Source organism: Diadema antillarum, unplaced genomic scaffold (genome assembly GCF_040938485.1).
Source record: "Diadema antillarum isolate AM-2024a unplaced genomic scaffold, OU_Dant_1.0 seq00000764_RagTag, whole genome shotgun sequence".
Lineage (NCBI taxonomy): Eukaryota > Metazoa > Echinodermata > Echinoidea > Diadematoida > Diadematidae > Diadema > Diadema antillarum.
In genome coordinates, this window is record NW_027271654.1 from 750,666 (window position 1) to 888,211 (window position 137,546).

General features: G+C 37.6%; 3 protein-coding genes across 14 annotated transcripts in view; 2 read left to right on the forward strand and 1 right to left on the reverse strand.

Moving 5' to 3' along the window:
* The window catches only part of LOC139738664 (sodium/hydrogen exchanger 9B2-like), an 8,341-nt gene extending 6,176 nt beyond the window's left edge, over positions 1-2,165 (reverse strand). Inside the window, exons 1-3 of the mRNA XM_071649278.1 lie at positions 1,610-2,165; positions 742-1,012; positions 1-12 (exon numbers count right to left, since the gene is read on the reverse strand). The exon at positions 1-12 is cut by the window's left edge and continues 164 nt beyond it. Coding sequence (XP_071505379.1) covers positions 1-12; positions 742-1,012; positions 1,610-2,165 — 839 coding nt within the window. The remainder of the gene's footprint in view (positions 13-741; positions 1,013-1,609) is intronic.
* A 2,275-nt stretch (positions 2,166-4,440) lies between these two features.
* Positions 4,441-6,803, forward strand: LOC139738690 (UPF0728 protein-like). The gene is made up of 3 exons (XM_071649321.1): positions 4,441-4,592; positions 5,445-5,564; positions 6,739-6,803. Exons 1-3 carry the CDS (start codon positions 4,499-4,501, stop codon positions 6,801-6,803), a joined length of 279 nt encoding a protein of 92 aa, XP_071505422.1. The 5' UTR covers positions 4,441-4,498.
* Positions 6,804-14,179: 7,376 nt separating this feature from the next.
* Positions 14,180-114,616, forward strand: LOC139738674 (uncharacterized). Of its 12 annotated transcripts, none has more exons than XM_071649286.1 (28): positions 14,180-14,652; positions 17,395-17,475; positions 24,711-25,253; positions 27,424-27,456; positions 28,358-28,384; positions 28,982-29,020; positions 35,177-35,218; positions 40,843-40,884; positions 42,381-42,422; positions 52,223-52,261; positions 57,822-57,872; positions 62,244-62,302; positions 63,579-63,732; positions 66,502-66,759; positions 68,075-68,265; positions 82,536-82,614; positions 82,807-82,929; positions 85,815-85,915; positions 87,623-87,643; positions 95,538-95,682; positions 97,525-97,679; positions 98,505-98,568; positions 103,114-103,194; positions 111,166-111,209; positions 112,085-112,115; positions 112,385-112,458; positions 113,336-113,410; positions 114,029-114,616. In XM_071649286.1, the coding sequence occupies exons 2-28, from the start codon at positions 17,457-17,459 to the stop codon at positions 114,359-114,361; spliced, it is 2,865 nt and encodes a 954-aa protein (XP_071505387.1). In that variant the 5' UTR covers positions 14,180-14,652; positions 17,395-17,456; the 3' UTR covers positions 114,362-114,616. The 12 variants fall into 12 exon arrangements, with proteins under 12 accessions (XP_071505387.1, XP_071505390.1, XP_071505394.1 ...); XM_071649289.1 differs by lacking the exon at positions 103,114-103,194 and adding an exon at positions 107,025-107,078; XM_071649293.1 differs by lacking the exon at positions 103,114-103,194.
* Positions 114,617-137,546: the final 22,930 nt, after the last annotated feature.

Genomic DNA, 137,546 nt, shown 5'->3' on the forward strand with positions numbered 1-137,546 from the left:
CCTAGAACAAATCTGAGCACAGAGAGAAAATAACAGATAGCACCAGTGTATGTTATGGGAGCAAACATACTGAAATGCATATTGTTACTCTTTGGTCATGACTGTACATTCAACACAGCTTAATTCTATATCAGGACCAATTTCATGAAGATGTCTGTAATTGTTGGGTGTTGCAGCAATTGAAGTTACTGGAAGAAAACATCAAATGCTCAGGGGTGATTGGGTGCTTTCGAACTGCTGTCATAATAAGTGAAATTGTTGAAGGTTGCAATAGTTGCAGTCCTCTTTGTGAAATGGGCCTTATTACGATCCCTTGCAATATGCATTGCTCTCTCTTTCTCTTTCTTCGAAAGCTTGACAGAGTCTTTCTGAATATCACACTACTCATTTCAATCCGTCTGACCTATCAATCACTTTCTGGCTAAAATCTAATGAAATGGCTACCAGCAAAGGCCATTAATTTAGCACAGAATGTAGTTAAGCTGTGGCAGATACTCGTTTCAAGAGACATGAACTTTTCTTCCTCCTCCTCCTCCTAGCTCTACTAAAATGATTTTTAAAAAATGAATGCATTCCTTCTACTGCATCTTTCAGCTTTCTGCTAAATGCTATCTCTAAATCCACCAAGCACACCAGCGAGGGCTTGAGAATGGACATAAGGTGGCAAGGTGCATGTTACAGAAATATTTTCATTTCATGCGGTTCCTAAGACAGGATGTACAGAGAACGCACATTACTTACCCCAGCATGAAACCCCAGGGCCAGGGGAACCCCAGCAGAAAGTGAGACACCACTGCTGCTGTGCAGGCCTCAGCGATGCATGGCAAGCAGCACAAGCGCACGCAGACGATGCTAAGTCGCTTGAGGGCGCCAGCATCTAGGCCAATCCCGGCCTGGAGAAGGATGATGACCAACGCCATCGCTCGCAGTGATGAAGACCACTCTGGATTGATGTCCTCTGCCACATTGATCACAGGAATGTTACGAAGAAGGAAGCCCACTATCAGCATACCTGAACGTATAATGTCATGGAAACAAAAAATAAGTGTAACTGTGACTTGGTTGAAATATGAGGTAAAACATTCACTTATTTGCATTATGAGTGCCATACAGAAAAAAGAGACACATTGTATATCTTATCTCAACAAGGCTAAATGAAAACACGTTTTACATACATCCCGACATACAAAGCTGTCAACACTACACTAAAAAAGCATGGTACATACAGTGCACTCCCGTTATAACGAACACGGTTATATCGAAATTCCGGTTAAAACAAAATAAAACTTCAGGCCGCAACATTGTCCTCCCTATGTTTTTTTATTGTTTATTTGTTTAGTTACAATAAAATTTTGACATAACGAAAGAAAACTGCCAGTCCCGAGGATTTTTTTATTACAGGAGTCCACCATACATGTACACTTGTCATCATGTCACCATACATTTATATGTTATCATGTACGTTTTAAATCATACCACACTACTAGTAACAGTTATGCACTTTGCACTCATCTAATGTCCAAAAACACATTCTATGAATACTTATACATGACAACAAATCATCTTGAATCTCAAAGGATGCTACAATTTATTGTAACAGGTTCAATACCTAACAAGGCAGGGAGCTTGATCAGTTCAACCAGGGCGCCCCCAACTTTGCAGGCAACCACAAGGACAAATAGAGCAAACAGATTTCCTCCGGGCAACGCTGCAGCACCAGTAACTGACCAAAGCACTGCCCAGGTCAGTGTCACTGTCAAGAGTAGTAGCATCCACTGTGAGACACACCCATGGGGAGGGCACATGAAGGCGTATTTCAGTCTGTCACATTGTGAGGCATGCTGGGGTAGCGGGTTGAACTCGGTGAGGCATGGTTTGCATACTCTAAGACATAATGTTAACAGCTTCTGGCATCCCTGGGATTTCTGTTGTGCATCAGCCCCATGTATGGCTGAACTTTCACCGGTATCTTCTTTATGTTGGTTGGATGATGCATTCCTGTCTGACCTGCTAGATCCGATTCTGTCAAATTCCAGTGTTTGCTGCTCTGAGAGTTGACGAGCCTCCATGGACAAGCCATCCTCATCTTGAAGACTGGATTGTGCTAACTGTGAAGGAGGTGGCTGCCTGCTGCTCCATGGATTGACAGTTTCTAGGCCACTCATCTCTATGCTTCAACTTGTGCCACGGCATGAATGAAAGAACAACAAAAAATCATGAGTACAAGGGCTTACTACAACTATGAATAAAACTGGCGCTAATGTACTTTTGTGTTTATGTCGATATCTTAAATTCCGCAAACCCAAATTGCATCAAGTTACACTTACAGGATTATTTCCAATCGCTCACATAAATTTCAATCACTCTCATATCAAATTTCAGTTAACTCATGCTGTTGCTCAAAACAACTCACTCTTTCCTGCGAGCGATCGCAGCATACATTGGCATTGCCTGCAAAATCTGAAACTGTAGTGTAGTTGCTGTCTAAATATGCTACAAACCTTTCACGTATTAAAAACTTGGGGCCAAAAAATCAATGTAAAAATGATTTATGAATGACAAGTTAAATGAGTAGGATGAGGAATGTACTTCCGAGCTAGAGTAGTAGAATGCACATGACCACAGATAGACAGACACTGTCTGCTGACACTGACAGAGCTGCAGAGACAGGGATAACCCGACCAGTAATAGCGACTGGGCTGTGTATAAGGATCCAGGACAACTCGCCCTCGAGACTAGTCACCCCGAAGACAGCTCGCCCTCGATTTTCGAGGGCGAGTTGTCTTGGGTCCGAGGGCGAGTTGTCTCAAGTGGCGAAGGAATATACCCCAAATGATTGATTTGATTTCAGACAAAATAAAAGCTGTTTCAAAATAATATTGCATTTATCTCCCTAAGTTGAATATCAGAATGTACACAGTTTCTATTTTCTCCGATTAAAATCATTGTTAAGATGAAAATTATGGCATTCTGAATCGCATTTTCCCAGCCCTGAGATCACAAGAATTGCCGAATCGTCCATGCCCGATCTCCTGATCTCCATGCTCGCCTCCTGATTCCCATCGGCAAACTGCAGTAAATTGTTTTACTTTGAATGCACCTCTTAGACTTCACTTATGATTCAGGTTTGTATTATTGATTAATGATGCTATATAGTAGGTTAAATTCGATTAATATTTCACTGTCTTTGTTTATTCAGCAGAAGAAGAAGTAGAGTCGATCTCGCCCTCGCCCCTTTTTCTCCGGCTAGCGCGGCGTGCATTGTGGGCTGCATTGTGCTCCCGTAACCGCTCCCGTTATGCAGCCCACACAATGCACTCCGCGCTAGCCGGAGAAAAAGGGGCGAGGGCGAGATCGACTCTACTTCTTCTTCTGCTGAATAAACAAAGACAGTGAAATATTAATCGAATTTAAACCACTATCTAGTATCATTAATCAATAATACAAACCTGAATCATAAATGAAGTCTAAGAGGTGCATTCAAAGTCAAAAAATTTATTGCAGTTTGCCGATGGGAATCAGGAGGCGAGCTCAGATCGGGCATGGACGATTCGGCAATTCTTGCGATCTCAGGGCTGGGAAAATGCGATTACAGAATGCCATAATTTTCATCTTAACAATGACTTTAATCAGAGAAAATAGAAACTGTGTGCATTCTGATATTTAACTTAGGCAGATAAATGCAAAATCATTTTGAAGCAGCTTTTATTTTGTCTGAAATTAAATCAATCATTTGGGGTATATTCCTTCGCCACTTGAGACAACTCGCCCTCGGACCCAAGACAACTCGCCCTCAAAAATCGAGGGCGAGCTGTCTTCGGGGTGACTTGTCTCGAGGGCGAGTTGTCTGGCGCCCGTGTATAAGAGGTTGTTCTAGTTAAGACAGGGACAGGCACTGAGGCAGTTTGATAATTGACGTAGATTTCAGAATATACACCTAACAATGTTAGATATACGAATTCAGATTACTTAGAATACTTTGATTTTTAAAGCTTAACTCGGCACAATGTCAAAATACCACCACGTATCAGATTCTCAATGCAAACCTTCGCAGTCCGAAGCGTTCGGGCTGGACGCAGCCAGTTCTACCGAGCGTTCCTTGCTTCTAACGTTACCAGCATGAATGTAAGCGATTGGGACTGAGGAGTAGGTCTTTACGAGATTTAAGAAGGCCGTCGGTTATATTTCAACACTATCGCCCTCGGAGAAAACAGCATAAATAAGCTCAACTTACAGATATAAAGTCGAAGAAGGTCTTGTACAGAAGTTATAACGGCGGATCATCTTTCATTGCTCAAAATCTATTTTTTACTTCGATGTTTACAGCAGCAGAACCAGACGAACGAACGACGGCTCACTGGAACAGGACGATAGCGGGCGCATTTCATCGGTGTCTTGACAACACTGACGCTGCTGCGTTCTTCCTTGGTAGGAAACATTCCAAGCTGTCACTTTACTAGTAACTAGAGACGATAATTTTTAGCTTCTGTCTGAAAGGATGCCTAAAAACGCAATAGTGACAGTCAAATTTGGACCATACCGTTCTTGTGGTGTAGCAACTCACAGGACACCACGTCTAGATGGCCTTCGAGGTAAATATCAAATGCGACGTCTTACGACTTACGTGGACGACTGCAGTAGTTATAGTCCCGTTCCTTCATTTTCGTGTCAGATTTATCCCCGACGATCGTTCTTTCACTTTACACTTTTTAGTTTAGTTTTAGATGTGAACGTTAGTGGACAGTTTCGTCACAAAATCACACTTGTGTGATTCCGTTATAATTCTTTTTGGTAAGTGGAAAGCGCACAAATAAAAATTCATGAATGCATTATAGTATAAATTTACAGTGTATGTGGGCCAAGTATTTTGGGATGAACCTTCGTGGCTTCACTCATTTGACATCGATCGTGAACACATAATTTTAGCCATTATTATATTCTTTGTGCCCTCATTTCCTTACAATTTAGAATTATTCAAATTAGAATGTACTGTCGCTTTTTATACCTTTTTAACAAACAAATAAGTATTTCTTCAAAGCTCTTATTTGTGTCACCCCATAACGAGGTTACAGATGATGAGCATTCAACCCACACGAATACACAGTCAGTACAGGCTGCAGCTAAATTACCACTGATTGACATTGATGTAGATTTTTTTTGTGTGTGTGTGTTTAATTGTTTCATATTGCCACAAGAATGTACAAAATCATGTATCTGTGAGTATTTTTTTTTTTGGCATAATCGTGATATAGTCCTCACCGCTGCGTGTCCGTACTAAATACAACCCTACCTAACCCTATGCTAGACTTATATACCCTAACCCTAAATCGCGGGTGCACGCGCACTGCGGTGGGGCCTATGGTGGGGACTATATCACGATTATACCATTTTTTTTTTCTAATTTGTCTTTTTCATTTTCCATTCTAAATTATGTCTGTGTGTAGATCTTTTGACTGCCAATGGACATACTGTGGAGCTGGAGGAGATAAAGGATTGGCACTCAGTTGTGTTAATTGTGAATGGAGAGTCAGTCTATCAGTGTGACATCAGGGAATTAGACTATGGTAAGTCTGCACATTGGAAAAACAAAACAAAACAAAAAACATTCAGTTTTTTGTTGCCATTCTTGCAAGCCCTATGATTTTCCATATTTTCTATGGGGATGGCACCTGTCATCAGAATAGAATTATGAGCATTAACTTGGCACAGTATCATTGTCTACCACTTTAAGTTTTATCATATGTTTGGGGGTTTTTTGCGGGTTTTTCCATTGTTTTGTTTTTTAACCTTAGTTTGCTGAATCAGGCTGACGTGACAGTACAGTTCTGCTTGAGGTGAGGATTTAGCTTTTAACGCTTTGCGAGATATTCAGAAACCACTCTATGAGATGTCAAAGAGCATGCAATTCTGAGGGGTATCAAAAGTTTTATTTGATGAAAATCGGTTTTGAAATGGCTGAGATATCCAAAAACAAGGTGAAATAAAGAGATCCTAAGAAAAGGCATGGCCTGTTGTCTTTTATTATTATCACTTTTTTGGATATCTCAACCATTTAAAAACCAATTTTCATCAAATAAATGTTGAATCCTTCTTAAAATTACATGCTCTTTCATATTTCATAAGAGATTTCTCATTACCTCACTTAAAAATGTTATAAACCTGAATCCCCACCTCAACCAGAACTGTACAGTCCTTTTAAAATGAAATTCCATCAAGTCAAAGCTGTAGCTGGTGTATACTCTAGTGAATTGTCTGCATACTTTCACTCATGGTACATTATAACATAGATCATGATATCTTACTTGTGCTTTGAATGGGCTGTTAGTAGAGCTTGTAAAGGGATATCAGCCTGCACTTTGAAGGGGTTTTATTCAAAGTTTATGCAAAGCTGTTTTGTCAGACATAAATTGACAATGCAATGGAAATTCTATAAAGAGATCTGCTGTAACAAAATACCTGATACAACAAACTAATTTCTTCAGTCCCAATGAATTTATTTCCTTTGTTTTGTATTGTTTATGGACTACCGATGTAACGAAATATCTGATATAAAGAACAAATTGTCTTGGTCCCAAGGATCTCATTATACTGAGTTTCCACTGTATGTTATTGTTGCCAGTTATTTTGATGTCTACTGGTATACAGTGTAGATTTCTACCTAGCTTTGACAATATCAACCAAAGAATGTGTTTCTCTCTTGGTGTTTGACTTCAATCCATATGTTTTTCTTGAATTCAGGAGGTGATGGGAAGCTGGATGAGCATTGTCACAAGGCCCTTGAAGCTGTCAATAACGCATACTGATGACAAATTACTGAAGAAGACTCCATGAAATATTATAGGAGCAGTGGACATTGTTTTGATCCTGTTTAATGAAACTTTCTGCCGCCTTTACAGTAGGAAATGGACTACATGTATTCCTTCTTACGCATGTAGAATACTACCAGTGAGGCATTTGTGTTTCAATTTGTGCACAAACAGGCACATATATCTAGTAATTTCACAAAATGAAGCTAACATGTTTGCCATAACAGATTGCTTTCTGTGTTTATTATTCTTTGTTTGCATGAGATTTACAACTTTTCCATCTACTGTACATGTGTACTTTTGCAGACTGTTACACTAGTCTGTTAACTTTGATTTGCATAAGAAATGCATACCTGGTATTTATTTCTGGGCCCAGTGTTTTGATTTTTACATCATGATCAGGGTATATGTGACTCATCTCATTTCCCTTCTGAGTAAATTATCTTTTTCAAAGTCACAATGATCTAATAGCAAAAAAAGAAAAAAAGAGACATTTGCTCTCTAATTCACTCATATTTAAGTAAGGGGGTACTTACATGTAGTACTACAGCTGTAGTATATGAACTCTGAGCAAACTGCTTTTCTTCTACACCATCTGTGCAGTTGCTTAAGGCCACATATCATCGCTGGGGCGACAAGACCTCATATCTGAAATTTTGGTGAAAATGAATTTTTTGGATTAGTGGTCAGATAATCGGTTAAGTGATGTCCTGTTCAAATCCTAGCTGTCTTACCCCAAAAATGAAGCCACCACAGCATGTCAAAGGAAAGGCTCTCCCACTTGATACAGTGCTTTGGCTGCCATGTTTGTTTTTGTTTTTTTTGCCTTCCTGAACATTTGCCATCTTGTAGATACGAGGTCTTGTCGCCCCAGCGACAATATGCTTTTGAGAGGTATTGCCAGGTAAATGTCAGTGTTGTGGCTTAGATATGATATGTGATGTTGTATTTGACAATGTTTGGGCATATTTTCATACTTTTTCATCTATGGAAAGGTATATTCAGTTTATAACATATTTATTGATAAATGAATATATGTAAAGAGTGTAGATAGAATAAATTTTAGCCCAATCACTTGTTTTGGTATATTTGTATGATATATATATATAATATATACATATATATATATATATATATATATATATATATATATAAGGAATGTTATCAATATTTGTGAGATGGTTGCTTGTATTGAGTCTGTTTGAAAATGTTACACCTCATGTTTGACCCTCTTTTTTATTTAAATGCTTCATAGTTGTTCACAGCATTGAAACAGTGTTAATTATTTTAGCACAATAGTCTTCACTAAACAATAAACAGTGAAGGCCTTCTCCAAGAGAAACTTCATGTCTTTGTCAGTATCATACATGTATGTAAATATTTGAGTTTACCAAGCAGATTAGTGGAAATTTATTTGAAATGAAATGAAACTACAGAGCTACCAAGTCTCACGCATTCTATGTGAGACTCAGACATTTAGGGTCCGTCTCTCAATCTCTCGCATGACACCCATTTTTCTCATGCATCAGGACCATAGCTCAAAGGATTAAAGTGATACCTGTAGTTGCAATTGAAGGTATATTTCCCTTTTGTCTTTCAAAATAAGTAAAAGATAGTCACTTAAGTGTGCACCAGATCGCACCAATAAGAGCTAAAAATTGAAAAAGCATTTACATTGATTTATTCTTGAATTTCAAAAAGTTATCACATTTAAAGCAACTAGGTCTTGTTAAATTTTGGACAGACATATTTATATAGTAATCATAAGTATAAGCTAATAGGAGAGATGCTAGGCAATGACATTGCTTCATCTAATTGCCTTGTATGACTATGATCAAACATTTGAAAATCCAAAATTCTGTAACTTCTACAATTTGTATTTGCTTTGATGAAACTTCATCAGGAGTTTTTTGTATGTTTGACATATCTCTTTTTAAAAGTGTAAATCAAAGCAATCATAAGAGTTCTTCCACAATTTAACAAGTGAGTGCCTTGCTAATTATCATGAAAAAAAAAATGGCAAAATGTCACAGAAGCTAGATCAAGACTTCTAGAACCACTGACAATATTTCAACATGTGTAGTACAGTGCACTCCCGTTATAATAAAGTCCTCGCAACTGATTGTTTCCATTTGCTATAACAAAATTTTGTTATAACCGAACAGTATAGTGTATAAAGATACGATATTACAGATGATAAATTTGGGAGGTGAGTCTCATTTCCTTGTAACGGCAATTTTATTATAACCATGTTCGTTACAGCGAAAGTGCACTGTACTTGTATTTTGATGCACTTAATTGTGGTCAGAAATGTATTGCAGTCTGTGCATGTGAAAAGTGGTTGAAGTCTCCATTGGATTGGGAAATTCCAAGTATTCTTTTCTCTTCTTCTTTTTTTGTCTCCTAAAAGTCATTGACCTTATACATGTACAATGTATTCCACAAAACTAGGAATCCTGGAAACACTTGATTTTAATGGATATTGATGCTAACACACTCACATATATACACATGCACACACACACACACACACACGCGCACACACACACACACACACACACACACACACACATGCTCACTGACACACCATATACATTCACAATTTTCAAGCCACTCCCTTGTGATGACTTACTTTATAAGATTATCTTACAGAGAACATGAATAAACATACACACACAGACATTAACCTTGTGTTTGTTGTTTGCTTGTTTGTTGTTAGTGTTGTTGTCCTCATTAGATTTCACATTTTGCCCACCTCCTGACATGCATACCCTCAGGTTCAGCTGGGCCAAATTTCTGAGTAGTGTTTTTCCTAATGATTAGGTCAGCCAAACTTTTAAGCCCTAAGACACATTTGGTAAAAACAAAAGATAAAAACTTAGTTGTGAAATAAACAAAAGATTCATTTTTTGTTTGTTTTATACAGATTGTATTTCCAAAGATCAATTTCTTCTATTCCATTCTGAAATTTGCAAATTTGCAATGGAATTTTCAGATGAGGTTTTTGTTTTTGTTTTTGTTTTTGTTTTAGAGAAATTCAGATTCAGATTTTAACTTATTGTGTGATATCTAGGAACCACTGATGAAGATTTTTTTAAGAGCATACAATTCTAAAATGAATTAAAAGTTAATTTGATGAAAATCGGTTTTGAAATGACTGAGATATCCAAAAAACAAAGTAAAACAAAATGGTGTTAATAAAAAGGTGGGTCCCATCTTTTTTTAAACTTGTTTGTTTTTTGGCTGTCTCAGCCATTTAATAAAAGGTGGTCCCATCTTTTACTAATTAGAACCTCTTTGTTTTTTGGATATCTCAGCCATTTCAAAACCATTTTTCACGACATGAACTTGAATTCATTTTAGAATTGCATGCTCTATCATGTTTTAAAAGAGGTTTCTCATCTCAAAAAAAATAAAAAAATAAAAAAATTAGACAGCTGAATCTCCATCTCGCCCAAAACTATACCATCCCTAGAATACACTTGGGTGATGGGGCTCGGAATGGCCTATTGCCTAATAATATCAATGTACATGTTTGTTTTTTTTCATGAAATGTGTTTTAGAATTTGTAGATATTGAAAGGTTTTTAAAGTTATGTTTACAATTCATTTGGGTTTTAAAGTACATGTAGTTGATTCTTTATAAAGGTTTTACACGTACATAACTCTTTTATATGTTTACTATTATAAAAATAATAGTTTGTGTTTCAATGGAATATTTATTTTTTGTAACAATTTTAGTATCCATTTTATGTTATATGTAATGTAATTGTTTTTGTTTTGTTTTTTGTATATTGTTCAGATGTTTCCACAGTGAACGTGTGACAAAACCAAATTTCCATGCAATGGACACAATCACAGGTGGGAGACATGCAATGACTTACAATGTACGCCCTCTGCGACAAAATGCTGAAAATGCGATCTCTAAACAGCGACTAGTATAATTTCCATTCAATATTCCTTCATTTTGTAAGTATTATACCTTTTGAGTTGTATACCATAGGAAAGCTTACATCATGAAGATTTAAAGAAAATTATTGCCTTTAAATATAAAGATTATTCATATTGTTCAAAGGTAATTTCTTTGGAGCAAGTGATATGATTATTTATAAATGTGTATTTCAGATTATAAATGTTTGTATTAGTCTGCCGTCACGTGTCATCTGATGACTCTGATTTACACCTTAAATGAAAGACCATTATTTTCTCTTTCACTTGGTGTATAGTTTTCCATATATTCCTTTCAAGTATGAGTGACGTCTATTCGAAGTTGAGAGAGCACAGCAGAATGAAAATGCATGAAATAGCCGCTGGCACCGCTAAACGCGATAAAGCGGGGTGGGGGGGGGGGGGGGAGGGGGCACATTGTGCCCCCCACCATATTTTCGTTTGCCACTCCTACACCCTTTACTCGATTCCAACCAAATTTGGTGACTTTTCCTAGAATCTTATTACGAACATTTTGATATATAATTTAGCTATGTTCGGATGTTAATGGATGAAATGGGGGTTTTCTTGGCTGTAATTTGCTGAAGGACCAAAATGTGGAGTAATTATGGTTGTGAATTACCCTGAAATGCTCTTCTTATTATTTCCTTTATTTTAATATGACATAGGCATCAGACAATAGATATAATAGAAATAATAGAAAATACAGCATTTTTCAAAGACTACCCTTTTATTTTGTGTTATTTTCACGCAAGCTTTGCCTGTAATATCATATGTTTATCATATCATCAATCTGCAAACTCAAAATTTCAATATTTTGGAAATATAAAATGTGATACCAATATGTACCTATTCCAAGCAATACATCATAGGTTTCATATATTTCTTTATATTATAATGAATAGCGCCCCAACATGTTGACCTTGAAAATTTTCAACCATAACTAATGGTGAAGGTTGACTTGCTTTCCTTTGTGATAAATATGGAAATGATTGATATGAAATAGAAACATATATACTTGGGATAAAGAAATAAAAAGAAAAAACATGATTTTAACATATTTCCTATGTATTTCTTTATATTTTGGTAAATAGCGCCCTCAGTGGATGATCTTGAGAAATTTTAAATGTCGGGTCATGTAGAGTATGAGTTGCTCTACCCATGTGCCAAATATGATGGTCATACATCATATAAAAAAGAAGTTATATGGGGTCTGGAAGGGGTCAAAATAGCTTGGGCTTTATAGGCTTAAAGCTCGGTCACATTTTGATGATGATTTTGTGACAAAAAGAAAACACTTTAAACTTTAGTACACACGTAACCTGCACTATCGACCCACTCACTATATACACGAACACACACACATACATTTGTATGTTTATATCACATCTATCAATCGCAACTACCCTGTATCCATCCATTTATTTGTCTCTTTGTTTGTGTAGCCATTATACAGTCATTTGTTTGTTTGTTTGTTTGTTTGAGGGGGAGGAATGAAGGGGTGGGGTGAGAAATGATATATATTTTGGTGGAATCTGCCTTATTGTTCGTATGGATTATTGTGCGTCGTTCACCTAAGCTACCACAATCGGACGAGCAATGGCAGCATTTGGTATATCAAGCTGATCGGAAATCGACGTCAAATTTTGTGCCCGACATAAATCATACTGTTTCAGGTGGAACAATGTTATTTTTTATGCCTCCGCCACGAAGTGGTGCCGGAGGCATTATGTTTTCGGGTTGTCCGTCCTTCCGTCCGTCCGTCCTTCCGTCCGTCCGTCCGTAATGAATTTTGTGGGCAGCGTAACTAAAAACCTTTTGAGGTATCCTAATGGAACTTGGCATGTATGTGTATTAGGGGGTGAAGTTGTGCCTATCAACTTTTGGGTGCATATGCTCAAGGTCAAAGGTCAAAAGGTCAAGGCCAAATGCTCAAAAAAATTGCCCCCATATCTACGCAATGCCTAAAGATGTTTTCTTGAAACTTAGTGTATACATGTATTACCCAATTAAGATTCTCTGGTGAAAGTTTGGGGTCATGAGGTCAAAGGTCAAAAGGTCAAGTAAAATGTTAAAATTTCACTTTTTTCTCCATATCTTGGAAATGGTTCAAGGTATCTCCATGGAACATAGTATATATGCATGTAGTGAGTGGCAGTGAATATCTAGGGAATTTTGGGTTCATGGGGTCAAAGGTCAGGGGTCAAAGGTCTATTTCCCTCATTCGTATGCAATGTATGCGGGGTTATTGTTTTTTAAAACTTGTTGCATGCATGTATAACCCATTAGGGATTCTCTGGGAAGTTTTTTTTCTTTTTGCCAAAAAAGGTCAAAGGTCAAAAGGTCAAAGATCAAGTGAAAGTGCTGAACTTTACTTCTTCCTCCATATCTCGGAAGCGGCTCAAGTTATCTTGAAACTTATATAGTACATGTTTATGCATGTTTTGCCTGACAGTTATTCTCTTGTGAATTTTAGGGTCAAAGGGCAAGGGTCAAAGGCCAGATGAAAATGGTAACAATTTACTATTCAATACAGAAATTGCACCTTTTCTCCATACCTTGAAAATTACTCAATGCATAAACTTATGAAAGGGTCAAAGTCAAGTAAAAGTCCTAAAATCCCCAAATACATGCTCTCCCATTCATCCAATTAAACATAGGTCAAGGAAGGTGAACATTCAACACATTTGTGACAAACATGTAATTTCAATATTTTGCCAATTTTGTGAAAATGTAATCACACTTTGTCTACATGTACTACCAGGTATATAGACCTATCAGGAGAATCACGCATTATGGCGGAGGCATACCAGTCGCCATAGCGACATTTCTAGTTTATCACAAGATAAATCTCCAGATAGAATAGAACGTGGTTTCGTATGCCTCACATTCCTGAAAACATGTTTGAAAATTTAAGCATTTTAGGAATATACCATGCAGACTCAAAACCGTGGTGAAACTCAGTGATTCACTCAAGGTTATGTCAACATTGGTTTTGAGGGTAACTATCAAATTTACGCGGGTTTAGAAGAGTGTTTCATCTTATTCATTGTTTGTTGTCAGTTCATACTTGAAAGAAAGAAAGAAAAAAAAGGACAGAAAGTAAGAAAGATAGAAAGAAGGAAGGAAAAAAGAAAGAAAGGAAGATGGATGGGTGCGTGAAGCGAGCGTTTTACACCAAGGCCAGGGAAGAGTGATCGCCCGTCTGAAGAATGCGACGCAGTCAACCCGGACTGCCCAGCGTTCTGTGGTCGCTTTTGAAATGCAATTAGGGAAAACCCCAGAAGTATAAGTTATGGAACTTTAGTGCGCGGATTGCCCACCGCGAGGTAAGTCCGTCAATGGATCGATGGCGGTTATTGTGTTTACTTCTGTCTCGTTATGCGTGCTAAACTCTTCAAAGCATTCGAAGTGATTGTACTGTGGTAAAAGTCATGTTAAGAGATCAATATGTGAGGATAGCAAGCAGTTGAAAATGACTAAAAAGTTGCATAAATTATGTGTTCCGTGTTGATATGACCTCTTATATTTGACCCCAAAACGAACCAGGAAGCAAGTAGTCAAAATTTTCACAGTGACTCAAAACATGTTCCGCAATGTCGGCAATCCACAGTGCGTTCGTCGCCTACTGGTAAGCAGCGGTGCACTATACTGACACGGACTGCACTGGGAAAAAGTTTCAGTTGTCTTGTGTAGGAAGTTGGTGGGGTCTAGCGCTTCTGTGCTACGGAGTCTCGCGATTCTCATTCGTGCCATTTTGATGTCTCGGAAATATATTTTTGTGATCAGGAGTGGACAAATAGTCATTTGATTATGGAGGATATAACGATGGAGAAATTCATTCGGTCGTGAAATACACGGATAAATCACAACACATCAGCCTTGGTACCGAAAGGAAGGTAAGTTTGTTCCACGTCCACTGTATATGCGATCAGCTGCCGCAACCAAACTATCGCAAACTTATCTACTTTGGAACGCACGACTATTTCACAGTTCCTGTAGTCTTCGATTCTAATATCTGAACGTGCAAGACAGTGTTCTGGCGTAGCGTCAGTAACATTTGATATGAAACTAAGATGTGAATTAAGGGAGCATATTTGTTAAAGTTGTGCACTTCAACAAGCCTGGTTGGGGCAAGTCTCTCACAATGAAAACATCAGTAAGTCATATTCACAGGAGTAAGTTTGTGGGTGCTTTGTTTAGTTTGAATGGGAAGAGAAAAAAAAACAACTAACACAAATGCAATGGTATCATATTTGTAAATAGATTTGTAATAACTAGTGTAAGGTAAAACAAAATGGAGATGTTTCATTAAAATTGGCCCCAGGATAATTTGTAAAGAAGATAGTTAAATTCTGAATTTTTTCATGAATTACTATCACTCACAGTATCAGTATGATAAGACTTTGATATGCCACTGGCTGGAGGCACTGCCAGATGATATGTCATCCATGATGTCCTCACAAAGTCTTGATCCCATCCAGTGCATTGATCTAGTGCATTTATACAAATCTTCACTTGAATTACTCTTTTGACATGACATGAAGTAAAAAAAAGGCAACAACAACAACAATGTACATCCTTCTCATCAACATTTTTGGCCAGCTTTTCAACCCCCCCCCCCCCAACTTTTGCAATAATTTTGTTCATAAACGATTGGGTTGGTTTGAATGATATGATGACATCATCTCAGCTTATCAAGCTTTTAATTAATCATACAGTTTAGTTTAGTTGTCATGGATTCATTGAGCAGTACATAAATTCATACATACAGTGTATAAGAACAACCATTTAGCTATATACACACATACTATTCATACATTTTTGTTATGTATATGCACATAATCACTGTAGAGTAATGCATATCCACACACATACTATTTATACATTATGTGCACATATAATTTCATACATTACATGCACACATACATGCATGCTATGGTAATGCATACATTCATACATCACAATCACATGCATTCTGAAGCCCCAAGGGCTTAAATGACGGCCCTTAGTGCCCCCACCCCCTGCTCCAATATGCTCATAGTGTGAAATTTGCTCAATACATCCCTTTATATTCCATCTATCATATACTCACATTTGACCATGTTTTTGCCTCAAACTTTTGTGATTGTGGGTCTTCTTAACCATAAAGTTGTAGTTTTGATGATGATTACTATTATTAGTAATGTATGTATTATTTTTCAAATACTAGTAATTAGTAGTACACATTGTAGTAATTGAAATGATATTCTTCAGTCTTTTTGCTTCGATTTAAAGCACCTTGAGCATTTAATTAAAGTGGAGAATGGCGCTATAGAAATTGTATGTATTATTATTATTATTATTAGTTACAATCTATTAGCAATAATTACAATGATAATGATAATATTGATAATTACAGTGACTGCCATGATGATAATGGTGATGAAATAATGATGGTAATAGATATAGTTCTGATGACTAGCCTATTTGTTTGCCGTTTATAGTGTATATGCTACGTGTTGGGGGGTACATATAATAATGCATTGCATATATTGCTACATTTTTGCAAGTGGTTAAACTTCTCGATGAGACCCACAGTGATGACTCTTCAAGAAATAATCCCCCCCCCCCCCTTCAAGATGTAATTTCCATCTTGGAAAAAATGGACATTGCACCTGTGTCATGTTTTGGTGTGTTGCTATTTTCGTGATTATCAATGATCCCCCCCCCCCCCCCCTCCGGTGGAATAAAACCACCGCAAACTGCAGCGTATAATATACATATGTACCATAGTGGACAAGATAGGAAGAGCTGTGTGTATGCAGGGAGGTCCCACCTCCCTGGTGTATGTTTGCCCTTTTATTGCAATTTTACAGTCAGTCAGGAATTATGTACAGATTGCAGAACATACTTTAAAAGAGCAATACCTGGAGACAGTCAAGTTTATGAATCCTCCTTTTTGTCATGGAGCGTGCAAATTTTGTACACTGGTAAAGGAGTATAAGTTTGGGAAGTCGGCAGTAAAATATGAAAACTCATACAGTAGTTTACAACACATAAGTAATGTTTGTCAAGGAAGGAGAAGAACAGGAACATTAAAAGAAGATGAAGTCAGAGAAATTATACGAAATCACAAATAGTGAACAAAGTCTCTGTAATTTGAATTACATTTTTGAAATAACATTGCATAAATATATTTGTGTCAATGTAGCATGCACATACTGTAAAAAGGGATATTTTCACTTGAGTAATTTTTTGCGCTTGGCTGGGTAAGATGAATTTCACATTATGCTTTTAACTCTGTGGAATCAGGACACGAACTACTAGAACAAATTGCGAGCAAAAATATTCAAGTGCTTTTATTTTCATGCTAGTTTCTGGTTGCGCGAAATGCACAAAAAATTTCAACACTGCGAAAATTTCAGTAAATCTTTATTTCATGATTACAGTTGTTGTGGACCCTTGTGGGTTTCTCGTACTGAGAACTTTTGTACCCTCTGGAATACAAAGGGAGATTGAAGCATTAAGATCTTTCAGATCAAACATTGTTGAATTCTCTCATGATTGATAATCAATGTAATTATCACAGGTGAACTAGGACTTTGACACCTAGTCAGTTACACTGAAGTGTGTATCCCTTTACCCCACTTACTGTACAGGGTTTGATCGGACTCATCCCACAGTTGGCACCATCAGAGTAGGACGAGGATACTGCAGCACGATGGCCATGCCTGGAGCAGGTAAAGATGTACTCAAGTCAACATGATGATTTCTATTGTGACAACATGATTTGGTTTATGATATAGTTACACCATGTACTATGACATTGTACTAGTAAACCCCCTGGGTGAAATGCATGCTTTGCTTTGTTTTATTCATTACTGTGGCATATGATTTCCAGTTACAGTTCATTATTCCAAAGTTTCATTATTCCAAAGGTTTGTTATTCTGAAGGTTCGTAATGTCTGATTAGAAAATTATATGAGGTTTGGTCATCCAAATTCCGAAAATAAATTAAGGTTTGTTATTCTGAAAATTCTCTAATCTGAAAATATAGTAAAAGCATTCGTTACTCCTGTGAGATTTGTAAGACCGATAATGAAATAATGTTTGTAATTCAAGGGTTTGTTAGTACACACCTTCTTTTCATTCCGTCTTCGGATTAACGAGTCTTCGGAATAACAATATCCATTTTCATTCTCTGATTAACGAACTTTTGGAATATAAAATCTGATTAATTATAAGAATTACGAACCTTTGGAATAATGCCACAAATATTCGGATAAATGAATCCTTTTCTATTTTTGGATATTTACAAACATTTAAGTATACAGAATTTGTTTGTTTCGGAATAACAAACCCTATTCATTTTCAAATGAATGAACCTTCAAAATGATGAACATAACCTGATTTTTCTATTTTTTAAAAATTCCTTATTACTCTAGCATCTGCTTTCTCTCATGTCACACCCTCATTGGTTGGTCTTTAATTTCTCTGGTCAACAAAGTGACCACTGAATATGAAACTGCAAATAATAAACTTTCAGCTAATCTTGTTCATTCATGCCTTTTAATAATCTGGAAGCTCAACACTCATAGATCATATAATCAGATCTCCTATTTTTTTTTTCGATTGCTATGAAAAGTCAAACTCTTTTAAACAGTACGTATAAGGATTGTGTATCTTATTTTAGTTGGAATGAGACAAATTCCCTTCTCAAGCAAATAGATTGCAAGACATACAGAGAATAAATACTGTATGAAAGCAAGATATTTGCCGAATCTTGGCTCTCACAAAATTCGCAAAATTAAAATGCACATGAACATTTGGGTTTTACGCTATAATTTATATTTGTAGTTAGATGCGTACTGTGCAAATCATTGTAATTAAAAATTTGATGAATCTTTTCAGAATGGCTATGCAAATAAGTCCATGTCCCGTGTCCATGTCAATGGCCCGTTAACAATCGTCCTGTCACTGTACAGGCATGCTAACCTGGAAACATTGAGCTGCACATTACTTGAATATGAGACCATTCTGAAGCAAATAATTTTCACACAACAATAGATATAATGTACTCTTAAATTGATCCCACAAGGATTGGAACAATCATCCTTCAACATTCCCGCTGATTCCCACTGATCAGTTACTAGCCATCCCCTTTAAGATTAGGAGATTTTTAAATCAATTAATTGACTTCTTAGAAATGTCCACTTCCTACCTCAGACCAGCAAAGACGGAAGTAGAATGCTTTAAGAAAAGGAGTGATATGATATTGAGACAAAATGAGAGATGCATACTCATAAGAATAATAGAAAGTGCGATTCGAAATATGTAAGTGGACACTTGTTTTGTGCAAGGGATTATATATTAATGTGAGAAATAAAGGGGTATTTGTTTACTCAATTCAGTTTTGATACACATACAGCAATCAGATTTACGGAATTACTAACGTAACTGGTTAGAATCACTTGCCGTGCGTATTTCCTTGTTATGATCGCAAACTTATGCAATCATCTTCTCTGTGGTTTGCTTTATTCTTGGATTTTAAAAAAAATCAAACGACAAAACAAGGATGTGTCAGTGGATGGGTCATCTCAGCTTCACTTTATTAAAACAACATCCTTTTTTCTAATGTGATCAGCGAAAGACAAAGTAAAGTGAGCGTATGTTTGTGTTGTTACTGGACACATCTGTAATTCTATCTGCACCAGGAACTAATTTCAGTTCTGATGACATGATGGTAATTCCCATACTCTGAAAGGGAACTCATTTCACGGAAAGGTTTCCAGTGATTTAATGTTAGTTGCAAGCAATTTCAACAGCAGCAGGCAGGAAACACTAATCAGTTGTGCATAGGGCCTACTGTAAAATCAGAAATATTTGCGGCAAGAAATTTTCACGAATTAGAGCTGATGACCTTTTTCACAAATTGCCACTGACAATCAATGCATGTAGTGCGGACAAGAACTGTCGCACGCGTTTTAATTTGGCGAATCTTGGTCCCTCACAAAATTCACAAAAATATCATGCATGCACAAATTTCTGGTGTTACTGCTGTTGCAATTCTGTAATTGTTGCACAACTTAAGTGTTGTTACAAGCATTCTTGTGAGACTGTCCCTAGATGTGAATAGTGACAGAAACTTAGAAAGCAACTACTTTTCCATTTCTTGATTTATTTCTTTTCAGCTTCTTTTTCCATTGTAGACAGTGGCTTCATAACTTTAAGCTTTACGCTTCTCTGTGTGTATGACATTAAGAGATTTTTCATAAAATGACATCATTGCATCAGAGTCTGTGAATGTTTAATCCTGATTAGCCCCAAATTATTTACCTTGTACACACTAAAAGATCCTGTGTGAGATATACAGTTTGAAATGGTATGGCTCTGTCAGGCAAGTCTTTAGACCAATGTTGGGATTGTTGGGGTAACTTTTTCACAAAAAAAAATTACATTAAAATTTTACATTAATGCTGTTGCACTTCAACCCATTAGTAACTGAACCACCTGAAATCTCCACTCTTAGAACTTCCTAAAATGCCCGAAACCACCTGTCCACTTTTTTGAATAGTTTTATACTTTACCATTTTTATTGTTTTCATATAGAATGTATAATTATGTAATTTGAAAGAGGTCAAAGGTCAACAAAAGTGTGTCAGAATTACTTCTGTGACACACCATTCTCTTGGTTTAAATTCTTAATAAGCTTTCAAACACAGTAATCTATAAAAGACAAAAAATAAACATGCAGTGAGCTATTTTACATAATGTAGAAAGTTGTCGAAATGAGAGTAATATTGCTGTACCCTCTAGGGAGCAATAAGCCATTATGTATGGAATCTTCAGTTGATAAAGGGTTAAGGAAAATAGGGATAAAGGAGGATAAAGAAAGTTGTAGAGTTGTTCTTTTTTTCATAATCGATGTTATTACAATGTATGTGCTGTTTTACAAGAATGTCAGTTGAGAAATTGTGAACAATATCCTAACAAAATACTAGATGAAATTGTCAAAAGCTGTAGAGATGTATGAGACCTGAGCAGGATGCAGGCCCAATCTTTGATTAAAAAAAAAAAAAATTAAATATGTTATAAAAATGTCTGAAGCAGTGAGGTATTTCAAATGTACAGATCTGTGCATGTGTATGGGGTTATGCACAGAGGGGTAATGCATATACTTTGGGTATTTTTAGCCGCCATCAAGGGGCTTAAAAGAGGAAGTAGATGTCTGATAGTTCTAGTCTTATTTCAAGACCCAGAGGTGAGGAATTTCAGGCAGAATGAATGGTGCCACTCCCCCAAAGTTCCAAAGCTGTTGGGCATGGATGATATAGTTTGAAGGGATTCTCAATACAGCTCCCTTCAATCATGATTTTCAAGCTGTCAACCCAACAGCCCATCTAAACAAAACCAAGCAAACTTTTAACACACAAATAAAACACTATTGCATTACAAAAAGTCTACAGGCGAACGGTGACAAACAAGATACTGAGCTATGACGTAGATCCGTCATTTGCATACCACCAATCACAGTGCCTTGAGCGTTAAAGAATAATACATATTAATGATGCAATCATGCACCGCAAATGCTACATTGAGCTAATGTATTAATGAAATCTAAATAGTAATAAAGACGCGCGCACCTATTGTCATGTCACGAATTTGCATAAGTGCTACGTCACGATCATGCGTTGACCCGATGCAACCTCATAAGGCCAATGACATTTAGCCAATCAGCGTAGCGTATTCAAGTGAGAAGCACGCAAGGACGCGCCATTGCTTTGGTGTATGAACATATTGGTGGGTTACTCACTCGGGGCTAAACTGACATGGTTTATGAATATTGAAAAGGTACCAATGGCGAAGTTTCACGAAATTCCTCCAAACTCAGTATAAATACACGTGAGTATTTGCTGCAACTCACTAGGCAGGTGCATTGTACAAAAACAAGAGGTATGGCAGTAAAATAACCCTTCCAAAATGGCCTTCAGGCTCACAGTTGGCACACTGCGCCGTCAATGTAAAATTTCGTGTTGTTGTAGAGCTGATTGCGTTTGAGTGAGAAATGATACCTAATTTTCAACTCGAAAGGTACCGTTGTAAAATTTTCACAAAACTCTACAAATGAGGTATGTAGAGCAAGTTTGAAATCTAGATTTTCATAAAAACCAGGTGCATTTAAGCAAAAAGACATATTCTGGGATGTATGAGTTCATAAAGTCAAGAGTCCATGTAAATGTCCTATACCGTTTGAAAATGCTCGTTTCCTATGGAGAATGTCACCGCACTTTTTGTAATGGAAAAAACAAATATGATCTATGTATTCAGGTATTACTAAACCTGTGTTCATTTTTTTTTTCTTAAAATGTGTCTATTGTATTTCTCTTAATCTGTGTTTTTGGTTAGTTTGGTTTTTATTGTCATGTATTCCTTTGACTCAAACTTGACTTTCATTATAATACTTTTGTCATGGTGGCAGCTATTCATAAAACTTATTCTTGCTGTCTCCACATTCTATCACATTTGTGTTTTCAATTTGAATTCATATATCTGTACCTTTGTCTGAATGTTTTTTATCTGTTTACATGAAATAAATATGAATTGAATTGAAATGAATAAGTGTACAAATGAACAGACTCTCTCAACTGTCAACATTGATTCTCTTCTAGGTGAGCAAGAGTTATCTAGACATAAGCTACCATAGGTACATGTATGACTACTATTGTGAGGCTTTTGGAATAGTCTACAAAACCCACCAAATGCATAGTGTGTACAATTCTTTTTAATTTATAATGCAAACCATAGTTGTTTTATAACCCTGCCAGTCCCATCACCTGAAAATACTGTTGATATTTTGCTAGTATGCTTGCCAGTAATGAGAGTTAAACTTTAAGAAATCCTGAAAATGTCAGCAGTCATCAAAGACTGGCAATGCAGGATTAAGCTTAAAGTCTATCAATACCCTGAAAATTTACTTTGTGACATGGAAGAGCATTGTTGTAGTAATGTTTTCTGAAAATATGCGAGTGTAAAGCTCTCTACGAGTAGAAATAATGACAAGAAGAATATTCCAAATTGCACAAAAAAGTGTATGCGTCTTGAATTTAGACTAGTCGACAGGTACTATCGAAAGGCGTTTATCGCACAGATTGGATATTTTCATGTGGATCTTTGTGTGTTGTATACTCACATAAAATTACTTTTGCTTCTGATTAGAACACTAAGAAATTCAGTAAATCACTAGTGTGGTCAACAGCTTCCAAACAGCCATTTATTTTAAGTTAATAAAATGTCATACACTTTATCATCATGTCATTGTTCAGTCTCACAGCTGAAGCAACAACTACATCTCAATTTGCTCTTTTGATTGAATTTAGCAGTGCAATAGGTCATAATCGTTTGATGTCTTCTGTTATAAAAGTTATGTGCCTACTAGTTTTCATGCAATTAAAACTATGTTATCATTTTTGTATCTTGTGCCATGTGCACAAAAGATCCCTACCATGCTGTGCTCAGTCCAGTGAACTCAGGTCTGTTAAAGAGACTACAACTTGTTGCTGTCAAAAGTTTCTTCTTTTTTTCCTTTTTTTTCAGTTTATAAAGATCTTTTTTCATAGCCCAAACCGGAGTTACTATTCCAGTTGGCTGCTGTGAACACTTTCTCAGCTTTGGCTGTTTTGCTGCAATGGCACAAAAAGTAGGGGAAGGTATGACTCGGTTGTGAGTCAGTCAGGGTTATTAAACAGAGCTTCTGACTGTAGAGAGCAATTGAATACGCTTCACGTAGACCTGTCCAACCCCTGCTTGAGATATATCATGTACTCTTTATGTTACATGTGTTACACCAGGGAGGTGGACTGTGATTAAAATTGTCATTGGTTTACCTGGTTGCCTGATTTGGCACCTTAAGATATACTCCATTTTCAAGTTTGGTCACTATAGGCAATAAAAGAAATTGACTACAATCGTAGAAGTCACAGATTTGGGGGTAAAAAATTATGCTAATGCTAGAAAACGCAATACTGTAATATTCTCTTTTTGTCCTATTTTTGTCTGCTTTTTACTTCGTACATTTAATATTTATAAAATAAAATGTACTCAGTAAAGGCAAGCAGAAAATGTTTTTTAATTTTAAGGTATTTGTGGCTGTAGTCTCTGCTCAAATTAATGAAATTCTTGGCCCAAGTTGTTTTTATTGCAACTGATAGACAAATTGCCGTACATCGATATATAAAAGCACCAGTCAAATTAATAAGTGTTGATAGTACTTTAGTAGACATGATAAAGAGGATAGAACCAATATATTGCATTTGCCTAATTTAGGGGATAGCAGTGTTCTTCATTTTTGACAGATTATGTAAACTATTTATCAAGATGAAGATGGTGGTGTCTGACCTCCTCAAAATATTACACTTAAAATAGATACTTTGAACTTCATATCCAAAGGATTGAGTGAATGTAACAAAATTAGTAGAACACGTCAGTGAAACTTTGAGAAAAAAATGAGACAGCTTGTTCAAATCCACAATTCCACATAATTTCTTCTTCTTTTTTTTTAAATACACATTTCCTTGAATCGGTACTGACGTATGTTCAGGGTAATATTATTTCCTCTGCCTTCTGAAAGAGCCAAGTCAGATGCTCTATCATTATGCAAAAAAGAATGAAAATTTGTTGAATTTTCTTTATATTTTCTGTGTATTGTTCTATGCTTGTGACATCACAAGCTGTAGTAGTCTCCTGATCCAGTGATAGAGGCACTGAAACTTTTGACTGGACTGTCAAATTTCCCTCAAAATTTCACTGTTCTACTGATACTGCTGCATTCATTCTATCCTTATATCTATGAAGGTGAACTTGTCCTTTAAGACACTATACAGAGATGCTTGCTCCATTCATAGCATTCAAATTTGAACTATTTTGTTATTGGTTATCCGTAGTATGACAGATTTCCCTCCTTTCTTCTTTGGCACAGACACGGTGTTCGACTTGACAATCCTTTACATGTCAGATGTCATCAACTGGTGCGAATACCTCTTCGATATCTTCAACCCCTTTGATGTCTACTTGCAGTCGGAGGAGATCACTGAGTTTCCCACGCACGAGAACACCATCCAAAACATTTGTAACTCGAGGGTACAGGTGCTTATCATTTCTCCCAAGTTTATCGAGACGGCCACGGCGCAGATCTCAGAGATCACTGGCCGGAACTCGGTGGTGGGGCTCCTGTGTGGTGTGGAGGAGAGTGAGCTGGTTCGGCTCAAGGATAGGATACCGGGATATGGTCACTGGCGCCTCGTGGATGCCAGAGATGGACCCCGCTGCATCACCGGCACCACCTTGGACGTAGTGGACGAAATGATCAAGCAGGCTGAAATGGCCGAGTATCACAGTCAGGGTGGAAACCCGGACTCAGACTTGTACCTGCCAATGGGCCCAGCTGGAGGCACCAACGATAGTGTGTACACTCCCATGGGTGGAAAGAAAGGTCACTATGTTCACATGGGAGGAGGTGGAGGTAAGCCGTTTCAATCTTTTTCTGTATTCTCAAGCCAAAATACACATCCTTATCATTTGTGTGTCCTCTGACATTGCCACATGTCATGCACAAGACCAATTTATTAAGCTGTTTTACAATTTGTTTTAACCCTTATGACAATATCAAATAGATATTATAGTCATACAAGTATGGGACTCCTGAAATCCCCCCCCCCCCAAAAAAAAAAAAGAAAACAGAGAAAATGAGAAGAAAATAGAGCAACAGGATTTGGAATTAATTAAAACTGTTTTGTTTTGTACTCCCTGACAGCTTTATTCTTGTCTTTTCTTTGCTTTGCCTGAAATGGTTTATCATAGCTGGGGTGACAGACCTTGTTATCTCGATTAATTTCAATGGTAAAAATCACTCTTGTGGATTAATTGTCCTAGCTGTCTTACCCCAAAATAAAGCTACCATGATATGTCAAAGGAAAAATGATCCCTTTTGTTAAAGTAATTTAGCTGTGGTGTTTTTTTTTTTTTGCTTTCCAAAATGCTAACGTTTGTGAGATATGAGGTTTTGTCGCCCGAACAGTAGTTACATTCACACGCTGTTCCAAAACTTTAAGTTTAGGTCAAAAACTCGCTATGATTAGCTTGCAGTTCAGCGGCGTGTGGATGCACTCGAAAGTTAGCAATCTTTAAGTTTAGTCAATGATTAGAACCACAAGATATCTTAGGGTTTACGCTCTATCCACGAGCTGTGGGGGGGGGGGGGGTCCCCACTCGTAGTTTCACTCTGTGTGGACACAATAATCAAGGGGCTTGTGAGTTAGCGTGAGCCTCGCTTCTCGTTCGCTTCTGGGTCAACCTCCAGTTGTGCTATTTTGTATGGGCATAAGGTCATAGCGAAGTCTCTGCACTTCCAGTATACCGGTAATCATTGATCGGGATTCACTCATAAGTTTTATCTTAAAGTTTAGGTGCACGTGTGAACTCGCATCGTGAATTCATGAAACTTGGAGCTAATCATCAACAGTTGAGTTTTCGACCTTAACATGTGAACGTAACTACTGTTATGATTGTTCATGAACAAGTAGAAAAAAGTTATTTTATGATTGTTTTGAAGAACAATATATATTATATGTTATTATCCTCATGACTTCTCACTTTGAGTGGTCACAATGAGATTCAGTATTATGTAACTTTGTTCATATACCTTGTAGATGTTCTATTTTTATCCAATTGTTACTCTGTGCTGATATTTCTATGCTGTGTTCACACATTCAAGTTGAGTTCACGTTTCACTCTTCTAAAGCAGTCTGGTATTTGTTCATTGGTTTATTTGATTTTTATCTGATGCATTAAATGATGGCCATCTCTCCACAACAGTGCATTTTGATTAGAAAAATAATGCTTTCACTTGAATATGATTTGGTATGCTCTGAGCCAGTATATGCAATTGATTTATGATGGTGTATATCGTTGACAGTCATCCGTACCATCATAGCATATCCCGATTTTCGGTCAGATGTTCAATTTGAGATTTTCAGTCATTTCGGTAGTGGACATTCCGTTGTTCGTAATGTGAAATTTTCAGTTTTGAATTTGATGCAATTTTTGTGTAATTATGACTTTTATAAAGTCTTGTCATTTCATTTTGTTCATTTCCCCATCTTACAGGCGCACGTGTAAAAAAAAAAACAGCGACATGCCATCCTCTCCTATTTTATACAACAGTTCAAATGACCATAAACAGTGCGCACAGTCAAGCAAAATGTTATATATCGGGTGCATTGACTTTGCGCGTAATATTAGTGGTATACAATGGTTCGTTGACTGCAAGTACTGTGCGCACTGTCAACAAAACTGTCGTAAACATGGTAAATGACAATGGTGTTAGCAAGCTGAAAAAGCAAGTACATGAGGCTCCCTTGCGATTTTTTGCATAATTTCTAAAAATACAATTTGATGAAAACACCACTCATTAGAGTAAGAATTAAAGTCTGACGTATTTCAAAAATGATAGGAAATGCCTGGCATAAAAGTGTAGCAGTCATGATTGAAAAATGAGTAAACTTCAAACATGATTCTCAAATCTCGAAATATTATTCTTACATGAAAATTGTGTATACGACGGTTCGGATGACTGCCGACGATATGTACCATACTTAATTAGTAACAAATTTGTTCCTTCACATCATGTACAGCTGTTACAGAGGATCACTATCTTGAGATGGGTGGTAAGTAAATCCTGTATATATGATCTTGTTCCTTCCTTTATTTTCTCTCTAAAATATGTTTTATGTAAACAGAATGCATGCTTCACTGCAAATGTACCACAATAAGTTTTTCATATAATTTTTTACCTTGAATAGGTTTGGGAACAGTATATTGCTTTTGTGCTTTGAGCAGTTTTTTTATTTGTGAGTTTTGATTACCCGTTAAGTTTGACATTATCACAGAATACAATATTTTCTCTTCAGTTCTGTTACTTTCTGGCTATAACAAAAATTTCTTTTTTGCTGTTGTTGTTTCCAGAAGTGAATCCATTGCATTCAAAAAGCTGCCAGCATTTGTGGAGTGAAAACAGAAAAGAAATCAAAGAAACAGATCAATAAATATTCCAACAGAGTAGTCAAATTTGACTAAAGGGAAATTATTTGTTACTCACATATATAGAAAATGCTATGAATACAAGAAACACCATGCAATGAAATTGAACATTCCATCTCGATGCTATAGTATTTCATTCACTGAAAATAAAAGTTGAGCATCCTAGCTATGGTATCATACAACCAATACTCTTCCAAGTTTCATTGCTTTGTTCTTGATTCAATACTGTTTCTTCTTCTATTGATACAAACTTATCATTGGGATATCTCAGCCAAACTTCAGGGAACTCCACTATCTATTCAGCCTTTATTAATTTAGTGAATAAATTATGAATGTTTTTGATACAGGATAATGTTATTTTGATTGTGTACATCACTGTCTTATCTTTCTTTTTCTTTTTAAAATTTTGCAGTAATTGCTGCATTTTATTAATGATGTTATGTTGTTACCCCATTTCTTCCTTATTTCGGTTACATCTTCTAAAATACACCCTGCCTTCTTGCATGCCATCCGTCACCATGGTTACAGGCCAATTAGTGTACGAGGAAATGCATGGTAAGGATACAGTTGCTGTCATTTTACAATCAGCATTTTTGCAATCGCATCTCTCCACCTTCAGTGCATTAAGTTTCGAACAAATACATTATTTTCATTATCGTCAACCATCAGATGTGTCCTTGTACATAATCATGAACAAATACGAACCAGTTTGATAGAGGTACCAAAATAATTACAATGAATTGTTAATCAGTTCATACTGTAAAATGGGTATGAATTTTAAGTGGTATTTTCACAATATTCTCTTGTGTAATTTCTTGTGAGAAATTTGCTATTCTCTGATCGTCAAAGAAAGAGAGAGATCCTTTCCATTCTGCCTGTAACCCATTTTATGCTCTGACTGTTTGAACTTGCTTTGTTTGCATGTGTACATGATTTGAAGTTGATGGGACTGTACAAAGGATGAGCAGTAGTTCTGCACATGTGCACGAACCTTCTATAAGTCACAGTCGTGATAATATCTGCAAATTTGTTAGACAAGAATGCACAATGATTTTCGATATGTGTATTTATCCACTTTCCTGTTTTGTACTATTTTGTCTATGTACCTCCCACAATGCACTTTGAATGGCTACATTGCATGCAACTGCACAGAGCATGGGCAAGACGAATCCCATTACCTTGATATGGATGGTAAGAGATGTTTTCTGCACCTTTTGAAGATGCTGATATACATGCAATAATTTCTTTTCCCCCAGGCAATTGCATTGTTTTAGCATTGACCTAATGTTTAGAACTTTAAACTCTATCGACATCATATACATATGTATCATCTACAACCGTCATAATGTGTGGTATATGTGGAAACATCAATGAAGACTTGATAGAATTAGAATTACCAGTACTGGGCATGTGTACTTCATAGTAACTTCTTTGTTTTCTTACTTTACTACTTCTCAAAGACCTCCCTACATACTCATTATGGTTTAGAAAAACTCTGTTGTGTAAAATAGGTCAATGCAGGTAAAAATACAAAGGTCAGAAATAAGAAAGAAAGAAAGAAAAAGTTAAAAAAAACTGTGCGGCATCCTTTTTTATGATAACAAAGCTTCATATTAATGGTTAAATATGGGTCACAATTATCATATCTTGAGTGTGAAAAGAAGGTAAGTCAATTCTGTTTGTATGAGTACAAGCGGCATTACAATTACATCATTCATCATATCAAACTACTTTGTTTGAGTCATGTCTGAGATTTGGCTTGGATTATACATAATGGACATGAGCTGCCTTCTCTTGAGAAACTGACGTTGCACACAAATCATTTCACACCACTTCACTGGGCCATGGCTGTTGAGATAACTTCATGTCAATCATCAGAAGGAGAACTTTTAATATGGATTAACTATGATGTTCCAAAGCTCTTGCCTGTCACCGAGTGACCCTCTATTGGCAACCATTTGTGATTTTACTTCTCACTCACTCATTCTGTCCCTCTCTTTTATTTTTTATTTTGTTGTTGTTGTTGTTGTTGTTTTTCTTTTGCTTTTTGAATAAATTTCCACCACCATGTTCATGTGACTTGTATGTACAATTTACAACACCAAAACAAATCTGACTGTGGAGGGTAAGATATCATCTGCTGTACTGCACTGAAGACCTGAGTAGTATCACGTACTGAAGACCTGAGTAGTATCACAAATCACTTTTGATGCATGATGAGGGACAGTTGTTTCCTTTTGCTTTTTTAATAAATTTCCACTGCCATGTTCATGTGACTTTTAGAGGTATGAACAATACCATTTAAACAAATCTAACTGCCTAGATGTGGAGGATAAGATCATCTACTGTATGATACTATCACATTTGATGCATGATGAGGGACAGTTTTACCCAGCTCATTCTCTTATTGCTCCTCTGGGTTGTCCTATGTTTGTGTTTTATAGCAGACTAGCAAGGCATTGATCCCTTGGTAAAGTTTGCACACATGCAATGTAATTGAGGTGTGAATTTTCACAACTGCTGATCTGTAATTTAACAAATACTTCATTTGTAGAGGGAGACAAATTGAAGAAAATTCACACCTCAACCTTCACCCCTCTGATTAATATTCTCATATTTACAATTGGTGTAATTGTCCATATGAGAAAGTTTGTTGTCGAGCCGACCGGAAGTGAGGGGAGACTAAGGGGTCACCTGCGGCGTCCGTCCGTCCGTCTGTCGTCCATAACGCTACAAAAACTTGAATAACTCTCTACTGAGGACTTCAATTTCAATCAAACTTGGAGGGAAGAGTGGTTATACAAAGTGACACATTTTACTAAACATGAAGGTCACCTCAAGGTCAAAGGTCACAGGCAGGGGGTCAACAAACTTTAGGGCCCAATGTTAAGTTTTTACAGCGCATTTCGATTATGGCTCATAACTTTTGATGTATATGTCCGCTTGTGACCAAACTTGGTTTAATAGTAGATGACCCTTGGGGAGTTGAAGGTCACCACAAGGTCAAAGGTCACAGACAGGGGTCAACGTACTTTTAGGGCCCAATGTTAAGTTTTTACGGCGCATTTTGATTATGGCTCATAACTTTTGATCCCTATGTCCGTTTGTGAGTCCGTTAGTGACCAAACTTGGCTGGTAAATGTCCCTGGGGAGTTGAACTTCCGGGAGTAAGAAAAACATTAATTTATTCTACGCAAATGGGCGAGACACATTTTGGCACTTGCCGTGTTTTATATTAATCTTGTCATCACATCTTGTCATTGTGGTGATATAGAAGAGAGTATGAGAGAAGTACCCAGTGCAAGTAATAGTGTGCTCAGGAAATTTCTAAAAAGAAAAACAAAACAAAACAAAAACCCAGAAATGTAGATAGGTAAATCTGAAGTAACTCCATTCAGTTTCTTCCACTGAATACTAAACCTCAGATTTTTTCTCTTTTTTTTTTTGGGGGGGGGGAGGTCAGTGGAAGAAATAGGAGGGGGGTAATTAGATAAGGAATAGTTTCCTCAGGATGCAAGAGGTGATATTGACACAGAATGTGTCATGTCAAATGGAAGTTGTGAAAGATTCTCCATTCTCAAAAGTGTCATTTACATCTATGACAATGTGTGAACGAGAGCTGTGATTTTGTGCTGTGTTTTACCACAGCTCCTGTGAACACCACTTGTATATCATGGGAGACAGGACAAACTGCGCAGGCAGAAAAAAAAATCACACATACACACATACACACAAATCATTGTCTCTCTGTGCCAATTTGTTTGTTGTTGTTGTATTTTCTTATCTTGTTTTCAGTTGTGAATACGACATACAAGTATGTCACCATACTTGTTCTGCCTGAAAACAATGATAGGTCTTTAAACCACATCATATTTCTATGATAATAGGAACTATATGAAGTTGTTAGCAGTTCTTTGAGATTGTGAATGTATCGATCAGTGGTGGATTTGGGGGGGGGGGGGGTTGCAGAATTCCTGGATCCACCCATGGGGATGAGGGGAAATGAAGTAACCAGTACAAAGTATGCGGAGCTTTACCATGTGCAGTAAGAGTAAGAGAGGTTTCTTTGAGACATCAAGCACAGATCCCGAAATGTGTGGGACCACAGTTTCTTGAACTGAACTTGGTATCCACAGGTGTATGAAAAATCTGCTCAATGATAAATAGGATAAGAATTTGTTGTATTGATATTCTTTCTCATGTTATAACAGACATGTAGCTATTTAACATTAAAAACCATTTATCTATTCAAATTTTATTTTGTTAATGAAAAATGGGCTTCATGATCTTTTGTCACAGAATGTGTTAAAAGATATTGAAATGTCTGTTGAAATGAAAAAATATTCAAAGGGCTTTGGTTGAAAACATATGAATCATATGATGTTTGTTTTCTTTATTTTAATAGCCTCAGCCTCAGTAAAAACCTCAGTAAAAGATGAGCATGAAGAGCTGTACTTGGAGTTTGACTCGGGTAGGGTATTTATATTGATTTCATTGGCTTCAAGTAATGTATGCTGGCTACGCAGCTGCATGTGTAAATTATGCAATAATAATGGTCATTATAATCCTCAAGCCTTTCTTTTTTTATTTTTTTTCATTACAGTTCTAAAGCAAAACTCAGAATGCTTATGATATAGAGCTCATATCTAAGAAGTTGCTATATCTACCGCCATTATGCGTTTGGGCTGCTTGGAATTGCATATTATAATGGATTAAAAAAAATTGGGTGAAAATGCATGCATTATACCATATTTCATTGCTAAGTAAATCAGCTTCAAATTTGTATTTTGAAATAAAAAAAAAACATACACAGATATAGAACTGTGCAAAGGTATTTTCTTTTTCAAAGGTATATCAATGTCATGAAGCTGCTGACATATAAATCATATATCATACAACAGATATTATGTAGAAATAAATACATACTTTGATTTATACAGAGATGAATGAAATAGTTACATGATTTATGTGGCATTTGTTTTACTACAATGATTTTAAAAAAGACAAATCATGTGTCCTGTTACACATGCATGAACTACATTTGTTTTATAAGCATATTTTGTTTTAAACATTAGCATTCAAGACAATTGTCCAAAAGTTGCAGGCTGTAGAAAAAAAAAATATATGTACTTTTGCATTTGGTTTCATTTCAGTTTGGAGTTTTATGTTTGTGATTGTAGCTTTGTTTGCCATAGGTGCTTCAATGTTAGGGGATCTTTGCAGTTCATATGGTGATTCAAATTTAATAATATATTTTTGTGTTGTTTTTTTTTTCAGGGGGGAAAGAGAAAGAAAGAGAGAGAGAGAGAGAGAGAGAGAGTATTTGTATATATTGTCACCCCCCCCCCCCCATTTAGTTTGAATTTGACTTCCACGATTTAGTTTTTCATATTTGCATGTTAGTAGTTTACAATAAGTATATATATCTTATGCCGAGTATACACCATGGCCTATCATTTTCAAGTTCATAATCATTCACAATGGCGCAAAAACACTTTGGCTGTGGATTACTGTATATGCCGTATATTTCACGAGGTTCATATTTTCATAAATTTTGTGAGCTGGATGCTATTCACGAATTTAAATCTCACAATTTTGAAAACATGCCAAAGATATCAACTCTGATCCTGCCATAAGTATGATGTGTATGGCTTGCATACATTCCTCCATTCAGTACTGTACTCCAGGATCGCAAATTTAACCACTCACAAAATTGTCACGAAGTCATGATTCATGAAAAATCAGACTCGTTAAATATCATGGCATATACAGTACCTGCTTATATCAATTTCTAATGCTGTTAATACATGCAGTATATGCACAAAGTATGTGGCTCCGTGTCATAGGTTTATGTGAGGTTTTATGTGCTTGTGAAACAAATTTTGTGATCATGTTTAATCATGTTTTTATGGGGTAATGAACTTTATTCTGAAGGTTCATTAACCTGAAAATTGATAAGGTCCATCATTCCAAAGGTTTGTTAATCCAAAACACACAAGTTCCATCTACCAATACAGTAAAGGGTTTTATATGTATAGGGTTCATTAATCCAAACATTTGTGGCATTATTCAGAAGGTTCATTAACCTGAAGAAGGAAATAAGGTGTGTTCATTCAAAAATGCAAAAAAAAAAAAAAAAAAAAAATCGGTGTGTAAATAGACTCCTCACTGGATGACTTCACAAGTTAAAGAAAAAAAAAAACCCTCAATGATACTATTAACTCATTTTATGCCAGGGACTTTAGACAATGTATTAAGCACTTCAGAGTTATCTGTGCCATTCAACACTCAAAGCATAGGAAGGGTTAAACTATTTTTGCAGTAGCTTGAACCATATGTCGGAGAGCAAGTTATTTGAAACAATTTTATTCAAATATCTAAAGGTATTTGAAATGTTTGAATGCCCATACAAGGCTTTACCCCAAAGTTGTAGGCATTCGTGTACAATAAAATTTCAAGATAAAAATTGTGTCAATATATTTTGCGTCTGATTTCCTATGACAATTACATTTTGTAATGGTTGTAATTGAATCACTTCACAAGTCAGAGCACATTGGCAAAACAGCTTTTGTAGTAGTTTTTACTGTACATCAGGAATGCTTGTTAACTAAGGGTCAAGACTTGGAACATATCACTTGGCAGATGAAGCCACATCGATCTTTCATTGCAAAAATCAAGTTCCACTCATTGAAACAATTCATTTGCACAGCCCTACTAATTGAAACTATACTAATTGTTATATTGCCCAAGTAATGCTTGCACTAAGCTTTTTGTGCCTGTACCTGATATATTGAAAAAACAAAAACAAAACAAAGCTGAACTGGAGAGTGCACTAAAGATAGATGTCATATATCTTTAACAACAGCTGAGAAAATGTCAATCACTGTATTTTTGTCTCACTCTTTCATGGAATTGTGGATAATGAAGCCTTATTTTCATAAGCACTACATAATGGTATTTGGTGGATCCTGTTTGAAGTTATAGATATTTTATAATTGTAATGGGAGTTGCCTAAGTCAAATCTCACAGTGGGACAAAAGTATTGGAATATGAAAGGTATGGTAATGATATCCAACTGAAATTTATTACTACTATATGATGGTATGCTTCACCTTTCACTCAGTAGGGAAAATTCCTGACGAACATAATATGTGTGAGACAATTTTGTGTCTGAATTTCTCTATGGTATTCCTTCTTTTCTCGCTTTCTTTCTGTCTTTCTGACTGTCTGTCTGTCTGTCTATCTATCTCTCCCTGCTCTGTTATTGATGGCCATTACCTGTCACATCTGCAATTCATCCTTTTCTTCCACTCTTCCGTCCTCCTCCACATTCTCCTTCCTTCGTAGAAGTGAAAGAGCCGAGTGAATCATTCTACCTTGACATGAATGGTAAGATTGACAGCATCAGAATTTTTAGACTCTTAACTCCTAACACCATGTACTTTTCCTCTTATATTGCTGATCTTTTTTTTTCCAACTTGTCAAATCAGCAGGTTGAGTACTTGATCCTGATGCAAAGAGAAACACTCAGTTTATGTCAGAGTGCATTATCATTAAAAAATGAATCTTCTGAATTCATTGTTAGGACTTTACAGGTGAATTCCTGGTTACTCGTTCTTAGCACACCAAGTGCATATTAAGCTACTAATCTTTATGTTGGAAAATGGTGAGTGATATTTGTGCTCCCTGTAATAAGATTGAGTCCTTAGGAACTCAGCTCATTTGGGAATACGGAGATTGTTGTAAATATAGGTTTTCCTGGCCAATGTCATCGTTTTGTCATTCAATTTCATATTAGAAGCATTTATTCTAACCAAATGTGTCATTCAAAATAGTTTTTCGTTGTTAAAATCAACTATTGTGGCAACTCCGTTGCACAGTTGTGCATTCTAATTATTGAGTGCTCGTACATTTTCAGCAGTGGTTATTCAAATTTGCCTCAACCTGTGGGTAGCTCAGTTTTGAAATTGGCCAGGAAACCCAGATACTATATTTCATGCTGTATGCACCTTTGTATTGTTGCAATTGCGAAAAAAAAAAAAATAGAAACTTAATCTTCTATCGGGTTTGAATGAATGCTTATTTTAAACAACTTTAAATGTTTTCCCAGTTAATACTACCAAACCGGAAGAGCTCTATGACACTCCAAAAGGTAGTGTATCACTGATTTTGATCAGATTTGGAAGAAATGGAAATATGTATAAGGATATGCTTGTCATATACTCATTCTCATCATTAGTGGAATGTAATTCACTGGCTAATCAGCCAATTCTGGATATAAGTTCATTCATTCATTCATTCATTCATTCATTTTTTTTCCATTTCCAACAGAAACAAATATTTTACAGAAATTGATTACATAAATTTCATCATAATACATGATAGAGGATAAGTTTACAAAATATTGTAAGTATACGGAAATGCTGGAAATGGGGAGGAATGCTAAAAAGCAGTGCTTGTAGGGTGCATCCCCCCCCCCCCCCCCACACACACACACACACGTCATACAACAAATTATTTGATTGATAGACTGATATACATAAAAAGAGGAATAACAAGAGAACCTGAAATATGGAGACCTATAACTAACCTAATTAACCCCAAACAAACACCCTGGACAAATCCCTACACTTAAGTCGCTGTCATACAGGAAGAGAGAGAGAGAGAGGGAGAGAGAGTGTGTGTGTGTGTTTGAGAAAACTTATTACATGGTGTGAAGATAAAAGACAAAAAGGGATAGAAGAAGACTATAACAAAACAAGAGGTAGTGGATGGTTGGAGCCGCTCAGCAGTGATTGCTTGGTTTTAGCAGAAAATAAAGTTGAATTTTCCAGTTCTTTGCAACCATTAAAGCATCAGCACAATTTTACAATTTCATAATGTTAATATACGTAATATTAATTTTCATGATGAGATTCAGATAGATTCTTGTAAATGTTCAAGATTTTTTTTTCTTGAAATTATTCTTAAAGGTACTTAAACTTGGGGACGCCTTTAAACTATCACAGTTTCTAGATTTAACAATCTTTATTTTTGTTTTACATACATGAATGAACTTTGACCATTACAACCATACTACTTGGGTAGCTACTACAATAATCATCCAAGGTTTTTTTTCATAGTTATCATTTCGCAGTGCAGTCCTTGTTGCAATTATTTAAAAAACGAGAAAGAAAAAAACAAACTTCATCTTCTTTTTGGTTGGAATGAATGTTTATTTTAAACAACTTTAAATGTTTTTCCAGTTAATACTACCAAACCGGAAGAGCTCTATGACACTCCAAAAGGTAGTGTATCACCAATTTTAATCAGATTTGCAAGAAATCAAAATATGTATAAAACTTAGGCTTATCATCTACTCATTTCCATCATTAGTGGAATGTAAATCACTGGCTGTTCAGCCATAAGTTCTACATGTAACATTCTTTACTTATGTTTTACATAAATGAATGAACTTTGACCGGTACAACCATAGTACTTGGGTAGCTACTTCAGTAATCACCCAAGGTTATTTCGCATAGTTATCATTTTGCCAGTGCAGTCCTTCCCCTTGTTCAGACGCAAGCCAGTTTATACCAAAACTCGATAAAGAAACGCCATATAAAGAATTATCGTATAGCCAGCGGACCGTTCGGACGCTAATCTCAACTGTTCTGGAAAACGTTGTATAGATGTGCAGTTTCTCACTGCGCATGCTGTTATGGTCATAAGTGACAGGTATAGGGTCACCTTTCATTTGCACTCCCATTAAGCCCTGCCCAGTTCTATATGGTCGCCATACGTTCAGACGCATAATGGACATGATGGAATGCTGATTTGTTATTGAGTTCTGACCATCGTTTCGTTATACGTTGTTTCATTAGTCAGTGTTCAGACGTATAAACTCATCGTATAGCTATACCATTCTAGTATAATTTTTTTTTTTTTGCGTCTGAACACCCTGCTTGTTGCAATTGAAAAAAAGAGAGAGAGAGAGAGAGAGAAAAAAAAAATTCTTCTTTTGGCTCTGAGTGAATGTTTATTCTAAACAACTTTAAATGTTTCTCCAGTTAGTACTACCAAACAGGAAGAGCTCTATGACACTCCTAAAGGTAGTGTATCACCGATTTTAATTAGATTTGCAAGAAATCAGAATATGGATTGAAAACTAGGCTTATCATGTTCTCATTCTTATCATAAGTAGAATGTAAGTCACTTGCTAACCAGCAACAAGTTTGTACATTAAATTTTCTTTACTTTTGTTTTACGTACATGAATAAACTTTGACCATTACAACCGTACTAATTGGATAGCTACACTTGTACTTCAGTAATCACCCAAGGTTATTTCTCATAGTTATCATTTTGCCAGTGCACTCCATATATTCTGTTTTGTCCCACAATAATTTATTGCTGCGTACAAAGTTTTGATATACATGTACTTCATATCATGGGTTAAAGATTAAAATACCTATCTGTATGCTTGTTTATTTTGCTGAACAATGAAAAATTAAAACCTAATGAGCAGCATCTAACTAGTTTAAAACAACTAAGTTCATGAAATCAGCACTAAACTAGTATTGCTCAGACCACTTCTAAGCTTGTAATGCTGTCATTCCTACTATCACTAATCCTACCACTACTATACCACTTCTCCAACTGCTTTTGTCACAAGTACCATTGTACCTATAATCATACATAGTACCCATTTCTTCCTATCTTGGACACACTGTATACCTCTATACAACAAAGACTGAAGAATCGTGAGGACGAAGTCCCCCCCCCCTCCCCCCCCCCCCCAAAAAAAAGGTTCTTGCTGTTAGTGGAGACATAATTGCTGTCTCTCACTCTATCATTTTTAGATGAGGCCAAAGTGTTTGTGGGAGGGGTTAAGAAGGGCATGAAGTGTCTCCATGAACCTATACCCACTAATACTTCTCACAGTCCAGTCAATGCAGCCTAGAACCCCATTTTTGATTTATACACAAAGTCAGCCCAGGAGTGCACCTGAAGTGCTTTGACTTCTGCCCCTCTGTATGTATGTTCATTCAGAGAATCACTGCTTGCATAGATCTCATGCGAAGTGGCTGAGAGGGGCATAACTGTCAAGGTGGCATTCAAGTGGGCGAGAACTTCTAACATTTAACTTGCATGCACAGTTAGCGCCATATTTCACTTCATACAGGAGCACTCTCAATTGATGACCATTTATACAGAGTTTAGGATATTTCAGGAGCACTCCTGAGCCTAGGCTTGGGAGGGGTGTAACTTTATAGTGCTCCAGGTCCTGACTGTTTGTTCATGCAGAGCTCAGAGGGGCTCAGGAGTGCTCCAAATGCCCTATATAAATGGGGTGTAAGTTGTCTTATTCCCCAAGTGTACACAAGCTGGTTGGTATTTGTCTGCTTCATGTTGTTTTTTGTTTGTGCAAGAATTGGATAACATTGCTTCTTTACAGTTCTCATTTTGAGGCATAGGTGTGAACAAAGTTTTGCACTCTAGTGTTTAAAAAGAAAGAAAGAAAGAAAGTGCCATCTTTGAATGGAGTCTTGCAACAATTAATTAGACTTACCCATTTGATGACTTACAAATGTATAACTCTGATGTCAAATGACTGTGTGACTTGTGTGAGATATGATTGGCTGTTTATTACTGACCATCTCATTATATATATCATATTGTGCTTTGCTTGATAAGTTATTTGAAAATGTTTTATTCAGTTGAAATGCTTCAATGCCTCAAGGCTTTACTGCACAGTTAAATTTTCATGTAGAGTAGAATTTCAGGATGAAATTTTGTTAATGTATTTTGCAACTGATTTCCTATGTAATGGCAATCTCAATTTGTAATTGAATCACTTCACAAGTCAGAGAACATTGGCAAGACTGTTTTATAATAGTTTTTACGATACATCAGAGAACATTCTGAGAATGTGGAATGTTTATGTGTAACTAAGAGTCAAGACATGAGACATATCAGTCATGTGGCAAATGAAGCCACATCCATCTTTCATCACAAAAATCAAGTTCTACTTATGAAACAAATCATTTGAACAGCTCTACTAATTGAAACTATATTAATTTTTATATTGCCAAAGTAATGTTTGCACTAAGTTTTTGTGCATGTTCTTGATATATTAAACGACAAAGCAAAACAAAACTGGAGAGTGCACTAAATATGTATGTCATAGATCTTCAACAATGGCTTAGAAAATATCAATCACTGTATTTTAGTCTCTCTCTCTCTCTCTAATGGAATTATTTTGTGCATGTTGAAGCCTCATTTTCATGGGAGTTTGTGTCTATTGACTGGTAAGAAAAGACTGAATGTGAAGCATAAGAAATGTGAGGTAGTGGTCACTGCACCACAAAATAGACTCCATTTATTTTGAAATTGCAACATTTGAATTTAAAGTCATACAGCAAAGGTTGATGCATAGATGAAGCACTCCAAACTGAAAATGACTGGAACTTTTACTACCAGAAGTATCTAAACAACATAGAATGAGGAATTTAAAGAATCTCTCACTGCTGAGCCCAAGAAAATGTTTTTGTTTTGTTTTGTTTTGTTTTGTTTTGTTTTGTTTTGTTTTGTTTTGTTTTGTTTTGTTTTGTTTTAAAGCTAGAATTTGGCACTGGCTTGTTTTAAAGCACTGCCTCAGGATATCTTGTGGATCCTGCTTGAAGTTTTTGTAGATATTTTATAATTGTAATGGGAGTTGACTACGTCGAATCTCATAGTGGGACAAAAGCATTGCAATATGCTCCACTTTTCACTCACTAGGGAAAATTCCTGACAAACAAAATGTATGTCAGACAATTTTGTGTTTGAATTTCGCTGTGGTATTCCCTCTTTTTCTCTTTCTTTCTGTCTGTCTGTCTGTCTTTCTTTCTTTCTTTCTGACTGTCTGTCTGTCTGTCTATCTATCTCTCATTTTAACCCTGCTCTGTTATTGATGGCCATTACCTGTCACATCTGCAATTCATCCTTTTCTTCCACTCTTCCATCCTCCTCCGCATTCTCCTTCCTTCGTAGAAGTGAAAGAGCAGAGTGAACCATTCTACCTTGACATGAATGGTAAGATTTACAGCATCAGAATCTTTACACTAACAACTGTTTGTATCAGTGGGAAAGTGGTATGATATCGGCAATTTTTACCTTAGCGGTCAAGTGGCAATACCTCACCAGGAACCTTCCCACTTTGATATATTACTGCATTTTTCTCCAACTGGTTAAATCAGAAGGTTGGGTACTTTATCTTGATGCAAGGAGGAAATGGTTTGTGTCAGAGTGCACTATCAATTATGTGTATTTAAAAAAAAAATCCTTTTCATTTATTTTTATTACTTCGCAGGTGCATTCATGGTTATTTGTTCTGTAAAGACCATCAAGTGCATAAGTTACTAATCTTTACATTAGAAAATAGTGAACAATATTTGTGCTCCAAGTAATAAAATTCAGCTCATTTGGGAATACTGAAATTGTTGTAATTATAGGTTTTCCAGCCAATTTCATTGTTTTGTCAATCAATTTCATATTAGAAGCATTCATTCTCCCCAAATGCGTCATTCAAAATTGTTTTTTTTTTTGTCGTTCAAATTAACCATTGTGACAACCTATTTGCAAATTTGCACATTCCAATTCATTTAATGTATGTACATTTTCAGCAATGTTATTCAAATTTGTCTCAACCTGTGGGTAACTCATTCTGAATATTCAAATTGGTATATAGGCAAACAAGTTCATAATAGGAGCATTCAAATTAAATCTGTAAGGTGTCCATTAAAAAAGTACATTACTTGCTCTGTCTGTCAAGTTGAAAAACATCTATTATGTGGATCACACATGTAGATGAAAGTAGATATGTAAAATGAAGATCACAAAAACAATATGATGATCATGATGAAAATAAAGATGTAAATTAATGGTCACAAAATGAACGTACTTGTCAATCATGATAAAGGAAGGATTGATATTGAAGTTTACTTTAATTGTTGAGCAAAAAAAAAAAAGCTGTTTAGATGAAAAAATTATGATCATAATGATAAAATTGGAGATAAAATAGGAAAGTCATATTCAATGATTAAATGCACAAAATCACTCCTTGCTTATATGTGTGAATTACAAAACCAAATGCTCGGTTGTGAAAATCGATCGCTCAAAAATGAAATTGAATGTGCTCTTAAGTGCATACCCAGCCCATCACACTGATTTGAGTACGCAATGTTGGAAATTCATAAACAAACACAAAATTTAATGCTTACATTCAAATTTGAACTGTATGACCATTGATTTGGGTGCCTACAAAACAAATTTGAGAACACTAAACATGAAATTTTGTTTGATCAGAGTCGCTACACCAAACTCAAACATATGAATGCACATGAAATGAAAAAGAATGACAATATTATGATATTGGCCAGGAAAGCGTAAATTCTTATTTCATGCAGTATGCACCAGCATAATGTTGCAATTGCCCCCCACCCCCCCCCAAAAAAAAAAAAGAGAGAAACTTCATCTTCTTTTGGGTCTGAATGAATGCTTTTTTTAAACAACTTTAAATGTTTTTCCAGTTAATAGAACCAAAGTGGAAGAACTCTATGACACTCCAAAAGGTAGTGTATCACCAATTTTAATCAGATTTGCAAGAAATCAAAATATGTATTAAAACATAGGCTTATCATCTACTCATTTTCATCATTTGTGGAATGTAAGTCACTTGCTAAGCAGCCACAAGTTTCTACATTGAATTTTCTTTGCTTTTGTTTTACTTACATGAATAAACTTTGACCATTACAACCATATTACTTGGATAGCTACACTTGTACTTCAATAATCATCCAAGGTCATTTCTCATAGTTATCATTCTGCCAGTGCACTCCTTGTATTCTGTTTTGTCCCAGAATAATTTATTGCTGTGTACAGTACAAAGTTTTGATATACAGTCAACCTCGCGTAAGTCGACATAATCGGGACTGAGCAAAACACGTCGACTTACGCGAATGTCGACTTACGCGTAAGTCGTAAGTCGACATTTTGTCGACTTATAAATGAAAATTAATTTCCCCTGTACAGAGTAAGATTTGGATCACGATGCGGATCGCTACCCAAATCTTACTCCTTTTGCCGCCAAAACATGCCTGCTGACATCAGCAACAATAATGTTTTAGATCATGCATTTAAATCTTGCGCGGGTTAGTAACGACAACGCACAATTCCCAAATCTCTAGAGAGATTTTGAGAGAGCGGGATCGGAAACCTAGGCCCGTTTCTAGACACTTAACGTTTTAAACTTGATTTGAAATGTCAAAGGCAAATTCCCCAAAATTGCATTAAACTTTGCGATTTAAATTCAAGTGCGTTGCTGGGAAGATATGCGTGTGATTTCGCATGATTCTGTCGAGATTATTTTTCAGTGCCGACTGAGTTGAAATATGTCACTAATGTGTGATTTTCCTTCCCTAAAAGTCGCCATATTTGTTCTGCTTAAATTTGTATTGCCATACTCTGAAAATGAATTGTTCTCGCGCTCCGATTCGCAACATTACCGCTCTGTACGGCGCGGGCCCGTCTGAAATAAAAAGAAGAAGAAAAGCTTGTTCATCCGAAAACGACATCTTTCGGACTACTATAACCTTCGTAAAAACAAACCTCTTACCATTGTCGGACTAATTTAACTTTGGACTGAGATTTAAAACTTCGGCATAGCGAACTTTGACAATAATTCGTTATCATTTTTTTCGTTGACATTTTGTGAAGCAGCATGCGTTTCGGTAGTTTGAAACGTGTAAATGTTGCGATGTTTTTCCCCTGCAAGTGCAGACTAAGTTCGGTCACGGCGAAACCGTTACGAAATTAGAAATAATGCGAGCCTTTTCAACAATAACGCATTTCCGTACATTTTTATGTGTTTAAACACAGTTTCTAGTTTCGGACAAGAACCGCAAGTCTTCTCTGCAACGCTCTTGCGTTTTAAATACAGCGTTGCTTGTGATTTGACGGACTTGCATTTGATTTTTAGAGTTGCGTTTAAACGCAATTGAGTTTAAATATCATACAATTTTCTAGTTTTATGATTATCAAACGCAAGTCTTTTCAGCGTTCCGTGTGATTTGATGGACTTGCATTTGATTTTCAGAGTTGCATTTAATTTCTAATTTTGCTTACGAAATGAAAAATAATGCAAGTCTTTTAAACAATAACACACTTCCGTAGATGTTTAGAGATGCGTTTAAACACAGTTTCTTATAGTTTCATACAAAAACCGCAAGTCTTCTCTGCAACGCACTTGCGTTTAAATACAGCGTTACGTGTGATATGATGGACTTGCATTTGATTTTTAGAGTTGCGTTTAAACGCAATTGAGTTAAAGAAAAGTTCCCTACAATTTTCTAGTTTCGTATGATTATCAAACGCAAGTCTTTCAGCATTCTGTGCGATTTGATGGACTTGCATTTCATTTTTAGTGTTGCATTTAATTTGTAATTTTGTTTACGAAATGAAAAATAATGTAAGTCTTTTAAACAATAACACACTTCCGTAGATGTTTAGAGATGCGTTTAAACACAGTTTCTTATAGTTTTGTACAAAAACCGCAAGTCTTCTCTGCAACGCACTTTCGTTTAAAATACAGCGTTACGTGTGATATGATGGACTTGCATTTGATTTTTAGAGTTGCGTTTAAACGCAATTGAGTTAAAAAAAAGTTCCCTACAATATTCTAGTTTCGTATGATTATCAAACGCAAGTCTTTCAGCGTTCCGTGCGATTTGATGGACTTGCATTTGATTTTTAGTGTTGCGTTTAAACGCAATTGAGTTTAAGTTTCCTACAATTTTCTAGTTTCGTGTGATTATCAAACGCAAGTCTTTTCAGCGTTCCGTGTGATTTGACGGACTTGCATATGATTTTCAGAGTTGCGTTTAATTTCTAATTTTGCTTACGAAATGAAAAAAGTAATGCAAGTCTTTTCAACAATAACGCACTTCCGTAGATGTATAGAGATGTATTTAAACGCAGTTTCTAGTTTCGTACAAAAACCGTAAGTCTTCTCTGCAACGCTCTTGCGTTTAAATACATCGTTGAGTGTGATTTGATAGACTTGCATTTGATTTTTAGAGTTGCGTTTAAACGCAATTGAGTTTCAGGTTCGTACAATTATTTTCTAGTTTCGTATGATTATCAAACGCAAGTCTTTTTAGCAACGCACTTGCGTTTAAATGCAAAAGTTGCGTGTGATTTGATACACCTGCATTTGATTTTTTGAGTTGCATTATTAGTTGCATTGTAATAAATCTTTTTAGAAAGGGCCCTGGTTTTAATACCGCTTCGGAATAATCAACGTTAGAATATTCGGATTTACAAAAACACCTATTTCATGTTCGGATAATGAATACCTACTGGGACATCTAGTGTACAAAATTTGCGCGTTTTGAGAAAAACGAGAGGGAGAAAAGGGGTAAAGTGAACTGTCTTGGGTACTACATATTGCTCCAGTGTAAATGAGTGTATGTCCTTTCTATATTCTGGCATACAAGACAATGGACGCATGGCGCGAACGCTACCGCGCCGTACACTAGCGAATTACCGAGTAAAAATGCAGCGAATCGGAGCGGGAAAACAATTCTTTTTCAGAGAATGGCGATAAGATTTTGAGCGAAAAATTATGTCGACTTAGACGAGGGAATTAACACGTATTTCAGCTCAGTTGGCACTGAAAAATCAGGTCGACTTACGCGAGTTGTCGACTTATAGATGTCGACTAAGACGAGGAAACTTTCAAGGAAAAACAAAGGCAAAAATCGGGACTTTTTTATTGTGTCGACTTAAGCGAGTTGTCGACTTATGCAATGTCGAATTAGGCGAGGTCTACTGTACTTCATATCATGGGTTAAAGATTAAGTACCTATCTGTATGCTTGTTTATTTTGCTAAACACTGAAAAATTAAAACCCAATAAGCTACATCTAATTAGTTTAAAACAACTAAGTTCATGGAATCAGCACTTACTACCACTGCTATACCACTTCTACTGCTATTGTCACAAGTACAATTGTATATACGTACCCATTTCTTCCTATCGTGGACACACTGTATGCTTCTATACAGCACAGACTGCAGAATTTTTGGACGAAACTCCCCAAAAGTTCTTGCTGTCAGTGGAGTTATAGTTGTCCTTTTTATTGTAAATGAGGCCAAAGTGTGTGTGTGTGTGTGGGGGGGGGGAGGAGGATGGGAGCCCCCCCCCCCCCCCACCATCCCAAAGTTCCATGACCCATGCAACAGAAGTATCTGCATGAAACTTTGCTATAAAGTCATACCCACAAGGTATTTCTCACAGTCAGTGCAGCTGAAGTTGTCTTCTTCCTCGAGAGTGTACACAAGCTGGCTGGTACATTTCTGCATCATTTCATCTTTTGTTTGTGGAAGCATTGGATGACATATTGCTTCTCTACAGTTCTCATTGTGAGGTATAGGTGTAAGCAGACACACACACACATGCAGAGGCTTGCATTGTAGTCGTGTTTGAAAAGAGAATGATATGCCATCTTTGTATCTAGAGTCTTGCACCAAGTCCCTTCTGATGACTTGCAATATATATGACTCTGATGTCATAGGATTTTGTGACTTCTGTGAGATATGACTGGCTGTTTATCTCTGGCTATCTCATCTCATTGTATACTGTATACGCCGAATATTTCGCGAGGTTTTTATTTTCGCAAATTTCGCGAGTCAGGTGCTATTTATGAAATTAAAGACATGCGAAAATGATAACTCTGATCCCGAAATGAATGTGACGCACACGTATACATTTCTACTACAGCGCTCCACAATTGCGAATTTAACCACTTGCGAAATCGTTGGTAAGTCCCGATTCGCGAAAATTTAGACTCACTAAATATATGGCATAGGCCTTAACAGTGTATAGTGCTTTGAATTGATGTCACAAGCTTGTATTCTAAAGCATAGTATTGCTCACTTCACATGATACAGGTGTAAAAAATAAATACTTTTAGGGATTGCTTTCCCTCTAGAAATTGTAATTGATCACGAAAGGGCTGACGCATTCATGAATGCTAGATTTGATTTGATTATTCGCTCATTGTATATGTGATGTATGTTGTTTTCATTTTGATATCAATCAGTAACACTAATGGTGCAATATATGCTTTGTATTGGGAAGATTGTGAGAGTGATTGTGGATGGCAGATATGGATGCGTTAATTCTCAATCATATCGGCCCAACTAGTAAATGAATGAGCTTTACATCAAGTCATCAAAGAAAAGTCATCAAGACGTCAAATCATGTGTGCGGATAAAAAGGTGACACTTACATTTTCAATGAGAATTTACCTCAGAGTAAATCATTCAAAAAATGCTAAGAAGCAGTGACATTATGCAAAAATAAATCAGGCAAAAGTATACATATGATATTTCGGGAACATTTTACTTTTTATGTGTTTTAAATGTTCTAATATCCAGATATTTCTCGAAAACATTTCCCTCATTGATGCTGCTCAAGATTTATCAATAAGAGCTTATTGAAACACAAATCCAGGCACTCACAATAATATTGGTTTGTTTTTCAAAAGAAAACAACCAATTCCTGAATATTGGTCAATTTCATATCATAAGCCTAAAGAGCACAGGCTGTATAGTTGGAATCCCAGCCATATCAACAAATAAGATAGCTAATCTGAAGTACCAATATGGAGTTTGTTTGAACACATAAAAGTGAACAAAAATCAATAACAACAAAAACTCAGTCATTGCTTACCTATCATATGTACATGTGTTTGTGCCCAAGATTGCACCATTCCATTATTTTTCTGTCTTTATTCAATAGAATTCTTCCTGATCTATGAAATTTCTGTGATTGTATATTTTCAAAATTAAGCATAATACTTTACTGTCTAAGTTGAAATCTACAAGTTGGTGATTACAAATGAAAGACCACTGACAAATATGAGAAAATTTTTACAGTTTGTTTCAGTTCTCTACAACCAATCCAATTCATTGGCTTATTTGATCATGCACCCATGCATATGTTTATCATTATGCTTGAATGGTGACATGACTATGCAGCCCACCACCACAAGCAGTCTACCCTGATAAAATCACAAAAAGTAAAGCTGAGAAAAACTGACCTATATGCAAGGTGCTGAAAGATGATGTGCTGAAAAAATTGTTATAATTTACAGTGAGTTTTTATTTGTGAATTTCCCGAGTCGGGTGCTCTTTGCAAATTCAGCACATGCAAAAATATTAACTCTGATCCAGTGACATGAACGCGGTATTGCTACCACACATATACATTTCTCTGTTCATTACTGTTATTCATGTTCACGAATGTAACCACTCATGAAATTGTTGGGAAGTCCCAATTTGCGAAAAATGAGACTTGCTGAATATTTACAGTATATGGTATAGTTTCTAAGACAATAACCCCAAGGCTTGCTCTCCTACCATTTTAAAAGTTTTTGTGAAAATAAACGGGGAGGGGGGGGGGGGGGGACTAATGTTGGATCATTTGAAAGCGTGGAATGTGGAAAATGTAATGATGCCAAACTTCGAGAGTCAATCTTTGAAGACTTGATCAGGATCATTGTGATGACAGGTCACATAAGTCTGTTTTTAGATGACCAATAACCAAGTGACATTTGCAAAATGGTGTACGACTTACAAGAGTAGCTGCATGTACTGTTACAGTTGCAATTAGGGATTGCACGGGTTGTGCAATGTAACATTATCGAAACCCGTTGATGAATAACGTGAGTAAGAAAAAGCAATTTACAGCTTCCCATTCCACAGTCAGAGCTCTTGTGATATACTTCATCATGCTGCCCATAGGCAGGGCTTGACATCAGCAGTGGCCTGGTGGCCTGGTGGCCCAGTGGCCCAGGGTCACTAGAAATTGGTGTTAGGCCACCAGATTTCCAAAAAGGCTAATTTTGGTGGCCCAATCGGGCAGTTTAAACTCAAAATAAATTGTAAAATTTCCTTGTCTTTCATGCCACTAAATTTTGTTTTCCAGCCACCAAAATTTCAAAGTAAAAGAATTTTACTGGCCGGAATGGTCCACCAGAGAGAGAGAGAGAAAAAAAAAAAGTTAGTGTTGAGCCCTGCCATAATAAAGTAATGAGGTGGTATGATATTTCTATGTAGCCACCTCAGTTGCACATTTATGGATCTTTGCTTCAGACAAAGACTGGAACAGCACTAGTTAAGTGTCCCTACTGTTACTTAAGAGAAGAACTATAACAACAAATTGAGTGTAATCGACTGTGTGCCTTGACTGTCCATAGCAAGTAATAGCCACTGATATTATGTACCAGTGACTGCTCTCCAAACTGAGCTAGGTCAGGTAACAGTAATCAGACTCCGTATGAACACATTGAAAGCCTTCCTTGAGTAAGCAAGGGAAAGCAGAAAGTTTTGCTTCTTGTTTGATTGACTTTTATGTCTCAAGACATACAACTCTCCCATGTCAGTGGGTTAGTATGCATCAGACTGGCAATCACAGAGATCAAGATGGAAAAACAAAGTTCTGCAACAAAACCACAGAAAAAACAACTTTCATAGCCAGGATTGTGAATTGGAAAAAAAAAATAGATAAAATGAATAATACTTCTGGTGAAATGGAAGAGCAAAACTGTAGCCATTCTCCACAGAGTTTTCTGGCTTCATTCCATATTCATTCTGACAGAGTCTGACTCATTGCAATGTATTTACACATCCTTTCCGCGCAAAGAATGCAACTGTCTGTGTCCACTTGAAACCCCATTCCATGTCACACACAATGAGAAGGCTACTAGTATCATTCTAACTGAGCGATATTGTATGGCACCTCTTGCTAGTGTTAGAAAAAGTCAGCAAGAACGAAGTACCACAGTTGGTCTGTGTATGCTTTTATGAATTTTCCTTTGTCATGTTCTCAAATTCTGCATATGTTATACAGTTCTACTGTTGTTTTCAAACGTACTATGAGGAATTCACTCACAGAAGCATGATTGTATAGTATTTAACAAAAAGTGTCATACTTTTTAACCTTGACTTAGGAAGGGGCAAAATGAAACCAAATGATTAATGATAATGTCGTCTCTCAGCAAATCTAGTACTGTAAAAGGGGATATTTTTGCGTGAGGAATAGTTATTCACGCTCTGCTGGGTAAGATGAATTTTGCTTGTTTTTAATTCTGCAGAATCAGGACATCAATTACTGGCACATATGGCAGGCAAATATATCCGTGTGCCTTTATTTTCACAGTAGGTTCTGGTTGTGCGATATATGCAAAAATTTTGACACTGCGAAACTTGCCACTTTTACAGTAAATTTCCCATTTGGGAATTAAACATCCCAAGTTTGATGTACTGTACAAGGAACATTCCACTCTTAGTGACAGTGTTTTACCTTACATATAGAGGGGACGGTATATGATTACACACCAGCATTGCTGAGTTAGACTCGGGAATCGAATCTGGGTCCTTTGGATCTAGAGGCAGATGCGAGACCAACTGAGCCACATCACCACTTTAAAGACACGTTTATGACTTTAAAGTCACCAGGAGTGTTTTTCTTTCGTATATCATCTCTGAGAGACCTCTTGATTTAATGTAGATATTGTATAGGCCAAGCTAACTTCAGGAAACTGCTGCAAGATGACAAGTGAAACATAAAGGAACTTCAAGGTTTCTAACCCCGTAAGTCCCCAGGCACGTAGCTTCACTTGCCAAGCTGTTTCCTCCAGGTTCATTAATCCCTGCAAACTGGACATAGTCGTACAGTTAGCCAGCCCATTCAGGTGTAGCAATGTGCCTCAGTCCAACAAGAAGGCCGAGGTGACACAATTGGGATGAGGGGGGATTGGGTAATCTCGATTCAATGACGATTATTTCCAAGACATCTGTGCAAAATTGGCAAAGAAAGCACTCCAGTGTGTGTGCCCGTTGCTGAACAAAACACAGTCAGGGTTAAGGAAAGACTCTAGTAAGTTTTGCTCTCTCCCTCTCATTTGTCATGTCTGATGGGTCATGCCATGATTCCTGCCTTTAATGTATCATCGTTAGCTTTACAAAACTTCAAACCTCTTACCAGCTGAATAGTATGACCTCTCTGCAAGTTTTGTGTCGTGATTTTTGTCTATTTTTTTAAATATCATCTACGATGATAAGTGATAATTGTATGAGAGCTGCCAATGAGCAGCTACAGAACGATCAATGCGATGGATTTAGACATCTAGGTAGTACCACCTTGTTCAAGTAAATTGTCATAGTCCTACAGTGTTCAGGGACACTCTGAATACCTCCATGACAAGAGCACTGCATTCTGAAACTGAGAGTCCTTTATCACCAGTGTAATTAAATCAATTTTCAAAGTGTGATTAAGAGTAAGAAGCTGTACATCTCTCAGTGCCAAAGTGTGGTTGAAAACCACTACCGGTGTGTATCCAGAGTTTGAAAGTAACTTATGGGTTTACTGTTTCATTGCAGTTTTCACAGCAAGACATACTGTGTTTGTCCTGTCAAAGAGTTTCTGAAAAAAACAACAACAACCATTTCACCATATCTGCCCCTCACTTTCTCCTTTACACACTTTCATTTTTTGAATGTTTGTATCACAGTATGTAAATTTTGTATTTTTGGTTGAACAATACTTGTTTCATGTTACTGCAGTAGGAAATCATTTCATATCAGTGCTGATTGGTTTACCAGTGTATGTTGCTGTTGGTGATGGTGTTACATATTTTTCTATTTATTTGCTTGCTTGTTTGTTTGTTTTTTCTTTGTGTGAAAGTGGTTCATCTTTGAAATGCTTGGAATGGAGAGACTACAAGACCATTCCATCATTACATGCACTGTAAATGATATATGCTTTGATGTGAAGCATCTTAGAGTATTGGTGTATAGGATCGGAGTAATGTCTTAATGATTTCAATGATGATTAATGATAATGAGACACTTTATGCATCCATGACAGGATGAGAACAGGACACATCCACATTTTTGTCAATGCCAAGCTCATACGTGTACATATAAGTCTAACAAGTGAGTAGAGGCTATCATGTAGCTCATTTCTTAAAAATTGAAAATCTTATTACAATTATAATTCTATTGCGTATTCACTTATTTCAGATATATATGCGTGTGTATATGTATATATTTATATATAATAGAAAAATACATATATGTATATGCTTTTGATATTGTTATAGTCATACCTGTTTTAGGTCTGAACTTATGTTCAGTAGTGATCTGACTGCTATTGTTTTTGTTTTGATGAAGATTGTGTTTATTGTGACATGATTGAAAGAAAGAAAATGCCTCAAAGTTTCGTCAGTGTCAAGTATTTTGCATTCCTTGCACACATTTTGGGCGCTGCATCTCAATTTTCTTCAAAATGATATTATTCAATTTAGGTGATAACTGCTTTCCAGATGATACATATGAAATCAAAGGTAAGGTGCTTGATAAAAGCTAGATATAGCAATGTGTACTCTGCTCATCATTTCACTCCTAGTAAATACCAATCTGTGTTGCCATGCCAACCATCATGTTCTCTGTACCCCTTCACTTCTGGTGGTGTTCCTCTATGTTAGATTTATATATATGAACGTATACGGTATATATTTCATTTGTCTATTCACTGGAGATGGGAAAACTTTCTTTTTGATATTTCATATATACCTCACATCCTACGCACTCACCTGCCATATGGCTTCTCTTTCTGTCACCATTTAATGACTGGCTGCAGTTTGATGCAAATTCTCACATTTCAAAATTGTTCCTAGATCATGTACGTGGTATGTTCTTAATGTGCAGTCAGTTTGATGTATCGGCACTTTCATGCTTTTATATCATTATTTTAATGAAGTTTAGCAATGACCAATCATTTCCAGAATTCACTCACAAGAGATAGATATTTAATAGAATAAGGTTATGTCATATGTTATGATCCAGTAGTGTTTGTGTTTATGTGCCAGGAAGGGGAAAATTCAGTCGCTCACAAAATACACTCAGTTGAGTGTACCATTACGCTGCATGTTATCCTGTATCTCTACTTTCTTTCATGTGCTGTGGTCAACTGTAGAGTTAACATCCGATGCGATGAGTCTTTATGCAGTATATACATGATGCCATGAGATTCTACATTATCCTTTCCCCCAAACCTGCTGTACAGATTATCTTAGTTCAGTTGTAGAAGTACTAGACAAAGTGTGGTTAGTTACCAGTATTAATACATTCTTTCTTTCAAATGGACATCTCTTTTTGATAGAGAATTAAACACTGGCATCATGAAGAAAGTTTGCTACATAGCCTGATGAGAACTTTGATAGAATGGTGGGGTAACAAACATTTTGGCATACAAAGGAGCTGGAAGGAGTGGGATTTTTTTTTTTTTTGGGGGGGGGGGAGGGGGAAGGTAAATTCTAGCATTGAAAACATGAGGATACCACTCTTGATAGTGCAGACAGCTGATCACTTGTTTTGCCCTATTTAAAACACAAATATGTTCAGTGGGGTGTAAATCCTAGAAGTATCGTAGAAGACGTTTGTAAATTTTTTAATCACAAAGACATCATGAAGAGCATGTAAGGATTCTTCCAGTTTGAAATATCCAATTGATAGCTAAGTAAAATCTGCCTGAATCATTTACTCTTGTGATGTGATGCAATAGGACTGGTTGTTGTCTCAGAGGTCTTTTAGTCAAACACTTTGTCATTTCTTGCCATCATCTGGGGAGCCTTGTTTTCTTGCTATCCTCTGTAGCCTTGTCATCAGCCAACTTGTGGTATGTAAATGACTGAAGAATCAATTCCGTCTGCAGTTTGTTTTTCCTTTCCACATTCCTGTGATTCATCTCCAATGTTACTAGTTATAGGCAGATTTGTTTCATCATCATGTTGCGGAGTGTTGGTTTGTTTGTTTTTTATAAAATGATGAAGCAGATCATAATCAAATGATTGCTTGAGAATATACGCAACCAGGAATTTATATTATATTGCCTAACATGTAATTTTGCTATTGACTGACTCATTAGCACTTTTGCATCACGATGCAAAGCATGTTAATGGGCAAGATTTCATTGTTTTGTTTACCTATGAAAATGGCTGCTGCAAAGTTTTATCAAATAAAATAACACGGATCTGAATAATCATTTTATAAAACAAATAATACACATCATTTTGTTTGGGCATTAGCATAAGTACCAACACTTTGTACCTTTAAAAGAGTCCAAACAGCCTTGGCTATGCCTCGGGCATAGAAGACTGGTCCAAAGGTATCTTGTGTAGGTAATTCTTACTACTTGTTTTACTGATGTTTACTGTTTGCATAACATAATGACACCTTCTGCCACACAGATTGCAATTGCAATCTGGTTGACAAATCCAAAAAAAAAAAAGTAATGATATTTTGTGTGTGTGTGAATAACAGTGTGTTGTAATACCTCTGTCATGTATGTTGTGTATCAACTGATATTTACCGGTAGATTAAACTGGTCATGTGCACTTTCTGTTTTACCCATTTCTGCTTTACCAGTTTTACCCTGTGTGTGTATGTGCGGAGACTGAATCATATTGTTAATTAAAGTAAAAAAACAACAACAAAAAACAACAACAACAACATCCATTGGGATTTACATGGCTGGTTCAGCCGTTGTCTTAACATATAATAAAAGTGTGGGAATAAGCATGATATGGTTTAACTATGGGTATCTGGTAAGTCATGTGCAAAGACTATGGAGAGTTGATCTTGTAGGGAACAGGCTAAAGAGTGATCACACTGTTGTGTTTGCTAATCCCTTGCATGTGACTTGTACTTTGGAGTGATTGGTGCTGTACTAACAGGTGTACAGCATCATTCTATGAAGCATGATTTCGCTTTGTACAAGTAAAGTAGCAATACATGTATAGTTCATAACACGCAAGCATTTTGTGCAAGAGAAGCTTTTTTTTTTTCAGAATTGAAGATTCCCATATTCACCAGACTGAAAGAAAACTATAAATGTTTGGATTTTCTTCTCGTGATTATTGACTTTGTTACTAGTTATTAAAGAAGCTTTTTACCCACGCCGATGAAAATCGGCAGGGGGTTATGTAAAGGGTTCCGTATGTTTGTTTGTTTGTTTGTTTGTTTGTTTGTTTGTTTGTTTTTTTTGTTTGTTTGTTTGTTTGTTTGTTTGTTTGTTTGTTTGTATGTTTGTTTGTTTGTTTGTTTGTTTGTTTGTGTACAAGATAACAAGAGAACGGGTAAACGGATTTGCACGAAATGTTCAGGGAATGTTTGGATAATGACAGGAAAGAATCGATTAGATTTTGGTGATAATCGGTTGACCCTTGCAAATTCTGTGTGACCTTGAAGTTTTGACCCCATGGTATAGTGACCATTCCGAAAATTTCCCGTTTCTCACTTTGCGATTTTCCGCTACCATACGAACACATAAACTCCCCAACGATCCGACTTCGCTGCTCAAATGTTCGTAAGAATTCCGAAATTTACGTTTAGGCCTATTTGAGGGACTATGTCCTTCTAGATTTATGAAAGTTCGTTCTCCGTCATCACAAACTGGCCCGTATTTTGATGATTTTTCAAATTAACATTGATTGTTTTTTTCGTTAGAGGAGCATTTTGCTCGGTCGCAGTCACACTGCACGATATGCGTGCTCAATGTCAATGCGTGTGCAAGGCCGCTGAAAATGCATCGCGCTCTACACTGTTGGTGCAAAATTGCACCGGGGACGTTGCGGCGCTCGTTGGTAGCCGAATACTGGTGCAGTAGACATTTGCATTCAACCCTTGCATTGAATAATTCCCGTAGACACTAATCATAGGGGTAATTGCCTAGGGGGTACGTAAATTTTGTTTTTCTTTTTTGCTTTTGTGGATACCATCAAAGATCGTACACTCATACGACCTTTGATATTTGATGATTTTTCAAATTAACATTGATTGTTTTTTTCGTTGGAGGAGCATTTTGCTCGGTCGCAGTCACACTGCACGATATGCGTGCTCAATGTCAATGCGTGTGCAAGGCCGCTGAAAATGCATCGCGCTCTACACTGTTGGTGCAAAATTGCACCGGGGACGTTGCGGCGTTCGTTGGTGGCCGAATACTGGTGCAGTAGACATTTGCATTCAACCCTTGCATTGAATAATTCCCGTAGACACTATTTCATAGGGGTAATTGCCTAGGGGGTACGTAAATTTTGTTTTTCTTTTTTGCTTTTGTGGATACCATCAAAGATCGTACACTCATACGACCTTTGATATTTGATGATTTTTCAAATTAACATTGATTGTTTTTTTCGTTAGAGGAGCATTTTGCTCGGTCGCAGTCACACTGCACGATATGCGTGCTCAATGTCAATGCGTGTGCAAGGCCGCTGAAAATGCATCGCGCTCTACACTGTTGGTGCAAAATTGCACCGGGGACGTTGCGGCGCTCGTTGGTGGCCGAATACTGGTGCAGTAGACATTTGCATTCAACCCTTGCATTGAATAATTCCCGTAGACACTAATCATAGGGGTAATTGCCTAGGGGGTACGTAAATTTTGTTTTTCTTTTTTGCTTTTGTGGATACCATCAAAGATCGTACACTCATACGACCTTTGATATCATCACACTCTCGGCTTGCTATAATCAAAATATCCCGTAAGAAAACGGCGTATTTCTCGATTTTTAGCGCTTTTTCCGCGACCCGTCGTGTAGACAATACTCTTAAAACTGGACTTAATTCGCGCGCGCTTGGAAAAGTTCCGATTCTGCACTTTTGACGGTGGAATTTGGGATTTTCGATGGATTTTTGGAGGAGACTTAAGGACTTTCCTGTACGTGAATGAGTGTTAATACCGTATGTGTAATGATGTGATTTGCGTGTGATGTGACTGTAGAACCAAAGATCGTACACTTCAGTGTACGATCTTTGGTAGAACTCACTGGCTGGTGATAAAGCACACTGGCAATTAAGTGGCCGAATTCTGGTAGATGACCGAATGCACATTATGTTTACCCCGACTTTGTACTTAGGCGTGGGTCTGCCGCCTTTGACGGCCCCTCTCTAGTTAATCAATATAAAGGATAGGTTCATTTTTTAAAGTCCTAAATATATACTTTGCCATTTATTTCTCTCCATGAACATTGTCATATATCATGCTGTGAATATATCTATCATCTGTATTGCCTGTTCTTACTTGAATGTCATTTATCTATCTTGATAACATCTGTAGCATTTACGCTGTATTACCTGACACTAACCCATCATGATGCATCACAAACCTTTCATGTGGAAAACCACTCCATGTTCAGTCAAAGTCACTTTAAAATGAAGATTAAAACCACTGTAGCACAGCAGTATAAGTGTCATTGATATAGCCTGTAGATTAAGAAAGTAGGTGAAATTTTGCATCAATTGTGAATTGTTTCAACAAAACAGTTCTTTTGATGGCAACCACATCCATATGCAAATTAGATGTGACAAAAATGTCACTTCCTCACTTTGCTACTGCCACTGTGTTTATGAAATCAAAAACTCAAATCAGTTTTTGAATACAGCCCCTCCACCTTAAAAGTTGTGACAGCTCCACTCTTATAACTCTACTCTTATTTGATGTGATATGAATGATTTATGCTCTTGATTTTATTGATTGAAGGTATAGAATTGTAGAAAAGATTTGTTTGCAGATAAATAAGAGAATTGGGTCCATGTCTGCTATAATGTTTTGAATTGTTAATATCTCCACTTGTCACTGTTTGTGCAATCACATGAAACTTCAAATTTTCCATAACTCTTTTATTATGAGTTTGTGTGATTTTAATGATTCTTCTACTGTTCTGCATATTTGATTTTAGTCTACTTGCAATAGGTAGAAACATCCTCATTCATAGTAAAATGGAAAAGCTCATTTTACTCATATCGGGTTGTGTGTGTGTGTTTGTGTGTGTGTAATCTGTATGTGTGTGTGTAATCAATATGTCTTAATCAACAACTTGACTGTTTTATGTAATAATCTTGTCAGATTTAAGGATGGACGAAGAAGATGTAATAAATGATACCTACGTGACTGAGGGTAAGCACTAATAAATCTGACACACTTCTTTCCAGCTGCTTTTTCCATTGTGAAGCTTCTCTGTCAAAAAAAAAGACTTTATTCCTGATGCTTACTGTGTGATTCTGCTGCTATCATATAGTACGCATGAAATTTCATCTTCAACTACATGTAGCTATCAGCGCTCAATATTCATTATACCTTTAGTCTGTCTACTCTTTGCATTTTAAGCTGTCTGTGTGTCTTTCTTTTTTAAACATTTGATGATTTTTTAAAGAATTCATGTATAGGGTAAGAATATCACTTGTTAGGTCATTTATGTATAACATTTGTTGAAATTGATGACCAATATTTAAGATACATTTATGAATTATTACGATTTTCATATGATATTTCTAGACCCAGATAGGATTTCCTTTGTCATACTCAAAGTGTTGGCAAGACATTAAAAGTGCAGTGCCATGTAATTTCGGTTTTGAAACCACTTTAAAAAAATGCAGTTTTCAGTTTCAAGTCTGTGTAATCAAAGTCAACAGAAAGCACTCTAAGGTAAAACATTGTGATAGAGGAAAAAGTATCATCTGTATTACATTGTCTTCCAACCAATTCCAGTGCTAAGACAGGAATGATTGAAACTGACGTAATGAAAAGCACTTCATTACCAGAGCTATAATGAGAAGCCTAAAGCCAGAAGTCATTCTCTCTTTCTAGCGCAAACCAAAACGGGTTAGCATGTCATGCTTTGAATTTGTGCTCTTATTCTATCCTCTTGTGCTTGCAGTATTCATTCCCAAAATCCACATGGCAAAAACAAAAAAACAAACAAACAACAACAACGATGACAACAACAGCAACAACAACAAAACAAAACATTCTAAAATAACTATCACATGGTACAATCGAGGTACGGTAGTAATAACTCCTGTCTGTGTGGAGAAATATTTCTCTGTCAGCATAGTCAAATTCTGTGGAATATGTCCAGGGTTTGGGAAATCTTTTTCTTTTTTTTGGGGGGGGGGGGAGGAGTTATGATATAAACATATTGTAGAGCATTCAGATTCTTGTAAAAAGAAAACAGAAACACATTTTAAGAGTTTGACACCAACAGGTCCCAGAATTGGAATAAACAAGTATATTAACTGTGTTAAATCACTGGAAAGATTGAATACCTGTATAGAGTCAACTGACAGTCAACTGAAAGGATCATATAGCCATAGCTTTATCATAGAATTTACATATTACAGCAAAGCTTGCAGTTTTCTCTACAACTTCGCTGGCTTGCATTTCTAGCATAAATGCTTCTATAAAAAAAGATACATGGCCTTGAAAAAAACAGAATGTTTTCTCAGAATAGTGTGGCACACAAAGATTTACAGTGGACAGAATGCTGATACTATGATGTTGGCTGAAGATATGCATATGTATTCTTCATGAGATATGAAATACTAATAGCATCCAATATTCCAGAGCACATGGTGGTGTATTTTGCAGTGTATTTTCATCGTAAAATTTTGTGATGATAATTCTTCTGATTTTGTTCATAACCCCACAGGTAACCTTACATGAATCATTATCAATCTTTGGGCACTATGTCTGGGTTCAGGTCTTTATGTCGCTTTCTGTTCGTCCATGTTATAGAATGATAAGCAGTAACACATAGACAATTTTTTTAATATATTTTTTTTTCTATATTTAGTGTCACATCCTCAGCAAGTGAAGCTATGTACTCATTTCTATTTTTTCAGAATGTAATCTTTGCTTCAGCCACCTTTTTCAAAAATCCTCATGTCTGTAATGCTGGGCTGCTCTTTGCTGTTTTCCATGTTATCAGTGATAACAGTGTTCTAAATGTATTCATTCTCCCATTACTCCATAGTATGTTTTGTATTTCGCTGTGTGTCCTTGTACGTGTGTGTATGTGGGTGTGGGTCGGGTGTTGGTTTGTGTGCCTATAAAGCTTTCTCACCATTTTTTTATAGTCCTAATGTGTTTGGTGTATAAATATATATGTCTTTCTCTCTACTCTCGCTCTGGAAACAAAAGAAAAAGGTATAAAGCAATAACAATAAGGTAAAACAAGCATGCAAGCATGAAAAAGTCAAGTGGGATTGTGGAATCATTGTTCTATTTTGTCTAAAAGCGTCAAATTTGGCACAAGTAGTTAAACTATTCTAACCCAATGTAGATATAAAGCCCTCTTAAAATTTGCCAAGGATAGAAATGGCAGCCATTTTTTCAAAATGGCCACTGTTAAGTATGTCAGCAATAGCGATTAGATAGCAATTAGGGTAGAAATATGAATCATTAGCAACATATTTGTCTCAATGAGGCTATTTCAATGTCTATATTATTTGGTTAGGAAAGAACATTGTATTTTTTCAAGAAAAATACAACAGCAACAAAAGAAAACAACCATTGATATGTTACTTACATATTATGTTACTAACAGTATGCACTGATATTGCCAGTAGACCCTAGTTATTGATACTGTGGTATACTTGAGCATACTCTGCACATTTCCAGTGTTTACATCTTACATCGACTTTAAGATTTTGACCATGAGGTTCTCACCAAGTATGGATATATGCACATTGTTTCTGCTGCTATTTTTTTTCCCGGACCTCATGATAGTTTTCTGTCGCTAATCAGTTGTGTAGGGCATTTAATGGTCTTAGTTAAATAAATGTGTAAACATTGATACATAATAAATACTAATCCATATTACCTGACTACTAAATGGCAACCATTTTGAAAACTGGCTGCCATCTTCCTCCCAATCAGAATTCTGAAGGGCTCAATTTTTAAATTTACTTTATAATAGAATAAAGAAGTCTACATGTTTGCCAAATTTGGTGCTTTTAGTCAAAGCTTAGCAATAGGTCTGACATATTTGACTACACTGCTGGACTAAAAGACAAAATGGACACAAAGTGAAGAATATGCACATATTCTTCAAAAAACAAGACATCCATGATCAAAGTCCATTTTGATGCATTAGTTCCTCCACATACTCCAATCAAACATGTGCAGGATGAACATACAGTGTGTAGAAGGTCAAGTACATAGTAGAAATATGTGGTGGGAGTTGCATTCACTGTACTAAATTAATGTAGTATGTGTGTTTTTATCTATGTACATGTGTATACAATACATGAGTGTGTATAAAATATATATGTATGTAGCTAAAGATATATGTATTTATATTCAGTTATAAACTTTGAAGTATGTATTCATATATTTTGACCTGCATGACAGCAAGCAACTTGGATGTGGTGATGGTAGTAATATCAAAGTTTGTTTTGTTTGTTTTGGGTTTTTTTTAGAGATTTTGTGGCAATAGCACAAAATGTGAAGCTGTCAGGAAAAGAATGGAATTTTCTCATCAGAGAATTTTTGTTATCCTTGCTTGAAGAAACCAACCATTGCAATTGTTGCTGATGAATTTTCCTGTGTGCTCAAATGCATTTTCTGTAATCTCATATCTTGAATGCAAGTGTTGTTGAATATATTCGCTCCAGCTTTCTGATTTTCTGTCCCAATGATAAATGATGAGTCAAGTTTTCATTCTTAAAAGCTTTATGTCTACATATTACCATGAATTTGAAATAGAAGCTTTTAGATTCTGCATGTTTTTTGGGCTGAAAATAACTCTGTATTGTGCATTTATGCAAGAAGAAGAAGCATGAACAGACTTTAACTGCATGATTCTTGATTATTACTAATTTGTCCTTTTGTGTGAGGATGTTTTTTGGTCGCCACTTTATTTCAACTGCTCTTAATACATCTAAAGTGCGATGACATTGCTTCTTTCTGCTACCTCATTCAAGCTCCCACACAAGCAATACGTGAGACTTGACCGTATGGCAAAATCTTATGAATGAATTAAAGAATGAAGAATACATGGAATGTGCCGAATCTATGATTCTTTGTTTTGGCATCTCTATCCACCAACAACTTCTGGCAGCCTAGCTGTGTCAGATATTTTGTATTTTAATAGTTTCCTTTTATTTTAGTGTTTGAATGCAGTTTAATGAAAGTGAAAGACACCTGAAAGTTACAGTCTTCCAAATTCAAAAGAATACAGTCACAAACTTTCAGGACTTAATCATTTGTCTGCTTTAATCTTGACTCAAAGACTTGATCAAATCTGGCCACACAAAAGACAAGAAATGTATGAATATTTTGGGTCCAATTACAAATTCTCTGAGTTTGGTAAGATAAACCATTAACACTCTAGACAAGAAATGTATCTTGTCCAATTACTACAAGTTCCTTGAGTTGGTAAGATAAACTCTTAATTACCGTAATCTGCTCGATTTCTTCTTACACATTTTTTATTCATCATTCTGTCTATACACTCACCTTCCAATCCATTTTTGTGATTTTGTATAGGAACACTTCCAGCCAGGGGCTCCCAGTGTCTAGTGGCTCCAGACAGAGTTAGAACAGGGGTACGTACCGTACGCAAGATACAGTGTATTCCTGTTATAACGAACACGGTTATAACGAAATTCCGGTTACAACGTAGTAAAAATTCAGGCCGCATCATTATCCACTCTATGTATCTTTGTTGTTTATTTGTTCCGTTATAACGAAATTTTGTTATAACGAAAGAAATATGCCAGTCCCGAGGACTTTGTTATAACGGGAGTCCACTGTACCGGTCCTCACCTATTGACCTATTGATACAATCAGAAAATAAATACTTCAGGGTTATAAGATGCATAGCATTTCCGCAAGTATATAACACCTTAATAGATCCTTGTCATTTGATTGGTTTTTTGATATTGATCATTTGTCCCATTTTACTCTTATGTCATCATTAATTCATGCAATTGTGGCTCCATTCACCGTGCAATCTTGAATCCATGCCATTTATTCCATTTGCACGCACGCCGAGAGCCAGGCACACTATGTGCGTAAAACACTTGCGTTTGCGATGTGTGCATGTGATCAAGCGTATTGACGGACAGCTCGCTAGCGTACAGCAAGCAACACTCTCTTGATCTCAGATCTCACATTTTCTTTCCTGTTTCTAAATTCATAAAACATCAGATGACAAGGATTTTTTTTTAGGTGTTATATAGGACAAATAAATGTTACCGGTATTCATTCAATGAACGATGAAATATGAAAGATGAAATTATTGATCCATTCAACTTGGCTGTGCCTTGTTTAATGGAGCATTTTATCCTTCACCTCATGAAATATTCTGTCCAATGTACTCATGAACATTCATTATTTGTATACCATGATTGATGTTTCATCCAAATGAAGATAGCTTTTTCCCTGTGTGAGTGTGGCATTAGTATGTCTTCTGTTCACAGCAATGTTTTCACATTACCATCTTTTCAGTTAGTCTCAAAGGGGATCAAATCAGTCGATGCTCTTGTAAACCAACAATGACTGTGAACACTGCCTTGCGTGAGATTGAATGTTGGTTGTTATGTACCTGCAATAATGAATGGTTGCTATTCTGCAAAAGGTTTCTCAGTTTCTCTGAAATTTACACATCTTAAGGGTAAAAGGATTACACCTGTATTTCCTTCTGAAAGGTAAATCTTGCTTGAGTGACGTGTACTCCATTTATAAATCTGTGCATACAGGATGTGAGATTTAACCTCTCTGTTCCATTTAGAAAGACATTTAGAATGGCTAGAAAGTAAGAAAAATCTCATTCATCTTTTGAATTTATGGAATATGCTTTGCTTTGTTTGACTTTCGCAGGTCAGAGAAAAAGTGCTTGTAATTTTCCCAAATTCCAACGTCGTCCAAGACAACGAAGGCTCGTATAAAGTCCATTTGTCATTTGGAAGCAAGTCTAGTGATGTCCTCGCCAGATACATCAATCCCTACACACTCAGATTTGAATCACCAAAGGGTAAGAAAAAAACAACAACCAACCTTGTGATCATAGAACGGTGATTTGTTTTTTTTTTGTCCCCAGTCATCATCAGTACATTTGAAGTAGTATAATGTATGTAGTGTGAATGTCTTGTGGTGATTGCATAATCTCTACTTTTGTTTACAATTGTGTTGTCTATGGCAATTACAGTATTTACACAAAGCACATTGTTACTTGCACATCAATGCAGGATTAGTCCACATACCGTAAAGTTTCGTGTATAAGACGCACTATTTTTTCGTCGGAAAACATTGAAAATCGGGGGTGCGTCGTATACACGGGTACAGTCGAATCACGGAAAAAAATCTGTCATGTACACCCAATTTTATAAGGTCACCTTGGGGCCATGTATGCCCATCGACGTTTGGAAGGTAAGCAATCACTAAATCTTACAGATAAATGAGCGATCTTTCAATCTGGACACACACAAAAGCTGCAAATACGGGATAAACTTACATCGGCCTTGTGCAGTAACGATGTATCAATCTGGCCATAGACAACAGCTGTAACAGCACTGCTACCGATGTATCAGTCTACCAAGCTACCAACAGCCAACCTAGTAGCTGAAATACACGATGTACAGGTATCATTACTAAATTACCGATACCGTAAAACTTATCAATGTACTAGTATCAATATGGCCATAGACAAAAGTTGTAAAATACGGAGTAGAATCGACACTATTGTCACCGTAATATGAACGATGTGTGAAGCATGCATGCATATCCATGGCGTTCGTTTGCATGCTCTTCACGAGGCCAGGTAGGATAGCATAGCTAGCTACACTGTAGCTAGCTAGCTAGCTAGCAAGCCTTGTGCAAAGGCAGCAGCTGCAGAGAGGCTCTTGCAATGGACTCGCGTCGTGCACACAGCGATCGGATCGGAGCGCGCTTGCCCGTTGCGCGCTGTGTGTGCAAGTCCATTGCTCTCTGTGTGCGTGAGCTGAAATTATAGGGAGCTGCCTTTTGCAAAAGGCTAGCACTGTGCATACAATCATGGTACAAGAGACACACATGTTACTGGAAATCCCTCCGGGCGAAACAACAGTGAGTGTAATTACCGTACGCACCGTACGTCTCGCCGTACGATCCCTCTGCTACACTTGTTGATGTTTTTCTTATTTTTCGTAACGAACCTTTCAGTCTGACATGGGTCAATATGCGAGACACCCTCTGCTATGTACAGTTTGTATGATAGCAAAGATCGTACTGTACACTCATGAGTACGATATGATACATGTACCAAGATTGAAAGGCAAAACAATAGCAAGTGAGTACCGAGACAAGTCTCGCATTTTGCGTCTTCCATATTTTGCCGATGTCCGATGAATACCGTTAAAAGAAAGCATAAAAGGAAATGAAAAATAGAGCAAATACATGCTGCATTCTAGGGAAATTTTGAGCTGAAATAATATGTATGACACACGCAATATTTGCGTGGAAATTTTCGTGTGGTTTTTTTTTTTTAAATTTGAGGTCCAAAAGTAGGGGTGCATCTTATACACGGGTGCGTCTTATACACGGAACTTTACGGTACTCTTAACCTGACAGTCGCGATGCTTTCGATACCGATATGTGTATGTCTCTCTTCACAGTCTCCAATGCAGCAGCATCTTAGATGAACTATTTTGACACCAAGGCATGCTTTCATATATGCTCAAAGGTGGCCTGTTATAGATGTTGTTGTTTTTATCTATGTTAATGTCTATTCAGCCATAAAAGGGGGGGGGGGGATGGGGCTTCACGTATGCCAAACAATAGTTGATTTATGCATTGACATAGCAATGCACCTGACTCATTGCATATCCCCTTGAATAATCTTTTCTTCGTATACTGGAAGCCCTCCAGTTATGGCTGATAGTAGGTTACAGCGTTTTAAATCAAATAGGTCTGTAGCTAGCTGACCAATTGTGACCCACTACCGTCGCTGACGGCTGAGCCGAGAAAATGAAGTTTGAAGTCATATCATCAAAATTGGTCAAAACAATCAGATTTCTGCTTTTGGCATAATTTTGGAGTCTAATGTTTTGTCTATCATCTGCCGAAATTTCGAAGCTAAATGATCAAAAGAAAGGTAAGAAATCAGCATTTTTGTGGGCCATGATTTTCCGACCTTCAACGTAACAGAATCGTGTCCGAAAGTTTGGATTTAGCGCCGCAGCTAGACTCCGCCCCTAGCAACGAAGGAGTGATCTTATTGGTCAGTGCATGGCATCCTGATTACTGATTGGTTGTGCATAGACCGCTGGCGTTACGCTTGAATGAACATTGCAGAGGTCGCTAGGAGCATACCTTCTATTGTCAAGCGGCGAAAACCTGTCTCGCCTCCCCTTGATCATGATAGCGTCAGAATGAAAACTTTGAAGGCTTTTTTCTCGAAACTGATTTCCACAACCATTTGACATGCGCTAATAAAATCATTGATATCTCCGCAACCGAGTACTCTTATGAGTTGTGCTATATATGAAATTAAAGTAGAAGAGTAAGGGAATAATGTCAAGATGCCATTTTCAGAAAATTGTCCTCCCCCGACTTTCGGATCCTTTTGTTGTAGCGGGTCACAATTTAAAAGACTTCTTGGTGATCAAAAATTATTCTGCATTTGTAATAATGAACAGAATTTCAAGACTTCCCAACTTCTCAAAATTTATTTATCTCAGACGTCCAGATGTATTGTGCCCAGATTAAATACCTTTGTTTTCAACTTAAGTGCAACCATAAAGAGGTGTATGATTGTGTCCCTTAGACCTACCGGGAGGAACATACAAGTGCACATTGTCTCACAATGGCAGTCGGAAAGCGACCTTCAAACTCATCATCCAAAGTGATTCTGATATTCTTGGGGACATTCTCAACAAGACGCTGCACCCCCTGAACTTCATCTGCGAGTCCCTGGGCATCTCGCCGGCGGACAGCAACCAGCTAGACAACGTGCTCCACGAGCGCTGCAAGAGGCACATGCCACCCAGTGGTTTCAGAAGCATTCTGCCAGTACATCCCACTGGTAAGTTGGGAGATGGCAGCCACACTGCTTTGATGGTCAATCGTCCCATACACACACACCTGACAGAAATCATTTTCAAAACTTGATTTCTGCAACACATTGCAAAAGCCGGTGTTTGTTGTATGTGGATGCAAATGAAAAATCATTGGTTAAATGCGATCTGCATCACTTTGCAAAATTGGGTCCATATTGTTTGTTTGTTCAGAGACATTTGCAATAGTTTGTCTCACACAGTGTGGATGAACGAGGCACACAAAAGCAAAGGCATTTTTTTTTTTTTTTTTTTTTTGGGGGGGGGTCACCTGGCGGTTCAACTCATTGCCCTATTAAAAGACAGGTGAGACTGCCTGAGGTCATGCTCTAGTTATTGTCATGGCATAGACAGCACACACAGATTTAAAAAGTGTTTTGCTTGCAACCATGTGCTGTATTTTCTGATATGTGAATAGATCAAATTCAAGTTTCATCATTTAGACTTGATAATCCCTGTTTATGAATTGGCCTATTGATGTCACTGTAATTGATGGTGTAGAGTTGTGTACATATGTCTTATAGAATAGCGTAAGTGTTTTGTGGCTTGACATTTGGTCTTGAATATCAAAGTAGGAGATGCATGGAAATGACACTCGGGATGTGAATCGTAGGATTTAGTGTTTGATTTCAGTTTTGATTTACTGGTAATATGATGTCAAAATGAAGAATCATTGTGGATAAGTGTTTCACAGGAAACAGACTACAGTGTCATCGGTTCTTCAAAACTAACTTCGGTTGGAAAAGAGAATTTAAGAATAAAATTGGAAAAGTGAGCGAGTAAGGTACTGATTGCTTGACACACTTTACTAGAACAGTACTGGTAATCGTTACCTGGTTTTACGATATATTGAGTCATGGCACCACTCTGGTACAGTCGTGCCCAGTGTGTGTGCCTGATGATTTTGTGAGTGTGCATGTAGAGATGTTACACATACACTTCAGAATCAGGCGAAGGCCTAAAGCAGAATACATTCCATGCTATCTGCATTTAGCTCCCAGGTTCCTCTTTTCCAGTAAGCAGGCACCATTATCAGTCGAGTTTCAATTTGGAAACTTGTGGTGCTAATACTATTGTGACTGGTTTTCATGCATTTTGATTGACAGGTCTGAGTCATAATGACAGAGTAATGCATTCTGAAGTCTCCATGAATGGTTTCCATTTCCAATACAATACATTGTTTATGGTATCATTATGAGGTGGTGTAATCATGTGTGATGGAAATATCAGCTCATATACTGGAGGGTAACTAAAGATAAACTGTAAATGTTTTGCTCCTGCCAGGTGGAAAGCAGTTAACAAGATATCCAACAGCCCTGCACTTTGCCGCCAAGTTTGGCCTGCGCACCATCAGTGCCCTCCTCTGCCAATGGCCCGGGGCCGACCAGGCCCTCAGGTTGAAGAACTGTGATGGGCAGACACCAGACCAGATGGCAGCTGATGATGATCTGAAGACGTTTCTCATCGGGAGCAAGGTGAGTTATTCAGCTGTCATACTGTTGCAGGAAAAGTCTGTTGGACAATTTGATAAGGACTTGATTCTAAATAAAGTATGTCCCCCAAAAAATTCCTATCAGATTTTGGCATTGAAAACTTCCAATATGATGAGACTGTCTAAATGCTACTTTAGGGTCTTAGAATATAACATCTGAGCTATATTTTGCAGAAAACCCCATTCAATTTGGGTAAGTTGTCACAGAGAAATGTGGATCTTTGTAAAGCATGTCATGGGTCTGATTCTTCCAAATTTAGCACTCATGGATGCTCTTGGTAGTGCATAATGTGTGAACACAATGGACAGAACTTGGAGGGAAGGGATTCCTGACATGCTCTACAAAACTCCTCATTTCTCTTTGACCACTGAAGCAAATTGGATGGGTTTTTTCAGTAAGATGTGGGTAATAAGTTATAGTTTCATACCCTGAAATTTTATTTGGATTGATTCACTCTTTCTAAAGTTACCAATGTGGAGGGTCCAGTTATAATTTTTTTGGGGGGACATACATGTACGATATAATTGTAGAAAATCGGTGATGGTGATGCAAGGGTCATCACAGGGTCAGTAATGAAAGGAGATGATATTGATGATGATGATGATGATGATGATGATGATGATGATGATGATGATGATGATGATGATGATGATGATGATGATGATGATGATGATGATTGATGATGATGATGATGATGATGGGATGATGATATTGATGATGATGGTTTCTTTTGAAGATCATTATCATGGTAGTGATGATGATGGGATGATGTTAGTGATGATGGTTTCTTTTGAAGATCATGATCATGGTTGTGATGATGATGGTGATATTGACAATGTTTAGAACATTATGTTGCAGTTTTCTTGGTAATGATTACCAATGTACTTGGTTGATATAACTGTGTAGTTGATGTAATATTCTTTTCTTCTTTGTAATGACCTATTGTATGTATAGTTGATATTTTTTTTTTAATAGTTTTCTTGGCTCTAATTACCAACAATATGTACTAGGTCAAATCTTACTTCTTATGGATATAATATTCATGTTATGGTTGAATCTTATTGCATCAAGATACTTCTTTACTGTGACATAAATAGAACAGATTTCAACACAGTTATTGGTGATAGGAGACAGTGTTTGCATCGGGCAAAATGCTGGGGGGGGGGGGGGGGGTTCCAAAACAAAATTGTAGTTGTAATTGGTAGATGAGTAAATGGTTCACTGACATCTTTCACATTTTCCAATACACAGCAATCAGCTTTCGGCATCATTAGTATTACAAATCTTCATAATTACCAAGCTTCAACTGTGACATGCATGCATAAGTGAATTATTTAATTCTGGTAATAAAAACCAGTGCTAGGGTATTGTTACTTAATATTGATAAAAGGAATATGTGATTAATGTGAATTCATCTGTACATTGTTGGAGGTTTTCTGCAATCTAGTGAAGGGGCTACTGTTCTTGTGAGCACAAAACTTAGACACTTTATATAGGACAGGTGACCTTCTCTCTTGATATAGTCCTGTTTGTGACACAGCAGGGGTCAGCCCAATGAAAAGATGTGTATGCCATGGCTTTAGGTATCAGGGGATCTGGAAAGCTTTTGACCTCTTTTCCCCCTCCCCCGTCCCAGGAAATCCAAAGACAGCTTCAGAGTCGGAAGTATTTTGTGTGGCAGCTGACAGTGCTTAGCAGGCTCTGTGATGGATGGGATGGATGGGAGTGGGGAAGGCGTGGGGATGGGGATTGGGAGGGGGTAGTGGGGCGTATAGGGAGGGGGGGGGGGAGTGGGGCATATAGGGAGGGGGGAACGGTATCAGGTGTTTAATGGGAGGGTTGAGTGGGGGACAGCATGTTTCCTAGACAGGAAGTGTACAGGGAAACCAAGTGACTCACTGACAGTGATGGGAAGGAAAGATTGCTCATTTGCATACATTCAATGGAGACCTCATATTTGTGACCTCCGAGAGAAAGCAACTTGCTTTTAAAGGTAGCAACCCCCTGCTTTTGGCACTCTACGATTGGCGCAAACTTCTATCAATGGAGGTATAAAACAAGAGTGGAACATAGATGATCTGGTACAAATCTGCGTCATGTCTTTGAAAAAAGAAGTAGTGGAATCCTTTGATATTATTTAATTGTTATATTCTTTATTACTGACGGCTGACATCATCTCTCAGGCTTTGTCAAAAGAATATGTGATTTGATATGTGAATCTTGATTCATAAATATGTGTCATTTAGCTGCCCAGTGGATTCGATGCGCAGCCTGTGTTGTATTTCTGCCTATGAGGGCAACACTGTTTGTTGTCAATATTAAAGGGACTGTACAGTACAGGCTGAGGTGAGGATTCAGGTTTATAACATTTCTAAGGAAGATAATGAGAAACCTCTTATGAAATATGAAAGAGCATGTAATTTTAAGAAGGATTCAATGTTTATTTGATGAAAATTGGTTTTCAAATGACTGAGAAATAAAAAAAGTGATGATAATAATAAAAAGCAACAGGCCACGCCTTTTATTAGGATCTCTTTGTTTCACCTTGTTTTTGGATATCTCAGCCATTTCAAAACCGATTTTCATCAAATAAACTTTTGATACCCCTTAGAATTGCATGCTCTTTGACATCTCACAGAGTTGTTTCTGAATATCTCCCAAAACATTAAAAGCTAAATCGTCACCTCAACCAGAACTGTACAGCCCCTTTAAGAGATATAAATGGGTATTAAAGGTTATCATCATTCATCATATCCCTGGAGATTAATGAAATTTGTGTAGGCCATTAACTGGTTATGAAACTGTCCCTTATCATCTGACTAAAAGAGAATGAGGCAGTGTAAATATTCAGCTTACAGGATGTGTTTTAAATTGCCACATTCTATGCAGAGGAAAAGCGAAATAACGAAATGGTGCTGATGTATGCACTATTAAACAGTGCATGAAATGACAAGTATGCTGTTGTGCCTGAAATTTTCGTAATGGATGCAAGGGTTGGATGCAAATTTCAATGTTTTTTTCTTTCTTTCTTTCTCCAAGCATGCAGCTCTGTCAGATGAATTATATTTCTTTTTTGTAAGGAAGAAGAGTGTAGACTCCATGGGGGGGGGGGGGGCAGGCCTAGGTGGGATATTCAAGAACCCTGGTGAAATTTGCATATAAAAATGCTGGAAAAAGTCTGTGTAAGCTTATTCTGACAGCTGACAAAAAGAAACAAAAAAAGAAAAGAATGAAATGGACATCCTGTCTGTGTGGAAATGGTATCATCCACTCCCATTTACGATCTCATTGCTTCCGTCACATTAGTTTACAGGTTACCACAATATGAACTTTTAAGGTTGTCTGATTCTAACCACACATCATGGTTCCTGCAGGCAAATAGTAAAAAAAAAAAAAAAATGTGCCTACAGTGTCTACTACTCACATACCATATGAATGTCCAAGAAATGTATTTATGTTGCCCAACCATGAATAGTAGCCCAAAGTGAAGGTGGTGAAAACAAGTTCTACATTATAAATTCATAATCAAAATGACGTCCATAAATGTTCAGTAGTACTACTAGTAGTCAAATTAGCCAAAAACTTGATAAAAATATTACCAAGAGCAAACTTGAAATGATAAAGTAATTTAATCGTAAAGAAAACAGATTGGCTGATCTTACGGGTCTTCAATAAGCCAGTTCGTAATTAGCTCATGTACACATTGGTACAAATGACCTTTCTTTTTTTCTCAGTTGGTTAGGCACATCACTCGATTTCAAAGCGGCATAATGCATAAGCTTGCCTGACGTAACAATTATGGAATTGCATGTTCAAACGAAGAATAAACTTGCGTTTAGATCAGGTGATCAGAATACTCCATCAGTTGACAATTTAGCAGCAGGCATCCATTTCATTGTTTTGTATTGAATGCAATAACAGCCTATTTCCTTTTATATTGCGAAATACCATTCTTGCTGTCAGGTGGATGTGCTGGCAAGCACCATTTAGATAAGGATCACATGAATAATCATCGCATCACAGATGCTCATCTCAGTGAATTTACAAAACCAAAATGCCTGTTGGTACAAATGAGCTTTTTCTGCTCATGCACAAAGTGGAATTACGAACTGGTCTATTGAATAGATCTTCATTCGCTGCCGGGAGGGGGGGGGGGATGGATTCAAAACCATGACTAGCCTAGTTCTACTAGATTAGAATTGCTCATCTCAGTGAAAAATTATGTGCAGCAAAGCAAACTCAACTGTACTCTACAAGTCTTACATGAAGACTAGGAAATAACTGCTTGATATTCTTGTCAGAAATAGGCTGCTTGTGAAGGCCTGTTGTGTGAACGTGTTCCAAAGCGTCATTGGGATTACCAAATAAATTCCGAGTCAGTTCATCTTTTGCAAGTCTTCCACTATACAGTCCCTTTACCCTTTCACAAGTTTTCACTAAATATTGATATTGGTCATAACCACACATAGATCATAAGAGGTTATGATATTGATACCTCACAATGCTTTCATTGGATTGTGCACAATTTTTTTTTTAATCAATATTTATGCTGATCATTTAGCAACTACATTTACTCCTTTCTCTGGGTGACATCATTTGTTGAGTCATTACCACACTACAATAGCAAGTCTTAGATCTGCAGTGCGGACGTGTTTCATTGACCATTTACCTCTCTCCCTGCATCGTGTTGCAAAGTAGATTTAGATTTAGCGAAGATGCAGCCATGTTCGTCATAAGGGCGTCAAGTAGCCCTCTGTGGCATGAATTTGAGCTGATGCTTAAATGGCCAGAACCATCATGAAAACTAAGTCTTGTGCATATGAGCAGAACAGGGGTTTTTCCCCCTCTTAACATCTGCATCACAAATCTAAAACTCCCTAATAATGTGAGAAATACAAGTTATTTCTTTAATTTGTTTGATTTTGTGTCAACAAAAAAAAAAATTATGAAAGATTTATGTATAAGTTTACAAGGAGGATTGTGAGGAGAGGACTTCATTGCATTCTCCAGTATAAGGCATCATATGAAGAGTTTGTTTGCAAAAACCGATAAGTCCATATTTGCCAAATGGAGATATTTGCGATAAAGGTCAAGAAAAATAAAGAGAATAATGAGAAAATTTTTGCTTCTTTTGACCATAACTTCAAAAATGTACCTTTATATGTAGTGACCAATATATCATTTAAAAGGTATTATTTTGTACTTTTTGACAGGGACCGTACTTCAAAATCTTCAAAAATGGACTTATTGGTTTTTGCAAACAAACTCTTCATATGTTATTACTGTAAATATCACTTTCCATTCTGAAAACATGATTGTGCAACTTCAGAATCCTTCATCTTTTTCATATCAGGTTTGATTTTAATGAAAAAATCTGCTAACTCTGCCCAGTAAACTCCATTCAGTAGGCCTATTGACCGATTCTGTGACGCGCTTTGTGTATCAACGGCATGGGCAGCGCCATTGCTGCGGTGTCTCTGCCGACCCCCCCCCCCCCCCACTCCCCCACCCCCTCACCTACATTAGCACGCGCACGGAATGAAAAACTGATGCATGGTTGTTTTAGCCAATAGGCGTCTCGTACTGAGTGCACGAACGCTTGCCTAGTGCGCGAACCTTTGTAACAAGTGTGCATACTCCTGCTACTAAGTCCGCAATAAACATGTTGCCCGGGGGATGGGGTAGAGGAGGGGGGGTCGGCTGGGACACCGCAGTTTGAGCTAATGGCTGCGCCCAGTGCCACAAATTGTCTGCTGCCCTCAACGAACCCGAATCGGTCAATAGCTGAGTTGGACATCGTGAGGAATTCCACCTTGAGCTGAGTAAATGTGATGTAAAGGATGGCAATTTTTTGTTTGCCGTTGTCATTCTTTGAATCCAAATATGTAAACCGTGGGTGTCATGTCCAAACAATGATGTGGATATTGCATATTTTCTGGTCCAGTTGCACTTCCTTGTACAGACAAACTTTCTGTAGGTAATTTTCAACAGTGTTACGATATGATCTTGTCAAGATGTGTTTAAATTGTTACTGCACATATTTTTTTTTCCAGAAATAACTTGATGAGTCACCATTTAGAAAAAAAAACAGAACACGATTAATAGATTAATGTTGCAAAAGGTGCTTTGGTTTCATACTGATATCATGTCATTATTCTCAAAATAAGTTATTTCAGAGTTGGTTTAGCAACACATCAAAATATTTTGCATATCAGTTAAAACAAAGTTGTTTCTAACAAGGTAAAAACCCGCCTGATGACTGCCTGACATAGCAATAACCAAAGCATGCAAATCGTATTCGAAGTATTTCAGGTGCACTCTTTCAGAAAATTAGACATGGAAGTACTCGTCACCAGTCCCTAAGTAAGAAATGTTCATAACACTATATGTATTAGCAATATTAGCAAACTGGCCCAACCTGTACTGCCCCACCTTGTCAAAAGGAAGCAAGTGACAAATGTGATATTTCTTGTAAATGAAAAAGCTGTGCTCTTGATTTTGTCTAAAGCAGGTTTAGGTTAGTTGTCTGTGGTGTATTCTGAAATCACAGGCTCTACAGTTCGAAATTGTTGAACGAAATCCACTCACTGAAAATGAGCCAGTGAGAAATGAGGCCATTCACTCAATGCTATGCAATTTTGTGTGATTTTGAGCCATTATGGTTGAATGTCTCATAAATATTCATGGCAATATTAGTGAGCTCGTGTTGTAATTGCGTCAATTTTTTTGAATCAGCATTTTCACCCTACAGCTCATCGCATCTCACTTTGTGGTATTAAAGTTGTAATTGTTCACAAAGCTCAGAATAGTTTGCTAACTCCCCAAATCTTTGAAGGTGTTCTGTTATTCCTGTCAAATAGCCCCACTTTGTCACTGCAAACGGCAACGAATGTTGATGGACTATTAAACTGACGCACAACCACAAATAGGATATACCTTGATGAGTGTGCCAGGGGCTTTCGTGATTAATTTGGATAAAGTGAGGATTGATATACCCTGCATGCTGTAGATACCATTTCGTGATGTCTTCAGTATATCACATATTATTCACTCTTACATGTCTTGCCTATAAGTGTTTTGAAACAAGATTGGTAGGATATATCCTGTAACAATTGCACTTCCAAGTAGAGAGAATTAACATTTTTAGCCTGATACTGCACATCAATCACAAACTAAATACAAATTAGCATACATAAACAATTTTCTAACAGCAGTTGTCCTGTGAAAATGATATTTTTATACTGTTTATTTGATGTGTCCTGTCCAGCTGGACATATGTGCACAATACCAACTTTATTATGTGTTTGTAAGTATCTATATGTCTGATACCTGTTGTATACAGGTTTCCTTCGGTCTTTCTCTCCATATGTATATTTATGTGTACATGTAGATGTATATGATTTCTTATGCATATATTTGCTGTTTGAATTAATATTACTTTTCCTTCTGCATTTCCTGTGGACTTAATACGGCATCATTGATTAGTAGTGACAGGGATACTTAATTACCCCAAATCAGGGAAAATATTGCAGGAGAGGTGAAAAAATAGCAGAAAAAAAAAGATGAGTTATGTATAGTCAATGGGAGGGCAGGAGGGCACTATTTTCTGATGTCTGCCCCATGATTATTATTAAGTTATATTACCAGTAAATATTATGTATCTTTTTGTCTTTTGAAGACAAAAGGATTTTGGCAAATTTGACCCTCTTTTAGTGTTGAGTGGCAGGCCTCTGATAACTGCATAACTATAATGTGGGCATGTGACTTTGGGACCATACACAAAACACCTGCTTTTATTGCACAGCTTTCATGTGACTTGATGTGAATGACAAGTCATGAAGAGTACACGTATTACACAGTCTGATCCACATAGCTAGTGTGTGATGTCACAATGTTAATATCTGGACCACTTTCGGATCTCATTCCCTTTACTTGTAGCATGATTACTCATTTCATACTGATTATACCCTAAAATTAGTTAATGAGTTCATGTAAATCCCTCAATACATGGTACATGACTATCACAGAGCAATGAAGAAGTGCATGTGAGCTCATGGCTTGTGTTTTGAAAAAAAAAAGTTTGATTACAGTGGAATTTGATGCGGCAGGTCCTGCACCAAAAGAGGAAGTGGAACATGAGTCATGGGGGAGAGAAAAACAACCTGAGATCACCAGGCAGTTTAGGAGGAATTCAGCCTAATTGAACAACGCGGACACAGCCAAAAACATGTCGCTGGATTCATCACAATTAGTGCCATGAACTCCTTTCGCATGTCATATGTATCATTTCGGTGAATTATACCCAATGCCATGCCTCCTTGGTCTGTATATTGCATGGGACGAGTTGATGCAAAGGGCCTAAGAACATTGTTCCTGATCATGCAGCTTAAATGCTGTACGTTGCGCTCTTTGTGCCGACAAACTTATACAGTAGATCCATCGGACCTTAGAGAAATGTATGCAGAGGTGCTATTGTATGAGGCAATGCTAGCAAGGTGTTAAATAGTAGGTATTTTCCTTTATTATCAACTGTCCTTGAGGTGAAGAATAAAATGTTATTCATTTTAGCTTTGACAATGCCTGGATAAACCAAATGCAATCCAAATATATTGCTGTAGTTGGGCAATATACTAACTGACCTTCCCAGAAAAATCGGACTAAGTACCAAGGCTATATAAGAATACATTGTCTGTTCAATACTTTTTTTAATTAGACAGTGGAATGACTGACATTGATTAAAAATAAACAAACAAATATGTAATACATATACACTCTGATAAAATAATATATCTCACAATAGTTTTTCACTCCCAGAACATAAAGTTTATTTTAAGCAAGTGTGGTAGTAAATTAGTTATCTTTCCTCTTGCTGTGTGTCAATATTTATGTCAATTGCCCCAAGGTCCCCACTATATGTGTGACATCATTGAAACTTTGTTTGATGTTTTACCAGGACATCACTTTATCTTTACTTAATGTCCAAGCTGAGCTTAAGATAAAGGCTATTTCAACATACTGGGGGTTTGTTTTGCATTTTGTTTTTGTGTGTAGATGTCATCCCCCATGTCATAGTTTTCAGTCAAGTTTCAAGTTTCAAGTTTCAAGTTTATTCAAAGTTTCCACAATACAAAAATTACATAAGAACAATAATATGTAACAAGGAATACATTGTTGAATATATGCGATTAAAAGTCGAAGTAAATATGTACCTTTTATTAGGAAGAAGACTTGACTCATAGCAAAACGTGTCAGATACGAGGTATAACCAGATTGAACAGTATTTATCAAGTTGGAATCTTCAGTACTAGGTCAGAAATGCTAATCCAGTGCCCATTTATAAAAGGCCAATGAGGTTGTTCTGCGTGAGAAAAGTAAATATGGTGATTTTATGTTACTGTGCAGCTGAGCCTTACACAGTTAATGTTTTATTCATTTATTTATTTATTTATCTATTTTTTGTGGGGGTGGGGGGGGGGGGGGGCAGAGTTTTTCAACATACAATTAACTACATCCGAAAAATATACCTGGGAATATTTGGTGCTCATACACACATAACGATATCAGATGAGAGATGTTACACTCGACTAATAGCAACATTATATAGTAGAGTTGCTCTTGCACAACAGTGGACTCAAAGAAGAAGGAAGAATCCTGGGATTTGTTTTATAATGTATCTCATTTCAAGGGTGATGTTGGTGCTACCTTTGAGCCTCAGGGAAAGAGGGAAGTGCTAGGGGACTTCCCATCTTATCCACATGTGAAGTTGGGTCATTTTTTCTATTTGTAAACAATGATGTAACCAATGACATGACCCTCATATCTTTGAATCGTTGAAAACTAGTCTTATCTCCACACACACGAGGAAGTCTGTGGTCCTAAAATGTGGAATCACTTCACCTTTGGACTGTACATTAATATACTCCAGATGTTATCTTGCATGATAATGTTTGTCAACGCATGAGTTGATATTTTTTCATTACACTAATAAATCAATACAAAATGCCTATATGCGGAGTTTTGATTTTGAGTTAATGATGAGATTAATAGTTTACTCAATTGTCTGAAAGATATTCATAGGTCAAGTGGAAAGAAAGAAGAAAAAAAAAAGCTGCTCAGATTGTGCATGTCACTTGCATGCTTGTATTGACATAGACAACAACAATGAAGACATTTCTGTGAAGGCTTCTTGCTGGATCAGTGTGAAAATGTTCTTAGGTTGAACGCATGGAGTCAGATACAGTTTTGATTATGAAATTTAAAATCATACACAATCAGGGCATGGGATTTGTCAGTAATGCTGTGGTATCCATTAGATATTTACAGATGTTGTTTGATAAGGCATGTCTTTAACAATGTTAAAAAATAAATCCTGAACGTTTGACATTAAATCAATCTGCGATCAACAAAATCCTTTATTATATTTTTCTTTCTACACACATTAAGAGAGAACATTCTGCATCATGCTTACCTCAAAACTTATAAAGATTAAATGCCAGTTTGAGACAGAAATGTAAACTTTAATTTTTGTAGAATATGTTGGTAATCTAACTGTTCAAGATGAGTCCCGAGCATACTCGGGCAGGTGTCTGTGGGAAATGGGTGTTGTAGCAATATAAACCTGTCCTCAACAGGTTAAGGATTAGTTATGAAATTTAGTGAATATAGATGGTTGTGATAATACTGCAGCCAAAATAAAAAGAAATGACTGAGGGTTTTTTTTTTTGTTCCAAGTAATGAAATATTAGCAGTGGATTATAATAGTTGTGATGAAAAGATATTCAGCATCAAACAGAAAAATAAAATGTAGTGTCTTGGATGGGATTGGTGATGTCACAGTGTCCAGCACGCACTTGACCAGTTGAGGTTGTTTGGATCCTTCAAAAGTGTTACGGGCATGAGTGGGCATAAAACCTGCTATAAGCTACTACCTAATAGTTGATCTGAATTCAACTGAAGTTCTAGGGCTCACATGGCACTCAGCTCCCCTCAATTTCTCACCATGGGAACGGGGTATATAGACAGCAGTGATAAACCCCAGCTCCCGCCATCCCCCACTGGTGCCAAACCGCACACCCGACTCCTGTCTCCTGTAAGCTGTCTATGGAGGAAGGATGCTTTTACCCCTGTCATCCTTTATTGGCCTGGACTTGGTGTCTGTGCTTTTAATTGCTTTCTCTCTCCTTCTTTCTCTATCTCTTTCTTTCACTCTCCTGTTTGTGCATGATCTTGTCATAGATTTTGTGTCCAATCCAAAAAGTAGAAGGGGGGTGGGGGAGACCCTCACAAAGTTGAAGGATATGGAAGATCTTGTTTCACAGTGACATACTGCATCATTGAGGTCATATCTGGATGAGTGCCTACAGATTCCAACTTGGCTGAGCGTGAAGGATTTTGCACCACATAAACATTGTAACATGGAACAAAAGTCAACATACTTGTTGGCTATAAACCCAGTATCGACCATGTTTTGATATTAGCACCCTTATGCTTTTACAGAGAGGATTTGGTTCTGTTGCCATTGCATACATGATTTTGAGAATGATTCAGCAATGTCAAATCAGTGGAGTATTCTTTTCTTTTTTTCAAAGGACTCTCAGCAGATGACACTAAAGGTGTTTGTATTTGATTTTTAAAACAAGATTTCAAGTCAACATATTTTGCACCAATACTCAACTTTCAATTCGATAGTAGTAAGTGGAATTTTACGTACCAAGATATACCCCTGGTCATTATCAAAGCATTCGATTCAAAGAATGGGAAGATGCTATAGTAAACTCAAAGAACTTGATTTTGATATAATGTGATTTTAATGAAGAATGATACAAGCATTAAGTTTGATGTTTTGCTTTTTTTTTTCCTTTTCCATTATAAGCACTACACTAATGTAGAACTATATCTCAGTGTAGGACCTCTATCTGATTTGAACCTTAAGTGAGAAAAGTAAAAATGATAATTAGATGTCTTTTGTCTTTGGTTAATTGTTTTGCTGTTGTTAGCATTTCTACTCAGGTACTTTATATTTGCTGAAAGTTATACATTTGATATCCAATATGTCTATTTTTATTTTTGTTATTATTTTTTATTTATTCATGAATTTAATTATTTTGTTTTCTTTTGAGGAAGTGTAGCTACTGCTGGTAAAAGGTAGGAGACTGCAAATGCATCATTTGACCAAAAAAAAAAAAATGTCATTGGCAGTACAGCTGGGCCATTTTCCTCTTGACTCTGTGATATCCTTATTTTGTGTCCAGTAGAATTTAGCTTTAAAGTCTCAAAGCATAACAAGTGCTCTGCGTTGGCCTGGCTTTAACTTGTGTTTCTTGTAGAGTATTCCACTCAGACTTTTCACAGACAATGATTATTGATAGTTTGATATGGAATAATCCATGCATGTTTGTGTTATACCAATTTATGTGCCCTGCTATGATATTCATCAGTGGAGTTTGTGCAACATTGTTTGCCAGAATGGTGTCAATCTGAGAATGTGCATCAATTTACAGTGATGCCCAAAGATCCTGGTCTGTGACCAGTGCTCAGCAGTGACCATTCCTCAGCAGTGGTCATGTCAAGCTAGCTGTCAGTCACTCCTGGCCAGGAACACGTAGCCTGGTGCTGATTATTTATACTTTTCATTGTATTACCTGAGACGAAACCCAGAACAAAGGCTTGATACATCACAAACCACTTTCTTAGCCAAGCGAAACCTGAGATCTAACCTATAACAAAAGCAAATACATCAAGGTACTTTCATTGCCAAGCACAGTATTTTCTTTTCTTCAATTCTTCTTTAGTCAGAGGTTGAGCTTTAAATGTGCTGTTATTATGAAATCATTACTCCTGTCAAAAAGAGTCTTCAAATTATTGTTAGTCAACATGGTGAAAAAATTAAATACCCACTCATGATTGGCTATCGCTGAGCTGTTGCCATGGGAGCTGCATTTACTGCAGCTTGCAATATTCTAATTGATTCTGTTGGAAACAGCACCCTGGTAGAAATGCCGAGAGATATGTGACCCGCTACAACAAAAGCATCCGAAAGTTGTGAGAGGTCAATTTTCTGAAAATGGCAAGACAGTATTCCCTTATTTTTCTGCTTTAATTCCTTATATAACACAACTCATAAAAGTACTTGGGTGCAGAGATATTGATGATTTTATGAGACCATGTTGAGTGGTCTAGGAATTAACGTTTTGAGAAAACAGCCTTCGAAGTTTTCTTTCCAACACAATCGTGAAAGTCGGATTGTAAAATCATGGCCTAGAAAAATGTTACTTTCATGTCTTTTCATTGATCATTTAGCTTCGAAATTTTGGCAGATGTATTAGAGTACAGCATTATGCCAACAACAGAAATTTGATGGTTTTGACCGATTTCGATGATCTGACTTCAAACTTGATTTTCTCAGCTCAGCCATCAGAGACTTTTGGATCCTTTTGTTGTGGCGGGTCACATATGCACTGACTCCCCAGTAAAACAAAAGAAATAGAAAAGCAAAACAAACATAATAATAGTTAGGAATGGAATAGTAATGGTGACCCATGAAACAGAGTTGTGTCAAAGGCTAGTGTTAGACACTGTAGCCGCTTGCTGCCTACCCTAGAACCTGGGACACCTGCAGCAAACGCAGACTACAATCCAGATCAAGTGAAGTGAAGTCAAGATCTTTTTCAAATAGCAGAGTTGTCAGTTTTAACCCTGTGTCTAGAAGAACATGATTGGTCCAGTACAATGACTATCAGGATTACAGAATTAGAGGATGATATGGATTAAGAAATCAAGTGCATATGGCACATACTGTCATCATAGTCAGGGTTTCGCATTAACTTTTGTCTGCGGTTCAGGCCACTTCAATATCTGAATCTGAAATTTTGGTGGCCCAAAAGAGAAATGTAGTGGCCTGAAATAAAGGCAAATATAACAATCCATTTTAAATCTTAATTGCCTGTTTGGGCCACCAAAAGATAACCATTGTGGAAATTTTGTGCCCTTACAATCAAGTTTTTTGTGGCCCAGGCCACCGGGCCATGGCTAATGTCGAGCCCTGTTATAGTTGTGCATTTTCAATGGAGTCAGAAGGTTGTGTTGAGTTGATAAGATAAATGGACATTATACAGTGTTTATTCATAACAGTTTTGTAAACATTTCAATGCATTCTGTTTCTGTTCATCTCTTACTCCTTTTCATTTTCTCCTCTTCCCTCCTCTTCCCTCAATCATCAACCGTGTGCCATCTTGTCTTCTCCTAATCTCCAGGATCGCTCTGTTGGTTTGCACGACAGTCCAAACCCAGAGGGTTATGTGACCATGAGCAACAAGGTCGCATCAAAAATGGGTACGTTCAAAATGTCTGCCTATAAACCTTCTTTATGAAGTTTTAATAATTTGATATATGTAGTAGTAGAGGAGACCTATTTTGTAGGTCAAGGGGTAGTGGTAAGAGGAATCCAGTTAGTAATATTATGTGCAGTGCCTGTAGATAAACCTAGTCAGTCATTCTATTACTTTTCCTTCCTCCATTTCATAGGTCCACATGGTCATTTCGACTCGGACTTTGTCAATCAGCAGAAGAACTATGACCGACCATTCCGTGTGCCCATCCCCGTCAAGCAGGTCAGCAACGATGAAGACATCCAGAGGCTAGTCACAGGTGTGCAATTATTTACTCTCATTGTGTTAGGACCAATAACTTTATCCCATTCGTGACCAGCTTCTTATATTCCCATGGACTCTGTACAGGATTCACCCCCGACCACCCTACTCTGGTGTCAGAGGGCCTGCATGCATGATCCTTAAATCTGTGGTTAAGGGTACTTTTCACGTGACGAAATCCAGCCTATTACAGAGTCATTTTTTAAAAAGAGGATATATTTGACTTTCACCCATATTTTTCATTTCAAAGGGTTTTTTTTTCTCTCTCTCTTACTCTTTGGACTCCTGAGAAATTTAAAAAGGGGGTTATAAGAATATCTTGGAAATCATAGAAAATTTGTTCAAACATTTATGTCATGAGATTTCCATTTTTATTTGGTTTCTTCTGAGTCCTGAGATCCCATTTTGAACACACAAAAAATCCTGTTCTAAGGTATTGTATAATGACAGCGTACCGTAAATGAGGTGGGGTGTCTGTCTTGAGTTCTGGGTGGGAATGAGAGCTCACCTGAGAAAGGGGGTGCATTGCAAACAGTGTTCTGGATTTAGGGGGATCTCCAAGGCAGAAAGAGCCTGTGGAAAGCCCTTGAAAGGGGAGTTCAGAAATTATGGCAGTCCTGAAATGGAAGGGTGATCTTAAAGAAAGAGAACAAGCGTATGTGTACCCTAGATAATATTGATTTGGGGGGGGGGGGGGATTCACCATGCTCCTGATAGCAAAGGGTAGAGTGGATCTTGCCACACTGCAAGGAAACTCTCCTTTGTCGCATCATGCCCTTAATCCTATACGGCACTACATGAAATCAGTTGGTTATCCATCCATTGTTTATGTTTCGATTCTGTTGCACTTGCCACATGGTATTGTAGTGATGCCCAGGCAATTTTGGGATGATACCAGACGTACATGTACATCCCAGGGTGTTGATGAGCTGAGATTTAAGATGACTTATGTAGCGGTCAGATGTCAGAGGTCGATAAACTCTAAGGTCAAATGTCTAATGAAATGTCTTAATGAAAGATTTAGTTATCATGGTATCTCATGTGGTTGTCTGAATGATGTGTATTGTGTCTGGCTCACCCTTGCATTGGGATGGTATGGCTGGATTGCTCATATATTTCTTTTCAACATTTTTGTTCAAGTAAAGCTCTTAAGTCAAGTGTCATTGAAGAGTCCACTGCACAGTACTGTTATGATTCTTAACCCGTTGAGGACGAGTCCCAAGTATACTAGGACTCGGGCAGGTGTCTATTGGAAATGGGTGTTGTAGCAAAATCAGTCCATCCTCAACGGGTTAAGATTTGACACATGTTTCTTTTCAAGGGAACTCTTCTAGGTTTGGTTTCACTCACTGAAGAAACATCTTCAAGACGATTTGGTTTCTCCATCACAATGCCCTGGTCATTTTATGTGCAAGCTCAATATGCAATACCTTTCCGACACATCGACTTTTGTCAGTTAAAGTTTTCAGCTTATATGAAATATATAAAAACAGGGAGGTGAGATTCTCACCTCCCTGGTAAAAACCAGAAACTGATAACAGAAGTTTGGAAGATGTTTCAGCACAATGAGGCATATTTGAGAACTTTGACGGAGGTGTGGGTTTTTTTTTTTTTTCTGATGCCTTTTTTCTACAAGCGTTTTGAGACAAATACAGTACTGTAAAATAAGAAACATTTGCGTCATGAAACTTTCGTGAATTGCCACTAGCATTCAGTGCACTGTGTAGACAAACACCTTTACTGGTGTTTGTTCCCAAAGTTCCTTCCTGAAAGTTTCATGCAGGTGAAAATTTCAAGTTTTACAGCATTTTCTCAATTTTGTGAAGCTGTACTGCTTAGAAGGTAATGCTGGTTATACAGCTGACACTGTTTTGGGGGGGGGGGGGGGGAGGAGGGAAGCTTGGCCAAGCTGTCTTTATTGTAAGCCTACTGCCAAGACGTCCAAGAAATTAAAAAAATAGTGGCATGACACCAAAATGTGATCTAAGATCTCTCCAGAATATTCTTGGACAGAGTGATGCTTTTGTTAGATCAACATAATGTGATGATCCAGGAAGTGTGAAAGAACTAGCTGATGTACACATATCACACGTTGTGTGAAAGAGATGCTGTTTCATGAGTGGACATTTAATACAGGTCGAGGATGGCAAGGAGAGTTTGTCTAGTAACAGTATTGTAAGATTAAAATGTTTGTATGTAATATGAGAAAGTATGCCTTACTCAGGGCTGCACACTAACCCATTTTTTCTACTCTTTGGTCTGACCTGTCTGTCGGACCAGTAGGTACCGGTACCCAGTTTTTCCTTTTTTTTGCTGGTCCATTCCTGAAAAAGTTCATGGTACGACAGTGCTTTTTATTGGTCAGGGACCGTCAGGCCAGTGCCAGTGTGCAGCGTTGCCTTAATAGTGTACATTTTTTGTATCTTCATAACAATGTTGCCTCGTATTATATCAAATTGAACATATCAAGATTTTGTTGTATATTGGATTGTGACGTAGACACGCCTGTTTGTATTGTTATATGTTCAGCTTTAATTTGCGACGTATTGTGAACATTACCATGACTTGTTGTGCTGCGCAATGTGTTATGTTGTGTTGTTAACAAGACGCAAAAACAATCAAAAATAATATAAGCTCAGTTTGAATGGAAAGAAGAGAGAGTTAAATGAGAACCAGTGAGGTAACAAGATCGTAGAAACCTGTTTGAAATATATCCTGATTTACCTGCAATTAAACAACCTCATCTATCAAAGAAACTGTGTGTCTAATTTGTGTAGTGTGACCCATCATCATCGATTTGCAACAATGATAAGCTTATGTCTGATCTCACGATGCCTGATTATGATTTAATTAGTAGTCATTCTTTCTGAATCGTTTCCCCAGGGGATGCTGATGATATCTACAACTACTATGACAGCTGGCAGGGTTCCGAGAGTTCCAGCATGGTACGCGACGACGAGGATGACGATGACGATGACAGTCAGGTCAGTTTGTACCTATTCATACATCCATTACAATGACTTTAGCCAGTGCATTTTGACTGCGAAAGAGACAAGGTTCGAAAGAAAACTAGCCCTTCGATAGGATACTGTCAGCTTTGTCGCCAAACTCTGTCAAATTGTATGGACACTAAATGCACAAACATGCTTTTGAATGTCCAATTTTTTGCTGCTGAAGCACAAGATAGCTGACACAGCTGTGAAGTCATTTTACCCGTAGTAGATGGATTTAAGACTGTCTTCGTGTCATATTCAGACCATTTTGTCAACCAAAGATCACTGCTTAAAAATTATTTATTTGCATTGAACCTGCACCGTTCACTGCATGCTTCGATCTCTCTGTTAGCATGCACTGATGCATGAGCACTAAAGGGGAAACTATTGTTCCTCCGGCACCGCAAGGAAGGCAAGTTTGGTTATTTCTGAACGAGATCCCATCAGATGGTATCTCAAAGTCATTCTTAGAACAGTTGAAACCAAAATATGTAGTTACTTTTGAGTACGTCATAAATTTGTAGGAATGCTCTGCCAGCCAGATACATACACAGGTCATTGGTGCAGGTTGTATTCATCAGTTTCTATAGAAAGGGGTAACATCAAACTGTTCCGGAAATTGCTAGCTGAATTTGATCTCTTATTCATGCTATTCTCTGTTGGAGGGGGACGGGAGGATATGATTTGTATTCTGCCATGTACTGTGGTGTCACATTAATCCACATTTGCAATTGAGCTTGACCCATTTGTTCTTTTCTAGGATTAATTTCAGATTTGTTTGATTTTTGCCTGTAATGCTTGTTGGCAAGTGCCCTTATATGAGTGGTTTGTTGTGTCAATGCTTCCTATGTAATTCTCTGTTTTCTTTGCTACAAGTCCTCTGTTCTCTAGCCATTGAGAAATATTAAACTGTCAAGCCTAGGATATGATGGGATTGCTTCATAAATTTTGTACTTTACAGTACGTCTGGCTGCATCTATTGTTTGACCATCAACAGTTAGTGTTATGCCTGCCGCACATTCCACAACCTTCTGACCATGAGACCAGGTCGTGTGACCTGGCCTCACACACTATGCGACCTGACCTTAGGACCTGCAACCTGTTCCATAGCAACCGTAAAAAGGGTACCAAGCTGCAATGCACGCTGCGCATGCGAGCGTTAAGTCGCAGACTACTATGTCTCGACCTTACTGTTTTTAAAATTGAAATGCACAACCTCAGTGAAATACTTTATCACGATTGGTTGAAAGGTGAGATGGTGCTCATGACCACTTGAAAAAATTAAACATGCCAACACCTTCCAATCAGGTCTTGCGACTTAGTGGTACTATGATCTGACTCTAGAGTGTTTGGTGACATCAAACTGACAGTCAGGAGGTCGCATGACATCAGGTGGTGTAGTGTGCGGCAGGCTTTAGAACCCTATTTGGTAATAAAATACAATAGCCTTGAGTATAGGATACCATTGTGTAGGATGCCTGTTCTATTATTTATTTATTTTATTTTTTTACTCCTACCAAGTTTAAAGTGACAGTTTTGCAAGTACATGTATACCCTCAATTCTTGTAGAGACTGCCCTTCATTGTGTATCCAGAAGTCAGGTCAGTCTACATATGTCAACATTGTAGGACTTGTAGAATCACTAAAATGATATCTATTCTTTTTCAATATCCCTATATTTGCTTCGCCTTTGCACAGAAACCCCCTCCACCTACAAAGGTAAAGTGTCAAGTGATATTTATTGATGCATACACAACAAACCCCTCTCTACTGTCGCTCATGAATTCTGCTCTGCTAATATATCTATCCATGTCCATATTATGTACTCTTTCCTATAAAACACCATTCAAAATGTCTATCCGCCCATATCCAACGTTAATATTCTGACTAATGCTTAAAGTTTTAATGTGTGGATGAACGACAAAAAAAGAATTCAGTAGGAACAAAAGAAAAACTTCTTCAACATTTGACACTCTTATTTGTTCCAGTCATTCAGTGATTTATCATAATGTTTCACATACATATACCTGCAAAACAAATTAACATCATTGGAAAATATTGTTCCACAACCTCTGCTTATTTGTGTCATCAAAACATAATGTTTCTTCTCATCTTCATCATCATGCTAACTCTACTTCATGTGTCATGTTTGATACCAAACCATTGAGAGCTAATGGCATTTCTGTCTTTGTGATATTAACTTGTTGCTCATCGTACAATTCCAGACTGACAAATTATAGAGTATTTTGTAGACATCAGACATGAGCTATAATGGCAACACATTTACTAGTATTCTACTACAGCTGTAACATTTCAGACTCTGTTCCCCTCTCAGGAAATGTTTTGGAAAAAGTTGAAGTACGGCTTGCTACTTTACTGAAGTGATATACATCGTACATTATTGATATTCACCATAAGTAAGATTTGTTGTTGTTGTTTCTGTCACTGAAATGCATGGTTTAGTATTGGTTGAGGTGAGGATTCAGCTTTTAACGTTTAGCGAGCTACTTAGGAACCACTTTATGAAATGCTAAAGAGGGTACCATTCGAACAGGAATTTAAAGTTTATTTGAGGAAAATCAGCTTTGAAATGACTGAGATTTCCAAAAACAGAGTATCAATTTGTTTGGATGTCTTGGCCATTTCACAGCCAATTTTCATCAAATAAACTTTGAATGTCTCTTAAAATTGCATGCTCTTTCTTATTTCATATTCAAAAGACGTTTCTTACTATCATCCAGAATAAGTCATTCAGAATTAGGAACATCACCCATTATGAAACACTATTCAGGGGCGGATCCAGGAATTCTGTAAAGGGGAGGGGGCGCAAACAATATTTCTGGTGCTACTTCCAGGTTTCATATAATTTTTTTCCTTTTTGTATCTATTGTTTTAACAACAAATAAAGAGGGGGCGCGCGCCCGGTGCACCCCTCTGGATCCGCCACTGCTATTAAAATGGATAATAAGTAATTATTATAGAAAGCTAGCAGCACCAAATCAGACAGATGTGGTTTCAATGACTCAATGGGTTAATTTTACCAAATCCTCTCATCATTCATGAATAGAAGACAAGGAAGCTCCGGTTGGTGTTATTGTAGCATGATTCAGAGCATGTATTGTACTTTACATTTGTTCCAAAAGTCTCTCTTTGAGTGAGACATTTATGCAAACAAGGAAAGAAAGTGAAAAAAAGGCATAATATTATCAACAGAATACAGAAAAGAATTATTTATAGAATACCGGGACCTTTCGCCCTCCATCATCATATTTCATTTCTCAATACATAAAACCTTCATCGATTTATGCTATATCATGATATGATTTACATGTAATTCATTCCCATTTCTATTTTCCTCATTTCTGCTAATCTTTTTGGATTTCTACCAAAGTATTTGATACATGTGTCATGTTTTGCTGGTGCCATGTGTTTTAAACTGGATGTCCATCTTCCTTTGAGTTGACTTCACTTTGATAAACCTTGTCAGAAGGCATACAAGTCCTGGATAGATAATGCTGTCATTAGGTCTTTTCCATTCTACTATAAAGAAACACAGTACTTTGGCTTACTTTGCGTGTTTTTGCTGCTGACTGGTACAGCTAGCACCATGTCATAGCATTGTATATTGTCCAAAGTCCCTGGCACAGAAAGGGTTTAAATCCAAGAGGATGAAGGTGACTTGAATGGTCTCATTCGCAGCTAGGCCCACATGTATTTAAATATCTGGGTCTGTGGAGTGTGTGTGTGTGATGACGCTATCAAATCAAATATCTTATGGTTGAAAGGTGAACACTGGTAGTTCAAAATCAAATCAGATATGTTATGTTTTTGAGGTAAACACCAGTGTAGTTCAAAATCAAATCAGATATCTTATGGTTGAAAGATGAACACTTGTAGTTCAAAATCAAGTCATATATAATGGTTGAAAGGTGAACACCAGTAGTTTAAAATCAAATCAGATACTTTATGGTTGAGAGGTGAGCACTGATAGTTGAAAATCAAATGAGATATCCTATGCTTGAAAGATGAATACCCACAGGTAGTTTAAAATCAAATCAGATATCTTGTGGTTGAAAGGTGAACACGAGTAGTTCAAAAAGAAATCAGGTATCTTATGGTTGAAAGGTGAACACTAGTGTTCAATATAAGATATAAATATCAGGGCTTTGCCAACAAGATCTGCACCAACTGCTCTGAGTTGAAGTTGAGTCAAGTTATTATGACTCAGATATTGGATCCTTCAGTGTTGGATTCACGAATGTAATGCAATACTTTCCAAAGAAATTCGTGGGTGCATCTTTTATTTTGAGCATGTGATAGTTGCTGTTGATAGCAACAAGATCAACAAAAAGTACCTAGTATGCTTTCATTTGCATGATTGTGCCAAATGAGAGTATGGTTCCATCAGAATATGTGATAGCTGCTAACCACATGCCTTTGGTAGTCTGCAGGCATAATTGTAGGGAAAATTAAAAGCAATAGTGTATGTGAGTGCTGCTACCAGTCTTGCTCTGTTTGCTGCTGTTGTTGTTGTAGTTGTGTGCAGGGAATAATTTCCCTGGTTTTGCAATGCAATTTGCTATGCATTTTTATACCACTGCTACACAAACTACCCAGTATCTCTTGTGTAGCAGTTTTCATCCACAGAAGGGTTCAGGATACCATTTCAAACATCATTCATCACTCAGCTGAAATTGCTAGTCAAATTCAAGTTGGAAAATTATTCTGTGGTGTGTACATATACAACTACATGTGTGTATGTAGTGTTTATGTGTTATGTGTTGTGTGTTAGATATGATATTGTGTTTCTCGGACCGATACATATGCCGTCCCTGTTTTCCTCTACTATGTAATTTAATAGTCGACATACAAATATCTGTATGTGTATATTATGAAATTGTGTAAAACATAATATAAAATTTACAGCTTCCTTCTGTGAATACAAGCTCAATGTGCACAAAAACCTCACAGTGCTACACGGGTGAATGTCTTGATCTTGAGTTCTCTTTTAACTTGAGTTGTTTTGTACACAATCAATCTGTAAAGATATGGGCAAAAGAAAAGGGAGAATTATTGATGTGGTAGGGAATTAAATTTGCATTTATAGGCTTACAACTGTTCATCCATGCATTTTCTTTACCCACGCCGATGAAAATCGGCAGGGGGTTATGTAAAGGGTTCCGTATGTTTGTTTGTTTGTTTGTTTGTTTGTTTTTTTGTTTGTTTGTGTGTTTGTTTGTTTGTTTGTTTGTTTGTTTGTTTGTGTACAAGATAACAAGAGAACGGGTAAACGGATTTGCACGAAATGTTCAGGGAATGTTTGGATAATGGCAGGAAAGAATCGATTAGATTTTGGTGATAATCAGTTGACCCTTGCAAATTCTGTGTGACCTTGAAGTTTTGACCCTATGGTATAGTGACCACTCCGAAAATTTCCCGTTTCTCACTTTGCGATTTTCCGCTACCATACGAAAACATAAACTCCCAAACGATCCGACTTCGCTGCTCAAATGTTCGTAAGAATTCCGAAATTTACGTTTAGGCCTGTTTGAGGGACTATGTCCTTTTAGATTTATGAAAGTTCGTTCTCCGTCGTCACAAACTGGCCCGTATTTTGATGATTTTTCAAATTAACATTGATTTTTTTTTTCGTTGGAGGAGCATTTGCTCGGTCACAGTCACACTGCACGATATGCGCGCTCAATGTCAATGCGTGTGCAAGGCCGCTGAAAATGCATCGCGCTCTACACTGTTGGTGCAAAATTGCATCGGGGACGTTGCGGCGCTCGTTGGTGACCGAATACTGGTGCAGGAGCATTTGCTCGGTCGCAGTCACACTGCACGATATGCGCGCTCAATGTCAATGCGTGTGCAAGGCCGCTGAAAATGCATCGCGCTCTACACTGTTGGTGCAAAATTGCATTGGGGACGTTGCGGCGCTCGTTGGTGACCGAATACTGGTGCAGTAGACATTTGCATTCAACCCTTGCATTGCATAATTTCCGTAGACACTAATCATAGGGGTAATTGCCTAGGGGGTACGTAAATTTTGTTTTTCTTTTGCGCTTTTGTGGATACCATCAAAGATCGTACACTCATACGACCTTTGATATCATCACACTCTCGGCTTGCTATAATCAAAATATCCCGCAAGAAAACGGCGTATTTCTCGATTTTTAGCGTTTTTCGGCGACCCGTCACGTAGACAATACTCTTAAAACTGGACTTAATTCGCGCCCGCTTGGAAAAGTTCCGATTCTGCACTTGACGGTGGAATTGGATTTTCGATGGATTTTGGGAGGAGACTAAAGGACTTTCCTGTTGTGAATGAGTGTTACCGTATGTGAAATGATGTGATTTGCGTGTGATGTGACTGTAGAACCAAAGATCGTACACTGAAGTGTACGATCTTTGGTAGAACTCACTGGCTGGTGATAAAGCACACTACAAGTAGCAATTAAGTGACCGAATTCTGGTAGATGACCGAATGCACATTATGTTTACCCCGACTTTGTACTTAAGGCGTGGGTCTGCCGCCTTTGACGGCCCCTCTCTAGTTTTCATTATTTTTTGTGTGTCAGAAAGCAATCTTAATAGCCTTGTGTGTCTAACTTAATTAAAGTGACAGTGATTGAAAACATGAGTTGTACCTAATCTGTCAATCTGATCCCTTTGGCAAGGTAGATATCAGCTAGTTATCAGCTATCTAACAATGCTTCCATTATGTCAAATTTAGTAGATGATTGAAAGTACAACAACTTCTGGCAATTTTTTTTTTTTTTTTTTCGTATTCAACATTGATTACGAAGTTGACAATGATAATTTCCGGTGCTGAATTCTGTGTTTCTAGGATACCAGCAAGAAAATTCAAGAGGAGGTAAACATTCTTTCTTCCGATTAGATGTGGCACCCAAAAGTGATCTTCACCAGCCAGTGCAGAAAAAACTACCACATGTAGCTGTCAAATTGTGTCTAACTGTTCCTGATTGCTTTGTGTGTGCCTAACATTTCCTGTTTTACTTCTGTAGAGTGGTCATCATCAAGCACCTTCATCATGAAAATACCCCCAGTCGTTGTTCCTGGCTGCTATATCAGTTATTATACACAACTTTGCATTAATTCTGTAACATCTAGAGTGCAAAGGCCTACTGTAAATGTGTTACCAGTGGCATACATGTAGGTGCCTTCATTTGTATATGCAATGTGTGGATAAATGTTGTGGTTTCTGCTGTCTCTGTGCAGCTGAGAGGAATGCAGTTTGATGTGAGATTTGTTTGCATGTTCAAGAAAGGGCAGAAAGTTCTCCACTTCACATTGCACTTGCTTAAAAACAATTCAAGAAAAAAAAATCCTTTATGATCTAGGTCTGCAATGTCTTCTTCCTTTGCCTTGAAAATGAGGATGATTGGCTAGAGTGTGTTAGGATTCAGTAGATGACAGGTTCAAATCCCATGGTTCCCTTTTTTCCGACGTGTTTGTTAAGATTATAGATCAGCAGTTGCGATCTTACAAATTTCATTCGTAGAGGGAGACAAATTGAAGAAAACTCACACCTCAGCCTTCACCCCTCAGGCTCTGCTTAGTAATCTCTTGCTTTCATTTCAAAGTTCCGTGTATTGTGTCACATGTCAAATTTCACCTCAAGGTGTCAATTGCTGTATTAAACAATGTCACACTGAATATCAATGTATCACAAAGTTACCTCAGTATGAAATATTACATTGATATATGCAAAAGCCTAGTCACCTTCTTGGAGCTTCAGTGCCATGCGTAGATGTGCTTTGAAGTGGATAGTTAAGATTCACTGTGCCAGGAAATTCATGTTGCTTGCTGCATTGGGTTGCTTTAAGGTGAGGCATTTTGACTGATACAAGGAGTCATCTACAAAAATGATAAAATTTATTGAGTGTTTTGAGGACATATAAAGTTGGCTTCTACTTTTAGAAGTTTATGAGAAAAAGATCTGTGTTTCTAAGGAATATTTCTTTTAAAAAAGTTGAGTGTCGTGTGAAATTAAACATTACACCAATGCCCACTGTCATGTTGTTTTTTGATACAGTTTTGATTATTTGTCCGTAAACATTTTTGGTTGTGATTTTGTGGCTTTGGGTTTAGAAAAGGAAGTTAGACATGCAGGACTTAAAGAATTCATTTGAAAATCTGATACCGTCACACAATCATGCACAGGATAAATGATAAAAATAAGCACAAATCATATGTCTTCATCCATCTCCATTTACATAATCAAAACGTAAGATTTATATATTACTGTTGTCAGAATAAACAGTTATGGAATACCTAGTTTGCATTTTGTAATAATACATCTGTTTAGATCTAATCAAAACCTGCAAAGTGTACGGGCTTTCATTTCATTTCATTTCTTTTTATTTTGTCACTCTACTGGGCTCAGCCAGATGGCCGTTTTTTCGGCCAGTCCGTGAATAAAAAAAAAAATCCACATAAGTGTTTGAGATATAAATGTCATACAATGCTAAACTTGATACAAACAATTGCAAAGTAAGCTTGTCATTCAATCTTCGATGAATGCACATGGTACAGTATGGAGCTACCTTCTTGTATTGAGGTGAGAAAGGTGTTTGATAGCAGGGAAGGAATTTGCATGAAATAGTATGCCACATGCATTGCACATGAAGCGTATTTTGAGCTATTGTTCACTTTCTTTAGTCAAAATGTTTATTGATATTGATTGTGATGTTGTGGTTTTTTTTTTTTGGTATTATTTTTCTTGATTTCAACCATGGGGAGGCTAAAGTTAATGTTATATGCATTTTTCTTCAGTGTTGCTGCATGTGGGTTTGACTAATGTAATTCAATCATATTGCTGTGTTTAACACATTCAAACTAATTTTAACTAACATTGTGTGTAAGTGTTGATATGATTTTAATCAGTATTAATGCATTTGTATTGCATATGTAGGGCAGAGTATGTACTTTCCTATGTATATATATATATTTATATATATTTATATGTATATTCTTCTTCTTTTTTTTGCAAGTCATTGCATGTGGTAGGACATGGCCACTAATTCTTTGTGTGGAATATGTAACCCTCGTAAACTGAAGTGCATTTACAGGTGATGTGAAAATTTATCTCTCACATCTTGCCTTGCAAATTTTATGCTTGCAAACTGAATGGTGCACACAGTAAACATAATGTGTTACACTTGAAAGTACAAATATATGATTGGGAGGATATATCTTGTTGGGAGATATTTGAGTGATGCATGTTGTTTGTGTTAGTGTGTTTTGTAGCAAGAAGTAAATTTTCTTTCAGGCATCTCTTGTGTACTCACTGGTTATATGAATAGCTTATGTGTGCCTCGCCTGAGATAGCAACAACTGCTGAATAGCATGCCTCTTTCTAAAAAAGAGATTTGAGGTTGCGTACATCATGTACCAGCTAAGTAGAAGTCAATCATCGTCAAACCACTCCTAACATGTTCAGCTCAAAACTCTTGAGGTGACTGACGTATAACATTGTCACATTGGTACCAAAAAGTGAAGCATAAGCTGACTTTCCCTACTTTTCTGAACACTCATCCATGCTTTTGGTCATGCTGTCACGATTCTGTGTTATGTCATCCACCGTTAGGACTATGAAACTCTTGACAGTGACCAGCCGACTGCCCAAGCTCACGATGTCCCTCCAACGATACCAGTGAGCAGTAAGCCAGCACTCCCGTCTCCTGATCCCCCAGCCATCAGCAGACGACCAGACCAGCCACCCAGCACGGACGGTAGCAATTCTTTCACGAGTTGCATCTTTGTTATCATAATTAATGTATCCCTGCTTGTATATCAATAACAGTATTCTTATATCTAGCAGTGTTATTATTGTTTGCTGTTTATCATTATAGTGGTCATCATCATTATCACTATAGTTTATTGATTTGATTCGAATTTATTTCCACTTTGTGTTCACAAGGACAAGAAACAAACATAGTTGAATTACAATGATTTTACAATAACATTTTGTCTTTTATATAATATTGATAATCCGAAACACATATTCTGATCACATATACATTGGCAACAAATGGTGTGTAGTAGTCATAAGAACCAAAGTGGGGTAGCCTAAACCAAAAGCACAGCTTGTATTACCTAGGGCCCCCCCCCCCCCCCCAAAAAAAAAAAAAAAAAATGATAATAATAATAATAATAAATCACATCATAATGAAGCCGTGAATTGAACACATAAGAACAATATAATGATATGTACCAGAATGGTATAAAGAACTACAACAACTAAAACTGAAACTGAAGCTCCGCATGATGACAGAAAGATGGGATGAGAGGATAGGAAAACAGAAAGAATAGATGAGAAAAGTTGAGATGAGAGGGAAAAGAAGAGATGGAGAGAGGAGGGGCCATCAAGCAGGAGGATTGATGATTTCAAATAGAATATCTTTGTAATCATTCCTCTTGAAATTAATCAATGTAGACATTTCTTTTAAACTTGAGTCTAATGAATTCCACTTTATGATCATATAGCAGCAGCTGTAGAATAATTATAAGCATCGTTATTACGGTATTTTCATCAGTAGGGCCTATATAAAGTATTATTAAGATGAGATGATTATCATTGCCGATACATTTTTCTCATTTTAATTCAAAGCATGAAAGTATGTATATATGTCGTGTTGGCTTTAAAAAGCAACAACACAGAATAGAAATCATATCAACTTATATTGTCATTCTGTATTTTGTGATAAAGACAACCTGCATTCTTTTATCATTATTATCATAGCTGTCATTAATAACTACTTGATCTTTACTTATATGATCTTTTGCCCGTGAAGAAGATGTTGGCTATTGTTAGGGGGAAAGGTTAATCTGACTTTCATCAGTGACAATCAAGTGAAAATTCTTAGGATGATGTTGTCATTTAATTAATTGAATTGAATTGAATTGATGAGGTTTATTGTTACTGAACTTGGCAGCCCAGAGGCTGAAGTACATTCATTTTACAGAATGTAAATAAAAATCACAGTGCTTCACAAATGATAAGGTGTTTACAGTAAAAATATTCAGAAATTATACATAAAATCATACATACATCAATCTAAATCAACAAAAATGTACATATACAACAACAGAAAAAACTACTCAATATTAACACTTTATCTTTACAACACTGCATTATGAATAAAAAAAAACTTAATCTGAGCACACACAAAAAATGCAAGGCTGTGGAAAAGGAGGAGACGTTATTGCACAACAAGTATGAAACTTTTTACCGACCATCCAGTTAAAATAACAAAAATATTGATAAAAATTAAATGAAATTATTGAACACCAAAAATACCTAAAATGATAATGTAGGTTTGAGTTTCTTCAGTTTGTCTCCCTCTACAAATTAAAATTTGTTAAGATTGCAACTGGTGATCTGTAAATTATTTTTTCCGACATGTTTGTTGATTTACAGATCAGCAGTTGCGATCTTAACAAATTTTCATTTGTAGAGGGAGACAAACTGAAGAAACTCAAACCTGAGCCTTCACCCCTCTGAATAATATCTTTCTTTCAATGATAATGTAGTTTATCAAATATTACATTTTTATTGTACTGTTTTATCACAGGTCGCAAGGCGAAAAGTGGGTCGCCCAGGGAGCAGGAAGACAAGCTGCGCAGCCTAATCGACCTTCAGAATCAAGTGAAGGAGGGCCAGCTAACCATTGACAAGGCCATCATCCTTTTCAAGGAGTGGGAACACACCCATGGCAAATCACAGCGTGTAAGTACAGCAAGATACTGTCGTTCACACCGGAGGTTCAGACTCGCTTTGCCAAACTGCTCTCATTCTCTGATGATTTGTTGAAGAAAATATCTGCTCAAAGAGATTTGGACATATTTTTGGCATTGAGATATGGAGCTCTGGTATCTGGTGTTGTTGTTTTTTTTTTCGTGGTTCTTATTATGTACTGTAAACATGATATATTTTGCTATGTGAAAAATTTCTTGATTTTTTTTGTGCTCCACTGTGCTAATGCAAAACCAATTACACACAACTGTGCTTTGGGATCTATTATTTAATGCTTATGTCACACACACACACAAAAATCCTCTACTATCATTATTGTTTAAATGAAACTGAAACAGAAAAACACATTTTGATGAAACTTTACCGTATAAGTGGACATTTCCACATGAGTGATTTTTCGCACTCAGCCAGGTAAGAAGAGTTTTGTGTGTTTTTAATTCCTTGGAATCAAGGCTTCAGCTACTGGAACATATGGCAAGCAAATATATTTTCATGCTTGTATTTTGGCGCTAGTTTCTGCTTGCATGCAATGTGTGAAAATTTTAACACTGCAAAAATGTCCACTTTTACCGTACTATTCCATTTGTTTTATTTTACTCTAATACAGCCAGCATGAAGGTCGAGTGTAATCATATGTTGATGAATGTAACCATTAGTGTGGATTGATTGCTGTAATATGTACTAAATTTAGAGAATGATCTCTTTTTCTGCAATCTTTTCTCTTCCTCATATATTTTGTTAGCAAGAAATCTGATATGACATCTAATTGTTACCACCTTTTGTCTTGTGTCCTCACAGCAAACACCATCTACCGGGGGACCGCGCAATTTCCCGAAGATTTTTAGAAAACTTAATACGAGAGGTGAGTACATACCCCATTTCCTATGTGATAACAACTAGATAATCTACTGTATATGCCATGTATCTCATGAGTTTGTTTGTTTGTTTGTTTTTAACTAATTTAGTGAGTCAGGTGCTCTTTACAAATTATAAAACATGCAAAAATCTTAAATCTGGCCCTGGTATATGAATGCAATGTTCATGCATTCATTTCTTTGTGCATTACTGTACTTACCGATCTCAAACTTACCCACACGCAAAATTGTAGGAAAGTCACAATTCACAAAAAGTCAGACTCACTAGATATATGCCATATACAGTAGTCTGCTTGACTGCTCTTATTTGTAGTGCAGTGCAAGCCTTGTTTCGATGTGTGTATGTTGGGAGTCTAATACCACCTTATCGTATTGTTTCTCAAAAGTGATATACTAGTGCTCAAGGGACTTTTATTGCTCTCCCTCTGTTCGTCCAATATATCTTATCGTACTCTGATTTACTATTTTGAATACATACTAAAGAGGTATTTACATAGGTCAAGAAAGGTGCCGTGGTAAATAGAAACTTTGTACGTTTGTTGTGTGTGTGTGTGTGTGTGTGTGTGTGTGTGTGTGTGTGTGTGTGTGTGTGTGTGTGTGTGTGTGTGTGTATGTGTGTGTGTGTTGTCTATAGTCTATTCTGAACCTTTTTTAACCAAGGCCCACTTTGATCGAGTGCAACTAACTACTGTTCTCTGGATACAAATGGGAAAATAAATATCAGGTGTCTGTTATATCACATTCATAGGCAAACAGACCAAACAAACTGATGAATGAAAGAGTTCAAGTAATCAATGACATTCTCAAATAGTGACCTCAGTGGAAAAGATGACTCTGATTATTAAAGGGGAAGGCTAGTACCTGATCAGTGGGAATCAGTGCGAATGCTGGGGGATGATTGTTCCAATCCTTGTGGGATTCATTTAAGAGTACATTATATATCTACTGTTTTGTGAAAATCATTTGCTTCAGAACGGTCTCATATTCCAGTAATGTGCAGATTAATGCCCCGTCACTGACCAGGGATGCTTACCTGGAAACATTAAACTGCACATTACTTGAATATGAGACCATTCTGAAGCAAATAGTTTTCACACAACAATAGATATGATAATGTACTCTTGAATGAATCCCATAAGGATTGGAACAATCATCTTCCAGCATTTCCACTGATTCCCACTGATCAGTTACTAGCCTTCCCCTTTAAAGCATCCACCTGTTGGATAGAAATAAGAAAGGTTTCATTTGGAAAATAAATTTTGGCCCTGAAAATTGTTTTAGTTCCTTTGCTTGCTGTGCTGAATTGTTGGCATTTGAAATGGCAAATCAAATGCATATATTGCCTGTGAGCAAAAAAAGAATACATAATACAAGCCAGTTTTTCTTTGTTGTGCGCTCCATTTGACATGCCAATAGTCTTAATGCTTCGTAATTTCTTTGCTTGTTTTTTGCGTTGCAAAGATACCATCATTGCTTAAAATCCAAATCTATTTGTTATTCTTCATATATCTCACAACGTACATGCCTGTCAAGAGAGAGTAAAGTTGTTTCAAAGCTGTGGGACAGATGCACAAATCTACGATAAAAGTGACTGATTGTCTTAATTTTTGTCATTTCAATTTTTCTTTTGATCAGCTTGGAAATACGTAAATGAACTGTGATATTGACCAAGCAATAAGATTTTTGCAGCCGTACTGATTTGCATGATAATATTTTACTGAATGATGATAATGATGGGGATGATTATAGTGGCTAATTTAACAGCAAATTGCATTCCAATGCTGGTTTGCACTAAATGATAACAATAATTATATTCATTCTAGCCCTTGCCCTCTCTTGTGCTTGTCATATCTTATGCTTGTTATTTGTTGTATAGGTATCATATTTATATATTTATTGTGAAATAATCTTGCATTCTATACTTTCTAGTGGAACATTAAACAGGGACAATGCTTCCTTATCTAATCATGGTGAAGTCACTGTGCCTCGTGGTGTTTGTATTTCTAACCAGATTCTGTGGACTGCAGCATGTGTTTCCATGGTAATGCTATAGCTGGCATTATCATCATGTCTTCTGTTTGCCTTCTCAGTGCAGTGAAATATTTGCCGATCCGCCCATGTTCACTTAAAGTCTCATGGAATCTTTGAAAGTTTCAGAATCCATCAGGGACCAGCGAAGTCAGTCCACCTTCTATCGCCCCACCCTGGGCAATTCTCGGTCAGTCCCCCATGCGACTTCTTCCATGGCCAACAGCAATCTCAAAGGAACATCTGGTACTGAGTCTAGTCATTCTATGCATCTTGTTGCATCCCGTACATGTGGCTGGTCTTTTTTCTTCTATACAATTGTCCTGGGAGTATGATCCTGTCATTAGAATGATGATTGGCCTAGGAAGAGGTGGTTTATGTGATATTCTCTAAGGTATGGGTTCTTGTCTGTCCATACTCATGATGCAAAGTTGAAATGAAAAGTTTCAGAGTGTCCCCCTGGAGGAAATTTGCACACAATGGGATCAATAGAAATCATGTCAGTGTACATATGAAGAAGATTGCATATCATCTGATACACTCAGTATGGCCAACTCTTTGGAATGAAGCATATTGACTGCATGGTTTAACTTGCCAGTTCTGCAGAGAAGTACCTGATGGAAATGAACAATTCCACATGAGCAAAATCTGGTCTGTCTTCTACTCAGTTGGCAATATAAAGTTCTCTTTGCATGGTTTTTATCTATGCTGAGTGCACTTCAGTCTGCTCTTGCAGGTGTACATTGTATGTTTTTGTGTGATGAGTCTGTGAGGAAAATGGATTTTCTGGCCTTCTAAGCATGTGATGCCTGTTATGCAAAGCATTTTCGATTTGTCTGTGTGCTGTGTCTCTGACTTGTATACTTGGTGTTCTTTCCTTTAATCTTTGAATTGTTTTTCTTCTCTATACTTGGTCCTGTTACTCCAATGTCATTTTTATTCTCCTTTCTTTTATCTCTCTCTTTTTCCCCTCTCCCTCTCTCTCCCCCTCCCTCATTATCCAATTTTTTATCTGAGTTTGTCTCCGAAAAAACGAGGGTGGCCGGATTTGCCTCACCCTAACAGCAACAGCTCTCCTACCTTCTCACCATCTCGCCCAATGTGGGGCATCCTCCATCCTCAATCCTCAACCATCCCAAACTTCTCCTGTCTCTTCCACACCCTCTTGGGTCATCTTTGCTTGCCTTCCTCCTCCCTATGTCTATCTATTTATTGCTTTATTTATCTAACTTATCATCTGTCCAGCCATCTGTCTGTAATATTTTTTTTTTTTTTTTTTGGGGGGGGGGGGGGGGGGCTATCCCCTCTGTCCATCATTCTATCTATGTATATGCCATATATTTTGTGAGTAGATTATTTCACAAATTGGGACTTCCCAAGACAATATGACCAAATGGTTGGATCTTCCCAAGACAATATGACAAAATGGTTGGATTCGGTATTGACAATCATGGTGATGAATGAGAAGTACATGTATGTGTCATCCTTTTTAAGGGAACGGTTTATGATTTTCCAGTTTAGAAATGACATGCGAGACGTTTGTAGTGCGGGTGGCAATATTTTTGTGAGAAGTTAATTTGGTAAATTTCAGTCAACTCGCAAATGAAAACACTGTAAAGTGTACCTGGTACTGTGTATACAGTATCTATCTATCTATCTATCTATTTTGCTCTCTATCTATCTAAATATATCATTCTTTTTTCTCTCCTGTCATCATCTTCCACATTCTTCCAGAGCTCTTTCTTCCATGTCCCTATCTTGGCTGTTGTGCCTGCTTTCAAAACATTCTGCGTGTTTCTCTTTGTTTTTGTCACTTGATGTCCACGTTTCTTTTGATGACTCTAAGGATTAACACTGCTGTCATGAGACACTCTTTTGATGTGGATTTGCAATTTTGTGATTTCTGTTTCATGCCAACAAGTACTCGCATTCTCTCGACTTGATGTGCTGCATTGAGCATTTTGTTAAAATGAGTGGATTTAATGGCAATGGTAACAGTGAGGACAACCCAACGTAAAGCTCCTTGGTTTTTATCTCCCCACCCAAACGTCACTCTCAAACAGCTTCTCAACAGGGAGGGCGCCGTCTCCGTGCAAGATCCGAGCCTGTCGCCACCACGGGCTTCACGTCACTGAGTAAATCCTCTCGTCTTGTTGTGATCAGAATGCTGATGAGATGCATGACTCTCAAAGTGCTTCTTGTTGTCATGTTTTGTGAAAGTTTTTCTGACCATTTGTTTGTAGCAGTGTCAATTTATGATGTCAACTGGACAACATATTTTACTAATCTTTCTGTGATATGACATTTTGCATGATCTTTCACTATGCAGGGAGTGTCATAAACAATAATTTTGCAGTTATTGCAATTCCAAAATCTTTTGTATCTAACCATTTTAACATGTATCCATGGTACCTGAATTAATCTCTCTCTGTTGCTTTGTAATGTTCTACTATATTTGATTTTCCCAAAATGAATTTCTATTTATTTTTCTGCATGTCATTCAGATCCTCTATCCCCACTCGGAAGTAAACAATTCTCTTACCTTGGACCTGGTTTTGTTCTCCCTGGAAAAGCATGCCCTCCAGGTACTAACACCTCTCAAATTGGCAACATTTTTGACTGAATTTGCCAAATCGCCATAGCAGCTGAAATGCAAAATGCTAACTTCAGTTCTCAAAGCTGTTTAATTATTAAAGCTTTGTGCATTCCAGCAGCAAAATGTAAGATACCCAAGCTGCATTTTTGTATAGGCAGACTGAAATGGAAGGACTCCAAACAGAATCGCCACCTGCTGATAAACCCTAGGGTACATCAGTCTGCATTTTCTAATGAAGAGTCATACCAATAATAAATTCAAGGTTTGCCTTGAACATGCACAGCGTATGTTACTCTGTAATTATTTGCCAGTCTGTATCTAACAGCATTAAGCACAGAGCTACAGGTTTTTGGATGGGAACAAACCAACAGACCTTGCAAACATGGGTCTCAGTGGTCTAAACTTTGTGCGCATATAGGCCCATTTTTTGGCCTTTTGTAGCACTTGGAGCCAGTTGAAGTTCTCTTTCATTTCAGTCTCGCCAGCTCACATCAAATGTTTTACCATTAATGACCAAGTGTTATTCACACTGTTTTATTTTGCTCAATACCAGCTTCCATTACCACACTGTTACCTTGATTTCATTAACAAAATGAAATTTTGCTTCCCTGATTTTTATCCCTCTCATGTACATTATCTGTGACAATGGTAGATCCAAAATTCAGTTATAAGTATAAATGATACTTGTCCCACTATACTCCTGTTAATTGTAATGTTAATAATATTATTCATATCTACCACTTCTACTTATCATATTTGTTATGACTACTACTACTACTGCTACTACTACTACTACTACTACTACTACTACTACTGCTACTACTACTACTACTACTACTACTACTACTACTACTACTACTACTACTACTACTACTACTACTACGTACTACTTCTGCTACATCAACTTCCACTACTACAGTTATTACTGCTACAAGTGCTGCTATTACTACCACTGCTGAAGATACTATAATTGTTAATTCTATGGCAAAAACAACAAAAACAGTAGCTGCAGTTACAATTGCAAATATACTGTTACTACTGCTACTGTCACTGATACTACTATTCCAACAACAACTACTATTACTCATATTTATTCTACTGCTACTGCTAACTACTGCTGCAACTACAAACACAACCATCTCTGTTATTACCACTACTACAAGTACTATCCCTCTAACAACTGTTTATAATCTACTACTACTACCAGTACTATTACTAAACTGTTCCAAGACAACTTCATTATAATTTTTCAAGACTCGTGACTGAAGTAGGGAATATTGTAGATAATCAATCAAGAAGGGACCCTGTTAAGGCAACTTTAGATGGAACTTGATTTCTTCCATGTTCCACTTTCACGCCAACAAGTCATCAAATCAATCTAATCTGCTGCTCACACATCCAGAAAAATGAATGATGAAAAACATTGCAGCAAGGAGTGCTTTCTTCCCAATGTGAAAGTTTCTCAAGGCTAAAGCATCCAGGGAACAAACTGGCATGATGACTTTGTCAGTTTGCTGCAAAAGCGGAAATATTTGCACAAGAGACTTTTCGTGCTCAGCCCCATAAGATGAGTTTTGCAGACAGTCACAACAATTAAATGAGCACTTAAAACAGCCCACTGCTACCGTGTGATTAATGGCTTTCAGAGCACATAGTACATGATAAAAGCTAACTGGTCCATATTATGACAGCAAACTCAATCATGCTACCAGACTAGCAAATGAGAAGAAAACTAGAAAAAGCAACAAGGGGGAAAAAAGCAATACAGTTTACATAGCAAAAGAATTATTGCCCTTTTATTTTTGTGCTCATTTCATGTTATGCGAAATGAGTGAAAACTTCCACATTTACAGTTCAGGCATTTGTTTTAGATTCCACAGGGCCGAAGCATTGCCTGGGGGCAATAGGCAAGTCTTGGTCTTGCTCCAGTCTTGGCGGTAACTCCAGTTTGTGAATTTTGGTCTCAGTCATTGTGTCCCCCTGTCCACTGTAGAGATCATTACCATAGTGTGCTCTGGTCTGCATCACTCGCCAAGTCTGGGTTCCCATTTGGGCTCTTATTTAGTACTCATTTCATTTATCTAGTCATTAGATCTTTATTCATCAGTGTTTTTTTGAAACAATAAATAAATTGATAAATAAAGTTAATAATTCAACAATTTATTATTTATAAATCCATCTATTCCTTCAGTCATTTGTTCGTTTTGTTTTGTTTTGTTTTGTATTCATCTACCTATTTGTTCATTCACTTATTCAGTTTCCCTTTCTTTGTGGTGGGAGCTCCTTCTTAGATAGAAACTTCTGTCACAACACATTACTTGTGTCTGAAAACAACATTTTGTTTTTTATCATTTCTTTATGCAATATCTATTTGTATGTAGAGTTTTTGTTTTGCAAATGGACATTAAACACGTATGTAATTGTTTTCAATAGAAAATTGCACTTAGTGGAGCAGAATAATTTATGATGGTAATATAAATTGTTAAGATAGTAATTTTATAATGATGATTGCTGCTAAAGAAAATATAGAAATAAATAGAAGAATGCTACCAGATTTGATAACTGAATATTTCTTTTATCTTGGGTGTGAGGTACAATGGTATTGTCCTCACTTTTCCCTCAATGGCAGTTTATCAAGTTTACATGTCTTCGCCCTTCATTTTCCTGATTCATTCCATAATGGTTTGTTTTAATCTCATGTGAATTAAAATTGTAAAACATGCAAAAAGTTCAAAATAATCACTTATGCTCCCTCTCATGCACTTGAAGCTGATTGAGTTTAGCTAGTTGTTTGTGCAATGAGCAATTTCTGATAGGTAGAGTTCATGCATGCATGCATGCTGTTGTGTGGACCAATGTAGATTTTATGAATAATTTCCACATTATAGAAACCAAAGTGTCCCATACTTCACATGTAGTCCCACAATTAAGAAGATTTGTGGTTGTACAAATTAGAGTAATAAAGGTGTTGATGGGAGGGGGATACAATCAACTATGCATGTGCAACCTAACTGAAAAAAAACAACAACAAATTTCCCGCGTTCATAACCCGCATTTATAAGCTTACAAGCATGATCCATCTTTTTGTATGTTTGCTTTTGGTTTCTTTTATGGTATATGACAAAATATTAATGAATCTGCCCAGAGGAAGTATTTGTAATGATTTATTACTTGCTTGTCAATCATACCACTTATTTTCCTAAAATATGTCAATTCTTAATGTGTCTGTGTTTGTGCTCATGAATGTGTTTTGCCTACATCAAATTATGTAGAAACATATTATATCCATAAAGCATTCTTTTCTGACATATTTGTTAATCCAGTATAGATATTTTCCCAACCATTATTTGTGATGTGCCCAGTCATTGTGCATTAACTTACTGGTGCTAAGAAGTCTTTTATTTCAGCCAGACACATTTATGTTCATACGTTGCACATATTATTTGTAAAATGCCAATTTGTAGGGTCAAGAGTTTCAAAATTCTAAATTAACCGAAGTATAGTGCGACCCTTTCATCATAAATTTGAAAGTAAGAACATACACTTCCAGAAATAGGACAAAAGACAGCCACTTCATTTTATTCATTTTCGGATTTTTCTTTTCTTTTCTTGTTGTTGGGAGGTGAATAAAGTTTTAATGATATTGTGGGTTATTCTTAGTAATAGACAAGATGTGTTTAAAGGTGTTTTGTCAGCAATCATTTCAATTCCATGCCATGTGTCACATGATTATCTCCCCACATTGCTTTGGCACCACTAATCTGTATATTTGTATCTTCACCTTTGCTTTGGAAAATCTCCCAATCTTCATGATCATAGCTACAAAGCCTCACAAGGAGCTAGCCCTGCGGTCTGTGTCTGCTAATACATATGGTATTTCATTCACATTTCAGTGATTTGCTTCCACTTTTTTTTTAAATAACTCACAGTAAAGTCCTCTCTTTATTGCTGCTTCAGATGTATAAGTATGAACATTCACCATTTGTCATATTGGCCATTAGTTTTCACCACCCCCTTGGTACCCGTCCTCACAAGTGCAATGCCTTCTCATTCCCCAGCCTATTTATTTCCATATCCATTTACTCCACCCTCCAAATGTTCTATTCCTCTCACTATCTCAACCTTCTCACTGTCTTCTCCATCTGACTGCTTCCAGCATTTCACTGAGTCTACCCTCTAACAGTCTACACCTCTTACTGATTCCACCCTCTCACTAACTCCATCCTCTGACAGTTCACACCTCTCACTAGGCACTTTTCGATTTGCTCGTGGAGCCAGGCGTCACCGTGGGTCGACGTATTTTTTACGTACTGCGCATGCGTGAGTGTCGAACCTCGGCTCATCACCAAATTTTCGTACGCGTTCACCCCAGTTATCACCGTCCACCCAATCCACTTGCGCCACGCTCAACCCACCATATCTATGACGTCACACTCCTCTCGCGATAGACGAAATTGAGCGAGAGAGCTTGGTGACTTTTCAGGAAATCCATTTTCAGTTCACCTGTTTTGCCATTTCTTTCGAGAAAATATTAATAATTTGATTACATGAAAGCTTATACGTCACAGCAGCTGCGCTGACATACAGACTACAGCCTTTGGTACCTACTTTATTTGCCCGCTTTCACTGTTTTGCAATTTGCAATTGCACACCATAGTCCCACACATGCATTTGCACATAATGCGGTATGCAATCACATCTCAGTGCTTGGCCTAGTGCAGCGCATTTTACTTTGCAGCCTTACCATGCATTATGTTTTAAAATCCACCTAAATCATCCCAGGATACTTATTTGGTATTATAGTTAAAGACAAAATAAGTAATACAGGTAAAAAAAACAAGTCACAAATTCCGCATAACTATGCACCCAAGGCAATGAAATGGAAATGTATTTCTGCAGCAGGTCAACATACAGACGTGACGCCTTGACATACGCTTGCGCTCGGCGTCACAACCTTCTCGTTCACCCAATCGAAAACTCCCTACTGACTCCATCCTGTCACCGTCTCCACCCACTCACACTCCCTTTCACATCTCCATCCTTTAACAGTCTCCACCTTCTCACTGATACCACCCTCTCACTGACTCCACCCTTTCACTGTGTTCACCCTCTAACAGTCCCCACCTCTCACTGACTCCACCTTCTCATTGACACCACCCTCTCACTGTCCCTATCCATCCTATTACTGACTCCACCCTCTCACTGACCTCACCTCTTTCACTGTCTCAACCCTCTTCATACTGACACCACCCTCTCACTGACTCCACCCTTTCACTGTGTTCACCCTCTAACAGTCCCCACCTCTCACTGACTCCACCTTCTCATTGACACGACCTTCTCACTGTCCCTATCCATCCTATTACTGACTCCACCCTCTCACTGACCTCACCTCTTTCACTGTCTCAACCCTCTTAATACTGTCTCCACCCTCTCACTGACCCCAACCTTTTAGTGTCTCAACCCTCTCACTGACTCCACCCTTTCACTGACTCCACCCTCTCACTAACTCCACACTTTCACTGCCTCATCTCTCTCACTGACTCCACTCTTCATATTGTTTCCACCCTCTTACAGTCCACACCTCTCACTGACTCCACCTTCTCTCTGACACCACCCTTTTACTGTCCCCACCCTCTCACTAATCCCATACTTTCACTGTCTCATCTCTCTCACCGTCTCGGCCCATTCACTGTCTCAACCCGCTAATAGCCTCAACCGCTCAGTGACTCCACCTTGTCACTGACTCCACCCTCTCATTAACCCCACGCTGTCATTGTCTCAACTCTCTCACTGACTCAACCTTCTTCCTGACACCACCCTCTCACTGTCCCCATCTATCCTCTTATTACTGATTCCACCCTTTCACTGTCTCCCCCTAACAGTCTGCACCTCTCTCTGACTCCAGTTTCTCACTGATACCACGATCTCACTGACTCCACCCTTTCACTGTGTTCACCCTCTAACAGTCCCCACCTCTCACTGACTCCACCTTCTCATTGACACCACCCTCTCACTGTCCCTATCCATCCTATTACTGACTCCACCCTCTCACTGACCTCACCTCTTTTTCACTGTCTCAACCCTCTTCATACTGACACCACCCTCTCACTGACTCCACCCTTTCACTGTGTTCACCCTCTAACAGTCCCCACCTCTCACTGACTCCACCTTCTCATTGACACGACCCTCTCACTGTCCCTATCCATCCTATTACTGACTCCACCCTCTCACTGACCTCACCTCTTTCACTGTCTCAACCCTCTTAATACTGTCTCCACCCTCTCACTGACCCCAACCTTTTAGTGTCTCAACCCTCTCACTGACTCCACCCTTTCACTGACTCCACCCTCTCACTAACTCCACACTTTCACTGCCTCATCTCTCTCACTGACTCCACTCTTCATATTGTTTCCACCCTCTTACAGTCCACACCTCTCACTGACTCCACCTTCTCTCTGACACCACCCTTTTACTGTCCCCACCCTCTCACTAACCCCATACTTTCACTGTCTCATCTCTCTCACCGTCTCGGCCCATTCACTGTCTCAACCCGCTAATAGCCTCAACCGCTCAGTGACTCCACCTTGTCACTGACTCCACCCTCTCATTAACCCCACGCTGTCATTGTCTCAACTCTCTCACTGACTCAACCTTCTTCCTGACACCACCCTCTCACTGTCCCCATCTATCCTCTTATTACTGACTCCACCCTTTCACTGTCTCCCCCTAACAGTCTGCACCTCTCTCTGACTCCAGTTTCTCACTGATACCACGATCTCACTGACCCAACCTTTCACTATCTCAACCCTCTCACTGACTCCACCCTCTCACTGACCTCAACCTTTCACTGACTCCACCCTTTCACTATCACCACGCTCTAATTAAAAACAATTTCCACCTCTCAGTGACTCCACCTTCTCGTTGACACCACCCTCTCATTGTCTCCACCCTGTCAATAACCCCACATTTTTACTGTCTCAACTCTCTCACTGACTCCACCCTTCTTATTTTCTCCACCATATTACACTCAACACCTCTCATGGACTCCACCTTTTAACTGACTCCACCCTCTCACTGTCTCAACCCTCTCACTGACTCCACCCTTCTTATTTTCTCCACCATATTACACTCTATACCTCTCACTGACTCCATCTTCTTACTGACACCATCCTCTCACTGTCTCCACTCTCTCTCTCTCTTTCTCTCTTCATTCATGTTCTTTATCCACACTTGTAATATTTCTTCCATCTCATTCACATAATCCTCCATTTCTTTCCTTCGCCCATGTTTACACTCTCTCTGTCTCCACCCTAAACCTGTTGTTGTTCTATTGCCAAATCAACTCACTTAAATTTCACTTATTACCACCATATTGCTGTTTTTGCTTGCCCATTCTCCCTAGTGTTAATATCACCTAGTATAATCAATCTTCCATTTTACACCACTGTGTCAACAGCACCCGGTGACTATATCATGAACTTTAAATACATAATGTTTCTGTTTCATTTGGTGTTCATATACCACATGCAAGACTGAAACTTTCATGTCAGGCTTACTTTCATGTATTAGCTGTACTCAGCAACCATGAGTGCTGTGCTGTGCTGTGCTTAACTATGGTAATCATACAAAGATGTTGACCATCTAAAGGAGCTTTGATGAGAAACTATCCTCATTCCAGTCACAGGAACAGCTGAGGGATGACTTTTCCACAATGTCGCCTTATGCTAAGGATGCATGATAGACATACTACTGAATGCATTTAAAAGTTACACTCTGTTCAGAAATTCTGTTGATATATTGTTGTACTTTTATATAAATTCTCTGATGTCATGCACAATAATTGCTAATATTTTATTTCTACATGTACAATAAATGAGCACTTTTTTACCTCTGTTGATCTACATATACCTGTGGATTTTATGAGATATGTTTTGTTTTGATTCACCGCAATCAATTACAGGAATACCCCAGCATGCTGACAGAGGTCAAAGGTTAAACGTACCTGTGAGTAACAACAATACTTTTAGTGTATGAAGTATTTTTGTAAGGGTCAATCACCTATAACCGTGCTTGATTTCAGCACCTGCAAAGTTATTGTAATGAAAATAACCACTCTGTACCAGGAGTTATTTCATAATACCGTTATGTCCATTTAGTTGAAAGTTTGTGTGTTTTCCAAACGGTTTCCTGGAGATTAATTTTTTTGATCCACAATGCTTGATAAGTTTAGTCCATTATCTACAAAGTATTATTGTGAGTGCATCACATGCTGGAACTATTTGAACTTCAAAAAAATCGTATGGATATATAGATACACGTTTATGAACATATAAATATATAGATATATAAAAATATGATTATGTAATTATATGAATATATGAATATAAAAATATAGTCCATAAGTCATTGCTTGAGTATAGTGCATGATTTAGGAGCCTTTGTGTTCTTGATAGTTTATGTGTATGTTCTCCTAATTGCCTTCAGAATAGCCAAACATTACTGTCACAACCTTTAATGTGCAATATTTGTAATCCCTAGCTAGACTGATGGATAATGCTGATATGAGAACCAATAAGTTATATAATGAATGTATGATCACTTACTTCTGTAAATTCAATGTATCTTTTTTTTTCAGATAGGTTTTTCATATCAATTCATTAGTTGTAGTAAAAAGATGTAGGTGTGAGAGGACATGATTCTGATCGCAGACTGTGACATGAGTTTGAAGTTATGTCATTTTAAGTGTGCTATGTTCATGCATTTTGACCAGGATAAGACCGAGCAAGGAAAATTATTATTGGAAATTCCAATTTGAAATGATTATGTCTTCCTTAGCACTATTTTCATCATTCTTTTGTCTCTGAAATTCAATTCTCTAGGACAAGTCAGACAGGGGACCTACTAGCCCAAGTAAGTACAATAATGTTACCACTTCATTATGCTGTGTAACTTTTGTTTGAAATTGGATTTATCTCTAAGAAAAGACAGCTTTTTGTGATGCAAGCTCGTTGTTCCAAGGGACACCTATTATAGAAAATTACAATAATGTGTTTTGTACTGCACTACAGACTGAACAACTTTTTAGTAGGAATTTTTTATGATGAGTATTATCAGTTATCTATTGTACCTATCTTCAACCATGTGTTTAACTTTCTGCTGCTAATTTGTCATTGTTACAGGTCTTTCTCGGTCACATCCTCAGAACGGAAGCTCTGATAATAGTAATGGACCAACAGCAACCGATGCTAGCAAGGTAAACCAAGGAAAACAACATCTCGCAAAAATGTCCGAGACCTCCTCATTCGCAAAAATATCTGTACACGAAAATAGCAGCTTAAACAGTAGTAAACAGGGCTTGCATTCACATTGTTATGTGCAGGATGTGATGCAACGCAAAAAAAAAAAGAAGAATTACATGAAAAATGCAATTTTTCATGTCAGTCTTGTCAAGATTTTGTTGACAGTATAGTATAGTGTTCCTGAACACTATGCTGTCAAAGCTTTAGAATCGATGTGTTTTGAAGATTGTCCATTCATAAACTTGTTCATGTACCAAGAGGTACTGGTAAGCCGTGGAATCAAATTGAAAAATGGGAGACAAGACTCCATGCTAACAACAACAATAAAGAAAGAAGAAATAGATGACAGTATTCTTTGACCTTGGAATAACTTGAATCTTGATTGTTTCTCTGAATAGACCTTATACATTGTATCTCCCTGTGTCTGTCATAGAATCTGAGTTCATAGCTGATATTATCTTCTGCATGAAGTTTACCAGAATTGTGAAATGTTTTACAGTGAGGAACTTTACTGTATAATACCATCAGGAAAATTATAAGATGTGCAAAATGATTTCTTCTACATGTTGACTGGCTGAATTTTCACTTTTGTTGGTAATGAAGGCAGTGAAATCGCAAACACATGAAATTCATCTTGCTTGATGGAGCAAGAAATATAAGTGGAATAAAACTTTCTCATCTTACAGTAGTCTCTTCTTGCATGATACACAAGTTGTGCATTGATATTTGTTGTCACCATGACAACACATTGATGATTTGACATCTTGATGAAATGTGGATGTTGCATCAGCCCAATTATGTCTTTAAAAACTTTCTCAATCACCATGAAAGGGTGAGAATGGATCAGATGCCCCAGTGGAGCCCCCACCCCCAAGGTCGCCTTGCCCCTCTCCGATGCGAAATCAGGTACGGTGGTCCAGGCTTGTTTGTGATGTTTTCATCAAACAGGACCCTGGGTCTACTTTGTCAATGTTTTGGTTCAGTGCAGGGGTGTTAAAGTCATAATTACTGTTGCATGGACATTTGCACCATTAACAGTACACAGCCTATGTTACTGGCTTTCATTCTGTAATCAGCTCAGTTTCTGTACAGATTGACTCGAGAATTGAAGATAAGGAAGATTCTGACATTGTTGTCAGTATTATTTGTTTTAATGTTTTCCAGATATCTCAATAACAGCACTAATAGGTTTATTGAATGCTTCTGTGGAGACTGAGGAAGTCTCATGATAAATTGCATCAAAGCCCTTATTTTCTTTTAATCATGTTTTCTGACAGCATTATTTCTGTAGTTTTTGAAGTTATTGAATATAACAAATAGCATTTGTAGATAATTTTTTTCCCTTATCTATATCATTTTTGTGTCTATCCATTTGTTCATGAACTGAAAACTTGTGACCTGTGTCAGCATGTCTGTTTACATGTATATATCTGTATCTGACATCTTTCTGCTCTATATTCCTTAGTATTGAATCATGACTGTTGATCTCACGTAATATTTCATTTTGTTCCGTGTGACATGAAGCGAAGGAAACGTGACTCCATAAATCGGGATCTGGATTTCAGTCCCGAGTACATTCGACGCCCCATTCCACCCATCCCACCCCGCCAGACGTCCGGCTCCAACCCCGGCAGCAGCAGCGACTACCAGCGCCTCCCGCCGGGGGTGCCTCGCTCGGCGGTCCACACCCGACTGCCCGACCCCACCCAGGCCGTCTCCCGCAGGCAGGTGATAGGGAGTGGAGGAGGGGATGGCGAGAAGATGAACGAGCACTCGGATCATCCCAAGTCCCCCACCCCAGATGATCTGCCCCCGAGGAACGCCCCACCCCCACCCCGAAGAAGGTATGTCATATAAACCAGACAGTGAAAAGGTGACTCACTCTCAGGTATTATGCAGGAAGGATATAAGGGGTTATATTTGATAGATTCCATGGGTACTTTCATGATGAGCAGAGATGAATATTTCTTCTCACAGCAGTTCCAGCTCTTGCTTCCACAGATATGATGGTTTCTGCCTAGACGTATAGCACATTAGTGAGACACCATCCGAAATATAACTAATTCAAGCTCCCATGCCAACAAAATGTTATACCACACTCTCTATCATTGAACAGCCATATTCTAGAAGAAGAAGAAAGAAAAAAAAACTTTTAAAAGATTCAGAAACTTCATGACTGTGGAAGGGCTCCACTAAAGGGTTGTCCTCTGGAATGGATTATTATCTGTTGGATGACTGCATTGTCTGACAACTAACTTTCACACATAGCATGTCTTACTTCCTACTCATTCCCCAGCCTTTCCCATCCCCCTACCTGCACATCATTTTCATGCCACATGCCGGTATGTTCATCCAACTGCAGAGTATGAATGAAATGGATGTGATATTTACCTCAAAATTTCAACTAACATTATATCTAATCACAGTTCAGTAAACACACATGCAAATGCCTCAAGTCTTCTGTGTTACTTGCCCTAGCAAATCCGGCGTTGCAGAAGATCAGAAAGTTGTGAGCAAGGTGGTGGTGACTATAAAGGGAGCATTTCTATCATCACTCAATCTCTTCTATGATGTGGGTAGTGCGGATTACTTTTTATCAGTGGCAGTATTTACGTAATACATTTATGCTCTGGGTCTGCTTTATAGCTTTCTCTCTCTCGCTCTTTCTTTCTTCAGTAATAGAACTACTTAGAATCTTCTAGCAGGGCTTGGAGACGTGCAACTTGTACTGTGGTAATTATGGTAAAAGAACAACTTAGAATCTTCCAGAAGGGGTTGGTGATCAGTAACTTGTGTGCTAATTATGGTAATAGAACAACTTAGAATCTTATAGTAATGGTTGGTGACCTGTAACTTGTATTAAGATAGTTATATTTTTGTGCAGAATATCTATACTTTTGATGGGGTAACATTACCCTGTACATTAAATTTCATTAACCTCATCATCTTCCATTTCTTCCCAATCGAGTTTCTGTCTTACTCTTTATCCCTTGCATATTTTGGTTTCTTTTTTCTTTCTCCCCTCTCATCCCTCCCTTCTTCTCTCATTCTCTCCCTGTCTCTCTTTGTCTCTCTCTTTCAATTTACCCTAGGGTTAAGACTGACGGTCGGCATTAGAGAAATTACGCTTGTCCCAAAATAGCGATTTTGAAATTTGCACACTCAGGTAACAATGTACTGCAGGGTATCTGTGTACGCTTAACCAACCACATCCATGTGCTATGTCCAACAGGGAATGCAAATCTGTGTCCAAAGCTGCACTCAGGCAGGCTGCTAGCTTATAGATCACTGTTCTCTCTTTGTGAATACCAGTAGTTTGTCTGACTTCCTATCTGTACAATCTGCCTCTCTACGCGCTTCATGCTCTCTGAGGGTCAAGATATTTTGTGGCTTTCCAGATGTAGTCTGACGCACTCCTTGCTTCTTTTATAATTTATTTCCTCTATTTTTCAAACCTGTTTGTTTCTCACTCTGTGGTTTTAGATTCAATTTTTTGTTTGTTTGTGTTTACTTCCCTTTTCTTCAGCCTGTTTCCACCTCATCTGTGAGGTGCGATCTTGTGCCAGTAGTGAGTGGCAATGTATCATTTGCATAATACATGCAACCATCATGGTTGACCAACAATTAGATTAGCACTTGAAATCTAAATCCACACAACACATAGTTAGAGTAATCATCATCATTTACCTTATAGTTCATGGCTATGACAACTTCTTTTACATGTAGCTTCTTGACTAGATGTAGCTTTATGTGCGACAATATCTGTTTTTCTTAAGTTAGTTAAAAGCAGTCCTTACTACATGTATATTAGTTTTGCATTAATGAAGATGTAGCTCTGTGTGTGATAAAACTGGATGAAATTGCAGCTACTTTTAGTGTGTGTGTCTGTCACTTTGCTCCTGTTTGCATGACCTGGTCTTAATGTAGAGCAAGCGTTGCACACTTGGAAGTGATGCGCTGTCCTTCCTGCATGCTTTCATTTCTTGCACACCACACGAGGACTGCATGAACACTGGTTAGCAAATAGCGTTGAAGTACATGTGACCCTGCATCACAGAACCATCAAAGAGTTGCCAAATTGTGGATATTTAGTTTAGAGCAGATTCTGAAAGAGCAGATTCTAAGCTTTCAAATGGTTTTCAATTCATTTCAAATGGACTTTCCTAATTCGTCTGAATAGTGGAAAAAGAAGTGCACCCCATGAAAAAGTTTTTACTGAGAAAGGAGGTTTTTAAATTTAGGGACTATCAGTGCTGAATCCCACATTGAGGTGCTCTGTGCAATGAATGTGACAAAGGAGTGGATATACCATACCAACCACTGTGAAGGGATTATCAGATTAAGCTGAAATTATGCACACTCATTAAGAATGTTCTATTTATGACTTAACCATTTTTTTCAACACAAGATCATTATCCCTTCAAAAGTTATTTTAAAGTTGAAAGTAGAGGGTATGTAAACGGTTTCTTGTGCTCCAAATCTGAATCTAAGAAAGCCTACATCAGTCCAGTCAAAAGTGATTTAGAAAAACTGACAAAAAAAAGTCAATTTCCCATTTATGTTAAGATCCCACACTTCAGAATTATACAGAAGAAGAATTGCACTTTCAAAAAAAAAAAGATAAATAAAACTAACAATTGGCGCTGTTGACCTTTTCCTCCTTATGTAAAATCAGATTGTGCTACTTTTTGTTGGCTTTTTTGATGCATATTCACAAATGATGTTGACATGGATAAAATGCTGAGTCAAAAATATGTTCACTCGAGAGGAAATGAAGACATGGGTTCATCCTAGCTTATGAGTTGTACTTTTGTTTCTCTGTGATATGTAATTAATGTACAGCTGTATGATATAGTAGCTGTGGTATGTTATATATTACTATGGTTTTAAGATTTTGTCTTTCGTACTGACACCAAAGTCAGACAAAATTTATCTCTCAATATTTATCTTGCAAGGCCTTTTCAGTGTTAGCACATATTGGGAAAGAGACAGTGATTTCATTTCTAATCTGAATGCAATGATTGTTTAGAGAAGTGCTGATTTTTAGTCATACAAGACGTGACATGAGAACATGTCTAATAACCCCTGTGACTGCACCCATAAAATGCCAACTGAAACAGTTTGAGTCTTCTGCATGTAACATTGTTTTGCTGCTGCATGACATTGGGCCATATTAACACAGTGGTAGTTGTTCAACTTCAAGTTTTTATGTTTTCACGAAGGAGCTGTGTAGATATAGGGCCTTTTTTTTTATTCTGTGACAAAGAAACAGTGCTGTTTCTTCTACAGGGGGAAAAAGAAAATTGCAGTACTGCTGCATCACAGAGATTAAAATGATTTTGTTCTAAGCTTCCAATTTTATTTTTTGAGAACCTATCAACAAAAAGTTTCATGTGCAATTTGCATGTAATTTCTTATTCACATCTGCATTTGTCCACTTTCATCCCACACAACTACAAACACCACACATACAACACACACACATGCACTTAGGCCCCTGTTCCCAAATGTTCACCTATACCCACATTAAAAACATCCCTTTTCTTCCCAAAGTTTGTCATACTCTCAGTTCATAGAATTTTTTCCCCCCACCCCACCACCCCCATGTATTTATTCTATTTGCATTTGACATTCTAAAAAATTCTTTCCTGAATATCAAAACACATAAAGATAAGTGGAGAAAAAAAAAATGTTCTGGAACAGATATGCAAGCTACACACAGGGTAGCAGGATGTAAATTTGTTTGTTTGTTCATTTTCATCTGAGAAGATGGCTGGATAGCCCATATTCAGATACGTTAAGCTGGTCTTCCATGGGGGTCCAGTTGGATGTGAGGTGGGACCACTTCACTGGGTTAAACACCCTGCTCTTTGCGATGAATGAATGAAGCGGGATCTTTTACGTGCATGAGTTGTTACTCTCTCATACACGGGACCTCCATTTTATGTCCTATCCAAGGGACAGAGTTATTCAAATTTATGAAGTTCTTCCGTCGTGATGTTTTCATTGCAACTGATTGACAAATTGCCCTACATCGACGTAAATAAGCACTGAATTAATCAGTGTTTTAGTAGTAGCCATGATAAAAAATCATGGGCGTACATACTCGAGCAGGATTCGAACCCACGACCTCCTGATCACCGGACAGGCGTCATCTCCACTAGACCACCGAGCTTTCGCCCGACAGCAAGTGTTGGTTCTAATCCTTATAGCATGCAGCGGGTACTGCTTTTGTTATTCAAATTTATGAAGTTCTTCCGTCGTGATGTTTTCATTGCAACTGATTGAGCGAAAGCTCGGTGGTCTAGTGGAGATGACGCCTGTCCGGTGATCAGGAGGTCGTGGGTTCGAATCCTGCTCGAGTATGTACGCCCATGATTTTTTATCATGGCTACTACTAAAACACTGATTAATTCAGTGCTTATTTACGTCGATGTAGGGCAATTTGTCAATCAGTTGCAATGAAAACATCACGACGGAAGAACTTCATAAATTTGAATAACAAAAGCAGTACCCGCTGCATGCTATAAGGATTAGAACCAACACTTGCTGTCGGGCGAAAGCTCGGTGGTCTAGTGGAGATGACGCCTGTCCGGTGATCAGGAGGTCGTGGGTTCGAATCCTGCTCGAGTATGTACGCCCATGATTTTTTATCATGGCTACTACTAAAACACTGATTAATTCAGTGCTTATTTACGTCGATGTAGGGCAATTTGTCAATCAGTTGCAATGAAAACATCACGACGGAAGAACTTCATAAATTTGAATAACAAAAGCAGTACCCGCTGCATGCTATAAGGATTAGAACCAACACTTGCTGTCGGGCGAAAGCTCGGTGGTCTAGTGGAGATGACGCCTGTCCGGTGATCAGGAGGTCGTGGGTTCGAATCCTGCTCGAGTATGTACGCCCATGATTTTTTATCATGGCTACTACTAAAACACTGATTAATTCAGTGCTTATTTACGTCGATGTAGGGCAATTTGTCAATCAGTTGCAATGAAAACATCACGACGGAAGAACTTCATAAATTTGAATAACAAAAGCAGTACCCGCTGCATGCTATAAGGATTAGAACCAACACTTGCTGTCGGGCGAAAGCTCGGTGGTCTAGTGGAGATGACGCCTGTCCGGTGATCAGGAGGTCGTGGGTTCGAATCCTGCTCGAGTATGTACGCCCATGATTTTTTATCATGGCTACTACTAAAACACTGATTAATTCAGTGCTTATTTACGTCGATGTAGGGCAATTTGTCAATCAGTTGCAAGGGACAGAGTGTTTTGCCTCTTGCTAGAGGGGACGGTATGCTTACACACAACATTGCTCAGTCCAGACTCGGGTTCGAACCCGGGCCGCGTGATCGTGAGGCAGATGCGCTACCGACTGAGCCAACTCACCACCCTATATAACGTGATGAAGTGGTCCGCCCCAAGTACTTTCAACGGGACCCCCCCCCCCCCCCCCCCCCCCCGCCCCCATGGAAGACCAGCTTGTGCAGCTGATGATGGCCTATCCAGTCATTTTGTCAGATGGAAAATGGAAGCAAACAAACACACATTAAAATGCACACATCACTCAGCTAAAAATACAGCTTCAAACACGTTATAACTTTACTTCTGGTAGATCAGCTGCAGCACCAAAGAAAGTTGTAAAATCTAAGTGATAGATTTCTCTATAATGTTTAGTAAGAGCAATTTCATTTTACTTTCTGCCACCTGTACAACAACATCATTCTCATACCAGCTTACTGTACTTGTACAGTGCTAGTCTCACTCTCCAATAAGTCACTAAACTTCTCTAACTTATTTCCGCTTTGTTGTTTCACTGTGGAGCTTAATTCATGCAGTAAAAAATTTTCCAAGCATACCATCAAATTTCTGTTTGTCTACTTTTTGACAGTGTCTCTTTTTTGTTTAATCACTTCATAACCAACTGTATGGGTCATATGGGATTGTATGCCTACATGTGTATTTGTATCTGTGCTACTGTTTGTTTGTGTGTGTGGTGTGTGTGAGTCTGATGATTTGAGTGCCTTCACCCTGTCCTAATTTGACAATGATTTTGTTATTTATTTCCTGTTCTAATATGATAATATTATTCATTTAACCCCTAACCTCTCATGGCTTCAAGCATATCCCGCTCACAATCACCCCTGCGTCACAGCCTGCGACCTCTGCTGTTGGGACACAAGCTTGTCACATCCATGCGTGCCGGCCGTTCATCCACTTTCTCCTCCTCTGACAGGTCAGGATTTGATTAGCCCCTCTGCCCCGCCCTCTCCCCCCCCCCCCTTGCCTGCCTTGCCTCTGCATCCTTGCCTCTCAGCCCCCCCCCCCCCTTCCCTCCCCTTCCCGCCCCCACCAACAAGCCTCTCAGGGGTCTGTTTGATTAAATGTCCAACAATTAATTTTGTCTTTGCGTGATCAGTCGGCACTCACAATTATGGTTTGTCTTCCTCAAAATCCACAATGTTTGACATGGAAGACTGAACACATCACTTTGCAAAATGTTTTCAAATTCCAGTTCTGCAATATGTCAGCTTATAGAAGGGTTAATCAAAGACAAATGGTGAAAAAAAAATCCCAACAACAAACAGATTGTGATCCTCCCATTTTTAGAAAGAATCCAAAAGAGCTAGAACACAATATCTTTGTTCACTTGATGAGTAAGATTCTCAGAACCACTCCGTAAAATACCCCTAACATCTCATGCAATGTAGTTGCTGCAAGCAGCACAATCTTGTTGCCCTCGGTTACAGAGCATCCAATGCAACTTTCTAAGATCAAGCAAGAACAAATCACTGCAATGAGACCGACAATTATGGGTAGATCACTCATCCCAAAGACTGGTTTTCCTTACCTTCCCCTCTCCCTCCATCCCTCCTCTCCCGCCAGTAACTGTCACAATTCCTACCCTTGAGTTTCTGTTTTCAGTTCTCTCCGGAATGAGAAGCATGCAGCACTGCTACCGAACCGTTGGAATCTTCAGCATTCTCCTCCTCCTCCTCCTCCTCCTCCTCCTCCTCCTCTTCTCCTGCATTGCTACATCCCATTATGCTCCCTCTGCATTTAACCACCTGTCGCACTGTGCATGGATCATGCTTCACGACACATGTGATGTTTTCAATGCCGTCTCATCACACACATTCATACCCTCAACCCTCCCCCCATCCCCACATCTAATCAACTGCACCAGCAATTTCTGTCATCCCTAATGTGTGGTAGAAAAGAACAAGCAAAAGGAAATAAAGAAAAATAAGAAAGCATCCTAATGGAGACTATCCACTTTCTTTTGAGTTAGAAATGATAGAATACTCTTATATGTGTGATCATATTAGTGAGATATCTGCTATGTATTTGGTGAAAGAAAAGTGTGAATGAGTGTACCATAAAATAAACACCCCCCCAAAAAAAAAAAAAAAAGAAGAAGAATATTCTCTCAATTTAAAGAGTACTGTGGTGCAATTGTGTGTAGCCAATGCTTTTACACACTCTATGTTAGTTGAAACTCATATTTATCAATTCGAAAAGTCTCATTTTAAATGGTGTCTTTATCTGATATCATTTGCTGCATTTAGTGAAACTGTGACCCCATTTTAACTATTTGTAACTCTTTGCAATAAAGTTAAAACATAGTTCTGGTACGCCTGCAGAATTGTTGAATTTTGCTCCAAAATGTACACGTATGCCTAAGAAATGTGTGGAATAAAGCTGTAATAACAACTAGATATTCGTTGGGTAATGATGAAAATGCAAAATATTGATTTAAAAATAAAGGTTTGCCAGAGCCGCAATCTCAGAATGGGGTCAGGCTAACTCGGACTTGGGGACATCTCGGCCTCGTTATGATGGTGGGGCTGAGTTGGCCCTCTGGGTTGTATGGTGTTGCACTATGGGAGCGCTTCGCGTTCTGGCTGGTCGCAGTTATGGGCCGAGTTAATACAACAAAATGAACGTGCGCCTATGTATAAAATATGGCGATCATGAACTGCGTGTAAATTGTCCGAAATAGGGCCGAGTTGTCCCTGAGACTGAGTTAGCCTGGATTCTTCTGGAATGAATGTGGGTATACCGACTTTTATTTTTGATTTCAAAATACTCCTAAACAACTCATCATCTCGGCAAATCGTGTCAGTCAGGTAAGTTTCTTGGTAGCCTCTTTCGATATATTGCAAGCAAATATGAAATGGTGCAAGACTGGTTCTCAAACCCTTTAATACCAGAACTATGTTTTCACTTTAATAGATTGCCTGTTTAATGAACACATTTGCCTTTTTTTTTCTTTTTTGCAAATTAAATCTGATACACAAGAATCACACTTTCATATCAACAGAGAAACAGAATTTGTGTCAAAGAATAGGTTTCTGTTTGACTTTGTTTCTTTTTTCCTGGCAGCAGTTATGGTTAACAGTGGCACATGCTGAGGATAAAACCTATTTGGACCTGTTGAAGCTGATGTCTCTGTTTGATTTTAAGCTCATCTGTATGTACCACATTAGTACACCCGACTCTTGCCAACTTAGAGTGTTTTGCTCGACGGCTTACCATTTTCATTTATTTTCCTCAAACGCACAATCATGCACAAACCAGTTGATAATGACTTTGTGCCCTTGCATTCTGTCATAAGACTTACATCAAAGCAAAGCTTGCAATTTTCTCTACAATTTTGCAGTACTGTATTTCTAGTAAAAAAGCTTCTGCAAAAATGTTTTCCAAAAGTATCATTGCATTGCGGTATCAGAGTAATGTGACAGGCATTGGGTTTAAACCTTGGTACACAAAGAGTTAAATGATCCACACATGGTAGAAGTTTGATGGTCAAAGCTGATAACTTCATCGTACTTGAGTTCTTGCAAACTGATGCACCTTACAAGGTTGTGGGAAATCCGAGTGGACTGTGGTAGTTTTTTGAGCTTGTGTGTAACTATGTCCATGCTGATCGTATTGACCCATTTCTGTGGGTAGCTTGCTCACAGAAGGCATCATCACCAGAGGTTCATGCAGACTTTGATAGCATTTAGATATCATTTAGATAAAGCTCTTAATATCCTATCTCATTGGTACAGATTCTGCTAGAGTGGTAGATATATAGTCTTGTAGGAGGAGAGATGCAAACTTGCAATTATTCACTTCTTGTTATTCCTTTGATTCCTCCGTATCCTCCTTCTCCTCCTCTTCTTTTTCTTCTTTCTAGTTTGTGTATTTCTGTATGTTTGGTCCTGCTTATACACTTGTATATGGTGTCAGTGGTGAAGAAAAGTGACCAGATATGTGCAATCACCCTATACATGTCCAGACTTGTGTATACATGTCATTCACCTCTTTCCACTTTTTTCTTTAATCACTCTTAACTCTTTATGTGTCACGTTTGCACGTCCGACTCAGTCGACGGCATGCCAACTTCGCGTATTCTTCTCAAACGCACAAACTTGCCCAAACCAATTGATAAATTGCCAAATGCTGCCGTACAATGAAAGCGTTTCTCACGCTTCCGTTCCTCTCACATATAGCTTGCATTTTATGTTGTCATAGACTAACAAGTGGTGTTCCCTACTGGATTTGCATGTAAATTCTAAGTTTCTGTCACTATTTTGTGTGCAAAAGTCATGCCTTTACAATGATTTAGCTACAAGTCATTTGGAAGAAAAACAATCATAGATTTGTCATGCAATATACATCATAGCAAAGCCTGGCATTTTCTCTACAACTTTTATCACTATAATGTCCAGCTTAACAGAAATCTATAGAAGTTACATAGATTTGAAAAAAAAAAAACATGTTTTCTGAAAGCATGACAACATTGGTGTCTCAGAATAATGTGGCACACAAGGGATTTCCACCATGGCACATAAAGAGTTAAAGAAGCCTTCTAGAGCTTGTAGGGGGTATCATAAAATGGGTTCCAGAATGTAGCCAGTCAGAAGCACTGAAATCTGAAATGAGTTATGAGTGCACTCTTTATTTTTTTCACTAACATGCAATGGAGTGCAAAAAGTGGGCAGCACAAGAGCATAACAGCACTGTGTGTTATCTTGTAGCAGATTACTAACCATTCTGTGCACATAGCATAGACTTAGACAATTGCTTTGATTCACTAGGATGTCTCCACAGCTGATCAAAGAGCAGCGCAATTGCATTGCAATACAATCTACAAAGTTTTCCTCTCCCTTCAATTCTTGCCCGTGCCATCTCCCCATCCATTAGCCTTTCTCTTCTCCCTCCCTGTTCATCTTCCCCTCCCCCCTCCACTCTTCCTTCCCTCCTCCCACTTTTTCCTCACCCCTCCCCTCCAAATCATTCCTCTCCCCTCCCAGTCAGTCCTCTCTTAATCCTTTCCCTACTCCCTCTCCTCGTCTCCTTTTCCCCCGCTCTCTCTCTCCATCTTCCCCTGTCTCCCTTCCTCCTTCAGTCCCTTTTCTCCCCTTCCCAATCCCTTGCCCTCTACCTCTTCTCCTCGTCTCTCACTTCCCTCCCTCTCCTCCTCCCCCTCCTCCCTCCCTCTCCATCTTCCCACCTCTTCCTTCCCTCCCCCATTCCCCACTGTCTTACCCTCTCCCCCTCTCTTCCTTCCCCTCTTCCCTTCCCTCTTCATCTACTCATCTCACCTTCCCCTCCCCCTACCTTCTGCCCTCTCTCTTCCCTGTCCATCTTCCACTCTCTCCTTCCTTCTCTTTCTCCTCCTTTTCTCGCCTCTTCTCCCCCTCTCCTTCCCCTCTTTTCTTCCTTTCCATCTCCCCCTCCACCCCACCCTTCTCATTTACTGTAATGAGCCCCTATCTTCCTTCATTTCATCAGACTATGAAACAACCCGTCCTTGTTTCACACGGAACAGTCACAGGAGTCATTAAATGCTTTTCACAACAAATTGCAAAGTGCGTCCTTAGTCTAGCTCAAGTGTTATTAGTGTAACTTTTAGTTATTATGCATTGTAATTACCCCATATGGATTCTAACCTTTTATCATCACAGGAAAGACTGCTTAAAACTCTCATTCAGTAACTTTGTGAAGGATTTGATACGTTCACAATCCACCCAGCATGCAAAAACAAACACTTGCAAGAAGGAATGACATTAGAGCACAGTTATGAGCAATTATGACATTGTGTATGGAGTTGACTTGAGTACTCTACTTACTGTAAAAATGATTTTTTTTTTTGTGATGTTGAAATTTTTGGGCATTTTTGCGCAACCAGAAACTAGCGCATAAATAAGAGCACACAAATAGTTTTGCTTGCTAGATGTTCCAATAGTTAATTTCTTGATTTGGCAGAATTAAAAACATGCAAACGTAATCTTACCCGGCCGAGCGTGAAAAATCACTCGCGCGATGATATCCTCATTTACAGTACATTGTTAAATAGATTGTAGGTGGTCATGCACACTTTATGCAACATTAAAAAAAGAAAGTAACACACAGGTGAACACAGCAAGAGATTCAAAACTAAGTTTTAACATGCAGAAAATGATGCTTGCAATGAGAAAGAAGTAGTTGCTTGTTTTCAAGAAATTAAGGAAAGCTACCTTTCTTTCAATAATTCAATTCTGTTATGTTTTGCCTTTAATGAGAAGATTTTGAAAGAGAAATGATTGAGATCTCTGTGCAAATGTTTTTTTGGTGTTTTGTTTGAAAGGTGTGTACATGTATGTGTTTGAAATGTCTGAATTTGTTGCAGGTCAAGAATTTACTAATTTTTATTGAAAAGCATTGTAAAATTTCAGGAGAAAGAATGAAGTGGTTGAAAGATTCCATCATTCACACTTTTATCAGTATTCAATTTGGGTAATTTTTTTTTTTTTTTTTTTGTCTGACTTTGTTACTTTTAGTGGAAAGTGCAACATTCAGATAAGATGAGTGGAGGATTATCAGTCATGGTGTTACAAGTTTCCCACTGAACCAAATGCAAATCTTCACCAAGTATCATGTTTGACATGAAATCAAGAGAAAAACTTGTGTCATGTGCATCAGATTTTTATTGTGTTGATTGAACAATGATGACTTTATGGGGAAAAGGATTTGTATTTTCTTCATTATTTTGACAAAAAAGAGACTTTCAAACATTGCATATAAACTGGTGGAAGAGTTGTGAGTTGATAAAATCGTCACCATATCTAATTTGCAGGTGTGGATGTGACCACTATTCAGTGAAAACATGTCAAGCTTTAAAATTCCATGTTTTTATTTGCTTTGGAGTCCAGTTATGAAAATGTTCTCTCAATGTATTTGTCTGATTTTATTTTATTTATGATAGTCTCCATGAACATGGTGTGAAATTACACCGTAAATTTGAACACCCAATGTATGATTGACACTGAACGATAATACTTTGCACTCTTTCAACCATGCAGCAGTCAAGAAAATGCAGCTCGCGGTGCCGACACCCTGCGCCGCCAGAGCGACCCCTCTGTAACGTCCAAGGAAGGTGAGCCCCAGTCACCGTCCAACATCACCAAGCGCCCGGTGCCGCGGCCACGAGCACGCCCCAAGGCCTCCGAGTGAGAACGTCCAGGGTCCCAGCTGCATTCGCATTATTGCCCTTGATCGTGCTGATCCACTATAAAGTGTGTAGCCACTTCTCAATATTCTCTTTTGGACTGTTTGACGATGGATGCTAAAACTTGGGAAAGGACTGTACAGAAGGATACTGGAGCAATCTTTATCTCTCTCTCTCTCTCTCTCTCAAAGCTGTAGAAAGAATTTCATTTTCTTTTTATTTTTTTGAGATTGATTCCTGTCGATTTTTTTCATTCCTCCGTATTAAAGTTTGGTTTCCTGATTACTACCAGCAATTGTTCATATCTTCATTGTAAAACTTAAGTTTGATATCATAACCTTGCTATAATCACCTGATATGCAGCTACGTGGAGCCTCCAACATGCAATTTGTATCTAGCCTATGAAAAGGGGATCCAGTCTGTCCATCTCATGTGTATCTTATTTTCCATCATTGCACTTTTTTTTTTTGGTCAATGAGCAGTCATTCTATATTATTGCCGTTGAGAGTCCCTCTATGCAGAAAGCCAGAAATCTGCTCATCTATATTGTGTTTGTGGTTGTTCTGCATTTTTCTCGCTTTCATGGTATTTAAATGACATGGCATAGAGTTGCACCAAGCAAAAGTTAATGCTATCTGCTAAAAGTAGCATATCCCTGTAATGGGAAACTCCGTCTGCCAGCGAAAATGTGTAACAGAGGAGCATGAGTTTGAGTTTGGATCAAACTGCCCCATAGTTTGCCATTAGTAATGTAACATTCTTTGGATTCATTTTGTTTTTTTCTCGATCTCTTCTCTTTAAGCTGCCTCAAGCATTTGGAGTTCTTTTGTTACAGTGATCACACAACACTATAAATGGTGTAATGTAGTTATTATACAAGTCTTATTCTATGGTACAATCAGATTACTTTGATTTGAGAATCAATGAAGTTTTACTCAAGAAATCTACTATGATTATGGTTATGCTTTGCAATGCACTGAAAACTTCTGCTGGCACATGTATGCTTTTGTGAAAGAATAAACATATATATCATACTTCACTTAAAGTTGCTGGATGAAATAAAAATGGTCAAAGACTTATTGGATGTGTTACCCATTGTTATGATTTGATTTCCACTCTATATATCTGAAAAATGTCTTCTTCAGAAAATTGTGAAATATTTCACCCAGTGAAGAATGCATGGTTGAAGTGGTCTTGCTGTCTAAACAAGAAGAAGAAATGAATCATAAGTAACTACAACACTTTTTGAGGGGGAAGATAACATTTTGAAGATGACGTTATGCTATTCGCAATTCTTTAAAATCGTTTTCTCAGAAAGTCATTCAAATTTTGGACTGTGGTAGATAGAGGTGTTGAAATGTGTGTGAGGATACTGAAGGGGTACTTACAAGTAAGCTGCTTGGGTTTCTACCAGCCTAGAACCTAACTTGCTTATTGTGAAATTCGTATTCAAGAGTTGCAGCTTTTCCAAAATTCAAAAGAGATGGGAGATGTTTCTCTCTTTTTTTTTAATGGGGATTGAATTTTAGTTTTTGGTTCTCAGTAGCTGCCTGTAAATCTTGCCCTCAGCAAATTGAAGTAACTATGATTGAATAAAAACTTTTTTTTAAATTTGTGCAGTCACTTCGACATTGAGTACACCAATGCAAGTTGGGCTGTACACAATCCCTGCTTCACAGGCAAGGAAAGATTGTATGATGTACTCCGAGAGCCCTCAGGATGCTGAGGTTGTCATTCAAAGATTATATCAATAAAAGGGATATACGTACACTGTAGTTTTGGATCCCTTCATAGTGACTTAAAGTTTTAACTCCTGCGTGAATGGTAATAAGTTATTATGGAAGATATCACACACTACATATTTTATTCTAGTCTCAATTAGCAGAAATGAAAGAAACCAAATTGCAAACATCATGCCTAGCTGATGAGAAGTGGAATTGATGCACATTTGTGATGCATTGCACTCTACACACAGTCTAACATGTACCTTTGCAGTACAGAAACTCTCATTACACTTTCAAGACTGAAGAAATATTCACTGCTCGTTTTCTGTGTAAATCCTGTATCATATAAAATTGCCAATGGTTCATATAGCTGCTCTTGTGTGAATTCATGACTGTTTCCTTCGATAAGAAGTAGGTGGTGTATCAGCCAATCTATTCAGTGAAATTCTATTCCTCCCTTTTTTTTATGCCTCCGCCACAAAAGTGGTGCCAGAGGCATTATTATTATCATTATTTTTTGTATATTACTAAGACAGCAATGCTTGCCCTTTTCTTACTTGACTTACAATTAATATACAAATTGTAAGCCAGCCAAAATGGACCCCCTAATAAGCATAGCAGAAAAGAAGCTGGTGAATTGCTGGCTGTTTAAAGTAAATGTTGCTTCTGTGTTGGTTGGGTTGTTTTGTTATGTTTTGTTTTTAAGATGCTGCTTCTATAAAACAGGAATTTAACAACAGGTCTGATCTGACCATTAACAGTGATTAAATATTTGATTTGTAGTTCTTTGTATGATGCATATGTCCAGTCTTTCTAAGCCATTAAAATAGCAAGTAGATAATGAAAGTAAACCAAAACACGCTTAGATCTGGCTGGATGTAATTTACTACAAGTATGTGTTACACAATCCGTGAAGGAACTAATGGATAAACATAATAGCGTTAAAAAAATATCCATGCTGTGTGAAATATGTTTACATCTGAAAGAGAGAAGTCTCCATATGTATGAGTGAATAAAATGAAGTCATTGTAAAGATTCTACATAGAGATTGGTCAGAGAGTGTGAACAATATTTTTGTTGTTGTCTAGCAGACAGGTTTTGTAAGCTCGTGCACTTTCACTGCAAGTATAAATGACATCCTATTTTGAAGATTGGGGTAGAATCATGAAGTTCAGTGTTATGTTTATATCTTCAACAGCAGTACATTCTTCTCTCACAAGATTGCCTTGATACACACACACACAGAGCAATGCAGTACTTTGAGGTGTTTTCCCCCTGTTAGGTGCGTTTGATATGTCATTGAGATAATAATTATGTATCTGAGCACATGATGGATGTCTGTGACACGATCATTGCTTTTGGGGACTCATTTTGTGTCTGAGACGAGCATCAAAACGAGGTCCTGAAAGGTTGCTATGTGTGCCATGGGTGATATTATTATGATATGAAGTTTCATGTTATAGAGACTCCCACATTTGGTGTGCAGGGAAATGGCAGAGTCAGTATGAGATACACTTCAGTCACAAGATTGATATGTTTAAGAGGGTTCACGACATTCTTTGATTGTTTTGTGTTTTGTTTTGTTTTTGTTTTTTTTTTTTTTGTCATTGGAATGGTTTCAAATGAATGCCTTCAAAATTCCAGTCCATTCCTCATTGCTATTGATATCATACTTGCTCCATTATTAGCATTTCTAGTAGAAAGTGGCTTCGGAGATAGTAAAAAACAGTCAAAGGATTGTACTGATTACATATAATCAAATATTAGCTGGGCAGATTTATCAGGCATGTAGAAAGAGCCAACAGAACGGACCGTTTATTCTCTGAATTGTCAAATGCTTATTGAGTCAGGATTATCTCCCCCACCCCCTTTCCTTCTATAGGATTATAACAGGGAATACTCTGACACAACTCCTCTTCTGAACTTCATATTTAATAATTTGTATTATACCAGTGAATATGAGTTAAAGTAAACATGGGATTTCAAATTCTGCTCACGATGTATTTTCATGTTGTCAATATTGCCCATTGGCATGTGTCTGGTGTTTTTAGGGAAACACTGCAGACTTGATGGAATTGACAATCGCAAATTCCTCCCACTACTCTCTAGCATTGTTTGGTATCTCAACATTTGAAGAAGATGGATTTTACAGAATTGTCCCAAGCATCTTTTAGCCGGTAGAGGTGAAATTGTGTCACAGAGATGAATCACAAAGTAATACATTGTATGTCTTTCAATGTCCAGCAAAGACAGAGAGAATCTGTGCATTCCTTTTGGTTATATTATATCCATTGATGACAACACAATAAAATTCTAACCAGACTAATCAGGGTATAAAAACTTTCATATGTATGTATGCTCTTCTGTTGCCAAGTACAATGTATATCACTCTAGACAGTGTGTTTGACTGCAAGTTTGTGACATTACAGTGTTTTCCATGTATCTTTTACGTATTAGGATTGCCATGCCTAAAAGGTTAAGATGTTTGTTTTTTGTTCTGTTCTTGTTTGTGTGTGTGGGTGCTTGTGTGGTGTATGCATTTGCATGTGTGCACTCACATGCACACATGCAAATCTATAAGAGAACTGTATTCGCTTGATTTGAAGTTTCTTTTCACAAAAATGCCAGAAGAAACTGAAGGTTGAAGTAGATGTGGAGGAAATTGACATTTTGTAATAAAAATGCAAAGGTTGCCCTGGCCGTAATGTAATTTCTTTCACGTCATGAATAATGAGTGTACTACATTTTAATAGAAGCTTAACTCTTTATGTGCCATGGTAAAAACCCCCTGTGTGCCACGTTACTCTGAGACACGGAGGTAGTCATGCTTTGAGAGAGAATTCTGTTTTTCTAATTTGTATAACCTCTACAAATTTCTGTTAAGATGGGCATAATAGTAAGCAACGTTAAAGAGGAATGCCAAACTTTGTTTCGATATAAATTTTATGACGAATCTATTTCCAATTTCTCTTTCGAATGACCAGTTGCTACATTACTGTAAAGGCACGACTTTTGCACATAAAACTGTGACAGAAACTTAGAATGTACTAGCAAATCTAGTTGGGAACGCCGCTTGATAGTCAATCACCACATAGAATGCAAGCCGTATATGAGAGGAACAAAAGCACGAAAAACGCTTTCATTGTGCCGTGGGATTAGCAGTAATTAGCGATTTATCGAACGGTTTTGGCGGCTTTGTTTGTTGAGCAGAATATGCGAAATTGGCACGCCGTCGACTGAGCCGGACGTGCGAACGTGGCACATAAAGAGTTAACAATAAACTGGTACTCACCCACTAAATATCCTAAAACACAGGTATCCCTCCTTCGGACATAACACCCATTAATTGTCGGGAGCTTTTTAAGGATTATAGTTGAAGAGGTGAAAATGGGTGTGGTCCAGTCAAGTTCAGAATTCATGAACTGGAGGTTGCTCAAGTTCCACACAATTACGCAGAAACTGATTTTATACTAACATCACCATTATTGATGAAATAGGAATAGCTCTGCATTGATTATGTAAGCTCTCATGTTTTTATCTTCACAACAAAAGTGCAACAATGCTGATTAAGACTGCTTGTTTGTTGTCATTGTAGTAAAATATTTTGTATATGACATATATTAGTGGTACAGTATATGTCTGTTTTTGCTGCTTTTTGTTTATCAGTGACTGCAATTTATGTCCAGTGACTTTCAATCTTTGTAAGCATACAAATTTTGAGCTGGTGAAAATGACACCGCAACGGCACCCACTCTGCTGATGTGATATTTCACTGTAAATTTCCTAAAGGCAAGCTTTTTTAATTTTTAATAAACAGCTCAGACATAGCAAAGACATTCTGCAAAAGCCATGACATTGATAAAGACGAGGATAGAAAGGATAGGAAGTGTGCATTTTAACCAAAGATAGACTAAAAGCTCAGAAACTTAGTCTTTCTTTGTCTTGTTGTCATTCTTGTACAAGTAGCAGTAGAAAGTTAACCATAAAAATGGTTATTCCTTATTTTCATGAAGAGAGATTTTATTTTGAATCAAAATCACAGAGTCACATATTGTAAAACCTTTGCCAATGTCATTTGACACTGTCACAATATTTCTTATTTCAATCCATGTCCTGGGGATAAAACAACTTGAAAATATATCGAAAATAGTACAAAGGGATACCCACATGTATTTTCTTTGTAACAATGTCAGAATTATTTTGTTAACCCATAACGAGCTAACAGGAAGTTATCCCCAGACAATTGTAGATATGATTGTATTTACCGTGTAAAATATATCTACCAGTGATTCATCTTGTGTACTGTGCTTGTAATAACAAGAGGAGGATGTATAGCATTTGAGAAATAGAAATGAGAATTAAATCCAAGAAAAAAGAAATGCATTTAAAAGAACACAAGAGCCTTTATGTGTGTTGGGTTTTCATGTCTCTGACTCAGTCTAATTCACAGAGACCAATGAACGAGATCAAAACAATAGTTTCATCTAAACATCTTCATACTTCCTTTTTAATACTCCAGATTTACACTAGTCAATATAATTTTATACATATCTGATATACACAATTTCTCTGGACATCATTCAAAATTTGTATTTGTATTTGTATTTTTTTTTTTTGTCTGAATGAGCTAAACATCAAATAAGATACACACATGTAAGACTAACTTACAACTCGGGGTTTTAAAATCAACACATTTGCAACACTGGTGTTAGAATTAAGCAACTGAATTGGTAGATAGATGTAAACCAGTGACTAAATAATTGCATGAAGTGCTGGTTTTGTTATATAATTCATTAGTTTCAATAATAGAGGAGAAAAACGAGGGGAGTATGTGCACACCTGGCATTCATGAAAGTGAATCCCTAGTCTAAAAACCACAAGTTACACATTCACCTTTTATAATGAGGAATTTCCTTTGCCTAGAAATGAGTGCTGAAGCACAGCCCAAGAATCTAAACCTCGGGCTACTTGATGATGAACAGCATTAAAATTCTTCCCCGAGTACCATTGTCTTCATAAATAAAGAGATACATACATTGATTTGCCAACTCTTACGCTCCTTTGACTGTGCACATCAGAAAATTGGTATACAGCGAATGTGACTCCCGTCCATATTGGATATAGTCAATTATCAGAATTATGCTTCTGAGATTCTTTCAGATATGCAGATATCACATCAAGACTTGCACATGCGTGAAAGTGTGTTAATGACTGCCTTAGTTTGGGCACAAATAGGGAATTCATACACTTACTTATGCCTCCGAAGTATAGGAGCTGTCTTACATCATTGACCCGTAGAGTAAACAAAACTGATGTACACAGCTATACTTTTGAAATGGCTAACCTTGTTATGTCCCCAACTGTTCTTCACATTTAGTGCCTCTAAAAGTATGTCTGAATTGTGCCATGTAGTAACATATGCACACTATTAAAGCCTAGGCTCAATACCCATCACCAGTGACATTACCACATGACTAGCTGCAAAACTATGACAATTAACCTCTTTCATTTTTTCCTTCTTTTTTTTTTTTTTTTTTTGGGGGGGATCTAAATGACCACTGTTTTAGACAAAGCCACATAAAGTTGGTACCAAGCACAATTTTGCCAAGTCCAGGAGAGCACAGGACTCGCATGCGTTAAAGTCCATACAAAACAGTGGCAAAAGCAGCACTGTGCCGTTTGGATCTTGTATGTGAAGCTGTTCGGATCTTGTATGTACATGTATTTTGGTTATTTCCTGAGAATTCAAGCCAAAGTCTTGCCAGCCTGCATTGATACTTTTGATTTCTGAAAACAGGTCAAGTCTAGCATGGTGATAACTTCCCGACACAGGCGAGTTTTAGACTCGCATGTTTGACACACTAGGTAAATGCTTTCCATTGACATTTCCTTGCTTATCTTCTACTACATATCACTGAGACATTCTCCCCTAATCGCAAAGATGTACTCTACCAATCTTTTCCTATGGTGACAACTCAAACAGTAACTCACCCATAGGCTACGTGAAACATTCAAACCATTGCTGTCCGAGCTTCATCCATGTATTTGCCCTCAGATATTTCTACCACCACAAGCTGCCATCATTTACTGCCAAACAATTACTGTGCCTTATCAACCTAGCACACACCTAGAAAACCTCTTATTTCTTTGCATTTAGTGCAATGTTTAGGTGTGTAACATCCATCTGCAATGTGCACACAGACAGCACACACAAACTTAACCCAAAACACAGAATGGAAAAAAAAAAATATCATGAAAACTAAGAAAACTCATCACTTCTGTGAAGTATCTCTTTCACAAATATGTTGTGTCAGAAGAAAAACAAATCCATAATTGCACATAACTCTGCTTCATTTCACTGCTAAACCAAGCAAACAAAACAATATTTTCAAGAACAATGAAAACGCTAAATTAGCGCAATTTTACGGCCATTCTCAATGTTTGTCATCAAATAACTGATGTTGATACATTGAGGATGAGAAAATAATGATGGCGATTTGACACTGGAAAATAGACCACTCTATTATATTCCATTGAAGATATTACACACAAGTTGCAACATACAAATTGCTGGGGTCGCCTGCCTGCCACAACATGCTTCTCAAAACATTTCTGCAAAGCACATCCAAAGAAGAAAAGAATGAGAACAATGACTGCACCAAATGCCATTTTTTAGCACGTCTGCATTCAATGAAATGGTTACCATGGCAACCAGTTTTTCAGGAGTCTACACAGTGCCACTGTTAAAGTGATATAAAGATATTGGCACATGGATTGCATACAGCCCAATTTAAAAGAAAGAAAAAATTGGCAATTTGCAAAGACCCTCTAATCCTAGCTGAACAACAAATTAAAAGCAACCATATGCAGAATACAAGGGATTGAAACTTTAGTATGTCGGGGCATCTGAAGCACTGAATCTATTAGTATCGCACTGGAACTCCCATCTTTATATTTCTATCTTACTCGCTATCTGTCTCTCTTTATCTACAAGTAAATGTCCTTAAAGCGAAACTAGATGATACACAGTGAGGGAATTTTTATTTACAATGTACTGTCATGGAAAATATACTTCATAGGTATCTTCCTGCTACAACCTGTACAGTTGAAATCTCTGGATTTACATTCAATACAGTACACAGCATGTAGCTACACACACTTACAACTCATTTCAAAATCTAGCTGCCTTTGCCTACCCTGGTACATCAACAAATAAATAAGCTTAATTCTTACCTTTTCCAAAGTTTCGTCGGTGAACTAGCATCACATTCAAATGAATGATTCAAAAATCATCCTGTTTATATGCACTATTTCATCATTTCGTTTTTTGTTTTTTTTTTTGGGGGGGGGGGGGGGGGGGTGAGAAACCTTTAGCTCCAAGATTCTTGGAGATGTCACAAGATATCTCAATGACATTATGATTTAGTATTACAGCAGCATGTTCCTCAACCAATTCAAAGTGCCTCCAGGTCTGACAGTGGAGCAGTGAAAAGCTCTCTAAAATCACCCTGAACTTTCATTAAGTTGCCTAAAGCATGACAAAAATATAAGAATATGCATATAATTTCTTGTGGAAATATCAAAATATGATAATGCATTGATGGTTGCAATAAATTTACAGAATTTGAATCATAATATGTGTGCTGCAATGAAGCAAATGCCTATGTAAGTGAAGATTCCTTATCATGCTGATTTTACATATGCAGCATTTTTTTTTTCTTACCCTACTGACATGAGAAGATTAATCTGGGTTACAGCTTCCATTTTTAGACATTTCAAGGACATATCATTAAAAAATGTCCCTACATGAATTAATACACATACGCACACATTTTGTTCTTACATACCAAGAGATTCTCGAGTATGGTGCGTTTAAAAACTGTCTGTGGATATTTACTTTTCACAGACAAATGACAGTTATTCAGGCCCATGGGGAAAAAAAACCAATGAAAAACAACTCATTTTTACATTAACAGAAATTGTCATTCCACAGTTTTCAAGTGGGTGGATAAGTAAGTAGGCACAGGCAAATTATACCGGTAGAAAAATCAATACAGCTTGCTGGTGCAGTCACATAAAGCAATCATCTGATTTTGGCCCCATATCATATCACTCTATCACTGTCAGGTCTCTCTGATTTAACTTTTCTACTGTATAAGCTCTTATTTTTGCAAATTTCACGAATCACTGTAGGATCGCTAATTCAAGAACCTTGAAAATGTCGCCATGCGCTTGGGCAACAGTGCACTTACAATAAATGTCTATACCCGAATATAACAGCTTATACAGTATTCTACGAGTGTTATGTCTCATGCAGAATACATGCACATACATACATCATGACTGCACAGCACTCAACATTGATATATGTCTTCTGACACACAGAGAAGAAAGATTCAGTTCTCCTTGACCCATTTGAGATTTTTATTGCATTCCCTTGGTCTTTTAAAGTTCTCCAACACAACAGGGAACACTTTCATACGCACACACCAAACACACAAATCCATCTGAACTATTTGCACTGCAGTGTTACCTCATGTGAAAAACTTGTACATGTACATGAGTGCAAACCTTTCCTGCAGAAAAATCAATTCTATCAAACTGCTGCATTCACATCTTGGAGGAAAATCAATTGGCGCGTCAAAGTCTTTGGCATAGAATGTCTCGCTTCAAGAAGTTTTAAAAATATCCCTTGTGCTCTGTCAATCTCAGTCCATCCTTTAACCTGATAACACGTATCGATGCTTTGCTACCAACAAGTAAATCTCTCTGACATCCAAGTTATGGCATCTCGAGGCAAACTGTAGGAACAGGCCTCTGGAATCAGAC

What these genes read in the sequence shown, in the direction of transcription:
- LOC139738690 (XM_071649321.1), top strand. Translation starts at nt 4,499, where the DNA reads ATGCCTAAAAACGCAATAGTGACAGTCAAATTTGGACCATACCGTTCT. An exon ending in ACGTCTAGATGGCCTTCGAG is followed by an intron (nt 4,593 to 5,444) that starts GTAAATATCAAA and finishes GTCTGTGTGTAG; the next exon opens with ATCTTTTGACTGCCAATGGA. An exon ending in CATCAGGGAATTAGACTATG is followed by an intron (nt 5,565 to 6,738) that starts GTAAGTCTGCAC and finishes TCTTGAATTCAG; the next exon opens with GAGGTGATGGGAAGCTGGAT.
- LOC139738674 (XM_071649286.1), top strand. An exon ending in AGTGTACGAGGAAATGCATG is followed by an intron (nt 28,385 to 28,981) that starts GTAAGGATACAG and finishes GCAACTGCACAG; the next exon opens with AGCATGGGCAAGACGAATCC. An exon ending in ATTCTACCTTGACATGAATG is followed by an intron (nt 35,219 to 40,842) that starts GTAAGATTGACA and finishes CTTCCTTCGTAG; the next exon opens with AAGTGAAAGAGCAGAGTGAA.